Below are 107,198 nucleotides of genomic sequence, written 5' to 3'. Positions count from 1 at the left end.
ACTTTTAACTCTAGCTACTCAAGAAGCAGAGACTGGGAAGATCATGGTTTGTAGTCAGCCCAGGGAGGAAAAATCCATATAAAAAATCAGGCTGGAGGCATGACTGAAGTGGTAGAGCTCCAGCCCAGTGCTAACAAGCCAAGTGAGGATATAAATCCTAGAGTTCAAGTTCCAGAACCAAGCCCCAAAACAACAAGTCTAGACAGAACCTCTTGGCTATGTAGCTACTCAAAGGGACAGGAAGTGTTACACTCACCCCAAAACACATCCCCAAACAGCCAATCCCTGGCATTGGCCGAAAGGTCCCTATGGTATCAGTAATTACTATTTCTTGCCCCAGTACCTTTTTTGGGTTGTTGGGTTTATTTGTGTCAATCCTGGGGCTTGAATTCAGGGTCTAGACATTATTCCTGAGCTCTTTTTGTTCAAGGCTAGCACTTTACCACTGTGTCACAGCTCCACTTCTGGCTTTTTCTGAGTAGTTCATTGGAGATAAGAGTCTTACGGACTTTCCTATCCTGGCTAGCTTTGAATCATGATCTTCAGCTCTCAGCCTCCTGAGTAGCTAGGATTACAAATGTGAGCTATTTGGTACCTAGCTCCCAGTACCTTCTTTTATAAATGAATTATTTTCTCAGCTCACTTAATCCTCACAGCAAACTTAGGAGGCAAATACTATTGTCCTCTCTGTTTTACAGGTAAGGAAACTGAGGCACACAGAGACATGATAACTTCCCCAAATGTACATGCTAATAAATGCTACAGACAGATTCCAATTCAAGCCATGTAGATCCATTAGCTGCCCTGCCACCCTCTCACTGTGCCAGTGCTCTCCAAGGCATAAGAGAAAGTTTAGCTAACAGCTTTGCATGAGGAAGTCAGGGAAGACTTCACAGATAAGACTTTGAATTGGGTTTTGATGCATGAATAGAAGCTTGCTGAGAGGACAGAAAAAGACATTTCCATTAAGTATGCCAAAAGTCCTCAGCATGAAAACAGTGCCATGGGCAGTTTGCTCTGCTAAGCAAGAAAGAACATGGCCACTGGGATGCAGGAGTCCCCACAGGGGCCTCTGTGTGCCTGACAAAGGGCTGGAGATTGGTCCTGAAGATAGAGGAAAGCTCTTGAAGGAAAGTGGCCCTCCCTCCCGCCCTCTCTCCTGTTGCTAAGCAACCCAGACCTAGGCTATGTTCTGGAAGGCCTGACTGCTGTGGTCCATTCCCTTCCCCTTACACCCCATCCCACAGCCTCACGGTCACTTCTTTCTCTCCCTCCCTGGCCCTCGGTGTCCTGCAGGGGCCGTGAGAGCCTCGAGCATCTTCCCTATCCTCAGCGTGATTCTGCTTTTCATGGGTGGGCTCTGCATTGCAGCCAGCGAGTTCTACAAGACTCGGCACAACATCATCCTGAGTGCCGGCATCTTCTTCGTGTCCGCAGGTGAGCGCACCGGGTGGGCGGGCCAGCAGAGGGGTAAGGGAAGCCCCCAAGTGCAGGGCTAGGAGGCCTGGGGGACCTGGGGTGAGGGACATCTCTGGTCCTGGGCTGTCTCAAGGGAAGGCTCTATAGAGCCCTCACTGAGTCCCCCGGGAACCTCAGCCCCCCCCCCCCAGCTGCCCATTGGACCATCTTCCCCACCACTTGGAAATACCAGGCCTGATCCTACATGCTCTGCCCATGCAAATCCACTGAGCAGACAAAGTGGGGGACAACCAAGGGGCCCCATCATTTCTTTTCTTTTTTCTTTTTATCTTTTCTTCTTTTTTTTTTTCTTTTGTCATTGTTATCGGTCTTGGGGCTTGAATTTGGGGCTTGAGTGTTGACCCTTTTCACTCAAGGCTAGTGCTCTACCACTTTGAGCCACAGTGCCACTTCCAGTTTTCTGGTAGTTCGTTGGAGATAAGAGTCTCATGGACTTGCCTGCCTGGGCTGGCTTTGAACCACAATCCTTAGATCTCAGCCTCCTGAGTAGCTAGGATTACAGGCATGAGCCACCAGTATCTGGCCCCCCATCATTTCTTGAGCCCCTACCTGATGCCCAGCTAAGCCCAAGGAAGACTCTCCTCCCCCCTCGCCCCCACTATTGCAGCCAGGCCCCCACAACCAGCTTTCTGAGCTGGATTGTATGATGAGGTACACTGGTTTCAGATGCCCAGAAAGGAACAGGGATTGAACTTGAGCCACTGGATAAAACTAACACCTCGGAGCACTTCCCATATGCAGAGGGATTCTCTGAACATTCTCAAGTCAGATTCCCATCCTTTCCTCATCTCTAGAAGCAGTCCTCTTGATAAAGGAGCCTGTTTACAGAGCAGGAGACTCAGGTAAAGGCTTAGTCTTTGAAGCCAGGCCATCTGTCTCCAGGAACCATGCCTAACCAAGGTAGACCTGCTTGCAAAGCTGTGCTGCCTTCAGCACAGCTCCTTCCTTCCAGGAGACGGAAGTACACGGAGAGAAACCTCTGTGATCTTCTGTTTCCTGTGATCTTCTGTCTCCTGGTCTGCAAGTTGCTTGTAAAGCACTCAGTAAGCAATTTCAATTCTTATTGTAAGTATTATTGCTACTCAGCTGATTGCGTGTGAAATGTTGGCCTCCTCCTCTCTGTCTACCAGCCTTTCCCATCCTAGCGCACCCTGAATGACTTAAACTACGAAGTTGAGCCGGGCACACCAGTAATCCTAGCTACTAGGGAGGCTGAGATCTGAGGATGTTGATTTGAAGCCAGTTCAGGCAGGAAAGTCAGTGAGACTCTTATCTCCAATTAACCACCAAAAAAAAAAAAAAAATCCAGAAGTGGAGCTGTGGCTCAAATGGTAGAGCACCAGCCTTGGGTCAAAATGCTCAGCACCCAGGCCCCGAGTTCAAGTCCCAGTCCAGGCACAAAAAGAAAAACGGAAAAGATGACGTTTGCAGTATCCCTGGCGGACAGACAGGTTCACAAGAACAGATGCTCTGACTGTGAAAACCTAGGCCAGGTGGGGGGCAGGGGGGGCGCAGCGGCCTCACCCCCACCCCACGCCCACCCCAGAACTAACGGCCTTGTCTCTGCCGCCCGCCCTGCCCCGTGCCCAGGTCTGAGTAACATCATTGGCATCATAGTGTACATATCTGCCAATGCCGGGGACCCCTCCAAGAGCGACTCCAAAAAGAACAGCTACTCGTACGGCTGGTCCTTCTACTTCGGGGCCCTGTCCTTCATCATCGCCGAGATGGTCGGGGTGCTGGCGGTGCACATGTTTATCGACCGCCACAAACAGCTGCGGGCCACGGCCCGCGCCACGGACTACCTCCAGGCCTCGGCCATCACCCGCATCCCCAGCTACCGCTACCGCTACCAGCGCCGCAGCCGCTCCAGCTCGCGCTCCACCGAGCCCTCCCACTCCAGGGACGCCTCGCCCGTGGGCATCAAGGGCTTCAACACCCTGCCGTCCACCGAGATCTCCATGTACACGCTCAGCAGGGACCCGCTGAAGGCCGCCACCACGCCCACCGCCACCTACAACTCGGACAGGGACAACAGCTTCCTCCAAGTCCACAACTGTATCCCCAAGGAGAGCAAGGACTCGCTACATTCCAACACAGCCAACCGCAGGACCACACCCGTCTGAAGACCTCGGCCGGGGCTGCCCGCCTGGGGGGAGGGAGGGCCGGACCGGAGGCGCAGGGTCCAGGCAGAGGGGAAGGGGGAAATCCACCCACGGGAGACCTTCCACACGCAAAAAAAAAAAAAAAACCACACAGAAAACACATAAAAAACCAACAACAACAAACAAACAAAAAAAAACAGAAAAAATCAACAAAAAAAGAGAAAAACATAACAAGTAAATTAACAAAAAAATAGAAGAGGAACAAAGCAAGCCACAGGCCACGCGAGAAAACTAAACGAGGAAACACTTAACACACTTAAAGCGAGAGGGATTTAAAAACAAAAGATTAAATAGAAAATAAATCTCAAAGAAAATGCATGACTTCCCATGTACCATTATTTTAACATTTAATAAAAAAAAAAACCAATTTAAGTGAGAAAAAAAATAAAAGGGAACCAAGATAACAGTAAAGCAAAAAATAATAATAACAAATAACATAACACATAAAGTAGTGAGGATGGAGAGGAAGAGGGATGTCCTTATTATTCATTCGGGTTTTTATGTTCCTTTTTTTATTTCAACACGGGGAAAGTTTTAAAATTAAAAAGTAACCTGTTCCCTTTAGCCCCAGAAGGCCCCGCCTCCCTGGGCGAGTAGGGGGTGGAGACTCAGGGCCAGGGGGCGTGGTCACTGGCAGGCCTGGAACTCCCGGGGAAGCTGATTGGCTCCAGAGCCTGTTCCGCCCAGCACCAATGGGGCAATTGGCCTCCAGGTGACCTGAGCCCTTGGACCCCCCCTGTCCGTTAGGTGCCTAGAGGTGAGGTGGGCTTGGGGCTGCTCAGCCCCAGGTTCCCATTCCTTAGCCCACTGTGATGACTTCCTAAGCCTTGAGGGAAGGGAAGGGGGAGGGAAGACTGCTGGAGGGGAGGGGGAAGAAGGGGCTTCCCCTGGAATGCTCAGAGGGAGCCTTATGGGGTCACTATTCCCCAAACTCCTGTTCTTCGGGTTAGGGGATGCCCAGCCCCCAGGGGATATAAAGCAGCTCTCCCTTCTCACCCCTCACCTCAAGGCACTGATGACCTTGGGGCGATGATGGACCCCCCCCCCAGACTCATAGGCTCCCAGCCTCGTGGGAAGGGGCTCTTTGAGCCTTTGGGGGGGGGGGTCCTTGGACTCACTGATACCCCCTTTGGGGACCCAGCAGGTCCAACAATGACATTGCAAAAAGGTTTCTTTTTACAAAAGAAAAAAAAAGGAAAAACAAGTGGTGATTTTTTTTAATAAAAAAACCACAGACTATAAATAAATGTAAATATATAAGTGGATTTACTTGCAAGAAAATCAGATAGTATTTTTCTTTTAATTCTTTTCCAGCTTTAAACTGTGAAAACAAACAAAAAAAAACGGGGTGGGGTGGGGGACTTAAAATTTAGCAGGGAACTTGTAAAGACAAAAACAGAAAACAAATATATAAATCCATTTTTGAAAAACCATTGTGAGAGACGGGAGCTGGGTGTAGAGCTGGAGGGACAGGAAAAAGGCCCCAAGAGCTCCAGGGGGGTTCCTGCTAGCAGGAAGGCACTGCTGTGGAAAGAGGAGACCCCACACCCCACTCCTGGTCCCCATCTCACACACACACACACACACACACACACACACACATCCACAGTCCTCTAAGCCCAGTGCTCATGGCTTGCTGTCACCCCTCACGCAACCAGGGGTGTGGCTCTGAGGAACTGGTCTGGTCTGCACCCTGCAAAGCCATGGATGACAATATTCCACATGATGCCCCCTGTGCCTGCCACTACACCATGCCAACGCACGCACGTGCACCAGTCACATGTATGGAAGGGCACCAGCTAGAATCTGGGTCTGGATTCTAGACTTTCTTGCCATGTGGCCTTTCTGTATAAGCTTCTCTCTGTGTAAGCATGTGGACAGACCCAGACAGGCTCCAAAGGCCCCTTCTTGTGTTTCTATGACTTTTAAGATCTGCCACTTGCCTGGAGGAAGATGCCTGGGATGACCAAAACAGCTGCCAATAATTTCAATGACATTGAGAACATTTCCCAAGCCAGCAGTTTCTTCTCTTCTCTTCTTTTCTCTTCTCTTCTCTCCTCTTCTCTTCTCTTCTCTTCTCTCCTCTTCTCTTCTTCTCTTCTCCTCTTCTCTTCTTCCCTTCGTTCTCTCCTCTCCTCACTTTTCCTGTCTTCGCCTCCCCTCCCCTCCTCTCTTCTCTCCTCTTCTTTCTCTCTTCTCTTTTCCTCTCCTCTCCTCTCTCTCTCATACACACACACATTCACACACCCCACATGCCTCCTCACTGTGCTCCCCAGCCCCTGCCCTACATTCAGTGTCAAAGCAAAAACACACACGAGCCACTATATCCTGCCACTCCGCAGACGGAGAGGACACAGGAGTTCCCTGAGCCGCTCTGCATGTTGTGTCCTCTCTTAAATGCTATAAGCCCATCACAGACATTGGAAGCAACTTCCTTTAGCAAAGAGGTCAGCCACCAGGGTTCCCCGCTGTCTTTGGGATCAGTGAGAAAGAGGTCCCTCTAAGGTTTGCTGGGAGGAGTGAAGGATGCCCTTCATGGAGTGGAGAGAGTTTTCGCAGAGTGGGTCCCCAGAGGGGAGCCCACTTTGCAGTTAAAATTGCACCCCAGACTAGTATGGAGGGACACCCCTGGTTTCTCCCCTTCCTTTGCCAGAGTGACAAGGGCCAGTTCAGACAATACAATCCAACCGCTTTCCCAAGCCAGAACTTTTCAACCAGCCTTAGAGCCAGTCCTATGATGGTGAGGCCCAGGCTGGATGCACCCCAGCCTTTCTTTGTTATCACTCTCTGGGCACCCACCTGCCTGGAGGGTCCTGAGGTCCAGGCCAAGGGGAAGAGACACATTCACAAGGCCCACTCCCCACTGTCCTGCCTGTCTTTTGTCAAGAGGAAAGTTCAATCACAAAGGTCAGCAGAAACTGGAGCCCCACGACAGCCCCAGCGCAAGACAGACCAGCCTGGGCCAGAGGGCAGGGGAGGGCCTGAGGCCCCAGGGCACAGGGGTCAATTAAGTGTGGTGGCTACTGAGCTTCTCTTGGACTGGGCAGAAATGGCGATCTATCCCTCCCCGCCCAAATGTGATCCCTTTCCCACTAGCTTCTACACCTGACCATCAAAAACCTAGGGAGAAAAAGAGAAGCAAGGAAAGCTAGCAAGCAAGTGCCCTGACTGCCCAGAAAGCAGCTCAATCCCCTGAACACGGGCCGTGTCTGCGCAGCGAGCGCCCATCTTCCCAGGCTGTGAGGCCTGGGCCAGGGGCTACCTCAAGAAGGCCTCTGGTACATGGGGTGGCAGAAAGGGCTAGGGGGCTGGGAGGAAAGGGACCCCGTAGAGACCCCCCCAGGGCACGGCTTCCTATGGTGGGTGACGGCTTGTATTCGGCTCCAAGCAGTTCAAGGAAACAACTTCCATTTTATTTTCTTGGTGGGTCTTTTTTTTTTCAGACTGTTAACAGAAAAAAAAATTTTAAAAAGCAGAAACCTGAAAAACAAACAAACAGAAAACAATCCTGGTACATGAAATAAAGATTTTTTTTGTATAGCTTGGTCCTCATTTCAATGGATTTCTTTAATTGCTTTTTGCAATTCCCAGCATCCCATTTGAAGCAATTCTGTGTCTGTCTGTCTGCCTGCCTGTCTATCTGTCTGTCTGCCTCCCTCTCTCTCTCTCTCTCCCTCTCCCTCTCCCTCTCCCTCTCCCTCTCCCTCTCCCTCTCCCTCTCTGTCTCCCTCTCCCTCTCCCTCTCTCTCTCTCTCTCTCTCTCTCTCTCTCTCTCTCTCTCTCTCTCTCTCTGGCTTTTGAATGGAGATCCCAATATTCAGAGCCCAAGTCTCTGACTCCAGAGGGACAGATAAAAAGTTGTGAGTCCAGAAGACCTGTCCTTTATAGAAGAAAACTCTAGTTGGAGGCTATGATGGGACCAGAGAAATGTCTTTGGGAAAGCTCAGAGCCCCAGTCTGTCCAGCTCTTCCTCTCCTCTGCCTAACTCCCTGCTCCCTCCTCTTCCTCCTCTGCCTCCCCCCACCTCTCTGGCCCTCCTGAGCATTGGTCTGTAAGGGTGAGGGTAGGCGCTGTCTCAGGGAGTGTCTCATCTGGCCTAACAAGGAGCATCAGCTTGGACAGGCTTCCAAGGGAGATGGAGAGAGCTGGCCTGTGGCCAATCACCTTCTGCTTCACTGATGTACCAGCTCTGCAAAGAAGCATCCCCAGCTAGCCGGCAGACTCCTCCTAAGCAGCAGGAGCATAGCCATGAGCTACTCACTGTCACACACACACACACACACACACACACACACACACACACACACACACACACACACACACACACACACACACACACACACACACACACACACACACACACACACACACACACACACACACACACACACACACACACACACACACACACACACACACACACACACACCCCAGTCCCCAGGTGTGCTGGCCAGCTCCTACAGATTATCTCCTGTGGTTCAGTGGCCATGCCTTGGCAGCTGGGGCAGCCATAGTGAAGGGCTCACACCACAGAAATGGACAAATTGTGTGTGTGTGTGTGTGTGTGTGTGGTGTGTGTGTGTGTGTGTGTGTGTACCCATCCAGAGGCCTGAACTCAGGTCTTGGGCACTCTTAGCTTTTTCACTCAAGGCAGGTCTATCACTAGAGTCATACCACTTCTGGCTTTTTGGAGATGAGTCTCATACTTTCCTGCCTACTCTGGCTTCGAACCATGATCCTCAGATCTTGGTCTCCTGAGTAGCTGGGATTACAGGCTAGGGATATTTTTCAATGGAGAGCTAGTCATTAGAACTTTTCCAGCACACCATTGCCTAAGTCTCCATGGGGACTTGCATGCATACAGGCTCGTTCATGCACACCTTAGAGACATAGCCATGTCCACAGCACGTGTGCAGTGTGCATTCATTCACATGTATACTCCTGTGTGCATTTCTATGCATATTCCCATATGTGTGCGCACACACAGGCACGTACTTGTGCAATGAGGGACATGCATGTAAACATGTCTGATTTACTGGCCCCATTCTCTCCAGCAGGCTCTGAGCTTGTTCCAAGAGCACAGATGACAAGAATACAGGCCATTCTGCTGGGCGCTCTTGTTAGAGACACAGAGTTGGACAAGGCAGCAGAGACTTGTGGTTGCAGGAGAGGAGGAAGAGCCTGGGCCCAGCAGGGCTCACAGAGGAGGGGGTAGTGTAAGGCTGAGGACTGTCCATCCCCAGCATTCCGGCTAGGCATGGGCTCATCCAGCAGCCAGCCACAGGGGTGCACACTATGCCCTAGCTACTCACATCTACAGAATGCAGGCACCAGACGTCAAGGGCGTGCATCTGTGTAGGCACTGACACATGCTCGTGACATCTGTCAGGAACAAGGGACACAATGTCGGTCAGATGGCCTGAATTTGTCACCAGGTGCATGGTGCCCTGAGGCAGTCATCCAGACTTCCTCCTTCCTCCTCCTTTTCTCTTACTCCCTTGACAGTCTCTCTCTCTCTCTCTCTCTCTCTCTCTCTCTCTCTCTCTCTCTCTCTCTCTCTCTCTCTCTCTCTCTCTCTCTCTCTCTCTCTCTCTCTCTCTCTCTCTCTCTCTCTCTCTCTCTCTCTCTCTCTCTCTCTCATTCACAGTCTCCCTCTCTCCTGCTGTCTTCTCTCACTCATGCTTGCTCTCTCCTCTCCTGTACTACCATGGGACCATCCAACACCTAGGGGAAAAGGGGGAATAAGACCCAAGCACCATGGAGGGGAGACCATGAGGGGAAAAGGAGCACATCCCTTCCCATCTCCTTCACCTCAAGAAGTCTCTGTGACCTGCGTCTCTCTTTGAGTGGCACAAATCTTAAAAAGGCATGGAGAGATAAGGTATGGAGCGTGAAGCCCACGCAACAACATCAGGCAGGACGGAGCAAGCTGGAGGAGAGCAGAGAAAGATGATAGGACACAAGCTAGACCACAGTTTCTCTATGTCACTCTCATTTTAAAACCTTTAGGGGTGAGAATGTGGTTTAGTGGTTCAGTGCTTGCCTAGCATGCATGAAGCCCCGGGTTTGATGCCTTAGTAGCACATACACAGAAAAAGCCAGAAGTGGCTGTGGCTCAAGTAGTAGGGTGCTAGCCTGGAGCAAAAGAAACTCAGGGACTGGCAAAAAATAAAAACAAAAAATAAAGCCTTTCATAACCCCCTCGTGCTCTCACAGTAAAACCTACAAAGCCCTCTCTGTAGGTCCCTGTCTATCCATCTTGCCACAACGAACTGGGTCTTATTGAGAACTTATGATTGGCCAGATACCGCCACATTGAATGTTACCCAGCTCGAATGAGCTGGTATTCATATCCCCTTTACAGAGATAGGGGTTGAGGCTCAGAAAGGCAGGTTGGTATGAGGGTAGGGAGGTAGAGTCTGGAGCCACTCTCCCAGGGTTCGAGTTCTGGCTCAGGCCGCTCACTGGCAGCGTGATCTTCATAAGTAATCTAAGTGCTAGCTGGATGCCTTGTTCTTACCTGCAGAAGTAGCCTGCCTGTGACACCAGAGCTGTGTGGGACTTGGGAGCAGTCACACAAGCTCCCGTTGACATAGCCCTGAGTCTGAGTCAGCCCTCCATGGCTGCTCTTGGCACCGAGATAGTCTCAGAATGTGGCAAAGCTGGGGCCAAAGATAGGGTGTCTGAATCCAGAGCCGTGTCCCCACTATCTGAACGCATTTCTAGAGACCCACCAGATCACTAAATAAGATCCCAAGGACAATGAGAAAGGCCAGGGGTGACTGACCCTGGCAGGACCTCTGTCACTGGGGGACAGAGGCCATGCCAGGAATCACTGCATGTTTCTGAGCCACCAAAGCCCTGAGAGCAAGCCATGCCCACTTCCTCCTGGGGCTTGGGACCCCATTGGTCCACCCACTCTTTCATTCATCCATTCATTCATCCATCCATCCATCCCTTCATTCAGCTCATGGACGTGTCAGTCAGTGTGCTTATCTGAAACTTAGTGGCTTAGCCCCACAACCAACATAGTACAGCTCACAATTCAGAGAGTCAGGGGGTGGTTCTTCCATCCCACATGGTGCTGACTGAGGCTGTGATCATCTTGGATGTAGAGAGGTCGTCATGACCAGCTTGGTTTGTACACATGGCTGCAGGTATTGCTGACTGCAAACCTGGAGCTTTGGCAAGGGGCTGCCTTCTTCTTGGAGATGCTAGCTTCCAGCTAAAATGTGGAGAAGAAGGAATATAATTCAAGTAAAAGTAGGGGGTGGAAGGGAGCACAGAGGTCCAAGCAGAAAGCACAACATGTGCATGGCTTTTTTCCTGAGGCAGGAAAGGCATTGGCTTTTGAGTAGATCCTCAAAGTGACCCGACTAATTATCCCGGGAGAACACAGGGACAAGTGACACAGGATGAGACAGAGGTCAGGCCCATAATGCCAAGGTCAGACCTCTGGATTCTATGCCACATGCAAGAGGCACCATTGATTCCCACACAACTGAGAAAATCATCACTGGGCTTTCCCTGCAAACTCCCCAGGCAGGCTAGACCCTGAGGTGGGGGCTGCTGGGTGATGGGCACATCCCTTCCCTCAAGTTGTTTTATTGGATGTATTTACTTGTAATGGGCAATTCCTCCCTTTCATTTACTCCAGCCCCTATTTATTCCATTTCTTCTATGAATGGAAGAGCTCACAGTACGAAATACATGAATTAAAAAGGTGTTAAAGGTAGGAAAGGCAACCCATATGGAAAGAGGAAGGAAGCAGTATGGCAGAAAGGTCAAACATCCTAGTGTGGAAGGCCAAAAAAAGAAACCATTGTGAATGATGTAGTTTCCATTGTTGAGGTTAATCCTTCAGGTGATCTAGAGAAGGTACCTTTCCTGACCACTGGGGAAAATAAAAAGAAACAATAATGACCAATAACTCAAGGCCAAAATAAAGAAAGCCAAAAGAGCTCACCAGAGAGCCAAATGGAAGTCTTTGAGTGTCTGCACCCCAGCTCATTTACCCCTTTCAAAGCAGCAGGAGAGGACGGTGGGGAGTACGGGGACAGTGGAATGGAGGGGTCTGCCGCCCAGCCCGGCTCCACCCATCACCCTGTGTGATGTGAGCAAGGCCTGGACTCCCTCACTCTTCCTTTCTTCCTGAAAATTGGGTCCAACAATCCCTTCCCTGGAGCACAGCTGACAGGGTGCAGGGCCACGCGCTCCACATGCCGCTCTTGGCACGGCACCTGTATAGAGCAGGTGCTCAGTGGAAAAGAGAGCTCAGGCAGCTACTGGGCTCTTGTAGGTTTAAGCACTTTCTGTAACGGCAATGTTATGACGTAGATCTTATTGTTCCCATTTTGCCCGAATAGGTGAAACTCTGTGCCAAGTCACATAGCAGGAATATGGTGAGGCTGGCACAATCACCAAGCAGGGACACGGCTTCTAGAGTTCACGTATGTGTGTGTGTGTGTGGGTGTGGGTGTGCCAAGATGGGGCTTGAACTCAGGGGTGGGCACTGTCCCTTAGCTTTAAGCCACAGCTCCACTTCCCACTTGTTTGCTGATTAATTGGAGGTAAGAGTCTCCTTGTGGACTTTCCTGCCTGGGCTGGTTTCACATCTCAGTTCTCAGATCTCAGCCTCCCAAGTAGCTAGGATGATAGGTATGCGCCGCTGGCGCCCCACTGAGTGCCCCCCTTCCCTCTCAGCGGCTCCTTGGCCTCCTCTTGAGCTCTCCCTGAGTCCCGTTACCCCATCCAGGCTGGGCAAATCTCCTCCCTCCATGGAGCCAAATCCCCAGCTGCTGCTCTTCGTGCTTGTCTCCCTTGCACCTTCACCCCTCCGAGTCTGACCTCTGTCCTATGGAGTTCATGAAGGCCAAACTCTCTTCCACGGTTGGCTACTCCAAGTCAATGGCTTCTGCTGATGGCAGCAGCAAAGTGTTAACGGAGGTGAGACTCAGATCTGACCATGAAGGACAGGAAGATGTCTCCCATTGGACAGAGATGTGGCACACTTGCCATAGGCAAAACCAGCCATCGTATGAATTGAGTAGGTGAATTAAATTGAAGTTAACTGAGCTGAGTTGAAGAGAACTAACTCCAATCAACAGGAAGGGACCAATTTGTTTGGAGGATGGATGGACAGACAGATAGATGGATGGACAAACAGATGGATAGAGGGATGGGTGGATGGCGATCTGGGTGGCAGGGTGTGGATGGATGGATGTCTTGTTGAATGAGTGGAGAATGGGTATCTGCATGACTGATGGAGTAGGTGAGTAGGTGAGTGGATGGATAATTGAATGGATGTATGTATTTTAAAAAGGATGGATGGATGATTGGATGTTAAGATGACTGGATAGATGTTAAGACATTTAAATAAATGAGGAAAATGAGAAATGTTGAATGATAGAACGGACAGATGGATGGATGGACAGATCAATAGGAGTACATTTGGTAGCAGAAGGCATAGAGGCAGGACTGCCCAAGGCATCTGGCAAACGCAGCATAAGTCAGTGCGATGGGGCAGAGACCTCCTGCCAGAGGGAGGTGGGGGCAGGAAAATGTCTGTGCCCCACAGGGAAAGGTAGGGGCAGCAGGAGGTGCTGTCTGAGCTGTGTGCCCCACAGGTGGTTGCTGGGAAGGGAGGAGTTAACAGCAGGATGGCTCCGCGGCCAGCCGCGCCAGGGTGACACTGACAGATTACAGTGTGTCCTCGCACTCACAGCATTGCAGCGTTCTCCTGCCGCTCCAGCCAGCGCCAACCCCAGCCCACCTAGATCGATACGGAGAGGCACATGCTCACTGTTCCCCCACCAGCTTCCTCCCTCCAAGGCTGGGGGACAGAGGGGAGGGGCCAGAGAGAGAGAGAGAGAGAGAGAGAGAGAGAGAGAGAGAGAGAGAGAGCAGCTCACTGCTGGCCAGCGCTCCTCAGGGCCAGGGATGCTGTCCCAGTGACCTTGTTGTCCCACCTGAACACAGGGCCTGAGCACAGCCTTGTCCAAAAGTTCACTGAATGACACAGCCAGTCTTCCCAATACAGCTGCATGTACAGAGTCCTTGCCAAAACCTCTGAATGGCTCTGGGCTCGCAGCCTCTCCCTGCGCGGCTCCAGTGACGGGGTCTCAGCCTACCGAGCAGCCACAGCCGCCCCATGGACAGCACTGATGAGCAAACCATCTTCCCTACTTTGACCTGATCCTATCCCCTTTTATTTGTCCTTGGCCACCTTCCCTTTCCCAGTTTCTTCCTCTTCCCTAGTAACGCCAACCCCTGCTCCAGCCCTCACCACCTGAGAGCTGGCGGCCAGTGGCCCAAGAGGACGCAGGATCCACACCCCTCAGTCCACCCACTCTGAGGGACACAGGTCAGGAATGCACCTGGGTTGTCTCACTTACTCATCACCAACACCCCTCGAGGGGCTTCCTATTATCCTCATGTCACAAATGGGGACCTGAGGCTCAGAACCTCACAGCCCACACGTGACAGAGCATGAACCCAGCTCCCAGGCACACGGCAGAAACACTTCTTAGACTCAGCCAAGTCCAGAAAGGACTTCACTGGCCCTCTAATGTCCCAAGGGAGGTGAAGAGACTTGCCCAAGGTCACTGAAGCCCAGAGGCCACTCAGATCAGGGCCCTTCCTCTACACCTGGCTCTGTCCATCCTCCTCCCCAACCAGACAGTGACCTCCAAATAGTGCTCCTCAGGGAAGGCGCCCAGGGCTCCGCAGACCAACAGGAGAGGCTCAGGTTCCTTTAAGTAAGCCAGGGATTGATCAGTACCTCCAGGGACCAGGTCCCAAGGCTTAAGATCCACCTGGAGGCCGCCATCTGTGTATCAGGAAGTATGAGAAGTCTCAGAACATCAAGCATGATGTCCAAAATGAAGCTCCAATAGGAGAACTGAGAATGGTGCATTAAAAAATATGCCTATGCCAGGCATCGGTGGCTCACACCTGTAATCCTAGCTACTCAGGAGACTGAGATCTAAGGATCCTGGTTCAAAGCCAGCCCAGGCAAGAAAGGCCATGAGACTCTTATCTCCAGTAAACCACCAGAAACAGGAAGTGGCACTGTGGCTCAAGTGGTAGAGCGCTGGCCTTGAGCTGAAGAGCTGAGGGACAGCACTCAGGCCGAGTTCAAGCCCCACAACCGACAAAAAATAAAAATGAAAAATAAATGCTTTTAAGCCAAGTGCTGGTGGGCATACCTGTAATTCTAACTACTCAGGAGGCTAAGATCTAAGGGTCGCAGGTGGAAGCCATCCTGGACAGGAGAAAGTCCTGTGAGACAACTTATCTCCAATTAACTACCAAAAAAGCCAGCCATAGAGCCGTGGCCCAAGTGGTAGAATGCTAGCCTTGAAACAGTGCCCTAAATTCAAGCCCCAGGGCTGGTGTAAAAAAAAAAATTACACACACACAAGCGTGTGCACGCACACACCTATTCATACTGCACCATCTGCATCGTGTGCCATGTGTGGTTTTACAGATAGCTGTGTGTGAACGCCCACGCCACCTGAGGAGCAAGACACTGTGCACGTGTGCTCATTTGTAGCTCACAAAGCCCTAGGTCACTGGCTGTCCCCTGACTTCCTGCACAGGCCAGGACAGGGCAATTGGCCTCCATGTGGTCTTGGTTTGCAACAAAACCTGGAGAGGGATGCAACCGCCCAGGACCCACTCCAGGTGCTCAGGCCAGGCCTCTGGGCCTAAGCCCCCATCCCATCCCATCCCAGTGGCTTACAGCATGTGTGACCCAAGGGATTAGAACTTCCCCCCCAGGAATGTGAGCCCCATGCATACCCAGTTACCTGTTGACCCTGAAGAAGCCGCTCTCTCCTGTCTCTGCTCTGTCTCTCCTCAGGCCCTACCCCGTCAGACCACATGCCATCATGTACGTGCAAAGACTTCAGACACCCACACCCCATCCTAGCCCTGCCCTCCAAGCACCACCTCCTTGCTTAAACCAGAAGCTAGTAGGGACACTCATCAAGCCCCCAGAAAATCAGATAGAAACACCTGCAGGCTCCTCCAAAAGCCCATGAGGATCAGGATTAACCCATGAAGGTGTCATCTTACCTTTCCTGTTTGACCTTGGGTAAAATGGTGCTAGACATGAAGCTAGAGCTCCATGGAAGAGCAGCAGGAAAGAGGCTCCAAGTTCCTTCCCCAGCACTGCAAGGAAGGAAGGAAGGAAGGAAGGAAGGAAGGAAGGAAGGAAGGAAGGAAGGAAGGAAGGAAGGAAGGAAGGAAGGAAGGAAGGAAGGAAAGAAGGAAGGAAGGAAAGAAGGAGGGAGGGAGGGAAATAAAGGGAGAAGGGAAGAGAGAGGAAGAAAGGAAGAGAGGGAGGGAGAGAAAGAGAAGAAAATACAAGCAACTCTTGAGGCGGGCAGCTTCGGGGCTGGGACGTAAGCGACAGCATCACTGGCACTTTCTAGCCTTTTGGACCTATGGAAACTTATACAAAACTAATATTTCAGTTAAGGAAACCATTAAGAGACAAGAAATGGGGACTAGGGCTGGAGCTTGGTGATAGAGCTCTTCTTGACTAGCAGAAGACCCCAGGCTCTATCCCCAATACCTCTCACCCAAGAAAAGGTCCAGACTCTACCCATGCAGGTTTTGTGACCTTGCACCACCTCCAGCTCCAAGCCTCAGTTTGCCCATCTGTCAAGTGGGGCTGGTATTGGTACCCACCTTATAAGATGGACACAGCTGATGCTCAGGAAGCCTGTGACTCATGCACCGCAACAAGCCAGTGCTGGTGTCCGGGCAGCCAGCTCCCCACCCACCTGCTCTAGGGCGCTCTCAACTCCTGTCACATAAACCACAATGCTCGACTTTGCCTCCTAGAGCTTGGCCCAGCTCTTGGCTTGCTGGTCCCAACATCTACAGGACACAACCTATGGTCAGCAGGACAGCCTCTGCAGCCCCTCCCTGCTGGCCCCTTCTCATCCTCACACACGTGATGGACATCCTTGGTCAGCTCTGGCCTGGGCGCCTCTCACTGGGCACACAGGCTTTCCTGCCCTCCGCCCTTGAGCAGCTTTGAGTACCTGACAACCTGAAATCTAAACCCACCTTCAAGACCCTCCTCTGTGCAACCTCCCCTTGCTTGAGTCCAAGCTTCTGAGCAAAACTTGCACACTGCACCGCTGGTAATCTATCCTGCTATACACACACACACACACACACACACACACACACACACACACGAGTTCAGATAGCTCCAGGGGGAAAGGGGCCATGTTCTGCGTGTCTGTGTTCCTCCTAGTGCTTAGCATGAAACAGGCCCTAGAGAACGCTGAATGAGGGAAGGAATGAGTGAGTGAATGAACGAATGAATCATTCCTGACCACTCAGCCACTGGCAGCCTGCAGGGATCAAATTCTGGTGAGTCACCCATGCCCTGAAAAAGCCTCGTGGTGAGACCATGACCTCTCCTCTTTGCATCTCTTCCACCAGCTCCAGCCCAGAGCTGTGTCTCTCAGCCCGAGTGCACCCAGAGGGCCATCCAGGCTGCCAGGAGCTGCGGATCCCCGCGCCACACTGCAGCTCAGAGGCTGAGCGGTGGCAGGGAGCCCCCGCCTGCCTGCAACCTGCCGCAGAGGCCTGCTGAAGCCCTTGACCACGAGCTGGGCTGAGTGGGAACAGAGAGACCAATTAAGATTCCGTCCCTGACATCATGGATGCGTAGCAGTGTGGAGCAGGCGATCACCATCTATGTTTCATGCGATAACCACCGGGTGCAGCCAACTCTGTACAGATCCCATCATCTCTCTGTGCCTCAGCTTCCTCCTTAAAAGCGGATATACAGGCCCATCCCGATAGATGAGGACTGTGTGAAGACGCCAGATAAATTAGGCAAATTGTACTAGCTTTACTACTCGTAACTTAAATTGAGACTATTTGTATGCCCTGATCTAACAGAAGTGATCACCGGAAGCCCTTCTCTCTGTAGCACATAGTAGGCCTGTAATTGATACTTCCAACACAGAAATGCAGACTGCAGAGCTGGCTGTGACTTTCATGTCTTGGGGAGCAGCGCCACCCCATGGCCAGAGCTGGTAAAGGGCTCTGAGGGGCTCCATGGGGAGGGGGCTACTGAGGTTCTTTCTCCCTTCCTCCCCTGACTCCCACCCCTTTGCAAGATTGTCTTTCTGACAGCACAGAATAAGGGGAGATTTCTTCATTCCCAGGGGAGGGTCAGGACATAAACAGGTGAAGAGTGTGCAGATTAGGGCCGTTTCTCTGAAGAGATGTTTGGGGAGAATTTACTTGTTGGAGAGGTCTGGCCAGACCCTGTGGAAGACTTGAACTGGACTCTGCCACTCACACTCTGTGTGACCTTGAGCACTACCCGGCTGCCCTTTCTGGCCTGCAATTGTCCCATCTGCAAAATAAGGTCAGGGCCTCTTCCTCGGCCACCTTCAAGAGCTGTTGTGAAGATCACATGGGCTTTGGGACCATCACAGCGGGCTTTGGAACAGCAATGACTGCAATTTCCAGTGCTGCTGGTCCCCAGCATGCCCTGTTCTGCACTGCACTAACCACCAAATTACAACACCGGGTTATAGATGCCCAGGTTATAGATGTGAACATTGAGGCCTACCGAAATTTGAAATTTGCCCACAGTCACACTCAACCAATTAAGAGAGTCAGGATTTGAACTCAGGGCAGTGAGCCCCTCAAGTACAATAGTCAACTGCAATGTTACACTGTTTTAATAGTTCCATCCAACAAATATATATATATATATATATTCTTTAACTCTTAAAAAATTGCTCCAGATACTTAAGATGCACTTCTGGTAGACTGTACTAATACACAGAGAAAATAATTATTAATGTTTCTCTTTTTGCCCACAAAATTCTGCTTCCTGTCCATCTCAGTCCAGCACCACTTTTGACCTCTTGGAAGAGGGGAACCCCTGAGATCTGCACCCAGCACCACACCAGGCTCGAAGGACCCTAAATATTGCCTTGTGGGGTCCTCGCCTGACTGAAGGCTCTGCATGCTCCCACAAGGGCTTACAAAGGCAGGTACAAGGACAGGTCCCCTTCAAAGTCTGTCGTGGCAGACAATCTGTGGGGTAAAGGTGGCTCTTTTCCTACAATCACAATGACCCTCCTGTGGCTGGAGTCATACTGAGCTGTCTTTTTCAAACTTTGGACCTAGGATCATTACACAGACACACAAAAAAACATCCTTGGTCCTACCTTTCAGATGAGGAAACAGGCTTGGGGGGTGAAGTGACTCATCTGATTTATCTGGGATCACACTGACAAGGGGTGGCAGAGGCTGGACTCAAACGCAAGTCTCCAAAAACCAAATCCTTCTGAACTCCAAGGAACGCAGAGGCCACAGGCCAGCACTACTGCCCTCAGCAGGCTGGGTGACCTCGGACAAACCACTGGGCCTTGAGTGCTTCATGGCAGAGATGCCAGCCAGCTCTGACTTCGTGTCCTTGAGCCATAAAGAGGAGGGTGCTGCACAGCACCGGCAGGTTTTATGGAGAAACAGCTGTGACTTGGCTCCCTTGGGAAGCTTCTCCTGACCGCCCAGGCTGCGTCACTGCCCCCTTACAGTGCTCTCCCAGCACCCACAGCATGGCATTGAAATTTATCTGCAAAACCCCTGGGGGCCAGTCAGCAAGCACACACACACGATTGTGAAGAAGGTTGTGCGTGAGCTCAGAGGGACTGGGGCAATGGTGGAGGTCCCTGGCCAAGGGGTTAGTTCCTGTTCAGGTCACAGCTGCTTGTCATCCTGAAGTGACTGCATTTAAGAAAAGCCCCAAATCCGGATTTGTGTATGAAACAGGATATGTAAAGATAAACTCAGAATATATTTCACTAAGTAGCTCGTCCGTACTGCAGCTCCTGGATGAGCCACAAGATTTGGGATTGCTCAACGCATAACTGGGTCTCTGAGGGCTGAGTGAGGCCCCAGGGCCTGAGTCCTCACAAGTGACTGCAACAATGTGTGTGTGTGCACATGTGCACACACACACACACACACACACGCCTGTGTTGGGGCTTGAACTCAAGGCCTGGGCACTGTCCCTCAGCTGTTTTGCTCTAGGCTAGTGCTCTACCACTTGAGCCACGTTCCATTTCTGGCTTTCTAGAGGTTAACTGGTGATAAAAGTCTCATAGCCCTTTCTTCCCAGGCTGGCTTTGAACCACGATCCTCAGACCTCAGCCTCTGGAGTAGCTAGGATTAACTGACTGCACACCAACGTGCTGCAGTCAGGCTGCTGCTCAGGCTGATCCACCACGGTGCTGGTGTGCTTGGCAGACCTGGTGCGGAGCACTGCAGCTCACCCTTGGACGCCATTCTCATCCCCTCCTGAGTAAGCATGCACCCTCCCACCTCTCGTTACACACAAGCAAGCCAGGCCTTGGTGGGTCACTGCCTTGCCAATCACACAACCAGTGGAAAAGGTGGGATTCAAAGCCAGGTGGTCCGACCCCACAGATGTCTGCTTGCACTGCCCCTGAGACCCCTGGATCTTGTTGTCACTTAGCCCCAACAAGAAAAATGGCTGGAACAGTGACGGAGCAATGCTGTATTGCAGAAAGTGAGCCTGAGGCTCAGAATGGGCCCCTTCTGGCCCACCATGGCATAGGTAGATCAAGACGAAATCAAGAGTTAACCTTAGCCCCAAGACTCCACACCGCAGCCCTCCCTCCCACAGGAGCAGAGGGCAGAGGGGAGGAGTCCCAGGAGGCCTGGTTACTGCTTGTTCCATTGAAGCAGTCAAACACTATGAACGGGCTAAATGGCTCCAAAGGAAATGGAAATCTATTTTGTCTCCTGTCGCCGCGGCTGCGGATCCTGATATATCTCGGGCACAGCCAAGAAGCCGATGGCTCAGCACTTGGAGAGATGCCTGCGCGCGCGAGGCAGGAAGTGGGGTGGAGGAGTCAACAGGTGCCTCTCTATTCTGAGAATGGTCCTGTGATGGGTGAGTGTACATCCAGCTGAAAGAAAAAATAACTCTCAATGCCAGCCACTGGAACGTACAGCAAGTCTTCCTTTCTTCCCGGGGACTGGGGACATGGGAGGGAGAGCTTTAGTCCTTCCAGGTTTTCTATTTTTACAAGTTTGCTAGGATAGCAAGGTTCTTGGGAGTCCAGGGTGAACTGGTGGTCAGATGTTGCAGTTCTAAGTGCCCTGGGTACCACATTCCCTGACCCTCAACTTATCTTAAAGGGGAAGTAATAATCCCTGGCTTACTGAGCCAGGCCATGGCAGCTCAGTGTGTGTGTGCGTGTGCGTGTGCGTGTGTGTGTGTGTGTGTGTGTGTGTGCGCGCCAGTTCTGGGATTTGAACTCAGAGCCCAGGCACTGAGATTTTTCACTTAAAGCTCTCCACCACTTGAGCTACAGCTCTACTTCTGACTTTTTGGAAGTTAATTGGAAATAAGAGTTTCACAGACTTTCCTGCCGAGGGGTTAGCTTTGAATCACGTTCTTCAGATTCCAATACTACAGATATGAGCTACTAGCACCCGGCATCATAAACACTCAGGGTGTTTTATAACTGCGAATTATTTGGATTCCAAAAGGGTTTGCAGTGATGCTGGGGACTCTTCTCCCTCACCCCAGGTCTTTCCTGAAGCAAAGCATATGTGTATTTGCAGTGAGTAGGGTCAGGTGAAGACTGGATGCCCACATCACAACAGGATCAACATCAAATGCTTGTCCCAGGCTGTGAAAGAGTTCTGGGTTATCAGAGTCGTGGGGCGGGGGTGATTAGAAATACCATGAAAAAGCCACACTTGGCCTTCCTGCCATACTTACTGTCCCTCAATCAGCTGGATAGCTGGCCTTGGGCAAGACATTCCTATTGGAGCATCCATTTTCTCATGAGTAAAATGGGTGATAACCTCTATAGCGGGAGGAAGGGGAGAGGGTCTTCTTAGCACCCAAGAGCCAGCAGGTCACCACACTGCGAGCTGAACTGGCCACACTCACAGTCCCCACACACACACCCCATCCCTCATCCTTCCAGACATGGCAGTTCCACTGCAGTACAGGGGATCTGCTGGCATACAGGCACAACCCAGCCTTCAAGCAAGCTTCAATACTGACAGGTCAACACAAGATCCATTCATTAATGTGGAGCACAAGCAATTCTGCCAGTGGCCAGCCCAGATACCCGCAGCCTGGCCAGTCTAGGCTCCTCAAAGTTCCGTTAGACTCCACAGACTAACAGGGCTGCTGGGAGGAAACAAGAGGAAATGACTGTTTTGAGGACACAGTTGTACTCAGAGCAGCAGGCTGCCCTCTTCTGCCTAGGAGATAAGATAAGCCAGGAGCCCGCAGAGCCATTTGCTGGCAATGGCAGCCCTGACTCTGTTACCGTCCCCCTCCTATCTTCCCTCTTCTGAAGGACATCTCCATTTGCTGTCTCCAAAGAGGGCCAGCTTTCCTAGGACAAGCTGTGATCCCACTCCTGGCCTCCTGCACCAGCCAGACTCACCCAGACTCACCCAGAAACTCCTGGTGCCTGGCACATCACAAACCCTTTAGTCACACGTATTCAGACAACTAACCTATTGACTCTTAGAAAAAAGGCCAGGTTTTATATCTCATGATATAAGCACGGAAGGATCTCTCACTCCACAAGCTCAGCACCTTTGTCTTACCCAGCAAGACCTCAAGTCTTTGTCTGTTCCCTTGTGGCTTGTAACAAGCCACAGGTATGGGATTGTGCTATGTGACTTCTGAGGCAGGATCATGGACAGCCACACAGCTCCACCACCATCACACTTGCTCTGGAGTCCTCAGAACCCTGTGAGTGGCCTGATGACTGAGGCCGCCGTGTGGTGAGGAAGCCAAGCTCCCAAGTGGACTCTCCACACAGACCCTGGGATTAAATGGACAGAGAAAGCATGTCCACCCGCCCACCCCCCCACACCCCATCTACCCACAGCAGCAACCTCCCAGCCAACCTTACTCAATGCCCAGTGCAGATTTTCTAAAAGATACAAGCCATTGTTTGAGCCACTGGAGGCTAGAATGATTAACGAATCACATAGCAACAGAAAACCAGCGCCGAGAGACATCTGACTTCCTTCCACTGTATATGGGACAGCCACAGTTAACTCCTTTTTTTGGCATAATTATTGATATTCATTCCCTTCTCCCCAAAGTGCCCCATCTGGATATTAAACTATCTGGTCACCCTACCTTTGGCAAGGTTCTTGGCGTATAGTAGCCACACTTTTGCCTCTCCCAATTCAGAATGATGGAAACCCATGAGGCCCCTTGCAACAGATTCAAGAAGTCAGCCCTTGTTCTCTTTCCCGTTCTCCTCTTAATTTTGTTCTGCCTAGATGCTCAGTGGTTGCTTTGCCAAGAGGTTTCTTCAGGCCAGGCACCACCCCTCAAAACCTCCAGAAGGGCTTCCTCCAATAAACTGGCATCCTCAGTACAAATAGGACACCTGCTATGCAACTGCATTCTGATAAGCCCCAGGGATTGAAGCCACTTAGCCCTTCCTGGTGGAAAACTCTGGAACTGCTGCTGATCCTCAGGGTAGGCAGGTGAGCATATTTAGAACAGGTGAGACAGATTAGTGAAAGAGACGCTTGCTAGTTAGGCGCCAGTGGCTCACACCTGTAATCCTAGCTATTCAGGAGACTGAGATCCAGAAGATCATGGTCTGAAGCCAGCTCAAGTAGAAAGGCTCACAAGACTTATCTCCAAAGTAATCAGCAAAAGGATGAGCCAAAAGCAAGGTTCAAGTGGTAGAGCACCACCCAAGCAAGAACAAGGCCCCGAGTTCAAGGCTTAGTAAAACCAGAATTAAAAAAAAAAAAAAGGAAAAAGAGCTGAGACAACATTAAATACAGGAAAGCAAGTTCTTGGAACAGGACTCAGGCACAAGACAAGCTCTACATTAGCAGGCAAGAGAGAGAATGAGGACAGATGAGTGTGGACCTCATTCAGGTTCAATGAGAACATGGGATCTCCTGAAGATCTGGGAGATGTGCACACAGAGCCCCCAAAAAACTGTAGATGTGGGTCTCAAGGAATGAGACTCAAGATCATGAACTTCAAACTTGCAGGCCCTAGATGACTTCATCCTCCTGAGTAAAGGGAAGCCCAGGAGGGAGGGAGTGTGATCTGATCTGACGTAAAGAAAGGTCCTCAGCTACCTTCTGAGAGCTGAACATGCAGGCAGAAAGAGAGGCATAGTGTCAGAGAGGGAAGGCAAGACCTCCTACCCAAACCAGGGACCCACTACTGAGAATGAGGCAGTACACTCCAAATGCTTCTCCATCTGGGCAGACTGGAATGACTAGGCCAAAATTGGGGAAAGACAATTAAACTCTAACATAAGAAGCTGAAACAGATGGCCCACAGCAACCAACACACATATGAGAAAAGCCATGATCCAAGCACTTTGGCAAAAATACATCCACCCCACCATGGCGTTTCAGAACACATTACAATTGATCTTAAGTATACTAACATTCATCAAGTGTTTATTTAGGTGCCCAGAGTAATGTGCTAAGTTCATCTTTTCATTAACTTATCACAAAACTCCTTCCTACTATTAACAGTCCAATAAACAAGTATCCCCAGGCACAGTTCTAAAGAAGAAAGACAATACTCTTATTCTTAGGTTTCACTAAAGAGAGCTGCAGCCTAAACAAAGAAACAATACTTAGAAAACAAGATCTATAAAGAAAACCAGAGTATGGGAACAAGAGGGGTGAAGGAGCAGATCTTTTAGGAAAAGACCCTGTAAAGAAGTCTCTGTCACACACCCACACACACACACACACACACACACACACACACTGGACCTCATGTATACCAGGCAAATACTCTACCACTGAACACACACACACACACACACACACACACTGGACCTCATTTCATGTATACCAGGCAAATACTCTACCACTAAGCACATACACACACACACACTGAACCTCATATATACCAGACAAATACTCTACCACTGAGCGCACACACACACACACACACACACTGGACCTCACGTATACCAGGCACTCTACCACTGAGCACACACACACACACACACACACACACACACACACACACACACACACACTGGACCTCATGTATACCAGGCAAATACTCTACCACTGAGCGCACACACACTGGACCTCATGTATACCAGGCAAATACTCTACCACTGAGCACACACACACACACTGGACCTCATGTATACCACGCAAATACTCTAGCACTGAACACACACACACACACACACACACACACACACACACACACTGGACCTCATGTATACCAGGCAAATACTCTACCACTGAACACACACACACACACACACACACACACACACTGGACCTCATGTATACCAGGCAAATACTCTACCACTGAACATACACACACACACACACACAATGGACCTCATGTATACCAGGCAAATACTCTACCACTGAACACACACACACACACACACACAGGACCTCATGTATACCAGGCAAATACTCTACCACTGAACACACACACACACACACACACACACACACACACACACACACACAGGACCTCATGTATACCAGGCAAATACTCTACCACTGAACACACACACACACACACACACACACACACACACACACACACACACACTGGACCTCATGTATACCAGGCAAATACTCTACCACTGAACACACACACACACACACACACACAGGACCTCATGTATACCAGGCAAATACTCTACCACTGAACACACACACACACACACACACACACACACACTGGACCTCATGTATACCAGGCAAATACTCTACCACTGAGCTAAATCCCCAGCCCAGGAGTCTTCTTCTTCCTCAATGGAGACGGGCCTTTGTTATGTGGCTAGGCTGGTCTTGAATTCCTGATCATCCTGATTCATCTCCCAAATGCTAGAATTGGGAATGGAAAGCCCGCACTATAGTAATTGCATTCTTGAAAGGAGATAATGATAATGGATCTAACCAGCCACAGGTTAACCTGCGGGCAGAAAAAAAGGCCTGCACTAGCTGAGAAATGAGGACCAAGTACTTAAGGTGCAAAGCGAAGGCCACAGTGGCCAGAGTAGAGAATGTCTGGATGGGAAATTTCCAGAAGATAGTCAGGAACCAGGCAACTCACAGATGTCTCCCGTTTCCTTCTGAGCACATAACAGGAAGCTGCTAAAAGAAGGGACCTACCACAAGCAAGACTGGACCCAAGCCTATGGGAAGGAAGATGGTAAAACATAAAAGTGATAGCACTCAAGATGCATTTGAAAGTAGAACAAGAGGACTTAGGTGATACCTGAATGTGGTGGGGATATAAAGAGGAACTGGCAATGAGGACTATGGGGCTAGATACCCGCATGACTCAACCATCCAGCGAACAAAAATTAGGCAACTACAACACAGTCAAATCCACAGCTGAATAGGCAGGTTTAAAGAAATCCCATAATCCAACTGACACCACCAGAAATGTGGGGAAGATACCAGAAATGCAATTGTGTGTGTGTGTGTGTGGAGTCTAGTGAATTTATCTGGCACTCTACCTCAGCTTGGCTTTGGGCTGGTTTCACTGATGGCAGTCTCATGGATTTCCTGCCTGGGCTAGATTTCCCCACCTTGAGCATCTATAATAACAGGCAAGAGCCACCGGCGAGAGACACTTTCTTTTTCTTTTTAAACCCTTTATTACCTCCAAATTACAGCAAAGGAAACTAAAGCCCAGAGATCCGCATCCTTAAATCATCGGTCCACGAGTGACCCCCTCCCCCCCCGGCCCGCCCCCCTCCCCCCCGGCCCGCCCCCCTCCTCCCCGGCCCGCCCCCCTCCCCCCCTCGGTCCGCCCCCCTCCCCCCTCGGTCCGCCCCCCTCCCCCCCTCGGTCCGCCCCCCGCCCCCCGGATCCGCACCCTCATAGGGCAGACCCGGACACCTCCGTCCGACACTCGAGCTTCAGAGACGTGGGTGAATGGTTTGAGCCGTGGCGGCCACCCCGAAACCGGCAGCTTGGACACGCAGCTCGCTTTACCCGCTCTGAACCTCTACAGCCACCTCCCCCGGTGGCCTCCCCGGCTAAAACACAAAACCCAAACCAGGAAGGACGACAGACGCTACCGAAGCAGCTCGGCCTGCCGGGCCTGAGCGCCCAGCCCGGAAACGCCGTGCGGGAGCCGCGGGGCACTGTGGGAGAAGGCGGGCCCGGCCGGCCGTAAAGCATTGTGGGACTCAGCGGGGCTGGCAGCCGCTCCCCGCCTCCGGCTTCCCTCGCACCCCGCACGGCCACGTTTCCATTCCAAACGTTTAAGGGGCGTCCCCGGACACGACCTGACGTAACAGCTCCCTCCGCTTCTCGGCGACGGAGTTCCGGGTGCAGCCTCGCTTTACGGCTCGACGTCCTTCCGGCGGTAGCAGGGACGCAGTTTACGACAGTGCCGGCCGTGTTTACGGCGCCGTTGTGGGCGCGCGCGTTTCCTCTTTTCCCGGTTCCTCCCTGTCGGCCCGGCCGTGCTGTCTCCGGCCCCGATAATCTGTCGCCATCCGGGCCGGCCGAGGCCATCGCAGGTGAGCGACGCGTTTTGTGGTGTCTCGCGGGCCTCCGGAGCCAGCTCGGGCTAGGCCTGGCTTTCGGGGACCTCCCGGAAGGGACCCCCTCACGTCCTCCACCGTCGCTGGCCCTCCGCTGGGCGGGGCCCCAGACCCGGCACCCCGAGGCCCAGGACCCAGGATTCGGCCTTGGGGGGCGGGGGGAGGGGGTAAATAACTCCAGCCTGTGCTTCGTGGGCTGGGCAGACTTGCTTCTGTCACTTAGCCCAGCTGAGCCGCGGGTGGTTTCAGCAGTGGCCGTGGACTCTGCGTGGAGCGTTGGAGAGGGGTGGGGAGGGCCAGCTGAGTGGTGCTGTACCCCTGAAAAGTTCACTCCAAAAGTCTTCCCTGTTCTCTGAAACGGGTGGTCAAGGTTGGAGTAGAGCCCTTCTGAAACATCCCAACCCCCAGCCCAGGAATTGATGGCCTTGCATCTCTTAGGGGCCGTGGTGATCCACACAGGACCCCTGGGACTGCCCAGTTGATACCCCTGTGCCCAGTCCCTCTGACCAGGACCGCTGTCAGCGTCGCTTTAGTGAAACTGTTGCTTTCCTCTTCGCTCCGATCTGCTCTTGTAGTTTTACCTGTGCAAAAAAAGCCAGAGCACTTCCACTTCCTGGCTCTCCTGGGATCTGATGCAAGTCCAGCCTGGGTCCCATTTCCAAATCTGGAGCTCTGGAAGCTGGATCTTTTTTTAAAACCGTCTTTTGAGACATCATTGTTGTGTTAGACATAATCTAAAACTCCAGCTTCTCCCCAAATCCTCCCCCCACACACACAGGTGCGTAATTATTATGTAGTGGAAAGAAAGCCAGGCTTAGGCAGGTAGTCCTGAAAATGAAATCTTACTTTGAAATGATGAATAGATGTGACTGACATTTACATTTTTCTCTCTTAAAATGGAAATGTAGGAGAGTTAGTGGTGTAAATGTGGCCAGAGTTATGCATGAACAATGTAGGAAGTCAGTAAATACTGAAGTTGAGAGCCACACTGTTGCCCTCTGTTCTCTTCCTACAGTTTAGCGTAAGTTTACATTTGGAAGATAGAGCTTCTAGCTTTACTCTGTTGTTTATTAACTGTAAAAAGCCTCCGTCTCCTTTTCATGGAGCATTGACAGCTTAAGCCTACTATACCTCTGCTCTTTGATTTCTCTTGTCTGTGTAATTAGTTTGCCAGGGAGTTGCCATGGTTGATAAATGCATTAGTCTTTTGAGTTTGGCTTGGATGGAGACAGGGTTTCACTGTGAGCATAGACCTTCAACCCCCCTCCAAGGCATTCATCACTACCCCTGGCCAAATGCTTGGGGTTTTTTGGGTTTCGTTCTTTTGCTATTGGCAGGGTTTGAACTTAGAGCCTTGTTCTTGCAGTCGACTGCTTTGCTTGTGCTTTACCACGTAAGCTGCACCTCCATCCTGGCTTTTGCTGTTTATTTTGGAGACAGAATCTTGTAGACTTTTCTGCCTGGGCTTGCTTTGAACTGTGATCCTTCAGGTCTCAGTCTCCTGAGCAGCCAGGTCTCAGCTCCTGATTATAGGTGTGAGATACCAATCCCTCATGGCTATGAATGGGGTATTGGATAAATGCCTGCTACAGAACTTCTGGTCTTTACTCTCTGAGATAAGGCACAGCATTACACAGAGTAGACTCTAGAACCACACTGCCTGTGTTCATGTTTCTCTTCACGTAGCGTCGCAACAATGCTTTGGACAAATTTCTCACCTGAAGTGGGGACAGTACTGGCCCCTACTTCACAGTGTTGTTGGAAGGGTTTAATGAACTAGTACATGCTAAGCCTGAGAACAGTACTTGGCAATTGTAAATCTGTTAACATTTGACATATGGCTACTTTTGGCCTATGGCTTACAGTGGCCTCTTGGCCTCCTGGCAGGTTTTATGCTTGCTTATATCCTCTTGATCTGTACACGGGATATGCACTGATGACAGGAAATTAAGAGAAAAGGAAAATGAAGTTTTAGAGTCTACTTAAAGATCCTTTTTTTTTTTGAGCACTGCCTAAATGTGTTTTTGTAAGTTTGAATGATGATGATCATTTTATAAAGAAAGTATTTTCAAGTGTGATAAGCACAATAATCCTGTTATAAAAACTGTTACCTACTTTGCAGACTTAAGAGACTGGGAATTAGGGAAGTCTGGTGTTCTTTAGTTTGGTGATGTTTCTGACAACAGAATCTTGAGATGTTAGGATGTTTTGTCAGATATGGGAGACACCACTCAGGTGAAGAAGCATCATTATCTTCTATGATACTAGGAAAAATAATTCCAGATTGAGGTGTGACACTCCATCAAGTATCAAGTAGAGCTATCAGTGAGAAGGAGGGTGCCCTAAAGTTAATGCAGTATGGTAACAACTCAGGTCTGTGAGCAGTTTTTGGAGTTTTAAATATTTGCAGAATTGTAAGTAGTGTGACAGTTAAGGGTACTGTTTTGTTTAGCATTTGACGAGTGTTAGCTTTAATATATTTGCTTACTCTTTGTGGGAAGGTGTTTTATAGTGAGGGCTTCATACATCTCAAGAATATTTGTTTTTGAAGGTTTTAGAAGATGGCGAAGTTCATGACACCTGTGATCCAGGATAACCCCTCGGGCTGGGGTCCCTGCGCCGTTCCTGAGCAGTTTCGGGATATGCCCTACCAGCCCTTCAGCAAAGGAGATCGGCTAGGAAAGGTACTTGCTTGTCAGCAAGAATCTGGCTGTCTCTGGAATCTGCAGGTCTCCAGGAGACACTGTTTAAATTTTAGTCTCAAAAGTGTGACCTCCAATCCTAGGGCTGGGAATGTGAAGTCCTGGGTTCGATTCCTCAGCACCACATAAACAGAAAAGGCCAGAAGTGGTGCTGTGGCTCAAGTGGTAGAGCACTAGCCTTGAGCAGAAGAAGCTCAGGGACAGTACCCATGCCCTGAATTCAACCCCCAAGGATGGGGAGAAAAAAGTGAGCCTGTGAAAGTATTCCCTGTTGGTCCAAATGGGTCAAAGACCTCAAGGTAAAAAGCAGAGACCCTGAAAATATTACAGGAAGGGATAGGGGATATGCTAGGGCTCCTCGGTACAGGTCCAAATTGCCTAAAGATCCAGAAACAACAAATCAAAGAAAGTCTGGATAAATGGGATTACGTTAAAGCTTCTGCATGGCAAAGGATATAGCTAGCAAGATATATAGAAAACCTACAGATTGGGAGATCTTCACTAGCTAGACAACAGATAAGGGTCTCATACCAAAAATATACTTAGAGCTAGAAAAATTAACACACACACACCCAATAACAAATCCCCAGAGAAACAGCCACCCCATTAAAGAGAATTTTCTGGAGAAGAATAAGAATGGCCAGTAGACACATAAAGAAATGCTCAGCATCGCTGGCCATAAAAGAAATGCGAATTAAAACCACTGTTGGTGGAACACCAACAGTGTAGTAGTGTTCAACCTCTGGAAGGCAGTATGGAGGTTCCTCAAAAGACTGAACATAGAACTCCCCTATGATCCAGTAATCCCACTCCTGGACATATATCCAGATGACCTCAAAGTAGGCCACACTAAAGCTACCAGCACAACAACTATGTTTGCAGCATTATTTACCATAGCTAAGATATGGAACCAACTCCAATGCCCCTCAGATGAATGGATCAAGAAAATGTAGGAAATTTACACAATGGAATTTTATGCATCTGTCAGAAAGAATGACATCGCCCCTTTCATAAGGAAATGGAAAAACTTGGAAAAAATCTTATTAAGTGAAGTAAGCCAGACCCAAAGAAACATAGGCTCTATGGTTTCCCTCATTTGCAATGATTAATATAAGCCTAAGTTAGACCTGACAGGGAATCATAATAGCTTGAGAGCTACGAACATAGGACCATACAACATGATGCTAATTGAAGTGAACTCCAAGACATGGAAACAATTGGTGTTTTCTTTTTTTTTTTTAAGTTGTCAACCTTGATGTTGCCGACGTACTATATCTAGTTCTTCTTACTTCATTTTCCTTTTTCCATTGGTTTATCCCTGGCAATCTGTCTTTCATTCTGGTACCCTCCATCTTGTATATGCATTTATCTGATTGGGAGAAGGGAGGGAAAATAACAAAATGCTGAAAGAATTACAAAAGATGACCCATTGCAACAATGATACTCACAGGACACTATGTCAGAAATGAACTTTACAACTTCATGGAGTGGGGGGAAGGAAGGGATAGTGGGAGAACAACAATGGAGTGGGTAATAATGTTCAATGAGAGATGTACTTTACTCGTGTAAAGGTAACCCCTCTGTACAACATTTTTACAATAAAATTAAATTTTAAAAAATATTCCGTGTTGGTTGCAGCTAAGTCAGAGCATGACCTCTGAAAGTTGTCCCAGAATGGCATTGCAACCTTCCATCATTTTCCACACAGTCCCCCCTCACTTGCTGACATTTATGGGTCTACAGAAATTAGCCTAGTTGATCAGTGCATTCTCTTTATTGCTCTTAACAGGTTGCAGACTGGACAGGTGCCACATACCAAGATAAGAGGTACACAAGTAAGTAGTAAGTGGGGCTGCCCAAATCAGAGTCTGGAGAATTATCATTAGTTTGAATACCAGGAAGGAAAAAAATGCTAATAATAACTGATAGTTGGCCGGGCACGATGGCATGTGCCTATAATCCCTTGGGAGACCAAGGCATGTATATTAGGAGTTCCAGACAAAGCTGGCTACATAGGAAAATCCTGTCTTGGACAGATGTGTCTTGATCTGTGAACACTTAACAAAATTTTAAAAATAGCCTCATGAGAGTTTTCCCCCCTCTTTGGCCACAGACCCCCTTTAAGAAATCTTTTAAGCCAGGTACTGGTTGGTAGCTCATTCCTGTAATCCAAGCTACTCAGGAGGTTGAGATCTGAGGATTGAGGTTCAAAGATGCCTTATTCTGAAAAGTTCATGAAACTCTTACCTCCAGTTAGTTAATGAAAAGCTAGAAATGAAGCTCTCTCTCAAATGGTAGAGCATTAGCCTGAGGCAAAAGACATCAGGGACAGTGCCCAGGCTCTGAATTCAAGTCCCAGGACCAGCACCAAAAAAAGCCTATTGAACACATTGCCACTTTGCATTTTACTATTTGGGACATTCTGAATCTGGAGCCATCAATGAATTGCAGGCTTAAAAGTCCTGGTAAAGTAAAGAGGTTTATCTTGGTGACAGTTGAAGCACTTAGAAGTAAGTACTGGCTGGAATTGTAAAATAAGATATCTGAGTTCTGATCAGCAAGTGAGTTTATCTTGGCACATGAGGCAAGTCTTCCTTGGGAACCAGGTGAGGCGGTAGTGGTATGCATGCCCCCTGCCTGGTTCCCCAGTTTCAGTAAATCTCAGCTCAGATGCTGAGATGGTACGGCTGGCAGAGTGTGAAGTGGGCTAGCTGCAGTTCCTCACATTGCTTAGGAAATTCTTTTCAAACTTGAATGTGCTGGGGGATCCTATTTAATGTTGGCCCAGTTGAGTAGGTCTAGGCTGAGACAGGAACTTGTAGACAGTTGCCAGATGATTGTCACTGTCACCTTGGCCTCCAGATAAGTACTCCTCTCAGTTTGGCGGTGGAAGTCAGTATGCTTATTTCCATGAGGAGGATGAAACTAGCTTCCAGCTGGTGGATACAGCACGCATGCAGAAGACGGCCTACCAGCGGAACCGGATGAGGTTTGCACAGGTAGGCAGAAGCCAGCAACCTGGCCAGCTTGGGACTGCCAGGGGTCACCAGCTGCCAGAGTATTTCTTGTGAGTGCTAAATAGAAAGTATGGCACAGTTTGGTGGAAACCAAGTGACAGTCCAGTGACAAATTGTATCACATTGAAATTGAGTAGTTTTTGTTTTTTTACAGACTGCCACCAGTGACTTCAGTGTTTTCAATGAAAGGAAACCTGCTAAATATATTATAGTTTTCTATCAGCATTGACCATGATTTATCTGGGGACCTGTCTTTCACATTTTCGCTTTGGTTTTATATTTCAACCCTTGAATAGAATATGTGTTTGACCTTACCGTTTTATTAATATTCAACTCTATAGCCTACACAGAGTTTGGTGTCCTTCTCACCTCTCCCTCCTTTTTTTGTCCTGGGGCTTGAACTTAGGTCTGGACACTCTCTGATTTCCCAGTCACTTGGAAATATACTTCTATGCTAGGAAGGGATACTTGCACTGGGTAGAAAAGTACATTGCACCCACTGACTCACTTAATTGCTACATGCAGACTTTATTAAGTAGATGATCCAGTTTGTCTGCGTCTTTGGGGCAAAAATAGAACTCAAATATGACCCATAAACCCACTTGAGTGGAATGCATTGTGGGAATGTGAGTTCCAGGCAATTCCAGCTCTACCGTGCCTACTCCACAGACTGCTGGTACTGTAAAGGCACAGTACAGTGTGAAACGGTTTTACACCCTAAACTTTTAAAGATCTCCCATTAATAGCCTATTAACAGCCTTTGTGTCTTCCTGATTTATAGCGGAACCTCCGCAGAGACAAAGATCGGCGGAACATGTTGCAATTCAATCTTCAGACATTGCCTAAGAGTGCCAAGCAGAAAGAGAGGTGAGGTTCCACACACACACACACTCCAGCCCTTCCAGAACAAAGTGTCCTTCCCAAACTGGCCATTCCCAGATAGCACAGGGCCCAAGCAGGCAGATAGCTTCTTCCCCCTTACTGCATAAAAAAGCAATTTCCAACAGCCAGCTGCCACCTTGAAGCCTGTTCTCCAGTGTCAGTTCATAGCAGGTAGCATGTGCAGGAAGTGGCTTGTGGTGGACTTGTATGCTGAGGGGAGTGAAGCCCGTGAGATGAATGACTCAGCTTGCCGAGGCTTCGTCCTGCATCCTCAGCATCCTCAGCTGTGGAGAACCTCAGCCATCACACCCCTGGCCGAGGCCTCCACAGGTGGCCACTGAAGGCTGAGTGCTATAATTTGGTCAGTGTTGGGGGACAGTGTGCCTCTGCTCACGTCCCCAGTTAATGCCCATTTGGTCTTCCTTTCTGGAAGCCCTGTTTTCCGTAGTCCAGAGAAGAGCAGCTTCTGTCTTCTGAAGCTCTGACTTGGGGCTTTGCACCAAGATCACCGTATTTGTCTTTTCAGAGAACGCATTCGACTGCAGAAAAAGTTCCAGAAGCAATTTGGAGTGAGGCAAAAATGGGACCAAAAATCACAGGTAATGTATGCATACCAAAATTCTGAATCATGTGCTTTAACATTCACCTCCTATTCTCCCCAGCCCTCAGCTGCTACTGGTCTACTTTGTCTCCTAATCTGAACATTTCTCATTGGTGGAATTATGTGACCTGTGGTATAATGTCATGGGACTGGTTTTTTCTTTCTTTCTTTTTTTGCCAGTCCTGAGACTTGAACTCAGGGCCTGGCTATGCCCTGAGCCTCTCTGTGGTCATGGCTAACCTTCTACCATTTGAACAATAGTGCCATTTCCAGCTTTTTCTGAGTAGTTTATTGGAGATAAGAGTTTCATTAACTTTCCTGCCCAGGCTGGCTTCAAACCATGATCCTGAGATCTCAGCCTCCTGTATGGTTTTGGTTTTTGTGCCCATCCTGGAGCTTGAACTCAGGGCCTGGGTGCTGTTCTTGACCTTTTTTGCTCAAGGCTAGCACTCTACCACTTGAGCCACAGGTTTACTTCCAGATTGGACACAAGAATCTCAGAGGCTTTTTTGCTTCTGGGTCTGGCTTTAAATTGTAATCCTCTGCTCTCAACCTTGAGTAGCCAAGATTACAGGTATGAGCCATCAGCACCCAGCTCATGTGATCTTCCTTGATATTCAGAGAATTGATCCCAAGATCTCCTAAGAATACCAAAATTTACAAGTGCTTAACTTGTCTTATGTATGATTATATAGTTTATGTAGAACCTGCACTTCCTTTCCACACATTTCTTAAATCTTTTCTTGATTTAGCCAAATGCTTAGAACCATAATATTTCCAATTTTGAAACAGACTGCTAGTTAAGCACCATGGTCCAAAGTAAGAAACTGAGCTTCCTGTCAGCACTTAGCATCAAGTTTGGAGCTTTTTAGGGTGGACATTTTTGAGTAGGGATGCTCAACCTATGATGTCTAATACAATGTAATATTAATATTAACAGGATTGGGGGAGGGTGGGGGAGTTGTGGGGCTTAAGTTCAGGTCCTGAGTGCTGTCCCTGAGCTCTTTTACTCAAAGCTAGCATTCTACCACATTGAGCCACAGCTCCACTTCTGGTTAATTGGAGATAAGAGGACTTTTCTACCTGAGCTAACTTGAACTACAATCCTCAGAGCCCAACCTCTTGAGTAGCTAGGATTATAGGCATGAGCCACCAGCACACGGGACCTGGGTACCATCCCTCAGCTTTTTTGCTCAAGGTTGGCACTCTACCACTTGTGCCATACCTCCACTTCCAGCTTTTTTTTATTGGTTAATTAGAAGTAAGAGTCTCTTGGGTTTGTCTGCTTATATTGGCTTTTAACTAGGATCCTCAGTTTTCAGTTTCTTGAATAGCTCTAATTATAGGTTTGAGCCACTGGCACCAAGTTCTTTACCCAAGCTGGTCTTGAGTACTTGGGCTCAAAGGATCCTCCTTTCTCAGCTTCCCCAGTAGTTAGAGATACAGGCACTCCTGGTACCCTGAAATATTTTCAGTCTACACTTAATTGAATCTTCAGGTGTAGGACCTGTAAGTATGAGCCTACAGAGGGCCATCTGTACTTTATTCCTTTTTTAGAACCAAATAATAACCTTGTAAAGATACACCATGTTTTGTCTAGCCATTAACCAGTTGGTGGGCAATGTGGTTATTTCCACTTTGGAGGTGTTTGGAATAATGCTGCCATGTTTGTGTGGATGCTGAGAATAGTAGACACATATAAGCACAAATGAAGTTAGAGTTGTAGAAATTACACTTTGCTGGATGTGATATTCGCTATGTCAAAATAGTTGTCAGAGATGGACCTGGTGGCTCACATTTGTAATCCTAGATATTCAGGAAGCTGAGATCTGAGGATCGCAGTTCAAAGCCATCCCAAACAGGAAAGTCCATGAAACTTATACCTCTAATTAACCACCACAAAACCAGAAGTGGAACTGTGGCTCACAGTGGTAAAACGCTAGTCTTGAGCAAAAGAGCCCAGGGACAGTACCCAGGCTCGGAGTTTAAGCCCTATGACTGACAAAAAGAAAAAAAATAGTTGTCAGGGGTACTAGCTAAGGCAGGAGGACTGTGAGCTCAGAGCCAGCCTGGACTACATAGTGAGATTCTATCTCAAAGTGTGTGGGGGTGGGGGACATAGTTAATACTTTGAAAACATTATCAAGGAATTGCTCCATGTTCCCTGGGTGACATCATTACCCATGGTTGATTTCCTCTTTCCCAAGATCCTTCTAGACTATCAGCTCCTAGGAGCCAAGGTTCTGTCTTCTAAAACAGCCAGCACCATATTTATCAAAGAAAACCCTCTCATAATGCTAACTTGTTTTTTACTTGGACTTGCGTGGACTGTAATTTTTCTCCTCCAATGGTTTTCCACTGTAGAAACCCCGAGACTCTTCAGTTGAGGTCCGTAGTGACTGGGAGGTGAAAGAGGAAATGGATTTTCCTCAGCTGATGAAAATGCGCTACTTGGAAGTTTCTGAGCCGCAGGATATGTGAGTAGCTCCTTTCGCCGCTTTCCTTAAGTCCAGGGACTCCAGAAAGGCCTTGAAACCACTTACTCAGAAGACACGGATAAGATCACAGAAAATTTCAAGCAGTCAAAAAACAGCATGAAAAGCAGAAGTTTTCTAGTACTAAACTTCAGATTGCTTACAATTTCCTGGCCTCCTTTGCAAAGGAGAAATAAAATTAAGTTATCTAGCTCTTTGCAGAGAGAGAAAAGGAACAAAGCTGAAAGAAAAGCTGAAAAATGTCTTTCAGTTCCTGCCTCCTGACAGAAATGCAGTGAGATGGCCTTATTAAAGCTCTTTGGGCAGGACTATGGCAGTCAGGAGCCTGGGTCTGACAGCTCTAAGAGCCTCTTGCCTCAAAGGACAGGGGAATGGAGCTACTTCAGCGGGGGCTCAGAGCACCACTTCAAAAATCTGCTCGCCTGGATACCCCTGCAACTGAACACTAGTTACTAGTTATCCTGACTTAAAGTGGAGGGATTGGGCTGGGTGTGGTGCGTGCACTGTGTTCTGCAAGAACAGAGCTGAGCCAGCTCTCTGGGCTCCCTGAGGGTTCTGCTCCTGTTCCAGTGAGAGGCTCCAGTGCCTTATGTGTTAAATGGCTTGAAAGGAAAGGGGCTCATGTTCCTGTTTATTTGCATCTCTTGCCTGTTCTTGCAGTGAGTGTTGTGGGGCCTTGGAATACTATGACAAAGCCTTCGACCGCGTCACCACAAGGAGCGAGAAGCCCCTGCGGAGCATCAAGCGCATCTTCCACACCGTCACCACCACTGACGACCCTGTCATCCGGAAGGTTTGTGGCCTGCTTCTGCAGCCCAGCCCTTACAGAGCAGGGGATTGTGTGGGCAGCCCTTAGTACTCCGGGGGATTGGTTCCAGAAAATACCCCTGTGGATACCAGAATCAGGGTGTTGAAGTCCCTTATATAAAATAGCCCAGAGTTTGCATTGTAACGCAAGCACTGACTGTACACTTTTAGTCATCTCTAGATGACCGTAATACCTCAGACACTCTTGTATGGCAGTGTGCATTCAGTACAGATATTTTTTCTTCTCTGAGGATTTAGTTGAATTCTTTATCCAGAGTGCACAAGTCCACAGGGATCACAGCACACATGTGGGCCTCCACTGAGATCCTTCTGTGCCACACTTAAGTGTTGGGTGAGTGAACAGGCACTGCACTGGGTAACCCTAGAGTGCTGGTTAGTTAAGCAGAGCAGACCTAGATGCCAGCTCTGCTGTGCTGACTGGCTTCATTGCTCCAGGGCTTTAGTTTTCTCATCCATAAAAGGACAAATGTATTTATTGCCTGCCTTTGAAGTGAGTAGACAGGTGTCACGAAGCTTCTGGAGGAACCTAGTATGTGTTTTGTGTGGGTGACAGCCAGCATGGTGACATCACAGTTCCCACCCCATGAAGGGTTGCTGCACCTCAGCGTCCTCAGCGCTTTCTGTCGTTTTCCTTGCAGCTGGCCAAAACCCAGGGCAATGTGTTTGCCACTGATGCCATCCTGGCCACGCTGATGAGCTGCACCCGCTCTGTGTATTCTTGGGACATCGTCGTCCAGAGAGTCGGGTCCAAGCTCTTCTTTGACAAGAGGGACAACTCTGATTTTGGTGAGAAGGCTTGTCTGGGGAACAGCTCTGGGACCTTGGGACTTGTGTGGGCTCAGAAGGAGTCCCTAGTCCTTGGGAATGGGTAGAAAATGGTCTGCTTTCCTCTGGGGCAATAGCAGTGTGTCCACAGTCCTTCCTGCCTCCTTGCAGCTCCGGCCTTCTGAGCCCTCACAGCAGCTGCTCCTGGCCATGAATGTGCTCGCTTGACTTGCCCTTTCCCTCCCGTTCTCACATGTGCAGAATTCATTCCATGGGTTCCTTTCAATCCCTGCCTGTGCACACCATAGATGTATTTGGGTCACACTAAAAAAAATGACAGCTTCAAAACAAAGCAGTAGAATCCTGTCCTGAGCCTGAAGCCACTCCTGTAAGGGCCACACAGTCTCTCGAGGGATCCACAAAGATGGAAAGGGGACAGCTTTTTCCTAGTGAGTAGATTAGTTATTGTCATCCGAGAGCACCTGCTCTCGCCTGTGAGCCCCACATGTGGAAACGACGCTAGAAGAAGGCAGCTCCCACCAAACTGTGCACATTGGCATGATTCTGGATTATGTGGGTGAATGACTGTGCTGTTTTCTACAGACCTCCTGACTGTGAGTGAGACAGCCAACGAGCCCCCTCAAGATGAAGGTAATTCCTTCAACTCGCCCCGCAACCTGGCCATGGAGGCCACCTACATCAACCACAACTTCTCCCAGCAGTGCTTGAGAATGGTGAGTGTGTGGCTGCACGCGAGCACTGACAGTGCTTGCCACAAGGCTCTGGGCTTGGGTTCACTGGGGCTGGCACAGCCCGCCTGTAGCAGAGGTCAGGAGCTGGCTCACGGTCAGACTGCCTGGTGTTGAACCGCAGGTCCACCGAGGAGGTGTGTGGTCGCATGCCTCTTTCCTTCCTGAACTATTACAGGGTTTATTTTGGGTACCTGTCTTGGGGCTTTGAACTTAGGCTGTAGACACTGCCCCTGAGCTTTTTTTACTCAAGACTGATGCTCTACCACTTAAGCCACAGTTCCAATTCTGGATTTTTTTGGTGCTAAAAATAAAAGTGTCAGACTTTCCAGCCTGGGCTGGCTTCAAACTGAAAGCTTCAGATCCAAGCCTCCTGAGTAGGATTACTGGCTTACAAAGTTGCTGTTTTGACAGATTGTTAAGATTCCCTCAGTTGCTTAGCCAAGTGCCTTATTGTGTATAGCTACATCTCTGTATGTCCTAGGAATGGATTTTCACCATTCTGTAGAATGGATATTATATGCATAACTGTCAGGGACAGGGACAGGCGTAGTTGCTAATGCATTGTTGGGGTCTCTTGGAGGTTGGCAGGCAGGAGAGGGAGAAGAACATGAAGCCCAGCGAGCTCAGAGCCTTGAAGGCTGCAAGGAGCAGTGCTGGGTCTGGCTGATTGGGTTGGGAACAAGAATGAGCACCATCTCATGACAGCTTTGCCATTTTTCAGGGGAAGGAAAGATACAACTTCCCCAACCCAAACCCGTTTGTGGAGGACGACATGGATAAGAATGAGATTGCCTCTGTTGCCTACCGGTATGTCTGTCTGCCTTCTGTGGGGGTGTGGCAGAAGAAGCCAGAGCCTCTGCTGGGAGGGGGAATCCCTGAAGTGAGGGTCTCTGTGACCAGCCAGTTTCTCCTTTGCTGCAGTTACCGCAGGTGGAAACTTGGAGAGGACATTGACCTCATTGTCCGCTGTGAGCACGATGGCGTCATGACCGGGGCAAATGGGGAAGTATCCTTCATCAACATCAAGACTCTGAACGAGTGGGACTCCAGGGTGAGGCACCGCTCTGCACTTAGCTACCTGGGCCTTTATTCCTCTGCCTAACCTTCGGTGACTGGGAGCAGAGCACCCCTAAGTTGAGAGCTGTTCCCCTTGTTTTGCATATAGGCGGCCGAATTCCCCTTCCTTGGTGCTTTCTTCCTCTCCATTCCTTCCTAGCCTGTTTCTCTCTTCCGCCTGCAATTTGTCTGGTTTTGACCTCTTCATTATTTCCTACTGAACTACAGGATTTGAACTACAGATGTAACTCAGAATCAACTCTTAAATGCCTTAAAAGCAATAGGCGCCAGGCGCTGGTGGCTCACGCCTGTAATCCTAGCTACTCAGAGACTGAGATAGGAGGATCGAGGTTCAAAGCTAGCCTGGGTAGGAAAGACTGTGAGACTCCTATCTCCAATAAACCACCAGAAAACTGGAAGTGGCGCTGTAACTCAAGTGGTAGAGCTCTCGCCTTGAGCTGAAGGGCTGAGGGACAGTGCCCAGGCCCAGAGTTCAAGCCCCACGACCAACTTAAAAAAGAAAAAGCAACAGGCTTCCTCTGCTTCTCCTTCCATACTCCCTCCTGCCAGTGCTCATGGCTGTGGAGCTCTGGTTCTTCCTCCAGCTACACTGGCCAGTGTCCCTGGTTAGAGAGGACAGCAGTGCTCAGTTGCCATTATACAGAGCAAAGGATCCTGGTATCCCCTGTGAGGATCCATCCCCACGCAGCTCTGCCCTAAGGAGTTCATGCAGCTTTGCATAACAGTAACAGAAGTCTCCATTTGGCTGTGGAGCGTGGCTTAAATGGAAGGCCCTAACTTCAATCCCTAATACCCATCACCACTTTAAAACTCTCAGCTCTGAAGGGCAGAAGTCTAGTATGTGGCTTGGTTCTGTGTCAAGGATGTCACAAGGCTGAGATCCAAGAGATCTCATCTGTGCACTCTGGAAGAAAGTGTACTTGGGCTCGTTGCAGTGGTTGACAGAGGTCCTGTCCTTGCCCTTGTAATTGACAGCACTGTAGCTTACTACTGTCCCTTGTGCTTGTTGGGACATCTTTCTCCACTCCATTTCCCTTTGTCTCTGCCATTTTTTTTGGGGGGGGGGGGTCCGGTTATGGGGCCTGAACTCTGGGCCTGGGTGCTGTCCCTCAGCTTGAGCCACAGCGCCACTTCTGGCTTTTTTTCTTTTTTTGCTTATGGGGTGCTGAGGAATTGAACCCAGGGCCTTGAGCATGCAAGGCATGCGCTCTACCACTGAGCCACCTTCCCAGCCCTTTCTTTGCCAATTTTGCTGTTATTTTCATTTTGATATCATAATTTGAACTCAGGGCCTAAGTACTCTCAGATTTCTTGCTCACAGTGGGTGCTCTACCACTTGAACCACACTTCCACTTCCTAAACTGTGTGGTGTGTGTTTGTGTGTGTACACACACATGTATGCATGCATGCATGTGTATACCAGCACTAGGGCTTAATCTCAGGTCCTGCTTACTGTCCCTTAGCTTTTTCTGTTGAAGGCTGGCACTCTACCACTTGAGTCACACCTCTACTTCCAGCATTTTTCTGGGTAATTGGAGATTAGAATCTCTTGGGAGTCCAAGAGATTAGAATCTCTTGGGACTCCCGTACCAGAGCTGACTTTATCTTCATTGCTCAGCCTCCTGAATAGGATTACCACCAGTATTCAGTTCCTAAACTCTTCATAAAAAGAACCTCCAGTATTTTGCAGTGAAACAGGACAGTCTTGGAGCTCTGCTTCCCACATCTGTAAATGACATAGATGGAGATGTCTGGGGAAGTGGCAGGCTCTGAGACTGGCCTGGCCTGTCCTTCCCTCTGTCCATCAGACCAAGACCACCATCTCCCATCTGTAGTCTACCAGTGGTCTCCACTTAGCCAAGTGTGTGTGACATGTGTGAAGCCCTTTCTGTCTAACATGAACTTTCCTCTGCTGTTCATGTGGCAGGCACTGTGCCCATCTGTCTTGTCCCCACTCTCTCCTGAGTGCCCTGCTGGGCACAGGGAGAGGCCATCCTGTCTCTTAACCCTGTCTCCAGAGGCATTCCCCAGGCCTTGGCACTCATAACCGGCTTTCCCTCCTACAGCACTGCAATGGTGTGGACTGGCGGCAGAAGCTGGACTCGCAGCGTGGGGCTGTCATTGCCACTGAGCTGAAGAACAACAGCTACAAGCTGGCCCGGTGGACCTGCTGTGCTCTGCTGGCCGGATCCGAGTACCTCAAGCTGGGGTGAGAGCCTTAGCCAGGAGCTGGGGGGCTGGCTAGGGAGGCAGGGTAGGAAGAAGTCTGGGGATAACAGCAGAGGAGATGTCAGATGTCACCACATAGCCGCCATGCACCCCTGCTCCAGCACTGACCTCCCCTCCCTCTCAGTTACGTGTCTCGGTACCATGTGAAGGACTCCTCGCGTCACGTCATCCTGGGCACCCAGCAGTTCAAGCCCAATGAGTTTGCCAGCCAGATCAACCTAAGTGTGGAGAACGCCTGGGGCATCCTGCGCTGTGTCATCGACATCTGCATGAAGCTGGAGGAGGGCAAGTACCTCATCCTCAAGGACCCCAACAAGCAGGTCATCCGTGTCTACAGCCTGCCCGATGGCACCTTCAGCTCAGATGAAGACGATGAGGAGGAGGAGGAGGAAGAAGAGGAAGAGGAAGGTGTGTGTGACTCCCCCCCCCCCGCCCCCCCCAGTCTAGCATGAGCTGGGGGCTGGCAGGGGAGCTTTATCCTGACAAAATTTGATGTGTTCTTTGGGACTTAAGTCTGGAGTAGCTTTCACTCAGCTCCTGGAGCCTCCTCCGAGCTTTAGATCTCAGAAGGGTGGGAAAGAGAACAGCCTATAGAGACTGCCCAAAAATTCCCTGTGGGAGCGGGGTTCTAGAGGAAGGAAGGTCAACCTGACCACCACAGTCCTATCAGCTGGTGGTTTTACGGTCGGAGGGATCGGCTGGGTGAGCACCCAGAAGGCTCATCTGCTGAGTAGAGGCATTGAGAACCCCTGCAGTTCAGACCCGGGAAGGAAAGGGACATCCGATCATCCAGCATGGCTTATTTCTCTCCCTATTTTGTGTCTTTCAGAGGAAGAAACTTAGAGGAGACGGTGAGCAAGCTGGAGTTCATGATGCTGCCGAGCCTAGCGGGCCTTGGCCTCATCAAATGTCTGCCTGGCTCCTGTCCTCTGGCATGTGGCAGATGGAATAAAATTAAGTCTGTTTAGTGTCTTCATCACGTGCCTCCTTTCAGTCATGATTTACAGCTCCATCTTGGCTCAGCAGCTTGCATCTGGAGTTTCCAGGCTGGGCCCCTTGTGCTCTTAAGCATTGTTAGATTTGCAGTCCTATTCAAGTTTCATTTCTGAAACCCCCTGTAATGATTCTATTGTGGGTAGTGTCAAGTTGTTTTGTTTTGTTTTGTTTTGTTTTGTTTTGTTTTGTTTTTTTGGGTCCGGTCGTGGGGCCTGAACTCTGGGCCTGGGCGCTGTCCCTCAGCTCTTCAGCTCAAGGCTAGCGCTCTACCACTATGAGCCACAGTGCCACTTCCGGCTTTTTTCTTTTTGCTTATGTGGTGCTGAGGAATCGAACCCAGAGCCTCGAGCATGCAAGGCAAGCGCTCTACCACTGAGCCACCTTCCCAGCCCTCAAGTTGTTTTTTGTTGTGTGTGGTTTTGTTGTTTTTTTTCCAGTCCTGGGGCTTGAACACAGCCTGGGCACTGTCCTTGAGCTTCTTTTGCTCAAGACTAGCATTCTATCCCTTGAGCCACAGCACCACTTCTGGCTTTTTATGCTTATGTGGTACTGAGGAATCAAACCCAGGGCTCCATGCATGCTAGGCAAGCGCTCAACCACTAAGCCATATTTCCAGCCCAGTAGTGTCAAGTTTGAAGTAACTTACAGAGGTCCCCACAAGGAGTCCACTTGCACAAGCACAAAGGTACCCCAAGACCTGGCTGTTTCCTGGGGGTGTTCACTATGAGAAACACAGGCACAAGTCTCAGAAAATCAGCTACTCAGAAGATGGATTTTGCAGATGAGGTTCAAAGCCAGCCAAGGCAGAAAAACCCATGAAACACTATCTCCAATTGAACAGCAAAATGATAGTCTTGTGGTTCAAGTGGGAGGGTGCCAGCCAAGTAAGAGCTTGAGGAACTGAGTTTAAGGCCTGGTGCTGGCATAGAAATGAAGTAGGAAAGGCAGGTGCAAACCCAGGAGGCTGAAATCTAAGGATCTCCAATTAACCACAAGAAAACCAGAAGTGTAACTAGCTCAAAATGGTAGGCACAAATCTAGAGCAAAGAGCACAGGAACAGTGCCCAGGCCCTGAATTCAAGCCCCACGATTTGGGGGGGAAAAAATGTAGGAGGGTGAGTGTGGTTCTAATCCCAATTAGGACCAGAAGGTTGTGGTTTAAAACCAACTCAGGCAAAAAGTGTTGGGGTATAGTTCACATGGTGGAGAACCTACCTAGCAAATGCAAGGCTCTGAATTCAAGCCCCAGTACTGGGACAAAAAGGCTTGAAGCTGGACCCTGTATTTCATTCCTGTAATCCTAGCTACTTGTGTTGAGTTATAAGGATCACGGTTCAAAGCCAGCCAGGAAAGGAAAGTCTGTGAAGCCTACCTCCAATTAACCGCCAAAAATCAGAAGTGGTGCCATGGCTCAAAGTCATAGAGTTGCTAGCCTCGAGCAAAAGAGCTCAGGGACAACATCCAGACCCTGAGTTCAAGCCCTACCACCAACAAAACAAAAAGGCATGGATGGGGAAGGATTACTGCCCTTGAAGCCACTTCAGAAGGGTTTGGTGTATGTTCATCAGGGAGGTGTTTGTAATGGTTTTTAAGCTTGGATTGAGCTGGTGACAAAGTCCCAAACTACCCCCCAACAAAGGTGTCACAGCTGTGCTGTTGTGGACACTGGATCAATCCCCTGCCACATAAATCACTAAGCTTCCTGAGCCTTCTACAAATTATTGCCAGTGTATAGTCAACAGACTCAGCTATGCAATTGAGTTCCTAGTCATTTAAATAAGCCGCAGAGCAAGCAAAAGTTTACTGAACTTTGTCAGGGTATTAAGATTGAGCAAAAAGGTGCTTAATGAGTTTTCAATGTGGAGCACAAAACCTAGACCTTTAAATGTGACGTGCCATTGGGGGCCAGAATTCAGATCACTTCTTGCCAGCCAGTCCAACAGCATTAGCTGAAGCAGGCAAGTAGAAATGACTGTTAACATGCTTTCTCTACTTTGTTCTGTGTGAAAACTACTCAAACCCTTAGCAACATTCACCTGCAGCCTAGTTTGGGGGCCTGGCCACCTGTTTCCCATGTCTTACCCTGTAAGATGAGCAACTGTTTCAGCTTCCCAGCAACCAGTCTGTCACCACAACCACTGAGAAAGGCATTTTGACCTTCCTTTTGGGGGAGCATTTTGCGGGGTCTGACTGGCTCCAAACAAGTGCTCGCTGCTGCTGTGTGCCAGATGCCAGAGGAAGCAGTGAGTGGCTTCGTTTCTGCTCCCGTGGGGCTTTCCCGAGGTTGACAGGAAGACTGACATTTAGCATTGGGTACTTTTGGCCTAAGAGGTAAAGGCTTTTTCTACAGAGGGAAGCCTCCAGCCATGGAAAAGGCCGGCGCCCCGCGGAGTTTGGTCTTTGCAGGCTGCCTCCCCACAAGAGCTCAGCTCCTTTGAGTATGCGGTGCCCTTCCAAGGTGAGATCTTCCCTCGCACAGGGGCGGCCTGCCACCCTGGGAGGCACCTCCTGATCATGGCAGTCACATGCGGTGGGTTTCGATGCCAGCGTCTTCAGCACGCGGCATCACCCCCGAGGCGGACACCGGCCGTTCGGCCCTGAAGGACACCGCATCCTCGGCCCGCCTCACCTGGCGGCGGGAGGTCGAGTTGGCGCTCCCCGGCGCTCACTCAGCACACAGCGCACCGAGTCTCGGTCCCGGCCCGGCTTCCAGCTCCACCGACCGGCTGTACTGAGTCCGGCGTGGGCCGCTCCTCCCCACGCACGTGGAGAGCTGCACCTGACAAGCGAGAGCCGGCTCTGCCTCCGCCGCTCCCGCCCGCCGGGGCGCCGGGCTCCCGGGCTCCAGGCCTGCAGCCCTCGGCCCCGCCGTGGTGCCGAGCGCGCGGCCTGTGCGCGCCACCGACCCAGCGTGCCGCGCGCGCCACGCACGTGATTCCGCCCCCTGCTATTGGCCGGGGGGGGGGTGGATGGTGAGGTGGGGAGCCGCGCCGCGCCGCGGGATCCCCACAGGCCTCGCTCACGACAGCCTTCGGTCGGGTCAGCCCCGAGGTCTGAGCGACGCCGGGCTGTACTCTGGCTGCGTGACGGGAACGGCGGCCTGGGCACTGCGCACGCGCAGACCGCTGCTTCCGGAAGCGCGCGGTTGCGGCAGGTGTGCTGGGCATCCCTCTCACGTGATCCACTGGAGGGGCGGGGCTCTGCGTGGCACGCCCCCTCCTGGCTCCGGCCCGAGGGTGGGGGCGCGGCCGGGGAGGTTAGTGCCTTCGGCGCGGCCGGCCCTGTCAGCTCCACCTGGGGAGCGGCTCCTGTCCTTCCCCGGGTCGCGATTGCCGTGGCATCCAGGGGGCTGTTCCCCCACGGGAAAGGAGCCCCCGAGGATGAGATGTAGGGGTTCCGAACTCCTGCGCGCCCCAGATGCCGTCCCGAAAAGACAGAGTCGGGGCCGATGAGCTGTCCCGTGCCGGGGTTCCAGCCCTGGTTCTGCCCGCGGAGCTGTGAGGCCCGCGCGCCGCGCCTCCCCCGCGCCGCGGTCCCTCGCACCTCCCGAGGCGCGCGGCGTCCCCCCGGGCCCTCGGCATGGCCGGCGAGACGCGCCTCGCCGCCGCGGCCACGCTCTGGGCGCCCCTGGGGCTGCTCCTGACGCTGGCCCCGCACCCGGCCCGGGGCGCCCGTCCGCACCGCGACTACTGCGTGCTGGGCGCGGGGCCCGCGGGCCTGCAGATGGCCTCCTTCCTGCAGCGCGCCGGCAGGGACTACGCCGTGTTCGAGCGGGCGCCCGCGCCCGGCAGCTTCTTCACGCGCTACCCGCGGCACCGCAAGCTCATCAGCATCAACAAGCGCTTCACCGGCAAGGCCAACGCCGAGTTCAACCTCCGCCACGACTGGAACTCCCTGCTCAGCCACGACCCCCGGCTGCTCTTCAGACACTACTCGCGGGCCTACTTCCCCGATGCCGGCGACATGGTGCGCTACCTGCGCGACTTTGCCGACCTGCTGGGGCTCCACGTGCTGTACAACACCACCATTGCCCACGTCACCCTGGACAAGGACTCCCGGGCCTGGAATGGCCACTACTTCATCCTGACCGACCAGAAGGGCCAAGCATATCAGTGCAGGTAAAAAAGAATCGGGCCGGGCAAACCCACTGAAGCTGGGCAAGATCCCAAGAAGACACCCCTCCATTGGCAGGGAAAGGGAAGAGGGGTGGGGGGACGAGAGAAAAGGGCCACTAAGGCCACTCCTCACTCCTACTAGAAATTCAGTGCTAAGAGGTTCAACTCAGTCCCCGTTTTCTCAGGTGTCTCAGAAAGTTGAGGCTGTGTAGCTCCAGAAGATACTATCCATTTCTTTCCTCCACGATTTATGTCTTTAGTCATATTCGCTCTGCTGCTTTGATGTCTAGTACCGGGCATAAGCACCGCTTATGTGCCCACCAAACTCTTCTAGAACACCTCTTGAACTGGTGTTTTCCAAAGTACCTGCTGGGAAATGCTGGGTCAGGTAGCCAGTGGGCCTTAGACAGTCCAGTGGGACTGACCAGAGCTGGAGGCCCAAGAGATAGCATCTCCAGTGACCAGTGTTGACTTGCTTTGCCTTCAGAGACAGCTTCAGCTTCTGTGCACTTCAAACATGTTCAGTCTTCTCAAGGACCCTAAAGGGGAGGTTCCTGATCCCCATTTGGCAGGTGAAGAACCTGAGTTTCAGAGAACTTGAATATGCAGAAGATACTTGGTAGAGATGCTACTTAAGCTTGTGTGTTTCTGGTCATCTTTATGCTACAGCAGACTGCCTCTTCCCTCCTTGTCCTTAACCTCAGATCTGGCTCCAGGAAGGTGCTTGGCAAGCCAGGGTTCATCTCCTGTAATGGAGGTACAGCATGGCTTCTTGCCTCTTAGAGCCCATGGCAAAAGGGTCAGGCTGAATTGCACTCCTGGATGTTAGGTGGCTGTGATAGTATGGAGAGCATTCATGTAGGACCTGAGCAGGCAAAGGTCAGAAAGGATCTGTGTGTGCCCTTTTATAGGCCAATGGGTTCCACTTAGAAACCACCTTGCGGTCAGCCCAGGATCTCACCAGTGGATTGTAGTCCCTACCAGGCTAAAGAGCAGGTCTTTAGAATCAGACTCCTCTATGCTCAGATCTGGTTCTGTTTCCATCCATTGCTCTGGGACTACTCTGGCTCCTCACATGTAAAGTGGCCATGGAACACCTAATTCAAGGTTGCTTTGGGGCAGTAATTAAGATGACACACAGCCAGGCACCTTTGGCTCAGACCTATAATCATAGCTATTCAGGAGGCTGAGACCTAAAGGTCTAGATTTGAAGAAGCCAGCCCAGGCAACAAACTCCATGAGACTCTTAGTTTCAATAAGTCAACAAAATGCCAGAAATGGAATTGTGCTCAAGCACTTTCCTTGACTGAAAAAGCTAAGCAACAGCTCCCAGATCCTGAATTCAAGCTGTAGCGCGCGCGCGCGCGCGCACGCACGCGCACACACACACACACACACACACACACACACACACACACACACACACACACACACACACACACACACACACACACACACACACACACACACACACACACACACACAGGTACACAGACATACTAGCCCAGGGCCTGGTACCCAAGTATTACTCACAGATTGGTCCACATGGAAAGCAAGTCAGAAAAAGATAGAAAGGCACCAGGCTCTCTTCGTATCACTGAGGTGTTTAATGGCCACATTTGGTAGAATGTGTGGTGAAATGTGAAGGAAAGTGTATCTACGGGACTGCGCCTTGGGTATACTGGGCAAGGCCAGTAAATAGATGAGTGAAAGGGCTGGGAAGTTGGCTGGGGTAGAGCAATTGTCTCGCATGCATGAGGCCCTGGGTTCAATTCCTCAGCACCACATAAGCAGAAAAAAGCTGGAAGTGGCGTTGTGGCTCAAGTGGTAGAGCACTAGCCTTGAGCTGAATTGCTGAGGGACAGCACCCAGGCTAAGAGTTCAGTCCCCACGACCAACTCCCCCCCCTCAAAAAAAATATGAGTGAAGGAATGAATGAATGAATGGTGTTTTCTTTCCGAAGGGATTTTTACAGCTGAGAGACTGAGCCGTTTTTCCTCTGTGTCCTCCTGCAGTGTCCTCCTTGTAGCCACGGGGTTGTCAGTTCCCAACCAGGTGGACTTCCCTGGCTCTGAACTCGTGGAAGGTTATGAGTCCGTGTCCACAGACCCTGAGGACTTTGTGGGTCAGAACGTGCTGATCCTGGGCCACGGGAACTCCGCCTTCGAGACAGCAGAGAACATCTTGGGTGTCACAAACTTTGTCCACATGCTGAGCCGCTCCCGGGTGCGGCTCTCCTGGGCCACCCACTATGTTGGAGATGTCAGGTATGCTACATCCCTGCTTGTGCGTGCTGTGCCATCAGCTCTGTAGAGTTTGTTTTCTGTTACCCTAAGAAAATGCCTGAGACCAGGTAACGTAAAAAGAAAGCAGGTTTATTAACACACAGTTTCAGAAGCTGAGAAGTCCATGGTACTGGCTTGAGTAAGCACCCCCTGCCCATATTACTTCATGGCAGATGTCACCACAGTCCGTCCCGGTGACAACAGCGCATGTCAGGGGACTGGTCACATGGCAAGACAGGAAGCTAAAACAAGAGGGGAGATTAGACACCCTTCTTTCATGGCACCCCTCTAGCTAGAACTAATCAGGGGTCTCAGAACAGCGATGTGCTTTAATTGCTTCCAAGGGTCATGACTCTCCCACTAGATTTCAGTTTTGTTTCTGTTTTTGTTTTTTTTCAGTTTGGGGCATAAACTCAGGGTCTGGGCACTGTCCCTGAGCTTTTTCACTCAAGGCAAGCATTCTACCACTTTGAACTACAGCTCTACTTGCAGTTTTCTGGTGGATAATTAGAGTTAAGAGTCTCACGGACTTTCCTACCCAGGCTAACTTTGAACTGTGATCCTCAGATCTTGGCCTCCTGGGTAGCTAGGATTACAGGCATGAGTCACCAGCACCCGACCTTTTTTGTGTGTGTGCCAGTCCTGAGACTTGAACTCAGAGCCTGGGCATTGTTCCCGAGCTTTTATGCTCAAAGCTAGCACTCTACCACTTGAGCCATAGCTCTACTTCCAGTTCTCTGGTCGTTAATTGGAGATAAGACTCTGCCTGGACTGACTTTGAACTGTGATCCTCAGCCCTTAGCCTCCTGAGTAACTAGGATTACAGGCATGAGCCACCAGTGCCCAGCATAGGCTGTACCTCTTAAAGATCCATTTCCAGGGACTGGGAAGGTAGCTCAGTGGTAGAGCGCTTGCCTTGAATGCATGAGGCCCTGGGTTCCATTCCTCAGCACCACATAAGCAGGAAAAAAAAAAAAGCCGGAATGGCACTATGGCTCAAGTGGTAGAGCGCTAGCCTTGAGCTGAAGAGCTGAGGGACAGCACCCAGGCCCAGAGTTCAGGCCCACAACCGGACCCAAAAAAAAAAATCCATTTCCACCCTGGAGACCAGGCTTTCAGCACACTGATGAAGATACCATGTCCAAACCCAAGCCAGCTACGCCTCCTCTAATGCCTTTCTAGATGTTTCCCGCTGGACTCACCAGCCCTGCTCTGCCCCCCTCTCCCTCTCTGTGCTCTTGGGAACCCAGGGCCATCAATAATGGCCTGCTGGACACCTACCAGCTGAAATCCCTGGACGGGCTTCTCGAGTCAGACCTGACGGACCTGGCCTTTGTGAAGGACCGCCAGGGAAAGTTCCACATCACCCTGAAGTTCTTCCTGGAGGAAGCCAATGCCAGCCAGAGTGCCGACTCCATCACCCTCCCCCAGGACGACAACGACAACTTCGCCATGCGTGTGGCCTACGACCGAGTCATCCGCTGCCTGGGCTGGAAATTTGACTTCTCCATTTTCAACCAGTGAGTCGAGGAGGTGGGGTGGGGGAGCAGGGTTTCCTAGCAAACCCCTTCTGGCCCTCCCTGGGGGTCAGGGCAGCCCTTTGGCTTTCAGGTCAACACCCAAAGAAGTGCTGCTGCCTGGCCTTCCTCCCGGGACAGGAATTCCCCATCCACGTCAGGTCCCAGCTGGTCCTGTGCAGCTGAAGTTGCTCTAAGGCTGACTGGCTACCACAGGCTCCAGGGCACCTCAGAGTCTGGGGACACCAAATCCATGAGCTATGGAAGGTTCCTCTCCATGCTAGGCTGACTTCTGCATCTCTGCTGTGGAAATAATTGTTCCTTTCTCGTGTGATTATTGTAAGAACTGATAGAAGAAACTTGGAGGGCTGGGGTGTAGCTGAGGTGGTAGAGGGCCTGCCCAGCAGACACAGAACCCCAAGTTCAACCCCTAGTGCTGGGGGGCAGGGGAAGTGCCTGTGGCTCACACCTGTAATCCTAGCTACTCAGGAGACAGATCTGAGGATCAAACTTCAAAGCTAGCCTGGGCAGGAAAGTCCATGAGACTCTTAACTCCCGTTAACCACCAAAAAGCTGGAAGTGGAGCTGTGACTCAAGTGGTAGAGTACCAGCCTTGAGCAAAAAAAGCCAAACAAGAGCATAAGGCTCTTGAGTTCAAGCTCCAGTATTGGCACACACACAAAAAAAGAAGAAGAAGAAGAAGAAGAAGAAAGTGCTTGGCACATACTTATGCACAATAAAACATTAATTGCTAAAATTATTTGCATGTAAGCAATTTTGGTGACACTTGTTTTTGAACTTGGAGTCTCATGTTTGCTAGATGTTCTACCACTTGAGCTGTGCACGCTTCCACCTCCTTATTTCTGTTTTGAAGAGCATCTTTGTGGAGCCGGTCTTTGATATTGTTGCCTAGTTCCACGCAAAGCTGAGGATAAGAACCTTTGTCCGGTCTCTCGTGTGCTTTCTGGCCAGGGAGGAGGAAGAAGAGCCTCCTTTCCCAGCATGTGACAGCAGGTCCCAGACTTAGTCCACAGCGCAGCCTTGGGTCAAGCTTGAATCCCAGCTCTGTCCCTGACTTTCCGGTCTTTAACCTAAGCCTCAGTTACTTGGCCTATTCAGTAGAGATCGGTCTCCCCTCTTTCTGGGGTCAGAGATGAGGAGTGTAAAGCATTTATACCATGCCAGGCTTGGACCGAGGGCCTCACCCACAGCACCTGCTCCTCCTAACAGCCTTTCCATCCCAGGTCCCTCAGACTCTCCTCCGGTAGTGAGTTTGGCAAGAAGTACCCATTGATCAGAGCCAGCTACGAGTCCAAAGGAAGCCGAGGTCTCTTTATCCTGGGGACTGCCAGCCACTCAGTGGACTACCGGAAATCTGCGGGGGGCTTCATCCATGGATTCCGATACACAGGTGAGCCCAGCTGAGAGTGATGCTGTCCCCAGGGAGAACCACCAATAGTCATAAATTGCCTGTCTGGAGCAAATGACCAGGATTTTTGGGAGTTTTTTGTTTTTTCATTTTGGGGGGGCGGTCATGGGGCTTGAACTCTAGATCTGGGCACTGTCCCTGTGCTCTTCAGCTCAAGGCTAGCACTCTACCAACTGGAGCCACGGCTCCACTTCCGGTTTTCTGGTTGTTAATTGGAGATAAGAATCTCACAGACTAAGCCGGGCGATGGTGGCTCACGCCTGTAATCCTAACTACTCAGGAGGCTGAGATCTGAGGATCGCGGCTCAAAGCCAGCCCGGGCAGGAGAGACCGTGAGACTCCTATCTCCAATAAAACCACCAGAAAACCGGAAGTGGCGCTGTAGCTCAAGTGGTAGAGCGCTCGCCTTGAGCTGAAGAGCTAAGGGACAACGCCCAGGCCCAGAGTTCAAGCCCCACGACCGACAAAAAAAAAAAAAAAGAATCTCACAGACTTCTCACAGACTTTGCTGTTCGGGCTGGCTTTGAACCATGATCCTCAGATCTCAGCCTCCTGAGTAGCTAGGATTATAGGCGAGAGCTCCAGCAGATGACCAGGTTTTCATAGTCTGTGGATAGGTCTAGAAAAGTAGTAGATAGAGGCTGGAGACATAGCTCAAGTGCAAAGCTCTGAGTTCAAATCCCAGTTTAGGAAACAAGGAAAAGAAGGAAGAGAAGAAAGGAGGAAGGGAAGGAAAGAAGGGAGGGAGGGAAAAAAAGACAGGAAGAAGGAAAGTGGGGGTGAACAGAGTCACAGTTCACACTGTCATCATAGCAGACCCATGGGATAGCTCCTGCAGCATCTTTAACCTGAGGGACAATGGACTAGAGCTGTCCCCCTGTGTAGCTGCATAGCGTATGGCCATAAACAGGACATGCACTACTTGTTCCTTTATGCACGACTTTTGCTGAGCTTTGCTCTCAAGACCGGGCCTCCCCTGCTTGATGAGCAATGACAGCATCTAAGTGCTGCGGCCCTGCCTCCCTCTGGCCATTGCAGTGCGTGCTGTCCATCGGCTCCTGGAGCATCGCCACCATAGTGTGGCCTGGCCATCCACCAAGTACCCTATCACGCAGCTGACCAGCTCCATCATCCGGCGCATCAACGAGGCTTCTGGGTTGTACCAGATGTTTGGTGTGCTGGCTGACATCATCCTGCTGAACGAGTGAGTAGCCTGTCACCCACCCCCTCACACCCATACACCCTGCACTGCCCCTCTCTCCCCAGTCCTCGGTGCCCAGTAGCCTGGTTCTTCCTTTGCACAAGGCCACAGGCGAGGCAGGATCTATCCTGGGGGGTAAAGGTCAGTGAAATCCATAAGCTCTGCAGACAGGACAGTCCAGGTAAACCCTAGGTTTACCTCTTTCTTGCTGTGTGCATCAGTTAAGATGGTTGCCTCTCTGACCACTTCTCCCCTTCTCTCCAGAATGAGAGCTTAGCAGTATTGAAGGAAGGTGTTGATAGACAGCTTTGGCCCTAAGTAAGTGAGCAGTAGCAAGAGTTCAGTCCTCAGCAGGAAGGACCAGAGCCCCACAGGCTGGACCACCTGGTCTCAGGCCTTCCTTTTCCATCAGACAATAAGCAGCCAGTCACAGAGGACACAGTGTGCTTAAGAAGGACTGGATGGGGCTGGGAATGTGGCTTAGTGGTAGAGTGCTTGCCTAGAATGAGTGAAGCCCTGGGTTCTGATTTCTCAGGGCCACATAAACAGAAAAGGCTGGAAGTAGCTCTGTGGCTCAAGTGGTAGAGTGCTAACCTTGAGCAAAAGAAGCTCAGGGACAGTGCCCAGGCCTTGAGCTCAAGCTCCATCACTGGCCCCCAAAGGACAGGATGCAGGGAAGGCTTGCTGAGGACTGGGGCAGGCTCATCCCAGAGCACCCAATCCATGCGCTCAGCCCACCACACCTCAATTTACCCATGACACCTGCTCTTTCTCAGTGACACCCAACTGTGGGCCAACCGCCAGCTCTGCCTTCAGCCATGTCTAGATCTACCAGCTCTCGCCAGGCCCCTCTGGGTCCATATCCCGGCACCTCCCACCACATCTGTGGGTTCCTCAGCACAGCCGCCCGAGTGGCCCCTTTAGAGGGCAGTCACATGCTGTCGCGTCTGCCCTTCTCTGCAGGACCCAGGGCTCCCTTCCCAGCCCATGAAGCCAAGGTCTCCCCAGGTGACTCTCCCTGACCTGGCACCCTCCCTCACCCAGTGATCTCCACTGCAGCCTCCCTCCCTTAACACAGCAGGGGTCTGCCCTCCCCGGGGCCCTGAGCCTGATGCTGCTTCCCCCCAAGAGGCCCCTCCAGGCTGCACAGAGCTTTCTGGAATCTGTCCTATGTGTGAGAGTAAGCGCAGATGTCAAACCCAAACCTTGTAGAGCCAACTTGCCAGCTCCTGAAGCTGCTTGGTTGACGCTGGGGGAGAACTAAATGCTCCCCAATCTTGCTCCTCTCCCCTCTGCCCTGCACCTCTCCCCTCCGCCCTTCTCCCCTCCCCTCAGCCCTGCTCTCCTTCTCTCCGCCCTGTACCTCTCCCCTCAGCCCTGCACCTCTCTCCTCCACCCTGCACCTCTCCCCTCAGCCCTGCACCTCTCCCCTCAGCCCTGCTCCTCCCCCCTCAGTCCTGCTCCCCTTCCCTCTGCCCTGCTCCTCCCCCCTCAGCCCTGTACCTCTCCCCTCAGCCCTGCTCCTCCCCCCTCAGCCCTGTACCTCCCCCCTCAGCCCTGCACCTCTCCCCTCAGCCCTGCTCCTCCCCCCTCAGCCCTGTACTTCCCCCCTCAGTCCTGCTCCCCTTCCTTCAGCCCTGCACCTCTCCCCTCAGCCCTGCACCTCTCCCCTCAGCCCTGCCCCTCTCCCCTCCGCCCTGCTCCTCTCCCCTCAGCCCTGCTCCCCTTTCCTCTGCCCTGCACCTCTCCCCTCAGCCCTGCTCCCCTTCCCTCCGCCCTGCACCTCCCCCCTCAGCCCCTGCTCCTCCCCCCTCCACCCTGCATCTCTCCCCTCAGCCCTACACCTCTCCCCTCAGCCCTGTACCTCTCCCCTCTGCCCTGCATCTCTCTCCTCTGCCCTGCATCTCTCCCCTCAGCCCTACACCTCTCCCCTCAGCCCTGCTCCTCTCCCCTCAGCCCTGCTCCTCTCCCCTCAGCCCTACACCTCTCCGCTTAGCCCTGCTCCTCTCCCCTCAGCCCTGCTCCTCTCCCCTCAGCCCTGCACCTCTCCCGTCTGCCTTGCACCTCTGCCCTGCTCCTCTTTTCCCGCCTGCCCCCCCACTCAGCCCCATGCCCTTCCCACAGGAACGCCACAGCATTTGAGTACCTGGAGGAGTTCCCTGTGCAGATGCTAGCCCAGCTGGAGACCCTCACAGGGAGGAAGGCACAGCATGGGCTCTTCGTCATCAATATGGAGTATGGCAAAAACTTCTCTGGGCCCGATAAGGATGTCTTCTTCTATGACCGATCCGTGGGGCACATAGAGGATGCCTGGCAGTCTAACTTCCTCCACCCAGTCCTCTATTACTACAGACACCTCCCCACTGGTGAGTGGCCCAGCCTCCCCCAGCACAGCCTCTTGGAGGTGGCATTCCTGGGACCCCACCATCAAACCTCACAGAACCCCTTCAGCTGACAGAAGGGGGAACCCAGGAGACTCTTCCCAGAGATCAGATAGAGACAGAAGGTCTGAGAAGGCTCTGCGATACGCCCTGATTCTTGCCTGAACTATAATCTGCATAGACAGCCCTGACACTCTTGAATTCCAAGTACCATATGGTAAGAGGAATGCTCTATGTCCCAAGGAGGCTGAGAACAGGGCCAAGGGGCTGCAGATGCAGTATTTTAGAAAGAGTAGGGCAAGGAACTCGGACCAGCTAGCACAGTACAGGAAAGAGGCAAAATTCCCAGCCTATCCTTTCAGGGCTGTGTGATGTTGGGCTGTTACCCTCTCTGAGCCTCACTTTCTGGAGATCACAATATCGATTTCCTATAGCCTTGGTAAAGGAAAATCTAACAGCTCAGGTCCGGTTGCTCCCAATAAGTGCACAGCCTGGGAACGGGACTTACGCTTCAAAGCTGTGAGGACACAGGCAGAGGAGGCGGGTCCTGAGAGGGGATGTTCTCCAGGGAAGAGGTGGTCTCAGCTGGCAGAAAGGACAGAGATCCAGATCTGCATTCAGTAAAGAAGCTGGCCACCCCCTAGAGTCTGGTTCCCAGTACAGAGATGGTCAGGCGTGGGTGCATGCGTCCTCAGCCTAGGTACCAGTCAGGCGCTCACGCCGCTCCTTGGCAGCTTAAAGCAGCCACAGGGACCTTGATTAGAAAATCACCACAACCACTGGACTCAGCACTGGCTCTGAAACCACAAGCCACAGGGCTGGTTCCTCTTCCTCATGTCAGCACTGGCTGATACGTGGAGTCGGTAGGCTGACCACAGACAGCTCTGGCCAATGTGCATCAGGACCAGGGCAGCAGAGGGGAGACGCCAGCCAGAGCAGAACACACAGCACTGCCTTGCGGCACGGGCCGCGGCCTGCCGTCAGCAAGCTCTCCCTCTCCCACAGAGCAGGACGTGCGCTTCCGCCCGGCGCACTGGCCCCTGCCCCGGCCAGCAGCCATCCACCACGTCGTGGAGGACTTCCTCACTGACTGGACAGCGCCGGTTGGACACATCCTCCCCCTGAGACGCTTCCTGGAAAACTGTCTGAACACCGATTTGCGGAGCTTCTATGCAGGTAACGTGACTTCCCAAAAAGGCAGGCAACTGGGCCGGAGGCCCCAGGATGGACAGAGAGAACCCCAGAATCTAACTGTGGAAATCCAAACCCCCAGGCTCCTAGATCTAACCGCCATAGGCTAGATGCTCATCAGAATCCCTCCCAGTACAGCACACCTAAAAAGACCAATTTTTTTTTTCTTCAAACAAATGGCAAGAAAAATGAGGGAACCCCCGCAGAGCAGTGCTGGGCCTGGCTGCTGATCATCAGCCCAGGGCCTGCATCTGCACTGACTACACCTTGAGATGGCCAGGTGGGGTGGAACGGGATGGAAGGCCTGTTTACAGATCCTCAAATAAATTTGGCTCTCAGTGGGTCAATCAATGCAAAAAGAGAAGAAGGGGGAGGAGGAAGGGGAAGGAAAAGGAGGAGGAGGAAATGCTTTGTACCCTGGGTACAGTGAGGGAAGTGAGGAATCTCTTAAACACCCCTCCTTCCCTTAGTAAAGTTAGAGGTTAACCTCATGCCATCATTGTGGTTCAGAAATCACAGAAGCATATGCAAACCCTGGGAGATATGATTTAAAAGCTTTCCCAGATTTCCCACAGATGAAATTTGATCAAAATCATTGAAAACATGACAGAGAAACCACTGTGAGGGGGTTTTAGCAGAACCGGAGACTATAGGATCAAACCCACAGACTAAAGGTACTGGGAAGGCTAGATAGAAAATACAACAAGGGGGGCTGGGAAGTTGGCTCAGTGGTAGAGTGCTTGCCTTTCATGCATGAGGCCCTGGGTGCGATTCCTCAGCACCACATAAGCAGAATAAAGCCAGAAGTGGCACTGTGGCTCAAGTGGTAGGGCACTGGCCTTGAACTGAAGAGCTGAGGGACAGTGCCTAGACCCAGAGTTCAGCCCCCACCACCGAACAAAAAGAAAAGAAAAGAAAATACAACAAGGGGGCTGGGAAGGTGGCTCAGTGGTAGAGTGCTTGCCTTGCATGTATGAGACCCTGGGTTGGGTTCCTTTGCACCACATTAAGCAGAAAAGGTCAGAAGTGGCGCTGTGGCTCAAGTGGTAGAGCACTAGCCTTGAGCTGAAGAGCTCAGAGACAGTGCCCAGGCCCAGAGTTCAGCCCCCACCACCGACAAAAAAAAAAAGAAAGAAAGAAAGAAAACACAACAAGGTATGTTTAATATATCTGGAGAAATTTTTTTTCTGGTCCTTTTGCTTGAATTCTGGGCGATGTCCCTGAGCAATTTTGCTCAAGGCTAGCACTCTACCACTTGAACCACAGTACCCCTTCCAACTTTTTTATGATTAATTGGAGCTAAGAGCCTCATGGGGTGGGGGGTGGGAAGGGATGGGAAGGGGAAACAGGAGGAGGCAACAATGCTTGATAAAAAAATGTATTCATTGGGCTGGGAAGGTGGCTCAGTGGTAGAGCACTTGCCTTACATCCATGAGGCCCTGAGTTCGATTCCTCAGCACCACATAAGCAGAAAAAAAAGCCGGAAGTGGTGCTATGGCTCAAGTGGTAGCGTGCTAGCCTTGAGCTGAAGAGCTGAGGGACAGCGCCCAGGCCCAGAGTTCAAGCCCCACGACCGGACCTAAAAATAAAAAAAATTTACTCATTATCTTGCCCATGTAATTGTAACCCCTCTGTATGGTATTTTTAAAAAAAAAAAAAAAAGAGTCTCATAGGCTTCTTGTCTGAGCTGGCTTTGAACCGTGATCCTCAGATCTCAACCTCCTAAGTAGCTAGGATTATAGGCATGAGCCACCAGCACCCAGCCTAGAAAAAAAAATTTAATGATTATTGACAGTATATTGAAGGAAGAAAAATGTATTTACATTTTGGCTGGGTGTGTAGCTCAGTGGCAGAGCACTTGCCTAGCACACACAAGGCCCAGGGTTCCATCCTCAGTATTGCAAACAATTAAAAAAAAAACCTCGCTGAGCAGAGTGCTGATGGCTCACAGCTTAGGAGGCTGAGATCTAAGAGGATCACGGTTCAAAGAAGGCTGGGCAGCAAAGTCTGTGGACACTTATCTCACTAAAACTACCAAAAAAACGGAATGAAGCTGTAGCTCAAGTGGTAGAACACTAGCCTTGAGCACAAAAGCTCAAGAACAGCTCCCGGACCCAAAGTTAAAGCGCCAGGACCAACAAAAAGTAAATTTAAAAATTCTGACAGCCAAACCTAAAGAGGAACTGAGAAGTAAAAAGATCGGAGGGGGGAGGGGGAAGGCTAATGCTAAAAATAAGTAAATAAAAATAAAAGACCCAAAAAGTAATTGATATAAAGCTAAATCTTTGTCTTTTGATCCCTTAAATGTCTACAATATCCATTCCTTTTCTCTATGGAGAAAGCATCTGCTAATCACCTGCTATGTGGTATGTTGGGCACTGATCATGTTGAGTTAGAGACCAACTCTGGCCTAGTCAGAGAGCCAGTGTCCTGGGCTCCTTAAGTCTGCTTTGAAACAATGCTGTGTCCATTATGGGAGATGGTTTGAAGGTATAGCGTACAGTGACCTATCTACACAAGCTAAGCTGTCTGCCTTGATCAGACACTGACTGGTCTGTGAAGGGATGTTACAGAGTTACAGGTAAACCGTCAGCTCCAAAATGCCCACCTCAGGGTTTGAGGAGGCCACAGTGCCAGTGTGGGCACATTCCCATCCAAGGTGCCTCCTATCGCGCAAACCACGGGGTGTGGCTGGCCCCAGCTGGGAAGAGCCCTGTTAGCAGACGGCCGGCCGGCAGGGCAGCGAAACAGCCCCCTTGAATTGCTGCTTTCCTCCTGCACATCTGCTGTCTTCTCTGTCCTGCCAGAGCCCCTGTAGTGGGAGTGAAATAAGCAGGAATGGGTATTTGGGGGAGCCCTTCCCAGGTTATTAGTCCCTGGAATCCTCACAACATCCTTCTGTCTATGCCCTGTGTGTGGATTTGTGTGCTGGTTTGAACTCAGGGCCTTTGCACTGTTCCTGAACTTTTTTTAAGGCTAGCACTCTACCTGGACTTGAGCCACAGCTCCACTTCCAGCTTTTTCAGTAGTTAACTGGAGTTAAGAGTCTCACTGGGGCTGGGAATGTGGCTTAGTGGTAGAGTGCTTGCCTACCATGCATGAAGCCCTGAATTCTATTCCTCAGTACCACATAAACAGAAAAGGCCAGAAGTAGCACTGTAGCTCAAGAGGTAGAGTGCTAGCCTTAAGCAAAAGAACTAAAGGACAGCGCCCAGGCCCTGAATTTACGCCCTGGGACTGGGAGAGGGGAAAAAAGAGTCTCACTCCTGAATTGTGATCCTCAGATCTCAGCCTCCTGAGTAGCTAAGATTATAGGTATGAGCCACCATGCTATACCCTTTTTTTCTTCCTTTCTTTTTTTTTCTTTTACATCAGATAAAGGAACTTGGGGGGACTGGGAAGGTGGCTCAGTGGTAGAGCGCTTGCCTTGCATGCATGAGGCCCTGGGTTCGATTCCTCAGCACCACATAAGCAGAAAAAAAAGCCAGAAGTGGCTCTGTGGTTCAAGTGGTAGAGTGCTATCCTTGAGCTGAAGAGCTGAGGGACAGCACCCAGGCCCAGAGTTCAGGCCCCACAACTGGACCAAAAAAAAAAAAGGAACTTGGGGTGGTGAAAAAGTTTTCCTAAACCAGGCACAGGTGGCTCATGCCTGTAATCCTAGCTACTCTGGAGGCTGAGGTCTGAGGACTGAAGTTCAAAGCTAGTATGGACAAGAAAGTCTGTAAGACTCAGGCTGGAACGTAGCTCAGTGGCAAAGCGCTTGCCTAGCAAGTGCAACATCCTGGGTTCGATCCCCAGTACCAAAAAAGAAAAGACAAAAAAAATACAGTTAAAAAACAAAAACAAAAACAAAAAAACAGAAAGTCTGTAAGATTCTTTTTTTCCCTCCCATCCTGGGGCTTGAATTCAGGTCCTGGGCACTGTCCTCAAGCTCCTTTTTACTCAAGATTAGTGCTCTATCATTTGAGCTACAGCACCAATTCTGACTTTTTCTTAAGTTTATTGGAGATAAGAGTCTCACAGACTTCCTTGCCTGGGCTGGCTTTAAACCACAATGTCAAGCCTCCTGAGTAGCTAGGATTACGGGTGTAAGCCACTGGTACCAGCTCCATGAGACTTATCTCCACTATACTACCAAAACAAGTCAGAAGTTGGAGCTGTAGTTCAAGTGGTCAAGTGGTAGGCTTGAGTTTAGTAGTCTTGCTAGTTTTGAGTGAAAACAGCTGAGGGATAGCACCCAGACCCTGAGTTCAAGCCCCAAGGCTCCCACAAAGTTGCTAAAGGATTCTGGCCAGGTTTTGGTATACTGCCTTCCCATCTTGTCTCTAACTTCCTCAACAAGACTGAGCCCAAGCTAGGCTTAGTGGTACATTCCTGTAACTACCAGCTCTCAGGAGGCAGAAGCAGGATTGTGAGTCTGAGGCCAGCCTGGGCAACATGGGGAGTTAGTTGGAGGCAAACCTGGGCTATATAAAGAGATCCTGACTTTAAACAAAAGACCTGAGGGCTGGGAAGGTGGCTCAGTGGTAGAGTTCTTGTCTTGCATGCATGAGGCCCTAGGTTCCATTCCTCAGCACCACATAAGGAGAAAAAAGCTGTAAGTGGCACTGTCGCTCAAGTGGTAGAGTGCTAGCCTTGAGCTGAAGAGCTGAGGGACAGCGTCCAGGCCCAGAGTTCAGGCCCCACGATTGGACCAAAAAAAAAAAGACTTGAGTCTAGGACTAAAGCTTATATACAGCCCTTGGTTTGGGGTCACTCATGTCAGGAAATAATAGACCCCATGATTACAACATGTTGCTGTTAGTCAGAGCACCTTTTATTTCTTCCACCATAAATGCAATCCTCTACAGCCCAGCAGGCACCATGTCTGTAACTTACATAGTATTACATACTGCAGAAAACCCAACCTGGGTTTCTTTTCCATGTCTTCAGTTTCACAGACACAGATGCATCTTTCCATAGAGGCTTCTTCTTTCCTTACTGAGACTAGACCTGACCCCTTTTCAGTTTAAGGAGTCACTTTATGACAGCTTTGGCATATCCAAGTTGCCCACATCACTGCTCCCAGGCAGAGTTCCCCAGCAAAAGCACGGGGTAACAAAGGCTTGGCTGAGTCATAACCAGTGGCCAGGTAGCCTATGGGTAGACTTGCTGGTGAAGGGCTGAGCCATACATAATCCTGGGCGTGTGTAGCAGGAAGGTACCAATACCATCTCCCTATCAGAATAGCCCACAGTGTGAAACTTACACCTGCTTCATTTGGGGAGCTTCTCCTTTCATATTTTCAGACAATGGGCAATTGTAGATCGCTGAAGCCATGGAAACCAAACTGGATCCAGTGGTGATCACTGGCTAAAAGGCTTACTCCTACCTTCCCCGTGCCATCGTCCAGCCCCAGCAGGAACTACTTGTAGCCCTTGGGGGTCTCAGCCTCTTCATTACTGATCGAATCTGTCCTGAAGGATTTATGCGTTTTATCCTTTTTTCTTTTCCTGCACTTCTCCCTCTTCTCCAAGCCTGATTCCTCCTCTTTTGCCTTTGTGTAGAATCCTGTTTCCTGTTCAGCCTAACGCGCCAGAAGCTGCCCCCCTTCTGCCAGCTCGGGTATCTGAGCATGCAGGGGCTGGCAAGCACCGAAAGCCTCCGGCAGCACGGTGTGGACAGCAGGCTCCTGCAGGACTATGCCGCCATGGGCCAGCACCGGGAGGGCAGCAGCCAACCGCCTGGCAGCCGTGGGCCCAACAGTCACCCCCTGGTTCCAGGGCCTCTGGTCCAGTCCCTTGACAGCAACAAGGAGGAACTCTGACTGTCCCCTCCGGGTGTGGCAGCCTCGAGTCCACCCACCACAGGTGGGACCCGAGACCACTCAGCTCCCAACTGGGACTGCACCAGAGCTAAATGGCAGGGCATGTAAGGCTGGGGTGTGGCCATGCACCAGTCCCTTTTGTCCTCATTGGGGGGGAGGGGCAGCAGAAGGGCATGTTCTGCCAGGTACGAGCTGCCTTTCATAGCTGGCTGGACAGGTCGGTCACTGAGCACCAGGCTGCCTCGTTCTGTCCCCTCCCAGATCCACCCGCTCTTTCCACCTGTCTGCTTTCAGATGAGCCTGGACACTGCTGTGGAGTAGCTGAAACCTACCATCATCCACACAGGGTTTGCAGCAACAGAGGTTCAGTCCCCATCGTGTGACTCACGCGAGAGACAGGGGCCCTAGGACTCACTGCCCAGACCCTCCCTAGGTGCTCCACCTGCACACTCCACTCCCCACTCCACCTCGCCCTCCTCGGTCTGGCCACCAACCCTGTGGCCTGGCTTATAATCCCCACCTGGAGGGCTGACTTGATGGTGGAGTGGAGACCAGAATCCTTGGGCCTGGCCACCTCAGTCCTCCCTAAAGTACCCCTTGTTTAGAGAACCTGCTGAGGTGTGTAATGGCTGGGGAATTCAGTTTCTGCCTCTATCACCTGGAGCCTCCACTCTCCCCTCAGGATGTGACTATCTGTGCCTAGGCCCTGGGGAAGTATTATAATTGACAGAAGTGACAAGGTTTCTTGACAGCCCCAATGCTCACTTCCCCCAGGGAGCGTGCACCTCCAATTCATGGATGCACTCAATTCCAGGGACACTGGCTTTCAGGACTGGAAGCCTCTTAGGATATCCCCTTCCCTCTGGCTAGGTCCGCATCCCCTGACCACGAGCCTGACTCTTCACCTCCCCGTGCTATCCCCTCCAGTAGCTCACTCTGTTTTTTCCATGCACACACACACACTACTCCTGGGGTTTGAAATTAGGGATTCAGTGCCATCCCTGATCTTTTCTCCACTTCTGGCTTTTTGGTTAATTGGAGATAAGAGACTCACAGATTTTCTTGCCAAAGCTGGCTTTGAATCATGATCCTTAGCTCAGTCTCAGCCTCCTGAGGATGACAGGCAAGAACCATTGGCACCTGACTTTGAAGCATTTTAATGAATCTTAATTAGGTCTGTGCCACAATATTGAATCCTGTTCCACACGCATCACCCACTAGTTTCCGAGGCTGGTGCAGCCACTTGTTCCAATTAAAATTCAAAGCTGGTAACAAGTAGCTGATTTTAATATAGAGAATTCCATTCGTGCAGTTGATTAGAGATGTCACCCTTTGTTCCATTTTATAAGAGTTGGTTCCAAACAGTGACCATCGTGGCTTCATTTGCCAAGTCTCCATCTGCACAGCCCCTCCTAGCTGTTCCCCTCCCTTGAGCAACCCTCATCTCTGGCCCCCATTGCTTTGGGCTCACCACCTCTGGGGGCTGCCACACCCGGTCTGTTGTACTGGGTTCACATTTGCACTTGATTGTCTTGTTTCCTTTTTTGGGAGTCTGCACACCCGGTAGCAGAGCCAGTCCCTTCCAGCTGGGCCCAGTTCCTCATTCCTCTCAGCTGAGCCATGGCTTCAGTCATTCCTTCTTTTTTTTCTTTTTCATATTATAAAGTTATTGGTGCACAGTACACAAGTCAGCCTGGCCACTGGCCAGAAGGGGACCCCATTGTAAGTGCAAAGGCAGTGATTTTAGAGGGAAACACAGGGCTGGGGTGCAGCTCTGTGGCAGAGGACTTACCCAGCATGTGTGAAGTGCCGGATTTCATCCCCAGCAGCCTCCAGTCCTCCAGAGACTGCAGAATTAGGCCATAAATAGTGGGAGACATCTTGGAAGAAATTTTAGAAATTCTTTTTTCATTCTCAGATCCCTAATTCAAAAATAAAGGTGAGCTTTTGAAGCCATATGTGTGTATGTGTGTGTGTGTGTATAACATAATGAGAAAGGACTTTAATCAAAGGTACTATAATCAGAAAGGCACTATAATCAGAAAAAGGACTTTCCAATGAATAGAATAGTTCTCCACAGGAAAAGAATTTTGTCGAGGGGTGGGGGGGGTTGTATGTGTGGTTGGTCCTGGGGCTTGAACTCAGGGCCTTGGTGCTGTCCCTGAGCTTTTTTGCTCAAATTTATCATGCTACCACTTGAACCCTAGCTTCACTTCTGGCATTCTGTTTGTTTGTTTTTTGGGTCCAGTTGTGGGGCCTGAACTCTGGGCCTAGGCATTGTCCCTGAGCTCTTCAGTTCAAGGCTACTGCTCTACCACTTGAGCCACAGCGCCACTTCCGGCTTTTTTCTTTTTGCTTATGTGGTGCTGAGGAATCGAACCCAGGGCCTCAGGCATGCAAGGCAAGCACTCTACCACTGAGCCACCTTCCCAGCCCCTGGCATTCTTCTGTTTGGTTAGAGATAAGACTCTCACGTACTATCCTGCCCAGGCTGGCTTTGAACTGCAATCCTCAGATCTCAGCCTCCTGAGTAGCTAGGATTACAGGCATGAGCTACCAATGCCCAAGCTTTCCACTGGAAGTTTTATCAGCTGTAAGGACTCTCATCCAGCCTCTACTAATTATGTGAAAGAAAAAGGAAGGAAAAACAGCCTCAGCCGGGTGCTGGTAGCTCACGCCTGTAATCCTAGCTACTCAGGAGGCTGAAATCATGGTTTGAAGCCAGCCCAAGCAGGAAAATCCAAAAGACTCTTTATTTCCAGTTAACTACCAGAAAACCGGAAGTGGCGCTGTGGCTCAAGTGATAGAGCGCTTGCCTTGAGCTAAAGAGCTCAGGGACAGTGCTCAGGCCCAGAGTTCAAGCCCTACAACTGACAAAAAAACAAAAACAAAAAAAAAAACAGCCTGGGCAAAAAGGACCATAGTGGAATACAATGTGGAGAAAGGAAATGTACTTATTGTATAAAGAACTGAATGAAATGAGAACTATGAAGAACAGTTAACATCACCACAGGGCCTGCTTGCAGCTCTTACAAGGAGAAGTGCTAAGGCAGTGAACAAGAAAGATGCAGGATAGGAAATCTGAGCCCACCCCTGGAACCTTGTAAATAGAAAAGGAACCAGAATGGCAGCCGTGGTTCCCTTGGGATTCTGGGATGAGTTCTTTCTCTTTTTTTTTTCCCTTCCTTTGCCCATATGTGGGATTATATATTTCTTTTTTTTCTTTTTTTCTTTTTGTCAGTCGTGGGGCCTGAACTCGGCCTGTCAGCTCTTTAGCTCAAGGCTAGGGCTCTACCACTTGAGCCATAGCACCACTTCCAGCTTTTTCTGCTTATGTGGTGCTGAGGAATCGAACCCAGGGCCTCATGCATGCCAGGCAAGCGCTCTACCACTGAGCCACCTTCCCAGCCCCCATGGGATTATTTTCTAGTGAAACAAATAACTAGCTTTTGAAATTGAGGATGGCTGGCAGCCCCTGCAGGACTTATTCTGCTTCCTTGGCCTCAGGATCCCCTCAGATGGAGGCACTTTCTGCTCCCCAGCAAGTGTAGGGGTGGAAACACTCAGCTAATGATGCCGTTGTGTGTGTGTGTGTGTGTGTGTGTGTGACCATGCACTCTGCTGGCAGACTTGGTCAGTGCAAGGATCTTCCAGCTTTTGTGAGGACCTTCTGGAGTCTCCAAGACATTTCAGAGCTCCAAATTCCTTTTGCCTAATAAGTGGGAGTGAGAATCCCTACGGTCTGCTTGGAAGCCAACTCACCCAGAAGTGAATGTGTGTTGGCATGGTGGTACTCACCTGCTACCCCAGCACTCAGGAGGAGAGGACAGGAGGATGAGTTTAAGGTCTGACTGGGCTAAGAGCAAGACCTCATTTCCAAAAATGAAAATAAAGTCTTTTGATCGGAAGTACCGAGAATCCTTTTGTATATGTTTAAAAGCTATTCCCACCAATTCTTCTCTATGCTGTTTTGGTCTGTTTTCTGTGGCTATTACAAAATACCTGAGGCTGAGTTCTTCATAAAGAAAAATTATGTTTGGAGCACTAAGGGCTGCTTTAGCCATGGGGCAGGTGAATGGCGTCATAGGAGCCCATGTGAGAGGGAGAGATTGCATGATATGGTAGGGCACCAGGGAGCCACAGGGGCTCTTTTATTACAGTGCTCTCTGTGAGAACAACCAGACTCCTACAGAACTCTTCAGTGCCTGATGAGTGCATCCCCCAGTGACCCAGCCACCCCCTCTCTTAAATCAGATCCCATGTCACCTTCCAGTAGCTCCACGGTGGCTATCAAGACCCCAACACAGGAGTCCTGAGGGACACACCACGACATCCAAAGAGGAGGAGCCTAAACCCTGCCTACTGAGTGTGGGCCAGACTTAGTGATGCACATCCAGCATGGCTTTTCCAAGATTAGGTGATAAAAGGACTTGCATTTGCCCAGAGAGCCTTCCCACCCCCACCCCAGCTCTGTCTTTTTCTCCTTCCTTCCCTCTCTCTTCCCCCTCCCCTCCTTTTCCTCTCCCTCCAACTCCACACTTGCTTACTCCCTTTTTCCCTCCTTCTCTCTCTCCAGTCATTCACTCTGAGGAAGGCCATGCAGCCTGTCACAAGGACTTCTGGGAAGCCCATAAAAAGGCCTGTGTGTCACAAAACAAGCCTACCAACAACCACAAAGGATCCTGGCTGTACTACAGCCAAACCCTATGCCTGTAACCCCAGTCACCACCCTCAACTCAACCACATGAGAGGCTCTGAGCAGAGCCAGTGCAGACTCCTGTCTCCTTCGAGCCACCAAACAGGCAATACCAGTCCACTCACAGTGCCTGGCTGCTCATCACCCTCCCTGTGACCTTCCTCCCTATGGACTCTGACAAATGAGAAGTAAAGGGAAGCTGGGCACCAGTGGTCTTGCCTGTAATCGTAGCTACTCAGAAGGCTGAAATCTGAAGATCTTGCTTCAAAGCCAGCCCGGGCAGGAAAGTCCATGTGACTCTCAGCTCCAATTAAGCACTTTCCTTGAGCTGAAGAGCTCAGGGACAGTGCCCAGGCTCAGAGTACAAGCCTCATAACCAAAAAAAAAAAAAAAAAAAAGGGATCCCCAAACAATTCCTGGTATGCATGAGGTTCCCATAGGAAGGCGGAGAAGTGGAAATGTAGATTATCCCACAGGTGTCCTCCAAAAGAGAATTAGAGCTGGAGGCTGGAGGCATGGTTCTAGTGGTAGAGTGCCATCTAAGCGAGCAAGCCACACCAGTGTGGGAACCTGCGTTCAATCCCGAGTGAGAGAGAGAAAGAGAAAGAGAATCCCCGTACCATGGAGGAAGCTGTGACAGAGGCAGGATAGCCATGTGGATGTGGGAAGGAGCCGGCCCTAGAGGGTGGGCATCAGTCTCGTGGTCTGCAGCGCTGTACTCAATTAAAGCATCAGCCCCCAAAGCCAAATTGGATTCTTCACCCAAAAAAATCAACCATAGGCTGCCTCATTTCACCGCAGATGCTTATTTTTAAAATGTGATGAAAATGCTGACTGTATAAAGATTTTTGTCAGACTGCAGGCTTTAAAAAAGCATTTAATTCAATCTGGCATCCCAGAGAGAATGTAAATCTGCTACAAAGTGAGGTTGATGGGCAAATGAGAGGTGCTTCTGCCCAAGCTCTCAGCCAAGTGCATCTCAAGACCAGGCCATCAGATGTGAAGTGTAAAAAAAAAAAAAAGCACGCAACAGATATACTTAGGTAAGAAACAACGGGCTCCCCTGGCTCACTCCTTTATCTGGTCTGCATAAACAGGACAGACTTGCCTGAATTTGTGGGAAAGCCCTGAGCAACGTGCTCCCCACAAAACCTTCCAAACGTCTGTCACCTGCTTCCTCGCTCACTGTGAGATGCTACCATGTCAGACCCAGTCTCAAGGTGTTCCAAGTGACTGCAAAAAATAATCAGATGCAGACAAATCCTACCAAGGATGACAGGGAAGACAGATGACAAGGAAATAGCTCAAAGCATTCAGTGTGTTAGCATCTGGCACTGTAGTTTAGAAATAAAGCAACTACTAAGATGTATGAAAGATTCCTGAACCCCATCAAAGAAGAAGTCCCCATTATGGGGCACTGTGGGAGATTAAAGGTAGTGCAAACTTCCACAACAACTTGAGATGTGTGATCCATGTCTCCTCTCCTTGAATCAAGGTAGGCTTTGGACTGTTTGGACCAAAAAAAAAAAAGGCAGGAGTGCCAAGTGCTGATAGCTCACACCTGTAATCCTAGCTATCCAGGGGGCTGAGAGCTAAGGATTACAGTTCAAAGCCAGACCAGGCAGGAAAGTCTATGAGTCTCTCAGTTAACCACCAGAAAGCCAGAAGTGATGCTGTGGCTCGAAGTGGTAGAGCACTGGCATTGAGCAAAAAGCTCAGGGACAGCACCCAGGCCCTGAGTTAAAGGCACACAGCTGACAAGAAAGAAAAAGAAAATGGCAGGAGTGATGCCATGCCAGTTTGGGGACCTGATCCTAACAATTTATACCACCTGTCCTAGGAGCCCTGACACGAAGCAGCATGGAGAATGTAACTATGGCAGCCAGATGAGCTACCAGCCATGAGCCAACGCTACCGCAGCCCTGACTGAGCCACACAGACTCCCTGGCAGACACCATGGGGAGAAGAAGTAAGCTGTAATTGCCAAGAACTACCCAAACTTCAGATGTAGGGGCAGATAAATGATGGCTGTCCTAAGCCAGTAAGTTTGTTAAAGCAGATAGTAAGGACAGGCATTGTGGGGCTAATACAGAGGTGGCCACAGGGACAGTAAAAACAAAATGCTTGTGTTCAGCAATGCTAATAATGAGGCAGTGACAGACAACAGTACAACATACAGGGTTAAGACACCCAAAGTAAAAGATACACCACTGTGTTCTTGCCTCATTGGTACACCTACAACAGGGGATCAAATAAAAAGAACAGTGAAGCTGGGTGCTGGTAGCTCATAACTGTAATACCAGCTACTCAGGAGGCTGAGCTCTGAGGATCACAGGTAGAAAAGTCCCTTATCTCCAGTTAATCACTAGAAAACTAGAAGTGGAGCAGTGGCTCAAAGTGGTAGAGTGTTAGCCTTGGGCAAAAGAGCTGAGGGACAGAGCCCAGGCCCTGAGTTCAAGTCCCATGACCAACACCAACAATAACAACAAAGCTGGAAGTAGAGCTATAGCTCAAGTGGTAGAGTACCAGCCTTGAACGAAAAAGCTAGAAGCAACACCCAGGCACTGAGTTCAAGCACAAAAAAAGAATTATGAGTTTCATGGAACTCACACTCAAGGACAAAATGGAAAATAAATTCATAATTGATAAATCTCAATACAGAAATAAATATTTTGAGTAGAATCAAATGGAAACTTTAGGACAGAAAAAAATATAGGCTGAAATTAAAATTTTAGTAGCTGCATTTAACAGCACATGGGAGATGACAGAAGACTGATCAACAGGAATGATCCAATCTGAAAAATATAGAAGGAAATCAAAGAGCTTCATGATCTGTTGGACTCTATTTTTAAGACCATTATGTATATAACTGCAGTTCCAGAAAAAAAGGGAACAGAGGAAAGGGACTTTTCATTACTTTATTTTTATTTATTTTTTTGTAAGTTGTTAGGCTTAAACTCAGGGCCTGGGCGCTGTTCCTGACCTCTTTTGCTCAAGGCTAGTGCTCTACCATTTTGAGCCACAGCACCACTTCTGGTTTTCTGGTGGTTTGTTGAAGACAGGGGTCTCACAGACTTTCCTGCTGGGATGGCTTTGAACTGTGATCCTCAGATCTTGGACTCCTGAGTAGCTAAGAGTACAAACATGAGCCGCCAGCACCAAGCATAGGTCTTACATTTTACATGCATAGTATTACCTCTTGACTGTGGAACATTGAGCTATATACACACACACACACATACACACACACACACACACACACACACACACACATACCCCTTATATTTTACATGCATAGTATTACCTCTTGACTGTGGAACATTGAGCTATACACACACACACACACAAACACACACACACAATACTATACACACACACACACACACACACACACACACACACACACACACACACAATATCCCTGGAGTCAAAAATGCAGTGAATGCTGGGTGCCGGTGGCTCACACTTGTAATCCTAGCTACTCAAGAGGCTGAGATCTGAGGATCACGGTTCAAAGCCAGCCCGGGCAAGAAAGTCCACGAAAATCTTATCTCCATTTAACCACTAGAAAACCGGAAGTGGCACCATGGCTCAAGTGGTAGAGTACTAGCCTTGCACTGAAGAGCTGAGGGACAGCACCCAGGCTCAGAGTTAAGTCCCATGACCAAACCAAACCAAACCAAACAAACACACAAATGCAGTGAGTACCTAAAATATAATGGATCAACTACATTTTCATGTATTTATGCTGATACTGGGACTTCAACTCAGGGCCCTGCCCTCTCACTTGAGTTTTTCACTCAAGGCTGGTACTCTACCACTTGAGCCATGCCTCCACTTCCAGATTTTTGTTGATTCGGTGGACATAAGACTCTGGATTTATTGGCCCAGAACCTTGATCCTCAGATCTCAGCCTCCAGAGTAGCTAGGATTACAAGAGTGGGATATTTTTATTCCCTGTTACTTCTGCCAGTGACATTTGAGCCAATTAAACAAGGCATGATCACCCTTGGACACCCCTCCTCCACCCCTACCATCCTGGTCAGTCAGTAGAAAAATGCAGAACTTAATGTTCCCAAGACCTGAATTCCCGGGAGGTTGCCCAGGCCTCCAGCTAGCTGTGTTCCCTTGGTAAATGGTGCCTGAGGTACATAATGCCAACCCTACCTCATGGACCAGAGAGAGATTGCCTCAAGCGGGTTCACATCATAAGGCTTGTAAGGAACAGAGCTGCCGTTTACATCCACTCCAGCTTCATTTGACTCCAAACCCCACATTTACGTCTAAGTCCTAATCTTTCATAACGGGTCTGGATAATGTACCTGAGAAGAAGCTTATTATATATAATAAGATCCAACACTTACAGCAAAGGGAAGCTTTTCAGAGCTGTGTGCACACAAACTTTTGTTTACAGGTAGTTGATGACATGGTTGTTAAGCATACCCTTTATAGCCAAAGTCCCTATTCTGCCTTGATTCATAATCAAGAGCGCTCTCAGCCCTCATATTCTCACAGGTATTAAAATGAGACTGAAGCAGGGTGCCGGTGGCTCATGTCTGTAATCCTAGCTACTCAAGAGGCTGAGATCTGAGGACTGTGATTCAAAGCCAGCCTGGGCAGGAAAGTCCATTCTGTGAGACTCTTACCTCAAATTAACCAGCAAAAAAACTGGAAGTGGAACTGTGGCTCGAGTGATAACGTGCCAAAAAAAGCAAAGGGAAAAAGCCCATGCACACACAGAGAGAGGAAGAGAGGCTGAAAATAGTACTTTACTTATTATAAGAATAAAGTGAGTTAAAAATGCCAGGTGCTGGTGGCCCACACCTATAATCCTAGCTACTCAGGAAGCCGATATCTGAGGATTGAGGTTTAAAGCCAGTGTAGGCAGACAAACCTCCAAATAGAACTCATTTCCAATTAATTAGCAGAGGGGGCAAAAGGGAAGGCATGGTAGCTCAAAGCAGTAGAATGGCAGCTGTGAGCAAAAAAGCCAAGTGAGTTCTCAAGGCCCTGAGTTCAAGCCCCAGTACTGACCCTTCCCCCCCCCCCCCCCCGCACCCAAGTTAAAGTAGGTTAAGTAGAAAGGCTATGCTAAGGACTATAGACACCCAGGCCATTATCTGGTTACTCTGTAGGGCCCCACCTGTCTGAACAGTCAGCATTGCTAAAGTGTGTTGGACTCACCCAGGGTCACCCAGTGGGACAGGGCAAAGCATGGGGAAGAAGTGGTTCCAAGTCAAGCCCAAGGCTCATCTCTCTGTCCTGGGCTGCCTCCTACTGAAGGACAAAGAAGCAGCATCAAAGGGTGAGAGGCAACATCTGGAGGGCTGGTGCCTCCTTCCTCAACCTCTGCCCAGCAAAATGTGAGACAGCTCTGGCCCAGGAAACCACACGGAGCCACACCCCACAGCCAGTGGCAGTCCACACTGCAGGCGCCCACGGAGGGCACTCGCCTTTTGGATCCAGGAGAGTGGGTGTGTGCCCACCTACACCGTGGCCATGCCATTCAAGGGGACATTGTGCAGTAGCTGGAAACAGGACAGAACATGAATCACATCTGAACACAAAGTGGGTTTCTGGGACTTGAAACGTGAGTCACCATGTGAACTGTTTCGTAACAACATAAAAGTCACAAAATTGCCATCAAAATGGACTCAGAAAACAAAAGGTCCTTTAGGGACATCCCTTAAGCGTGGCCAGCCACCCCCTCTCTGTGGTTCTTTCTCACGGCGCCTCACTCTAGCCATGATGATGCCTGGGGACACACAGACACTAAGCTTCCACTGCCCTGCCAGTCAGTCCCCAGGGATCCAGGCCTGCAGGCCTAAGGGGGCCTGGGCTCCCACCTCCCGCAGAGGCAGCAGTGAGAACCATGAGCCACACCGCCATCGTGTGGCTGCTTGTGCAGCTGCGGCTGCCCGCCCCAACCACCAGCAGCATCCTGGAGGCTTGAGCATGGCGCCTGTCCTCTCACGTGCTACACTGCCTGGCTGGTTCCCAGGAGGCTGTGAGGGAGGCAGCAGGCTAGAGAGGAGACAGAATCCTTCCAGCGCTGCATAGCACCCTCCAGATTCTACTTCCTCCTCTCTGGTGACCTACACGAGCTCCTCAAGCTCTGTGTGCCAGGTGTACTCTGTGAGGTGGAGAGAGGCTGCTCCCACAGTGCTGGAGGATATTCGGTGAGTTGACCCACATAGACGCTGACAATGACACCGCGTATCTGGCAATGCTTTAGGACATTAGGAGCTTCCAAGCCTTTGACCGTGATCCACAGGAAGATAACACAACCAAGGTCCCTCAGACATGTAGACAGACAGCAACAATTGTCTCATAACCAACAACACATGGCACACACTCTGATCTTATGAACTCTATTGTCTAAAAACAAAAACAAGGGCTGGGAAGGTGGCTCAGTGGTAGAGCATTTGCCTTGCATGCCTGGGCCCTGGGTTCGACTCCTCAGCACTACATAAGCAAAAAGAAAAAAGCCGGAAGTGGCGCTGTGGCTCAAGTGGTAGAGCGCTAGCCTTGAGCTGAAGAGCTGAGGGACAGCGCCCAGGCCCAGAGTTCAGGCCCCACAACCGGACCCAAAAAAACAAAAAACAAAAAACAAAAAAACAGAACAAAACAGATTACAGCCAGGCACTGGGGGCTCACATCAGTACTCCTGGCTATTCAGGAGGCTGAGGCTAAGATCTGAGGATCGAGATTCAAAGCTAGTCCAGGCAAGCTAGTCCCCAAGACTCCTATATCTAGTTAACCAGCAAAAAGCCAGATGTGGAGGGTGGCTCAAGTGGTAGAACACCAGCCTTAAACAGGAAAAAAAAAAAGCCACACAAGAGCACAGGTTCTTACTTCAAACACCAGTACTGGATTATAACCCATTAAACTGATTTCACATATCAACCTATGGCTCACATTCCACAATCCAAAACACTTCAATAGGCTTAGTCCAGCTTTTCCTCCTCAGGCCCCAAAGCCCTTGGGCTTCTTCACCTAGGCCTCATGCCTGCCTGGTGACTGAGCCATGCCCACGCCAGGACAGGAGTTACCATGTCACTGAGGGGCCCTTGGCTGAGAGTCCAGCCTGCCCTGTGTGTCCCAGGCTCTCTCCCTGCAGGGGGAGAGAGGACCCCAGGGGACATCAGAACTGACACTGAGCTGGCCTCTGTGTTCAGTACTCTCCACATTCTCTCAGCCCCTCTATGGGGTATTCTTCCCATCTGACAGGTGAAAAACCAGAGGCCAATTGAGGTAAAGACACTATGGAATAAGAATAAGCAGGACAGGTCCTGCTTTGGAATTCAGAATGTGAACTGAGCAAGGAAATGGGCTCTCTAGAAACTGCTGTGAAAATGCTGAGTAGGACAGACAGGTGGCTGGAGAAGAGAAAGTGCTGGAGACTTTAAAAAAAAAAAAAAAGCAGATATGAAAATGGCCAGGATAGGAGCATCCTTGCCAGATGGTGGCTGGCATGATCAGGAGCAGCTGCAGGGAGAGAGTCTGACCTCAGGAGGAGCTAGGGGATCTGGAGTCTGATTTTATCGTGGGTTTTTGTCCTGGGTGAGCCCAAAGGCCCAGGCAATGTCAGAGAACATGGACAGAAACCATGCCTGCGAAGACCTGACCTAGTGAACAAGACACCACTAAATAGGGTTGCCATGGCAACTGCTGGCCAGGGCAAGTGGACCTGTTCCAAGGAAGTCCCTCCCCCTAGCCAGGAGTAACACACCTGGGCAGCACTGGACCTGGCAGATGGACTGAGGACAAATAATAATAGCACAATGTGACCAAGATGAGCTGGAAGAAAGCATGGCAGTCATTTTAGATAGGGCTGGTGTAATGGGATGAGGGAAATGGGGTTTGGAACCAGAAAAGTTGTTTTGGGTAAAAGCTCTTTGCTCATGGGAACAGTCACTGAATAACTCCAATGATGTGTCAAGCCCTGAAGGAAGCTATGGAGACATTGACAGTAGAGTGAGGAGGAACCAAAAAAGAAACAGACAGTAAGCTGGGGCTTGAACTCAGGAACTGGAGCTCTTCCTTAGCTTTTTCCCTTGCAGTTGGCATTCTAACCCCTGAACCACACATCCACTTGTGGCTTTTTGCTGGTCAATTAGAAGTGAGAATTTCACTGACTAGTCTGCCTGGGCTGGATCCAGACCAGGAAGCTCAGATCTCAGCTTCCCAAGTAACTAGGATTACAGGGGTGAGCCTAGTATTAGCACTCAGCTTTGTCAACACTGAGTTTGAATTCTGGGCGTCACGCTTCCTATGCACATGCTCACTTCCTAGGCAAATGCTCAAGCACGTTAGCCAAGACACCAGCCTTTTTGTTATTTTTCAGATAAGGTCTGGTGCTTTTGCTCTGGCCAGCTTCAGACCACAATCCTCCTATCCATATCTCCCACATAGATAGGATTACACATATATACCACCCACTTAACTTCTTTGTTGCAATAGTCTCAAAAAGCTTTTCTTTTGGCTGGCCTCAAGTCTCAATCTTCTAATCTCTGCCTCTTAAGTGGCTGAGATTACAGGCGTGAGATGCCACGTCTGGATAATGAGCTTCTTGACCTGGACAAATGGCTTAACCCTTCTGCCTGTAAATCAAGCCCTGAGATACTTATCAACCGAATCCCCAATTGAGTTTATCTGAATCCCTGAGGGAGAAATTATCTAGTAATCACCTTCTGTTCATAATGCACTGTACCAGGTTGGCACTGACCATTCAGAGATGAAGAACCACATATCCCTGTTGGAAAAGTGACCCTGCAATGTGTTATGAAGGGTAGTGAATAAACCCCTGAAACGAGGAGGATGCAATTAATGCTGCTCAGAGATGTAAGGAGGGGTTCTACCGAGTGGAGAAAGAAACACCTCAAAATTAAGACAAGAAGCGGAAGAGGACATAGGCATCGTGTTCTTGGAACCGTGAGGCCTTGAAAGGTTGGCACATAGGTACAAGTAGGTAGCCTTGACACCAGCCTGGGACACACAGCGCCTAGGCCTCCGTTACTCTTGCAATGGGGGTGGGACTGGGGGAGGGAAGGGCCTAGGCCCTGACAGGTTTATGGTGCCTGCACTTTACCTAGGGACTCAAGCTCGAAGGGCCTGAAAGAACGCCCGGCTCAGCCCTTCATGCCACTTCGTGGGAACTCGATTGGCTCCACAACCCCCAGCCCGCTGCAGCGTGCGGGACACGGGAGACTTGGCTTCTTTCTTTGTAAGGTAAGGAAGACAACCTTGCAGCACCTGTGGGCAGCGGGGGGGGGGGGGGGTGTTCGCTGGGCGACAAGATCAAGGGATGGATGGTGTAAAAGCAGCACAAAGTTACCAAACCTTGAACCCGGCCTTCGGGCAGCGGTTCTCTACCTCAGATTCCCTCTGGCGCTGGTCCCGCCCCTTCCCCCCCCTCTTCTCATTCGGTCCCTCCTCCAGATCTGCAAGTTCTTCCGGTTCCCACTGAGGCTCCACCCCGTAGCGAGTCCCTATTGGTGGAAAAAATCCGAGCCGCCTTTCAAGCTGTGGAGAAACGCCCACCCGGTAGCACTTTCCGGAAGTGACGCTAGAAAGGCCCTCCCCTGAGGAAGTGACGGCAGGAGGTGCCCTTGACAGGCGGGGAGGGCGGGCCGTGCATCCTTCCGCTCGCGCTGCTGGGAGGTAGGAGGCCGCGGGAGGCTCGGGGGCGGCTCGGGGCGGGCGGGAGCATATCGGGGGCGCGCTCCTCCGGGGCTGGCGGACGGAAGGGCGGGGAGCCCGGGTGAGGGCACCTTGCCCATCCGGAGAACCCGAGTCCCCGGTGGCATCCAAGCTCCGGGTGCCCTCCTTTTGGGTTCCTCCCGCAGACGTCTCTCTTTTCCTTTGGTTCCCCCTCGCTCCGGGCCCTGTGTTCTTGGAATAGCTTGCGTCCTTCAATAGATTCCCTTTCCCCTCTCCTAACTTAAAGGGAAAAAAATCAATAGAATAAAGGCTTTGCGGACGGGCCAGGGCTGGGTTCCAGCGTTGCCTGTCAATCTGTTTGTTTTATTTTATTTTTATTCCACCTACACCTTGATTTCTTCTTAGCTGTCAACTTTTTCAGTGCTGGTGTCCCTTCTTTCATTCTCATTCCCCTCTTTGACCCCAGAAGTCATACATTATTTCCTTACATTCTGCCTTTCCAGTTCTCCATGTTCTTGAGCTTCCTCCCCATACTCCCACTGTGTTCGTTTGTTTGCTTTATGGGACTCTGTTACTGTGTGTCCCAGCTCTCCCGCCTCTTTCCCTCACAGATGGCTCAACGATTTCTCCTGAGGAGGTGCCTGACCTCTGTCATCTCCAGGAAGCTCCCTCAGGGTCGGTGGGCTCTCCCCTCCGGAGCCCTGCAGAGCCCACAGTGCAGTCCTGGGGGCCTGACACTAACACCCAGCCCAGCCCAGACAATATCCACCACCAGAGTCTGTTTAACCACCTTCAATATCCAGGATGGACCTGACTTTCAGGACCGAGTCGTGAACAGTGAGACGCCAGTGGTTGTGGATTTCCATGCACAGTGAGTAATGGGGTCTTATCTTAAAATTCTTGCCTACCCTGCCCTAGGTTCCCCTCTCATCAAACCACTCTCCTTTCTTTTTAAGTTAAGTTGATAAGATTAGGAGAAATGGGAGGGGCTCTCTAATTATTTCCACCCTTTTTGATGCCCTGACAAGGACTTAAACTCAATCTCAGGCTCTTACTCTGTTTGCTTACTCAATAGATGGTGCTCTACCACTTGAGCCATATCTCCAGTTCAGCATTTTACTGGTTATTTGCAGATGGTGTTTCACAGACTTTTCTATCTGGGCTGGCTTTGATTCTTAAATCCCAGCCTCTTGAGTAGCTAGGATTACAGATGTCAGGCAGTGGTACCTAGCTGGCCTTTTCCTTTTAAAGGTAAAACTCCATAAATTGACAGAGGCAGAAAGAATGAAAGGATTGTCTGGCGAAAGGAAGGACCTGAAGTGTTCTGGGTTTTGGGTGGACCTCATTACCCACCCAAAACCATTGTCTTAAGGATTGGGAGTTGCTAGTTTGACATGATTACATTATTTTCTCCAGCTCAAAAAGCATAAAAGCTACAGTTAGGAGCCATCATTTTGAGTCTTTAACTCCCATTTCTTTCTTCTGTGGAAAACAGGAAATATTTCTCTTTTTATCTGTTTCTCCCTACTTTTAACTGTACTATGCTAAAATAAATCCTTGGTAAAACTTACAAAAAAAAAGTAAGTGTGTAGTTTGGTAGGAGACAGATCAGTGAAGTTTTCAAAACTGACTAGAATTAGTGTTAAAACATGTATCCTGTACTTGGCTTGCAGCATATACCAAGTAGTTCCAGGCCCTGTAGATGAGTTGATTTTTTTTTTTTAAACATCACTAAAGCTGTGGGGAAAATGGGCAAAAAAATACTATCAATACTACCTTAGCATTGTCCATTGTCAATTGTACTGGATAGGCAAGAACAGTAGGTGTTTGTGAATGACTATGGCTTGATTTTTAGTCTGGCCTTCATTTGTAGACCTTTGGGGTCTGGCTAGATCTTATGTACAAAACAAAAAACAAATAGACACCCATTAGAATAGTATCTTCTGTGCAGAACCAAGGTCATCTGATAGACCTTGGGAAGTTTTCTGGGCCAGTCTCTGGCATACTGTTTGGTTTCCTTCTGGTTCTTTTTTTGACTCATTGTGTTGCCAGGGGCAGGCCGATGGTGTTCTTGTAGTGGGAGATAAGGTGTTACAGACTGGGCTTCTAGCTGTTGTAGATTCATTAATTGAAATCTCTGAATGGAAATTTGGTGTGGAGGGGTAGGGAGCAAGATCTCACTGTATAACCCAGGCTGGATCATAGGCAGGCAGCACCACACTTGGTTCATGGAAAGGATTTTTTAAAGGCTGAGAATAGCTGTGGCTCAAGTGGTAGAGCACTAGAATGATAGCCAGGAGAAGAAAAGCTCAAGGACAGCTCAAGTTCAAGCCTCAGGACCAGCACAAAAATAAAAGTAATAAAAAAATAAAGACTGAGAATAAAGTAGCACTTTTCAGCCAGAAGACAGAGGTATTCTGCCCTGTTTCAGAGGGATCATCTGTAACATAAGTGATGAGGTCTCATTTTCTTCAACTAGGAAGTCAGATAAAGGGCGTGAATTTATCCATTCATTACCAGGCATAGCCTTAGTGGCTAGTATGTAGAGATCACTGCAATGTGTTCTAGAAGAGATATGTCCCCTTCCCCCCAACACTGCCAACAGGTTATGTGTGTGTGTGTGTGTGTGTGTGTGTGTGTGTGTGTGGGCATGGGTGTGTGGGCATGGATGTGTGGGCATGGGTGTGTGGGCATGGGTGTGTGGGCGGGTGCAGGGCAGTTAGAGTAATTGACATGGGCTTAGGGATTAGGGACTAAAGTCACCTAGGGATGGTAAGAGACACTGAACAACCTTTGGCTACAGTCCTGGTGGTTGGTTTGTTCCCCCCCCCCCCTCGGTCCAGTTGTGGGCCTGAACTCTGGGCCTGGACACTGTCCCTCAGCTCTTCAGTTCAAGGCTAGCGCTCTACCACTTGAGCCACAGCGCCACTTCTGGCTTTTTTCTTTTTGCTTATGTGGTGCTGAGGAATCGAACCCAGGGCATCAAGCATGCAAGGCAAGCGCTTTACCACTGAGCCACCTTCCCAGCCCCTGATTGGTTATTTTTTAAACACAGGTGTCTCACTGTGTTGCCTAACAGGCCTCAAACTTGCAGTCATCCTGCTTCCTAAGTGCTAGGCTTTACAAGCTTAAACAACCAAGCCTGGCTTGTGCTGTGCTCTTACCAGCCTTGTCATCTGCATAAGTCTCCTAACTCATGTGGACCTGAGTTTCTTTGGAAGATGCCTTTTCTCAAGGTTCTCTGCCCAGTCTGAGCTGAGATGTTATCAGCAGGATGACTGATATATTGTAGGCACTCCTAGATTTTACCTTTCCTCCCTTAGTGCTGAGGTCAGGGGGAGCTTCTGGAGAGAAAATAAATGAAGTGGTGAGCGAGCACTCCTTGAACTGACTATGTGTCCTTTCTCACCTGCCAAGGTGGTGTGGCCCCTGCAAGATCCTGGGGCCCAGGTTAGAGAAGATGGTGGCCAAGCAGCACGGGAAGGTGGTGATGGCCAAGGTGGACATCGACGACCACACAGACCTTGCCATAGAGTATGAGGTATGGGCACACAGGGGGTTGCCACAGAGGCCAGCATGGGTGGGCACAGGGACTACCAGGTAGCCAGTAAAGGGCATGTCTGGGGGATTTTCTGGAGTTTTCAGGAGTCTGGAGTCCTTGTCTCTCCCACTTTTAGGAGGTGGCTAGTATGATCTGGAGCACCAGGCTGTTCTCTCTTAGCATTGGGACCTTGCTGCTTGCCTCCCTTCCCCCCTTTCCTTCCCCCCTTCCTTCCCCCTTCCCTTCCTCCTTCCCCTCACCTTCACTTAGCAGTTTGTGAGCCCCACCATGTGTCAGGCATGCAGGATTCTGACACAAACAAGGAGATCTGTCTCCACACGTTTCTCAGTCTGTTGCCACAGGACATTAGGTAGACAGGTTGCTTTGCACTGTGGGCTCAGAAGGGTAAGAGTCCTTCAGATGTCAGGCCCTGTTACTTGATGCCCAGGATCTAGCCATGCAGACACTGACAAAATCAACACTCAGGAGCCAACCAACTTTCTCCCTAACGGAGTAAGTGGGAGGAATGTGGACGCTGCAGGCCAGTGGCCTCTGCTGTGCCCTGGCTCTCCTCGCAGCCAGAGCAGCCATAGACCGGTCTGCAAAAACAGCAGGGTGTGGCTGAGCCAAGAGTGTGGCTTAAGTCGTAGAGTACGGGTCTAGCAGGCACGAGGCCTGCTGTTTAATTCCGAACACTGTGGAAGAGGGGATGGGGGCGTGGCATGGTCTGTCCCCTAAAACAGCATTTATAAAAACAGGCAGCAGCCAGGCTTTGGCCTGTGGGTCAAGGGTACAGATCCCTGTTTTAGGTTCAGGTGCTGAAAGAGTTGTAGATTTTAGCAGATTTGGATTAGGGATACTTAGCCAGTAAAGTCTCTATGTATGTATGTATGTATGTATGTATGTATGTATGTATCTATCTATCTATCTATCTATCTATCTATCTATTCCAGCAAAAAAGTCTGAAATCTGAAACATTTCCGAGGGTGGTAGGGGCTGGAGAGGATCTCACTGAGAAATGAACATAAGAGCAAAGAACTGAGGGGAGGGAGGGCTTTAAAAGAGCCACCAGACAGAGCAGACATCAAATTCCAAACCCATGAGCTAGCTGAGTGCCTGCAGCAGATGTCCTCTGGGCCCTAGAGACCATCTCCAATGGAGAAAAGGAACTCTGTGTGGCCAGGTGTCTGAGTGAATGGTGCAGTCTGGAATGAGAGGGCAGACAGCAGAGGAAGCAGACTATACCCACTCTGGGATGGGGATGGGAAGGTTGGTCAGACACCCTGGCTGAAGGTAGCCTTACAGAGCTAAGGTCACACCTGGCAGCCTATGGGCCAGTTCTGGCTCACAGACATTTTTGGTCTGGCTCTCACCATGTTTTAAAGAAAGAAGAGACAGAGTCCTTAGCTCCCATTTCCTGCTCTGGAAATGTCTCTCTCGCCTCCATTTCTCCCGGCTTTAACCCTTTGTACTAAAATAAATTCTTGCTAAAAAGAAAACAGGAACTTGCCAGACACTGGTGTCTCACACCTGTAATCCTAGCTCCTCAAGAGACTACGACATGAGGGCCATGGTTCAAAGCCGGCCCAGGCTGGCTCTTATCTCCACTAAACTACCAAAAGCTGAAAGTAGAGCTAGGACTCAAAGTAGTACAGTGCTAGCCTTAAGCAAAGAAGCTCCAGGAAAGCACTCAGGCCCTGGGTTCAAGATCCATGGCTGACCTAACACGCACACACAGAACTCTGTATTAGCATTTATGGGATCCAGGCATGGAGCACTAATCCCCGGATTGAAGCTGAAGGATGGCAAGTTGAACTTGGTTTGCACAGCAAGGCTCTGTCTCAAATTTGGAGAGAGAAAAGAAAATGTATTTGTACCCATTCCAGACTTGTGGTATTTTGAAATAGCTTTCAGTTTGCTGGCCCAGGCTCAACTCCCACCAGACCATCTGAAGGAGAGGTACTTATCTTCCAGCCAACCCCTCCTGGCCCACCCCTACCTCTGCCTCAGGAAATGAGGCAGGGGCAGCACGAGAACCCTGACAGTTTCCCCTTCAGTGAGAGCAGGGGAGGTAGATGCTGGGTAGGCAAAACCACAGATAGCCCTGGCTTCTGGCCACTGACCCAAGGCTGTCCTTGGACTTGTCAGCCAAGGCAGCTAACAAGGGCTCTGGGGGAGGGATGAGGGGTGGCTGTTATTTAAGAAACTTCCATTGATGGCTCAGTCAGATGGGGCCTTCGACCTTTGGGATTCCCCTGGCTTGCCTGCTTGCCTGTCCCTGACCCTGGACCTCTAGTAGCTGCCAGCATGGGGGTGCAACCTTCTGGCAGGAACCCAGGGCCAGAGGTCCTGGGGCCTCCACAGGTTCCGCTGTTGTTGGTTTTTTGTTTTTTGCCAGTCCTGGGGCTTGAACTCAGGGCCTGGGCTCTGTCTCTGAACTTCTTTTGCTCAAGGCTAGCGCTCTACCACTCAAGCCACAGTGCCACTTCCAGCCTTTTCTGTTTATGTGGTGCTGAGGAATCAAACCCAGGGCTTCATGCATGCTAGGCAAACACTCTACCAGTAAGCCTCATTCCCAGCCCACAGACCGGCTTACTTGGAGCCTCAGGGACTTTCCTGCTTAGGCTGGCTTTGAACCTTGATCCTCAGAGCTCAGCTTTCTGAGTGGGATTGTGGGTGTGAGTTACCTCCAAGTCCTGGACCGGTGGCATGGCAGGCTCCTCCTACCCTCTCTCTCCTTCCTTCACACCTGTGCTATATGAACAGTCTTAAGCAATGAACAAAAAGTTGCCACTAAGCCCTAGTACCCTTTGGACACTGCAAGAAAATAATTCAAGGATAGTGCCCAGGCTCTGCGTTCAAGCCCCAAGATTACCCCCACCCCACCCCACCCCCCAAAAAAAGCTCCCTGAGTGACAGGGTTTTTGCCTTAGTGTCTCGCCTGCAGGTAGCAGCTGCTCATGTCATAGTGTCCTAGCCGAGTTATCAAGGGTGACTAGGGGAGAAAACCTGGCAAGGACCTTGAGCTCAGTGGCCTTGCAGGGTTGCTGATACACACATATGCAGACATGCCTGCCCTGAGTTCTCCACAGACACAGCACATTTCAGCACATCTTCTCACCAGCCCCTCAGTTCCCTTGACCCAGCCAGAACTGAGACTGAAACTGTCTTTTGTTGTTTGAGATAGTGTCTCAATATGTGGTCTAAGCTAGTGTCAAACTCTGGATTCTCCTCTCTCTGCCTCCCTAGTGCTAGGATTATATGCATGGCCACCGTGCATGTCATAAACTTGCTCTGTTACTGCTTCTCTCCTACCAGTGCTCCAGGACAGTATGCCAAGGACCTGGGCACTTACTGGCAGCATGTTCACTGGCTCCAGCCAGGAGCAGCAAAGCCATTGCCTCCAGTCACAGCCCAGATAGCCTGTAGTGTTTTGGATGGAGCTCCTCTCCAAGCCACCCCATTGAGTGCAGAGTCCTCCTTAGAGGACACAAAAAAAGACCCTCTCCCCAGCTGGGCACCGATGCTTCACACCTATAATCCTAGGTACTCAGGAAGCTGAGATCTGAGGATCACTGTTAGAAGCCAGACAGTGCAAGGGTCCAGAAGAGTCCCCCTCTGTAGGGACTAGAGGTAGAGGTCTGGTAGAGTGCTAGCCATAAGCGAGAAAGACAAACGATTATAAGGCCCTCAATTCAAGCCCCAATTCCAGCACTAAATTCATTAGAAAGATTCTGTCCATTTTGTTTTGTTTTTATTTCCCAGTACTGAGGATGGAACATGCTAGGCAGGTTCTATGCACTGAAGTCCATTCCCAGCCCAAAGACCACACCATAAACCATGACATCAAGTAGCATTGTGAATTTTGGTATCTTTCTTAGTGTTTGTTATTGCTGGTTTGTTTGCTATTGAACTTAACTCTGAGTGTCTCTCCTGTCCAGCATTTCTGCTAACTAAAGGAAGTCAGAGACTTTTTTTGGCCCAGGCTGGCTTCAAACTGTGATCCTCCTGGTCTCAGCCTCCAGAGTAACTAGACTTACAGGCATGAGCCACCACCCCACCAGCACTCACCTATGTACTTCTTCTTTTTTTTTTTTTTTTTTTTGGTCGGTCGTGGGACTTGAACTCTGGGCCTGGGCGCTGTCCCTCAGCTCTTCAGCTCAAGGTTAGCGCTCTACCACTTGAGCTGCAGCACCACTTCCGGTTTTCTGGTGGTTTATTGGAGATAGGAGTCTTGCGGTCTTTCCTGCCCGGGCTGGCTTTGAACCGCGATCCTCAGATCTCAGCCTCCTGAGTAGCTAGGATTACAGGCATGAGCCACCAGCGCCCGGCCCTATGTACTTCTTCTTAATGACCATTGCTACATATAGAATAGGGTGGGCTTTCTTTTTTCTTTTTTTAGCCTGCATTGCAACAAACTCCACAGAGTATACAACGTGTCCTGATCAGTCTCACAGTCCTTCAGCAGGTTTCATTGCTCCAGTCTCATCCATGCAAACAGACTATGAAATGTTTTATTTTAGAGACAAGACAGGATATGTCTACCAGGTGCTAAGTTGGAAGCCTGCAGTAGAGTTTCTACTTCACCTGTGTTGTCCTCTTTGAGGGTCTGCTGCTCCTCTGCGAGCCACTAGAGGGCGCAGGAGGCCATCCAGTAGTGTGGTCTGGAGATGGATAAGCCTTGTGCAGGGCCTTCAGTCTTAATGTCACCACCCATACCAGGGTGTATAACCAGTCAGGAGCCAGCAGGGAAGCTCTGAGCAGGGACACCGTGGTCGGCCTCTGTTGGCACAAGCCCTCTGAGAAGTGTCAGCTGACACTCCGTGCCAGGATAGTCCTTAAAGGGGCCCAAGGGGCCTAACAAGGGCCAAGACCATCCTCCTGCCTGCTGGTGGTCCTCTGTGAGCCCATTAGGAGCGGTGCCCACAGAGGAACAAGGGCTGAGGGGTTGGGCAGCCGGACCTGCTTTCCACTCTCCTTGGTAACTTCTGAACACCGATGGAAAAATCTCACCTCCCAGGGGTAACCCTGGCTAGTCCAGCACTCAGGCTGGGCAAGGGCCCAGTGGGGTTGTGGATGCTCCCTCGTTGCTTCGTGACTAACCTATATGTAAAGAAAGTCCGGGTTTGTCTCATTCTGTTGACGTTTTCTCAGATGCCAGACAGCAGGGTCTGGCCTGGTCAGCATTCTGTGGAATCTCTAGGGGCCCAATCACAAACCAGGAAGACCTCTACCTTGCCATCTGCCTCCAGCTTAGCAGGCTTCAGGTTGTGTATAGCTGCGCCTTCCTCCCATACCACCCAGTACAATCGGAGGCTACAGTTGGAGCCCACGGTTCCGGGCCCTGCTGGGCAGTCACAGCAGTGTGTTGAAGTATTCCTCCTGGACCCCCTGTGCCACCATTTACTGAGTGCCCACTGTATGCCAGTCATACTGCCAGGTTCCGACACGCGTTGCCAGGTCCTGTGCAGAGGCTTGACCTGCAGTATGCTTGTACTCTTACCAGAAGTCTTGTGTCTTGGCTTGTGATGTGGATAGAGACTTCGTGTAGTGAAGTAGAGCAAGTCCACCAGCCCCAGAGCCCCAGGCCCAGTCCCTCAGCTTCCCACACAAATCTTTAGTCCCAGTCCCAAACACTAAAAGTAGACGTCATCATCCTGGGTTTATGGAGGAGCGCTGTGAGGCTGGGAAGCATGATGTGGCTGTGAGCCACACAGTGGGATTTGGGCTCCCCCAGGACCGCCCTGGCCTGCAGCTGCATTGGGTATTTTCAGCCCCTGGCATTCTGGCCAAACCACTGGGCCAGTGAGTCAGTCATGTGTGGTTGGGAAGGAGAGTTCTGTTGAGAGCTTGCTGTGGAACACATTTCCCCAGCGGGTGGCCCCCAGGCCCCGCACCAAGGGAAGATCCCCTCTCTCTCAGCCCCACCTTTGGCCTCAGCTGTCCCTGATCAGGATGTGCCAAGCCTTCCCCACAAAAGCTTGGAAATGACGCTAGAGATGCGTTCATCTGCCGGTGACTTGAACTCCGTCTTCTCCCCCATCCAGGTGTCAGCTGTGCCCACCGTGCTAGCCATCAAGAACGGGGATGTGGTGGACAAGTTTGTGGGCATCAAGGATGAGGACCAACTGGAGGCCTTCCTGAAGAAGCTGATTGGCTGACAGGCAGGGCAGAGTCCTGACCGCCCTAGCCCACCTGGGACCCTGTCCCAGGGAGGAGCCCAGTAGAACTCAGCCCTGCTGCCAGCCCCTCCCCTCTGGCCCCTGTGGACCAGTGGTCCCAAGCTGGCCAGCTGCCAGGGCAGTTGCAGAGGAGGGGTGCTGCTGCAGATGCGGGGCGTCGTCTTCCTGCCCATCTCCTTTTGTCTGCTCCCTCTAGGGCCTGCTGCGGTTCCCCAGGAAGCCCGAGAGCCCAGGCAGCCTGCAGCCGACGGTCCAGGCAGAGGCAGCTCAGTCCTCCTTCCCCTCGGTCCTGATCCAAATACCCAGCTGGGCTCATCTGCCTCTGCCTTTTCCTCTCCTGCTGCTGTTTTGTGAAAATAAGAAGGAAACAAGAAGCCACATGAATGAGAGTACGATACAGTTCTCTCATTTCTTGTAGGTCTGTAATAAAGAACTTTATATGACCCCCTTCGAACCTTCTACTGTGAAAGGCAGACCCTGAGCCCCACGCTTGTCCCCCTGCAGCCACCCTGCTCCCCTCCCTGCCTTCCAGGCACAGGGCAGAGAGGGGGGCATGGGGCTACAGGCTCCCTCATTAGCCAGCCCTTTGGTTCTCAGGGCAGGAGGCCCGACTGTGAACAAACTAGACCAATAAAACCAGGGTTCGTACTGCCAGCCGCTTGTGTTGTCAGGCTACTGTGCACCGCTGCCTGTCCACTTCCCTGGGTGGCCTGTCCTGATAGTGCTTTGTCCCCAGTGCCTGCAGTGCTGGAGCTGCCCACCTGTCCTGCCCTCCTGAGGCAGTGTCCCCACTGCCCAGACATGACGTCATGGGACTGAGGTGGGTTTCCACATGGACATGTTCTATATTCTGGACCAACAGGGTCTACCACACTTGCATGTGTGGAGAATGTCCTAAGTTTGGGGGCCAGATTTCACCCATCCTATCCTAGTTCCCTGGACATGGAGTGTGTCAGGCCAGCCAGGCTTGTCTGCCAAGAAAGCCAACTTCCCTTCCATCTCCCTGTGCCGAACTGCTGCTCTAGCTCAGTGGCCTGTTCCTCACAAGATTGGGTACTTCGAGGGATGCAGGCTGCGGGTCCCTGGATGACCCCCAGGGCCAGATCTGGCAGCAGCTGGCAGTAGTGGAGAAAGAAACCCAGGCATGTTCAGGAGGCGGCCCTGAGGGGAGTGTTAGGGTTTTATGCTCCTGCTCCACACAAGTCCCGTGTTGGTGTTGGTGTGTGTACACATGTATGCACGCACCGTCACTGAGGCTGGAACTCAGGGTCTGGGCACTGTTAAGGCTGATATTCTACCACTTTTTTTTTTTAAGTCGGTCATAAGGCTTGAACTCTGGGCCTAGGCACTGTCTCTGAGCTCTTCAGCTCAAGGCTAGCATTCTACCACTTGAGCCACAGCTCCACTTCCTGTTTTCTAGTGGTTTAATGGGGATAAGAGTCTCAGACTTTCCTGCCTGGGCTGGCTTTGAACTGTGATCCTCAGATCTCGGCCTATTGAGTAGCTAATGTAGGTGTGAGCCACCGGTGCCTGGCTTTCTACCACTTTTTTGTTTAAGTGGGTTTTTTTGTTTTGTTGTTGTGTGTGTGTATATGTCTGCCAGTCCTGGGGCTTGAACTCAGGGCCTGGGCACTGTCCCTGAGCTGCTTTTACTCAAGGCTAGCACTCTACCACTTGAGCTACAACACCACTTCTGTCTTTTTCTGTTTTCCGTCTTTTTCTGGTACTGAGGAATCAAACCCAGGGCTTTGCACGCTAGGCGAGCACTCTGCCACTGAGCCACATTCCCAGCCTATTCTTCCACACACAAGCTCCACTTCTGGCTTTTTGCTGGTTAATTGGAGATTAGAAACTCATGGATTTATCTACATGGGCTGACTTTGAACTGAGATCTTCATATCTCAGCCTCCTGAGGAGCTAGCATTACAGGCGTGAACCACAGGTTACCCTGTTTATGGCCCAGGTCCTGTGGCTCATGATGGCCTACCAGGGATTTCAAACCAAAGTATCTTCCCTGGATCATCTTGTGCCGAGCCATATCTCCTAAACCATCAGGGCTGTTTACACAGCCAGGGTTGAGTAATCTCACCCAATGAGCAGGGGGTGGGGCTTCCTGCTCTACCTCTGCTACTCCTTAAAAGGTGCCCTTCACCCAGAACTTTCTACACACATTACCTCATCTAATTCCACTCTTGTGAGGCAAGCATTATTTCCATGTTGTAGGTGAAATAACCGTCCAGAAAAATTGACTTGCCCAAGGTCTAGTCTCAAAAGGAATGTTGACAAATGGGCACCTGGCCTGTCTGAGTGGGAAAGGTGAGCTGGGCGAGGCCAGCAATGCCACCTCCTCCCCATGGCTTCACCATGCAAGGCAAGCCTCTGGCCTGCTGGTTAACTGGGGTGGCTGTGAGTCACCGGCTGTGAGCAGAAGCCTTTCTCAGGGTGAGCTTGTCTAATTCCAGGTGCTGACCTCAGGCATAGGCCGCGGGGCACTTGCAGCCCCAGTGTGGTCTCTGGATCTCCCCTTGGCCCCAGGGCCAGGAAGCAGCAGGGAGGAGTTTAGCTGCTGCCAACTTCCACCACCAGCTAGCGGGGCACAGGAAAGGTAGCATGTGGTGACAAAGTCACCAACTGTGAGTGCCTGTCTTTTTTTTTTTCCAGTCTTAGAGCTTGAACTCAGGGTCTGGGCACTGTCCTTGGGCTTCTTTTTGCTCAAGGCTAGCACTGTAGCACAGCGCCACTTCCAGCTTTTTCTGTGTGTGTGGTACTACTGATGAATCAAACTCAGGGCTTCATGCCTGCTAGGCAAGCACTCCACCACTGAGCCACCTTCCCAGCCCTGAGTGCCTGTCTATTCTCCTCTGTAGAGTCTCTCCAGCTGGCCTCCCAGTCACAAAAGAGACAGAGCAGGGAGAAGCAAGGCTGAGTTCCCATTCCAGATGGAGCAGCTCCCCATCAAGAGTGATTTGCAGGCTGGGAATGTGGCTCAGTGGTAAAGTGCTTGCCTAGCATACATGAAGCCCTGGGTTTGATTCCTTAATACCACATAAACAGAAAATGCCTGAAGTGGCACTGTGGTTCAAGTGGTAGAGTGCTAGACTTGAGCAAAAGCAGCTCAGGGATTGTGCCTAGTCCCTGAGTTCAAGCCCCAAGACTGGCAAAAAAAAAAAAAAAGATTTGCATTTAGGAGTGGTTGGAATAGAAAATCTTTGGTAAAGCATCTGACCATGCCCATAAATGAACTTAGCTTCAAAGACCCCAGGCTGGTGGCAGGAGATTCAGATGAGGGCTCAGGAAAGGGAGACTTGGCATGCCCTTGGGTAGGGCTAGGATTGGCTCCCCAGCTCTCCAAAACAGTGAAGCCCCACCCTTTCTCCTTGGGCTACAGGAGATGAGTAGGAGGGGCTGTGTCTCTGAGGAGGTAGGCACCAGGTCCAGATCAAAAGGACACTGCCAATGCCATCATCATGGCCCTTCCAAGCAGACCTGGCCTAACCAGGGGCCAAGGGGTCAGCTTGGCCCCCTTCCCTGCCACCTGGGGAAAGCTTTTCCAGAAAGTGAAGGCAGTTCTGGCCAGGCTGCGGAAATCCCTAATGTGCGGCCCTGGGCTGGGTAGGGCCTAGAAAACAATGCCATGGCTGCAATCTCGGTAGACAGGATGCTGGCAGCCACCATGGCTTCCTCCCCACTGCCTGGAACACTGCGGCAAGCATGACCTTGAACCCTGACCCCAGAGTCTCTGGGAAATCAGGGCCTTTGGTTGGCAGGAGCTTCACCTCTCCAGTTTTTGGAAGCTAAGGGTATGAGTAGGGTGGGAAGAATCTGATCTGAGTTCAAGTCCTCTTGGCTGGATGCTGGTAGTTCATGTCTGTAATCCTAGAGATCTAAGTAAGAATCGTGGTTCAAAGCCAGGTGCTGGTGGCTCACACCTGTAATCCTAGCTACTCAAGAGGCTGAGATCTGAAGGTTGCAGTTTGAAGCCAGCCTGGGCAGGAAAGTCTGTGGGATTCTTTATCCCCAATTAGCTACCAAAAAAAAGCCAAAAATGTGGCTCAAGTGGTAGAGTGATAGGGTTGAGCAAAATGAAATTCAATGACAGTGCCCAGGCCCTGTGTTCAAGCCCCAGGACCACACACACACACACACACACACACACACACACACACACACACACACACACACACACACACACACACACACACACACACACACACACACACACACACACACACACACACACACACACACACACACACACACACACACCAGCTAAGCCAGAAAACACACACACACACACACACACACACACACACACACACACACACACACACACACACACACACACACACACACACACACCAGCTAAGCCAGAAAAGTCTATGAGACTTTTATTTTTAATTATTGAACAAAAAGCCAGAAGCTCAAGTCCCAGTACACACACATACACACCTCCTGCCCTTGCACCTGCTAGCTATGGGACCTTGTGCAAGTCACCATTTGAGGCTGTTGTACATAAGTAAAATGGGGGTCAGTGCACGTCACCCCAACACCTGAATCCTCACAACAAGCTCCAGAGGCAGACAATTACTGCTGCCATTTTACAGATGAGGAAAATTGAAGCTCAGTGTGCATAAGTCATGTCTCATGGACAGATGTCTGAGCTGAGATTCCAACTCATACCTGTGTGATTGCAAAGTTGATGCTCTTACCCTCTCGCTAGTCTGCTTTTCCCCTGGGCAAGGTGTTCACTATAATGGGCCCCCACTGCACCCCTGCAGTTGGGCCTCATGAGGTCCTGGGGGGGAATCAAGTGTCACAGTAGATGGAAGCACTTCAGGGCAAGGAGGAGCTCAGCAGTGTTAGTGGCTCTTCCTCCTCCTTGGCCCCCCCTTCCTCTAAGCTGCAGCCCCTGAAGGGAGCGTCCAAGATCAAGCTCTCAGCCCCCCATGAGAAGGTCAGCCCTGTCCCAGCTGAGGACCTTGCATGGGGCCCTGCATCTCCCCTGATCCCTACTACCGGCCAGTCTTGCTCTAGGTCAGACAGCCCTGGGGAGCTACAGTGGCTGACCTCACCCCTGGAGAATGCCCAGTGGAATTTGCCCTGAATCAGTCTCCCCACCTCAGCCATTATGACTGCCCTTCCGGGGAGCTAAGACACCCCTGCTATACCGCTGTGCTTACTAACTGGGGCTGAGCTGGGGCCCATCTGCAGCCAACTATAGAGAATGCTGGGAGGTCGCTGTCTCTCGCCCATCCTTGCCTTCCCCTGCCTCCTTATGGAGAAGAAACAGTCCCTTTCTAGCTCCCCTAAGTTCTCACAGACCTTCCTTCCCTGGCTGGCTTCAAACCTCAGATCCTCAGATCTCAGCCTCCTCCTAGGTAGCTAGGATTACAGGAGGGAGCCACCCATGCTGGGAAATGTCCACATTTTAACAGTCACTCTCTCAAAGTACTGTCACCAAATACATTCCTATTCTGAGGGGGGGGGGGCTTCCCCTTCCCCAAATTGAACAATGAAGGCTTGCTAGAAACTTCTAACCATGCCCAGGGTGTTTGTAAGCTACATTTTCTGGCTTTCTTTCTTTCTTTCTTTCTTTCTTTCTTTCTTTCTTTCTTTCTTTCTTTCTTTCTTTCTTTCTTTCTTTCTTTCTTTCTTCCTTTCTTCCTTTCTTTGTATTTTATTGGAGAGAAGAGTCTCACAGACTTTCCTGCCCAGGCTGGCTTCAAACTGCAACCTTCAGATCTCAGCCTCCTGAGTAGCTAGGGTTACAGATGTGAGCCACCAGCACCTGGCTTTGAACCATGATTGTTACTTAGATCTCTAGGATTACAGGCATGAACTACCAGCATCCAGCCAAGAGGACTTGAACTCAGATCAGATTCTTCCCACCCTACTCGTACCACTGTGGTGGTGATGGACCTCCACTTGGGCTCTGGTCAGCAGAGGAGGCCACTTTCTCCCAGAGGGCAGAGGGTTGTGGTCCCAGGGTATAGAGCAAGGAGGGGGCAGAGCATGATTAAAAGCCAACAGTCTAGCCAGGCTCTGGTGACTCACACGAGTAATCAATCCTAGCTACTCAGGAAGCTGAGATCTGAGGGTCACAGTTCAAAGCCAGCCCAGGCAGAAAAGTCTGTGAGAGTCTTATCTCTAATTAACCACAAGAAAACCGGAAGTGGAGTTTTGGCTCTAAGTGGTAGAGCACTAGCCTTGAGCAAAAGAGCTCAAGGACAGCACCCAGGCCCCAGAGATCAAGCCCCAGGACTGACAAGGAAAAAAAGAAAGAAAGAAAAAAGAAAGCTAGCAGTCTGTACCTGCAGGACACAGGGGCCCCTGCTCTTTCCCATGCCTCTGCCCAAGCCCTGCGCCGGGGCCTGCTTCCCTCCAACTGCCCTGCAGTGGGGCTTGCACTGTTCTGCTAGGGTTTTATTGTTAGTCTAGAACCTATTGTTACAGGTTTAGGTATTGCCAGTTAATTACTTTTCCACCATAAACGAGGTGGAACAAACATGTTTGGACATTAGAGCTGTTTTTCTTTTCCTTTTTGATTTTTATAGAAAGGGAGTTTCAGGGCAAAGGGAGCGTGTTATTGTCCTTAGGCCTGACAGGAGCATTCCCAAGCCCAACTGGCAACCGGAGCTGGGCTCCACCTGCACCTGGTTTACTTTGGGGGAGGGGAGGCAGCCAGCTGGAGTGTCCTGTAACATTCACCTCTGCCTGGCCCCACCCACAGCCACCTTTTCCTTCTCTAGGCTTTTGCAGCCTCCAGTTTGGAGTCAAAGTCCATATAAGGATCAGGTCTCTGGTTTGGAGTCTGGAGTAAGGCCTGAGAATACAATTTCCATGCTAGGAGCCCTGGATGGCACCCAGAGGCCCCAGCCTCTGCCAGCCTGGCCTGGTGCACCTGTCCCTTTGGGCGCCTTTCATGTCTCCATCCTGCCCACCCGGCAGGGCCGCCTCAGTCTGTAAGATGGCCCAGTGAATGGAGTGAGCGACCTCACCAGGAGTCCCCTTGTGCCAAGTATGGGGTCTGCCTGTGCCTCAGTGCCTCTGACACTTTAGACGTTACATCCTGTTTGTGCCAGACATATTAGTAGTTTCCTCTGTAAGTGCATGAGTGTGCATGCACATGTGGTGTAAGCTAGTACTGGAATTTGGACTGAGTACCTCAAAGTCTTGCTAAGCTTCTTCACTCAAAGTTGGTGCTGTACCACTTGTGCCACAGCTCTGCTTCTGGCTGTGTGTGTGTGTGTGTGTGTGTGTGTGTGTGTGTGTGTGTGTGTGTGTGTGTAGTTTATTGAAGGTAAGAGTCTCGTGGACTTTCCTGCCTGGGTTGGCTCTGAACCCTGATCCTCAGATCTCAGTCTCCTGAGTAGCTAGGATTACAGAAATGAGCGAGCCCCCAGCACCCAACCTCTTGGCTTTTTGATGGTTAATTGGAGATAAGAGTCTCGGGATTACAGGTATGAGCCACCAACATCAGCAGATCCCACATTGTGGGATCCCTGTGCTACTGAGAAAGGAAGGCTGGGAACAAAGCCACCAAGCATGGACCAGGAAAAAGAAAGCCCAGAGAGGGTAGGGACCTTGCCTGAGTCACCCAGCACCCAAGAGGAGCACCCAGAGTGGTTCTGAGCATCCACCCCCAGTCTTGGGGGCTATTCTTTTTTTTTCCTTTTTTCTTTTTCTTTTATTTTGGTCATGGGCTTTGAACTCTGGACCTGGGCACTGTCCCTGGGCTCTTCAGCTCAAGGTGAGTGCTCTACCACTTGAGCCACAGCACCACTTCTGGTTTTTTGATGGTTTATTGGAGATAAGCGTCTCACGGACTTTATTGCCCTCCCTGGCTTTGAACCGTGGTCCTCACACCTGAGTAGCTAGGATGACAGGTGTGAGCCACCAGCGCCCGGCCTTGGGGTTGTTCTTGACTAAGTAAGGCTGTCAGGGAAGTTGGAGGTGCCCGTGCCTGCCAAGTCCCACATTAAGGCCCTCTGTTCCTGGGAATGACTTTACAGTGGCTGCGGGCCCTGGATGTCAGAGGTCATGGTGTTTGCCTTCATATTCCATCTTTAAATACATAAAAAGTTTGAGCCTAGAGGGGAGAGGCAGATCCTTCAGTGTTGGCTTAGTACCTGGCCCTGACTACTGGGCCACAGTCAAGCATGGCTGTGGGTCTCAGGCCTTAGGAACAGGAATCTCCTCTCTCAGTAAAGGGGAGGAAAGGAGGTTCTGCCTAGGCCCCGGGCTCCCTGGACAGTGACCCGGGAGGAGGCAGCCGGCCAGCAGTCGTGGGGTGGCTCAGATGAGGCTGTTTGTGTGAAGGTCCCCGCTGCTCCCAACCCCTCAGGCCAGCTCAGCCTCCGAGTCCTCCCTAGGGGCTGTGTTTCCCAGAACCCAGCTCCCCGGGTCATGAACCTCAGAGCAGGAGGCCTTCAGAGATCAGCGCCTACTCCACCGAGGAAGCCCGGGCCCAGCGAGGGGAGGAGACGGGCCGATGAGAGGCCGGGTCAAGGAGGGGTGCCTTAGCCAAGCCTTCCTTTCTCTAGTGGCCCATGAAACAGCCCAGGCATTTCGTGCAGACATCGGTCCCCACCAGACTGCAGGTCCCAAGGAAGATAGCTGCTTCCTTCTTTCAACCACTAGGGCTGGGCAGAGGGGCCTGGCAAAGGACAGGCCCATGGGTCTCTATGATAGCAGAGCTCCTCCCAACCTGGGCGGAGACTATACTTTCCTTGTCACTCCTTTACCCTGTATTTTGGAAACTCTGAGATCATGTGATTTCCCAATTGACTAGGCCTTCACAATAGGCGGGCATGAAGAACAGTGATGGGGGTGGGGGGGAAGGAGAGGACAGTCCTCAGTTCCAATCTAGGCTGGCCAGACATCCTAGTTTGTAACTAGAGGAATTACTGGGGCATGGTAACACTGGTCACCTGGTGTTGATCCTGCCATTTATGAGTGACTGTAGGTAAGTAACTTTACCTCCTGACTCATCCAGCTTCTCCATAATTGAGGTTCATAGCTACTCTCTGCCCATGCCATTTGCCAGAAAGCTCTGGGAAACTATGGAGGAGAGCTAAGCTGGGCTTTGGCCCAGAGGATGTGAGGACTGATGGTTATCACAGTGAGGAACCTCCTTTCTCTCCCCATCCCTATAGCCTGACATTCATTCTCTCACTCACAGATACCAGGTCACCACCTGCTATGCATCAGACCCCCAGAAGGCATAGCCAGAAAAGGAGTGCTGGCCTGCTGGATCTCACAACACCTGCAGGGGGGAGTGGAAAACAGTAAGATGCATTGTTCAACAACTGATTTTTCACAAGCAGCTACTACATGCTAAGTGCTGTCTTAGCATTTTACATTGGCTCTTCACCAAAACACAATGAGGTAGGTATTATTTTACTCCTATTTTGAAGATGAAATAATCAGGCAAGTACAGTGGTACACAGCTATAGTTCCAGCTACTTGGAAGGAAGAGCACTGATTGAGTCTAAATTGGGGCTGTAGTGTGCCACGTCCACCAGGTGTCCATATGAAGTTTGACATCAATATGGTAAGGTCCTAGGAACAGAAAACGCCAGGTTACTTAAGGAGGAGTGAATCAGCCTGGGTCAGAAACAGAGCAGATCAAAAACTCCTGTGCTGATCAGAAAGGTGAATCAGTAGGACAGGAAGAGGACACTAACAAGGATCCTTTCGGAGGATGTCCGCGTGTCAAAGTGTGTGCAAGAGAAGGGCTTTCTGGTGCGAACATCAGGTGCAAAGTGGGCAACACAAAACAGCATGGCACATCCAGGGAACAGTAGGTTACCAGAGGCCTGTCAGCACCCAGGAGGTGACATTGAGACTGTGAAGGGTTTGAAGGAGTAGAGTGAAGGTAGCAGGGTAGCAACTGGACCAGTCTCCTTCCTTCCTTCCTTCTTTCCTTCCTTCCTTCCTTTCTCTCTCTCTCTCTCTCTCTCTCTCTCTCTCTCTCTCTCTCTCTCTCTCTCTCTCTCTCTCTCTCTCTCTCTCTCTCTCTCTTTCTTTCTTTCCTTTTCTTTTTTGTGTCAGTCCTGGGGCTTGAACTCAGGGCCAAGGTGCTGTTCCTGAGCTTTTTTGCTCACTTAAACCACAGATTCACTTCCAGCTTTTGTGGCGCTTCATTGAATAGGAACATGGACTTTCCTGCCCAGGCTGTCTTCAAACCAAGGTCCTCAGATTTCAGCCTCCTCAGCATCTGAGATTGCGGGTGTGAGTTACCAAAAGACACAGATCTGGATTTTTCAGGACCTGGGCTGCAAGGAAAGCCTGAACACGGGAGGCCGGGGACGGTGCGTTTCCTCCTGAGGGACCTCTTCCTATGATTAAAATCTTGCCCCATGGAGAGGAGGCATTAGGCGTTGGGTTAGGCAAATGCTTCCGATGAACCAAGGGTAAGGTTAGCAAGGTCCTAAGCTTGCCCTGGGGTCACAGACTTACTTGTATCAGTTAGAAAAAGACCCCCGTGGGGAGCAACGAGGTTAGGGAAGGCTCACCCTTTCACCAGGCGCGCTCCAGGGCGGGGTCCCTCTAAAGGTCTCCCCCTCTAGCGGGCTGAAGGATAAACGCACCCCAGTCTCAAGAGGGCCCTCGTCAGGAAGGTAGATCCCCGGTTTCTACAAATTGGGCCCAGTCTGAAGACACTGGAGAAGTGGAGAGCCCTCCCCAGGGGTGGGCGGGGCAGGAGGTGGGGCCTGGCGAGACGCCACGCCCCCGTCCAGGCCCGCCTCCTCGCGCCGCGCCTGTCCAAATACGGCAAACACCGCGGCACCTCCCGCTCCTCCCGCGGCTCCTCCCATCTGCTCCCGGCACCCCGCCTGCAGACCGGAAGTGCTGCCCCGCCCGCCGACCGTGTGTTGGCGCCCTGGGGTACCGCTCCGGCCTGGGCGCGCCCCGCCCACCGCCTTGCGCCCCACCCCGCCCACCGCCCTGCGCACCTTCGCACCCGCGCCCCGCCCCGCCCACCGCCCTGCGCACCTGCGTACCCGCGCCCCGCCCCGCCCACAGTCCTGCGCACCTGCGCCCCGCCCCGCCCAAGTCCTGCGCGCCTGCGCACCTGCGCCGCTGCGTCTGGTCCCGGGGTGAGCGAATCTGAAGCCCGCGCCATCCGCGGGATGCAGGGAGTGAAGCTGGGAGGAAAGTCAGCATTCCCTACCAGTTTCTCCACCGACGTTCCTCCGTGCCAGCCCTGTGGTTCATTCAGTAAATATTTGTTGTTTGTTTGTTCTGGGGCTTGAATCTGGGGCCTGGGGCTGCCCCTGAGCCTTCGTGTTCAAGGCTAGCGCTCGACCCCGTTAAGCCCCAGGCTTCAACTTCCAGCCGATTTGTAGTTCTTTGTCTCACAGGCCTTCCTGCCTGGGCTGACTTGGATCTGCGATCCTCAGGCCTCGGCCTCCGGAGTAGTCAGGATTATAGGTGTGAGCCACCGATGCCCGGCCAATTTATTTTTTATTATCTTTAAATGGCTGTACAAAGGAGTTTGTCTTTTTTATATAATTTATTGTGATTGTAGAGGTCATGTAGAGAGAGGGATTACAATTACATGAGTCAGGTAACGAGTACATTTCCTTTTGTACACTTGTACAAAGAACTTTTAATTCAGCATGGCGATTTATGAGAACAATGTAACTTGTCACTCCTCTCATCACCCCCACCTCCCCCCTCGGTAAATACTTAATTGGTAAGATGCCATCCCAGAGTATCAGGCTCTGGAGGAAGGCCCATGGCCTCCCCTGGAATCCACAACTTGGTGGAGAAGTTTCATCCAGAAGGGATTTTAAAAATCAAATACAAAGTTGGTCCCATTGGCTCACGCCTGTAATCCTAGCTACTCCGGAAGCTGAGATCTGAGGATCACAATTTGAGGCGAACCCTGTCAGGAATGTCCATGAGACTCTTATCTCCAGTTAACTCCTAGAAAACTGGAAATGGTGCTGTGGCTCAAAGTGGTAGAGCACTAACCTTGAGGGGAAAAAATCTCAGGGTCAGTGCCTGGGCCCTGTGTTCAAGCTTCACAATTGAGAAAAATAAAATACAAATGGTCTCTCTCTCGCAATACAAATGGTCTCTGTCTCTGTCTCTCTCTTTCTCCTCTCTTCCCCTCTCCTCTTTTCCCCTCCTCTCTCTCTCTCTCATCCTGGGGCTAGAACCCAGTGCTTGGATACTGTCCCTGGGCTTTTTCACTCAGGCTAATGCTGTGCCACTTGAGCCAGAGCTCCACCTCTTGCTTTGTTTGGGTAGTTAACTGAATAGTAGAGTATCATGGACTTTCCTGCCAGGGCTTTCTTCAAAATATGATCCTTATATCTCAGCATCCTGAGTAGCTGGGATTACAGGCATGAGCTACTGGTGTCTCAGCATGAGCCACTTTTTTTGTGAAAGACCTACCCATTACCACAAGAGTTTATGGCTTTTGCTTCTTCTTTTTTTTTTTTTTTGGGTCCGGTCATGGGGCCTGAACTCTGGGCCTGGGCGCTGTCCCTCAGCTCTTCAGCTCAAGGCTAGCACTCTACCACTTGAGCCACAGCGCCACTTCCGGCTTTTTTCTTTTTGCTTATGTGGTGCTGAGGAATCGAACCCAGGGCCTTGAGCATGCAAGACGAGTGCTCTACCACTGAGCCACCTTCCCAGCCCTGGCTTTTGCTTCTTGCCTGTGACTATTATCTGCCTCTTAGATGCCTCTGTGGTGCCATCAGCTCCACCACCACCCTAAAGGCATGCATGCCTTTATTGGGGTGCTTAACACAGTCAATAGTGATTGACGGTGTCTCCTACACCTGACCATAAGCTCAAGGAAAGAGGCCTTCCTCTGGTGGTCGGCTGCCTGCAGGAGCTGTCAATGGCCGACTGTTTGTTAAGCAAGCTTGGACATCAGTCCCTCAGATGCATTCAGCCTCCAAGCCATAGTTCATTCCTGTTCTTCAGCCATAAATCCGAGTAGCCAACCCTGACTCCAAACACCATGTTTTGGTATGGACCAGTCTATTGACAGAGCCCTGTGAGCCCTGTACTGGGGCAGATCTGCCCACAACAAAAGGGCCATCCTGCCTGCATCCCTGGGGGAAGAGGATGAGTGCCACCATGGGACAAATGACTTCACTCCTTGGATGACAGCAGAGTTGGCCTAAGGCTGAGAGAAAGAGGAGTTAGAAGGAAACTGGCAGGTGTGCAGAGCTGAGGGGGCGAGCAAGTATGTGGGCACGTTGCCCAGGAAGGGGTACTGCACCCACTTCTGCTGGTGAACAAAGGGCCCAGACGTATGGTATAAGCCAGAGGCTTTTCAGGGGTTTGTTACTGTGACAGTAGTAAGAAATACATTGTGCTGGACACTGGTGACTCACACCCATAATCCTACCTACTAAGGAGGCTGAGATCTGAGGATGGCAGTTTAAAGCCAGCTGGGGCAGAAAACTGAGTGAGACTCTTATCTTCAATTAACCACCAAGAAACTGGAAGTGCAACTGTGGCTTAGTGGTAGAGAGCTAGCCTTGAAGCTTAAAAGCTGAGATACCACTGTACCAAGGCCCTGAGTTCAAGCCCCATGACTGACAAAAAACAAAAGCAAGCAAACAAACCCCAACACTGTAAAATCCTTTATATGGGGCTGGGATTGTGGCTTAGTGTTGGAGTGTTTACCTAGCATGCATGAAGCCCTGGGTTGGATTCCTCAGTACCACATAAACAGAAAAGGCCAGAAGTGGTGCTGTGGCTCAAGTGGTAGAATGCTAACTTTGAGCAAAGAAAGTTCAGGGACAGTGCCCAGGCCCTGAGTTCAAGTCCTAGACCTGGCACCCGCACGTGCGCACACACACTTTTATAAAACTACTTAATAATAGCAATAAAGTAAAAATGAATACATCACATCAGTCAGTTAGTTATTGGTGGCTCACACATATAATCCTAGCAACTCAGAAAGCTGATATCTGAGGACTGCAGCTCAAAGCCAGAGCAGGCAGACAAATCTTTCAGTTAACTCCAGGTAACTAGGAAAATGCCAGAAGCAGAGGTGTGGCTCAAGTGATAGAGTGCCACACTTCAGCTGAAAAGCCAAGTGAGAGTGAGACCCTGAGTTCCAGGTCCAGCTCAGCACTGGACAGAAAATCAAAACATTTCATTACACTGTTGATTCCTAAAACTACTCAGAAAAAGCCAGAAGTGGCGCTGTGGCTCAAGTGGTAGAGCACTATCCTTGAACACAATGAGGCTCAGGGACAGTGCCCAGGCCTTCAGTTCAAGTCCCAGGGCCTGCAAAAAAGGGGAGGGGGTGTGTGGCAGGGAGGAATTAATTGCACGGTTTTCCAGTGAGCTGTAATCTGCAATTTAAAAACATTGATGGGAACATCCATGCAGTAAACCCAGAGATTTCTTTTAGGATGTTGGGGTGGCCCTTCCCTCCGTACATATTAATACAGTAGCCTACAAGGGTGGGATGGGCTCACCAGACCCCCCTAAATGAACACTTTCCACTTTACCTCTCTTTACCAGATGACACCCCTGTAACCCACTGTGGGCTTGGTTCCCAGTGGGTTGGGAAGAGGTCAACTCAGGACATATTTTTTTTCTTTTGGTCAGTTGTGGGGTTTGAATTCAGGGCCTGGGCACTTGAGCTTTCTTGCTCAAGGCTAGTACTCTACCACTTGGAGCCACAGCTCCACTTCAGGTTTTCTGCCCAGGCTGGCTTTGAACTGTGATCCTCAGCACTCAGCATCCTGAGTAGCTAGGATAGTAGTGTGAGCCACCGGCGCACCACTTTCAGGACAATGCTTCTACCTTGTTTCTCCCTGCTGTCTACCACCCCAGTACCACAAAGCTTCCATTCTACACCAGTCCTCTGCCAGGCTGGCTGGGAAGGCACAGGCCCTGAGAGTGGGGGGTGGGGTGGAAGAGGTTGAAGCCCAGCTGTATTTTGGGGTCTGGCCCATTCCCAGGGGCCATTCCTCCCTGAAGAGGGGCTGGCTCTGGCCTGTACTAGCTACCTCACTTGCAGGCCTGGTGTCTTGGCTTAGCAGAGGGTGCATACAGGGGTCAGAGTCCCTACCCTCACCACATCCAATCCAGGTCCAGATTTTCCTTCTATCAGGGTTGGAGGTTCCTGGAGAGATTGGGGTGGGAGGATGGGACCGGTCCATGACCTTTGCTTCTCCAGACTTGGAAAGGGAGCTAAGAAATGGATCCAGCTTCCCCACGTTGTTGTCATGGAAACTGAGGTCCTGAGGGGGAAAGAAGTCCCCCAGATTACCCAGAACACATTGGCGCCCTGGGTCTCTTGGTTATAAACCCACTGTTCCCTTCCTCCTTTTTTCTTTCTTTCCCAAGTACTGTGATTTGAACTCAGGGTCTCATGCTTGCCTGGCTGGTCCTATTCCACTTGAGCCACACCTCTACCTGGCTTTTTGCAGTCATGTTATTTTATTTTATTTTATCTTTGCCAGTTGTGGGACCTGAACTCTGGGCCTGGGTGCTTCAGCTCTTCAGCTCAAGGCTAGCACTTTACCACTTGAGCCAGAGCGCCACTTCCAGTCTTTTCTGCTTATGTGGTGCTGAGGAATCATACCCAGGGCCTCATGCATGCAAGGCAAGCACTCTACCACTGAGCCACCTTCCTAGCCCCTGAAGTCATTTTAGAGGTAGATCCTAGCAAATTTTTCTGCCTGAGCTAACCTCAAACCTCAATCCTTCAGATCTCAGCCTCCAGAGTTGCCAGGATTACAGGTACAAGCCACCAGTGTCTGGCTCAGCACTTCCCCCTCTCCCTCTGCTTTCCTGTTCTGTGGAAGGGGAGACTGGAGGGGATGGGGCGTGGGCAGCTAAGAAACTGGCTTAGAGAAATGTCCTGCCTGAGAGAAACAAGGTGTTGTGATTACCCCCATTCTGGGAAGCCTGTACCCCATCTGTACTCTTCCCCCCTCTTTCCCTTTTCCAGGTCCATTTAGACTATAGAAGCAGATGTTGGCAGTGGCCTCTGGAGCCCTTCGGCTCTGAGGCTGGTCCCTCCCCTCCTGAAAGATGGACAGGAGGAAGATGAGAACTGTGGGAACCTCTTTCTCCTGCTGCCTCCCCAGGACCTTGGAATTAGGATGGTTGCTTCCAGCCCTCTCTTTCTGGAGACACCAGATACACAGGGCCTGACAGCCAGGCCCTCCCTCTCTCCAGAGCTGCGCTGGATGCCTGGGACCCTGTGGCACTCTGCCTTCTCAATCCGATTTCCTGTCTGTGATGGTGTGTGTCCCCATCTGGACTGATGCTACTTAGGGCAGAAGCCTGTGTTTGGAGTCAGGGAGCCACCAATGGAGAGGAAACCGAGTCCCGGGTTGATCTGTTCTGAGATCTTTCTCTACTTCCTTCCCTCCCACACTTCTTCTTCTTTTTCCCTCCCCCTTCTATTATGTTCAGGCAGGCTCTCATAACGTACCCCAGGCTGGCCTTTCCTCCTAAATGCTTGGATTACAGGCGTGTACCACCACGCCCAGCTAAGAACTGCAGTGTCTGTGGAGTAACTGTTGGTGTGCTGGGGACCTTGGGAATGGCTTGCTGCACGGCTCTGTGTGCTTGGAGTTCTCTTCTGTGCAGGGAAGGTCAATTGCCAGCCAGGGACTGGTGCCTCAGGCCTGTAATCCTAGCTACTCAGGAGGCTGAGATCTGAGGATCTAGGTTCAAAGGCAGCCCCAGCAGACAAATCCAAGAGACGCTTATCTCCAGCTAACCAACAAAAGGCCTTTGAGGCATGGCTCAAATGGTCAGTGTTGCAAAAAACTAAGCAAGTGCGCCAGACCCTGGTTCGAGCCTCAGTGTTCTGCGCAGGCATGCCCTCCTCCATCAGTTGTCAGCAATTTGAACATTAAATGAGGGAGTATATGGAGTGCTCGAGTGCTATGGTGGCATGCAGCAGGCCCCGGTGACTGGTCCCGCCAAGATCTATTAAATCTGGTTTTCTTCCACATGGTGTGTGCAGCCCAGAGGAGGAAGAAGTCCCATTCTTCTGTCTGGAACTGTGCTAAATACCTTCCCTATATTACCTGAAGGTGCCTTGCAGGATCTCTGTTTCACAGACAAGACGGTGCGGCCCAGCGTGAAAGAACTGACTGGGACCGCACAGCCAGAGAAGAGGGAAACAAATTCAGGCCTCCGTGTTCACAAGGTCCTTGACTCTCCCTCCATTCCCTACCAGGTAGGCCATCCCAGCTAAGTAGATTCTGTGAACTTACCCAGCGCTGCAGCCGACCTGCGCTTCCTGCTTGTGATAGGTGTTGTGTTGTATCAATGTGGGCATTTGGTGGTTTTCAGCTTTGGAAATTGACTCTGAATATTTAATCCAAATAAAAGTGGAGGCAAGGGACTGGGAAGGTGGCTCAGTGGTAGAGTGCTTGCCTCTCATGTATGAGGCCCTGGGTTTGAATCCTCAGCATCACATAAACAGAAAAAGCTGGAAGTGGTGCTGTGGCTCAAGTGGCAGAACACTGGCTTGACCTGAAGAGTTGAGGGACAGTGCCCAGATCCAGAGTTCAGATCCAGGACCAAAAAAAAAAAAAAAGTGGAGGCAAGCCAGGCACCAGTGGCTCATGACTTTTTTTTTTTTTCTTTTTGCTTATGTGGTGCTGAGGAATTAAACTCAGGGCCTCAGGCATGCAAGGCAAGCGCTCTACCACTGAGCCACCTTCCCAGCCCTGTGGCTCATGTCTTTAATTCTAGCTCCTCAGGAAGCTCAGATGGAAGGATCAGGGTTCAAAACAAGCTTGGGCAGGAAAATCTGTGAGACTCTTTTTGTTGTTGGTGGTGGTGGTTATGTGCCCCGGACTCAGGGCCTGAGCAGGGTTCCTGAGCTCTTTTGCTCAAGGCTAGTCCTTTACCACTTTGAGCCACAGCACCACTTCTGCTTTTCTGGGGTTAATTGGATATAGGGGTCTCATGGAGTTTCTTCCTGGGATGGCTTCAAACTGTGATCCTCAGATTTCAGCCTCCTGAGTAGCAAGGATTACAGGCATGAGCCGCCGCCACCACCCAGCCAAAATCCTGGAGGACTTTATGTGTGTGTGTGTGTGTGTGTGTGTGTGTGTGTGTGTGTGTGTGTGTGTGTGTGTGTTGGTCATGGGACTTGAACTAAAGGCTGGGGTATGTGTGTGTGTGTGTGTGTGTGTGTGTGTTGGTCATGGGACTTGAACTAAGGGCTGGGGCCCTGTCCCTGAGCTCTTTTGCTCAAGTATAGCACTCTATCACTTTGAGCCACAGCACTACTGCTGTCTAGTTTATCTCTAATAAACTACCAAAAAAGCTGGGGAAGTAAAGCTGTGACTCAAGTAGTTGTAGAGTGCCAGCCTTGAGCAAAAGAAGCTCAGGGTCAAAACCCAGACTCTTGAGTTCAAGCCCCAGAGTGCCCCCCATCTCCACCCCCATCCCCCAAAAAAGGAAGCCTCAGTATTGCTGGGAATTCCCTGGGCCAGGATGATAGAAGTGAGAAAGGGCCCTAAACTTTTTGCCTTTAGGGGCCTGCTCCCTTCTCCCTGGGGCTAAGTGGTTTCTGTGCCATTGGCGGCTGATGCTGAAAGATGGCTTTAGAATTAGGATCCCTGAGCTCATGCTGTGATGCCCAGCCGAGGATTCCAGCGCCAGCACCACCATGTCTGCGTTCCAGGATGTGGCCACCCGATGCTTTCATCCTTGCTGTCCCCCCACTCTGCATCTCTCATCAGAGTTAAGTTTCAGGGAAAGGGTTGGGTTGCTGTGAGTCTCAGGCCTGCCATGGACAGGAGAAGCAGGACCCTGTGACCGGCAGTCCCTCTATCACCAAAGGGAACATGGGTAGGGGCGGTGCCTGCGATTCACAATATGTGTCTCCCCCAGATTGACCTCCAACCCTAAAAGTTATGGCAGTAGGAGATGGGACGGTTGGGAGGTGGTTAGGTCGTGAGGGTAGAGCCCTCATCAGTGAGATTAGTGCCCGGAGAGGAGACTTGGGAGGACCCGGTATGAGGACCATTGTCTCTGAAGAAGAGGCTGGATCGGCCAGCACCTTGATCTTGGACTTCCAGCCTCTAGAACCATGAACTGTGAGAAATCAACATCTGTTGCTTGTAAGCCACTGGGTCTATGGTAATTTGTTATGGCAGTTTGAATGGATTAAGGCAACCCCCAAAGGAAGAGGTTGCTTTGATCAGAAAAGAGGCATGAGAGATGTTGAGAAGGCAAATTAGAATTCATCCCTCTGAGAATCGACCCAGTAGCCCTAGCCTGGGCTCCATAAAAATGAATTTTATTTGTCTTGCTTTTCCTCCTTTCCCTTTTCTACCCTTCAACATTGCTCTGTTCTAGGCACACTGCTAGACCCTGGGAATGAGTCAGATCTAACTCACTATCTCATCTAATCCAAAGCTGGCCGAGAATAGGTGTTGCTAACTGATCATAGCAGAACAGGCATTGCCAGTCGATGGCTGCATATTTCCCTTTGAGCCTGGACTCAGCCCCCAGAATCTGCTGGGTATTCACACAGCTCGGAGCAGCCAGTTCTCATCAGAAGGAGTTCATCCAAATATGGAAACTCTCTGCTGGGACTCCTCATAGTAATTTTTCTGGCATTTAAAAAGCAAAATTCTCCCTG

At 50.6% G+C, this 107,198-nt stretch overlaps 4 protein-coding genes across 8 annotated transcripts in view; all 4 read left to right on the top strand.

Moving 5' to 3' along the window:
* Positions 1-4,487, top strand: part of Cacng2 (calcium voltage-gated channel auxiliary subunit gamma 2) — a 102,105-nt gene extending 97,618 nt beyond the window's left edge. For both annotated transcript variants that reach the window (XM_069999432.1, XM_069999431.1), the window contains 2 exons: positions 1,297-1,437; positions 3,070-4,487. In XM_069999432.1, coding sequence (XP_069855533.1) covers positions 1,297-1,437; positions 3,070-3,605 — 677 coding nt within the window. In that variant the 3' untranslated portion in view covers positions 3,606-4,487. The remainder of the gene's footprint in view (positions 1-1,296; positions 1,438-3,069) is intronic.
* Positions 4,488-27,097: 22,610 nt separating this feature from the next.
* On the top strand, positions 27,098-43,559 carry Eif3d (eukaryotic translation initiation factor 3 subunit D). Its single transcript, XM_069999430.1, has 15 exons — positions 27,098-27,211; positions 29,787-29,919; positions 31,727-31,772; positions 32,800-32,936; positions 33,736-33,821; positions 34,363-34,435; positions 36,802-36,914; positions 37,593-37,725; positions 38,399-38,546; positions 39,129-39,259; positions 39,999-40,084; positions 40,199-40,328; positions 42,421-42,563; positions 42,708-42,991; positions 43,413-43,559. The coding sequence occupies exons 2-15, from the start codon at positions 29,797-29,799 to the stop codon at positions 43,424-43,426; spliced, it is 1,647 nt and encodes a 548-aa protein (XP_069855531.1). The 5' UTR covers positions 27,098-27,211; positions 29,787-29,796; the 3' UTR covers positions 43,427-43,559.
* Positions 43,560-46,847: 3,288 nt separating this feature from the next.
* Foxred2 (FAD dependent oxidoreductase domain containing 2) lies at positions 46,848-70,994 on the top strand. 3 transcript variants are annotated; one of them, XM_069999426.1, is made up of 8 exons: positions 46,851-47,697; positions 49,710-49,961; positions 51,230-51,499; positions 52,741-52,907; positions 53,964-54,129; positions 56,251-56,492; positions 57,513-57,683; positions 70,041-70,994. In XM_069999426.1, the coding sequence occupies exons 1-8, from the start codon at positions 47,159-47,161 to the stop codon at positions 70,088-70,090; spliced, it is 1,857 nt and encodes a 618-aa protein (XP_069855527.1). In that variant the 5' UTR covers positions 46,851-47,158; the 3' UTR covers positions 70,091-70,994. The 3 variants fall into 3 exon arrangements, with proteins under 3 accessions (XP_069855526.1, XP_069855527.1, XP_069855525.1); XM_069999424.1 differs by lacking the exon at positions 70,041-70,994 and adding an exon at positions 63,245-65,460; XM_069999425.1 differs by lacking the exons at positions 57,513-57,683; positions 70,041-70,994 and having other exon boundaries at positions 46,848-47,697; positions 55,462-56,284.
* A 6,771-nt stretch (positions 70,995-77,765) lies between these two features.
* Txn2 (thioredoxin 2) lies at positions 77,766-88,240 on the top strand. Of its 2 annotated transcripts, XM_069999428.1 has the most exons (5): positions 77,766-77,863; positions 78,475-78,734; positions 81,281-81,404; positions 87,452-87,568; positions 87,783-88,240. In XM_069999428.1, exons 2-4 carry the CDS (start codon positions 78,475-78,477, stop codon positions 87,563-87,565), a joined length of 498 nt encoding a protein of 165 aa, XP_069855529.1. In that variant the 5' UTR covers positions 77,766-77,863; the 3' UTR covers positions 87,566-87,568; positions 87,783-88,240. The 2 variants fall into 2 exon arrangements, with proteins under 2 accessions (XP_069855529.1, XP_069855528.1); XM_069999427.1 differs by having other exon boundaries at positions 87,452-88,240.
* The last annotated feature ends 18,958 nt before the right edge of the window (positions 88,241-107,198 follow it).

This window comes from Dipodomys merriami, unplaced genomic scaffold, assembly GCF_024711535.1.
Source record: "Dipodomys merriami isolate MVZ:Mamm:240054 unplaced genomic scaffold, mDipMer1.0.p SCAF_55, whole genome shotgun sequence".
In the NCBI taxonomy this organism is placed as follows: domain Eukaryota; kingdom Metazoa; phylum Chordata; class Mammalia; order Rodentia; family Heteromyidae; genus Dipodomys; species Dipodomys merriami.
This window is presented reverse-complemented; position numbering and strand designations above follow the sequence as displayed.

What these genes read in the sequence shown, in the direction of transcription:
- Eif3d (XM_069999430.1), top strand. Translation starts at nt 29,797, where the DNA reads ATGGCGAAGTTCATGACACCTGTGATCCAGGATAACCCCTCGGGCTGG. An exon ending in AATGGGACCAAAAATCACAG is followed by an intron (nt 34,436 to 36,801) that starts GTAATGTATGCA and finishes TTTCCACTGTAG; the next exon opens with AAACCCCGAGACTCTTCAGT. An exon ending in CCCAGCAGTGCTTGAGAATG is followed by an intron (nt 39,260 to 39,998) that starts GTGAGTGTGTGG and finishes GCCATTTTTCAG; the next exon opens with GGGAAGGAAAGATACAACTT.
- Foxred2 (XM_069999424.1), top strand. Translation starts at nt 47,159, where the DNA reads ATGGCCGGCGAGACGCGCCTCGCCGCCGCGGCCACGCTCTGGGCGCCC. An exon ending in CACTATGTTGGAGATGTCAG is followed by an intron (nt 49,962 to 51,229) that starts GTATGCTACATC and finishes TTGGGAACCCAG; the next exon opens with GGCCATCAATAATGGCCTGC. An exon ending in CCATGGATTCCGATACACAG is followed by an intron (nt 52,908 to 53,963) that starts GTGAGCCCAGCT and finishes TGGCCATTGCAG; the next exon opens with TGCGTGCTGTCCATCGGCTC.
- Txn2 (XM_069999428.1), top strand. Translation starts at nt 78,475, where the DNA reads ATGGCTCAACGATTTCTCCTGAGGAGGTGCCTGACCTCTGTCATCTCC. An exon ending in GTTGTGGATTTCCATGCACA is followed by an intron (nt 78,735 to 81,280) that starts GTGAGTAATGGG and finishes TCACCTGCCAAG; the next exon opens with GTGGTGTGGCCCCTGCAAGA. An exon ending in ACCTTGCCATAGAGTATGAG is followed by an intron (nt 81,405 to 87,451) that starts GTATGGGCACAC and finishes TCCCCCATCCAG; the next exon opens with GTGTCAGCTGTGCCCACCGT.